This window comes from Columba livia, chromosome W, assembly GCF_036013475.1.
Source record: "Columba livia isolate bColLiv1 breed racing homer chromosome W, bColLiv1.pat.W.v2, whole genome shotgun sequence".
NCBI classification, from domain to species: domain Eukaryota; kingdom Metazoa; phylum Chordata; class Aves; order Columbiformes; family Columbidae; genus Columba; species Columba livia.
This window is the reverse complement of record NC_088641.1, coordinates 15,182,924-15,327,102: the sequence shown is the minus strand read 5'-3', so window position 1 is coordinate 15,327,102 and position 144,179 is coordinate 15,182,924. Positions and strand designations below refer to the sequence as shown.

Below are 144,179 nucleotides of genomic sequence, written 5' to 3'. Positions count from 1 at the left end.
CTTCTCCTAATGGCCCTGGCCAGGGTGCTCTTGGGCCAAACAAAAGAAGCTGTTAGCCTCAACTAGCAGAGAGAGAGGGAGATGTGCCTACTCCTTCCATACTGAAGGAGGGAGGGGGAGAGAGGGGGGATTGCATTCTGTCACATATGTACTGTAAAACTCGCAGATAACACGTTGATAGCAAACATTAGCATTCTCTACTGCTAATATCAACATTAGTGCATCCTTAGCTTCTAAGTTTTCAACCTGCTTATTGATGGCCTCTATTGATGGTCAATAAACTGCATGTAATTCTCATTGGGACTCTGATTAATAGTTTTAAATGATTTGGCTGCTTTGTTGGTTTCAGGCACCTCTATCACAGCTTGATATGCAAGCTCTGCTGACTGCCTCAGGATTTCAGAAACTTATCATGCCTGTAATTATGATGTGCCAATTAGTGTCTCTTCCAAGAGTTGGGGGATACCCGTCCCTTTCAACGAATCGCCATTGTTCCGTTCTAAATGATCTATAGCTGTTACATTTAATTTTGCTTGAGTCTTTCATGGTTTTTATCAGATCTCGGGGCAACACGTACACATACTCCTTTTTCTTTTAACTTTTCAAGCAAATGCTGCAGACCCTCATCCTCATCCAAGTCATCGGATAACACGGACTTGAACAGTGCTGGAGAATCATTAGTAACAGTTGTTAACAGTTCCGTTGTTTCTTTGGATCTTTCAGTAGTGCTTTGCCCCATAGTAACATAGTCCTTTGTAAAGTCAGTTCCAGAAGGCTAATACCCTGCTTCTTCAGAAGCAACTTCCATGTAGATAATATAACACCCTCTCTTTAGATAAGTTCCACCCCCCCGTTTTCGGTAGCTCGCCAACTCTTGGAGTGGTGTCTTTTCAAGAATCCGGATCTTCGGCAGCTCCCCCCTGCTGCTCTGTACCGGGCTCCATCTCCCCAGCTCGTCTTCAGCTGTCGCAGCCTCACCGCTGTCTCTTCTTCATGCGAGATCCTTCTTCATACAGGATCACGTCAGGGTCACCATATGTCATGGTTGAGACAGACAAACGACATGGACCAAGTTCTTCCAGGATGAAAGTAGTAGATGCCATTTATTGCCACAAGTGCATTTTTATACAGTTTTACCAATTAATGTGTCTCTTCACTTTTGGTTACAAGTTACAGCAATTAACATCTCATTGGCTAAATTTGCTATCATCAATGTTACTCTTCTACTCCCTTCTCTCTCATCCTTAACATCTTCAGATACTCCTTTACACACCATCTTTCTCAAGGGTAGGCCTTAATATCTTCAAGGCTAATTTCTGTTCTCATGCCCTCCGTCAGGGAATCCAAGGACCCACCGTAGTCCCACAGTGAACTTACTGTACCATATAACAGGCAAAGACTTATGAAACTGTAATATGTTTAAACAGATACCTATAAAGAAAACAGGTTAATAATGAAAAGAATCTTGCAGACTGTTTTGCAAGTTTTCTGTGATTTGTGTGTTTTCACCTAATTCTCTCTCAACATGTTGAAGTTCAAACCATTCTGCCTGTAAAACTGTCTGCAATTATTTAATGATCTCTTGCAGAGATTATTTTTGTCTTGCTCTTCTTGCTTTAGAAACGACATTAATTGCAACAAAGTATTATACGTCAAGGTTCTATTCTCCATCCACTTTTCCCAATCATCTAACTCACACAGCAGCCACCATTGATTACAATATTTCACAAGATCCTCCTTTCTCATATTTCCAAGTACTTTTCTATGTTTTAAAACACCTACCAATACTGATTTCTTAGAAACTTGACTGAAAACAAATATTCCTGACCCCATCTTGTAAGTAAAAACCACAAGAAGAGGGGGGAGGAGAGGGAAGCACAGAGTGGCTTGCAGCAAGACTGGGAGGAGGGAGAAGGTTTACAGTGCACTTACACAAAAAACTGTAACAACAACCAATAAAACAATTAACTCACATTCCTGACAAGCTGCTTGATTTTCAGAAAGGCAATACACAGAAGCACGTAATATGTGCTGTAAAACTCACAAATATAGCTTATGTACAGGGGAATCAGTTTGTTCCATTACCAATGCAATCCTGCAACTCACTCGTTCAATGAGGGCTGCTATCCCTGTTACACCCAGGGATTGTGTGACCACAAAAATTATACTCACCCATTGGATTACGTGGTCGTCACCATACACACTACTCAATGAGGAGCCTCACAGGGGTCAGACACTCACACGAAGGGCACCATTTGTGGCGATGAGAATGATTCATACAGATGCAGACAGAGACGCACAGACACAAAGTTCTTGTTAGCGGAGAGAGCAGAGCCAGGCAGAGCTGAACAGAGCTGAGCCAGGCTGAGCTGACTACAGATTTGGACCTGGACCAAGTTGTTAGACAGGAGGTTTTTTAAAAAATGTTATTCCAAACACACCACACTCATGTTGTGAATGTTTTCAGTCATGTTCCCATGCATATCTTGCGGGCGGCATTCTGACCCACTCATTCACACACCCAGGCCCAACATTCACACATCATACATATGGGGGCAGTTTTCTGGCTCAGGATATCATTCTCACTGGCCTGGGTTATCACTCCTTACACTCATAAAAAACATAATTCTGTATAACCTGTCCAAGGTCCTTTAGCTGGAACCACATGTCCTTCCATTCCCCCACGCCTCTCCGCATTGGCTCCTCCACCATCTGTGTCAAAAAGTTGTCACCTGTCATCTGTAGCAACCTCCTGTTTAGCTGTGTTGCCCACCTAGCAGATGTTAGGGTGATTGAAGTCTCCCATGAGAACCAGGGCGTGTGATTGTGAGGCTACTTCCAGCTGTCTGTAGAAAGCCTCATCAACTTCCTCCTCCTGATCAGGTGGCCTGTAGTAAACACCCACGACAGTGTCCTCCTTCTTATCTCGTCCCTTAATTTTTGTCTATAAGGATTCGACTTGCTCTGCCTCTAGGCAGAGTTCAAGACATTCCAGTTGCTCTCTCACATAAAGTGAATTTTAAGTCTAAGACACACAGAGGGTAAGGGAAAACAGGTAAGGGATTATATGTATTTATGGTCAAAGGGTTCTCAGCCATCAGAGTTTGTGGAAATAAATAATTTAATGGAATATAATTGCAGCAGGGTTGGCTCAAGCTGGGTATCTTCGCAGAGGTTCCAGCCAATCATAGAAATCCCTGTGTATTTATACCCCTACAGACTGTTTACCCGGCCCTCTCACCATGATTCAGTCCAACAGCAATATTTGAGTCTGGAATCTTCTTGCTTCTCATTGGATCTTTTTCACTGATCTCAGACAGCCCTGTGTTTTGTTTAACTGTATATATTGTTTATAGTTCATAACCTTGAAGGCGCTGTTTTGTCTGAATGAATCTTATTTCTTCTCAGCTAAGTGCAAAACAGGCCTTATCTTGCAGATGTCCGTAATGTCTTTGTGTTAGCCTTGAAGTCTGGCCTGGTTTTGTTTAAAACAAGACAAGTTTCTCTTTTAGTAAATTTTCCTTTCAGCTAAGTTGTTTTAAGTAACTACAATTTTCTGAAGTTAACTGCATGTTTTTCAGACACCATTCGCTCTAGTGGTGATAGCAGTAGCAATGGTATGCAGAAGAGGCCCAGGTTTAGACTTATCGCTACGGCAGTCAAGATTACTGATAAATTTTGCATGTCCCGTAAGTGAGAGGGGGTGTATTTGCAAGGAGGAGCAGACCGAACAGGTGACCAAAATTGACCAGTTAAGTAAGTATTCCATCCCATAGACATCATACACCCTATAAAAGTGGGAGATCACAAGGGTCTTGCTCTCTTTGATCATGGCCGTCATCTGAAGAGGACCCTGCCTGTTCTGACTGTGATCCTAGGCCTGGTTCCAGACCCTGCATCCCTGAATCCAGTTCCAGTTTACTGCAGAGTCCAGCCCAGGACTTCTGGGTGCCTGTCTTGCAGCCGCTGGACCAATGCAAGCCATGGGCCATTGCTGTACTGCACCAGGAAATTCAAGATTGGTTTTGTATATTTTGTATGGTTTGCTCTATTTATTACTAGCATTAGTAAAGCATTTTTAACTTTACAATTTTTAAGTCTCTCTCACTTTTCCTCCTATTACCTTTTCCTTAGTGGGGAGGGCGGGGGGGTAACAAAGAGCATCTGCCATGGTTTAGTGTTGCCCTGCAGTAAATGGTGACAAAGTAGTTTTCTCCCCAGTCAATTCTGTTCTTTCCAGCAAAGTGCAAAACAGATCTTATCTCGCAGATGTTCACTGTAGCCACTTTGATTACATGAAGTAGATGCAAGTTTGGTAAATATGAGCAGAACTTCACAGCACACAGCTTAAGATTTCAGCAAATTCAGCTTACTAAGTAACATGAAGCAGACAGTATATTAAAAATCACACAACCTTATAATTCTAAGTGATGAATTTATTTAGTATGCATTTATTTAAGCTAAATTGTAGTGGCAGGGCTCCTTCTGGGGGGATGGGGTTGTTGCCAGCCTGGCTAGGAGGTGAAGCCGGAGACAAAAGAGACAAAAGGAATCCTATAAGAAGGTACCAGCCAATGAGCAATCACCGACACGGGCGTGCAGAGCACGTGGACAGTACATGCAGCCAATCACGTTACTGTATAGTGCGTGCTGTAACCAATCATATTGTTGCAAGGCACATGGACAGGGAAGCTTTTGGTATAAAGGTAGCGCGGTCGGACAATAAAGTTGAACTCTGTGAACATCATATTGGTGTGTCAGGTTCTGTCTCTCGCATGGAAAGCAACATTTTGGTGACCCCGACGTGACACTTCGTATCGAAGACGATCGCCGGAAGTGAAGATGCGAGAGGGCCACCGGTGCTGGTGAAGGTAAGCCGGGCGCTCGAAGAAAAGCGGAAAGTAGGCCTACGGGGAATCAGGCAGCATGGGAAACGCGGCATCTGCGGAAGAAAAAGCAATAGTGAAAAATATTCTGCAGCTGGCTGCACGAACAGGAAGATACTTGGAGCGAGACGTGGTGGAGCGTCTCCTACGTTTTGCAAAACAGAAGGGGTGTGTTCGAGCTGCGGACGAGCTTTTTTCTCCCGATACATGGGAGGAGATAGGGACTGAACTATGGGAGGCTGTCACAAGGGGGAGCCGCGAGGCTTGTGATCTCGCCGGACCGTGGCGGAAGATCAGGTTGCTGATGGAGGAAGTCTCGGGAGAGCCGGAAGTGCGTGCTGTTCCCCAAGAGCCACCCGCCGCGAGCTGCCCCCCCTTTGAGAACTCTGAAAAACCAATGCTGCTGGTATGCCCCGTATCAGACTTGGAGTTTTGGGGAGGCGGCGAGTCTCTTATACCCCTTGCATCCTTTGAGCCATTACCTGCCTCTGACGATGAACGGCAGCAACCAGCAAGTTCCAACAACCCAGGACAAGTTATTCCAACTGATGTACCTTTACCAGAAGAGCCCATGGAGCACCACAACGGACAACAAAATCACCCTGACTTCCAGGATGAGGGACACTTGCAGAGCCTGAAGGACTTGTTGAGACAGCAGGAGACACAGATGCAAGAAGTGTTAAAAGCAATGAAGCAGCTAGATGGTGGTACAAGTAAAACTTTGCAGTTAATAGCATATAAAAAGGCGACAGATGCAATTAAGGATGGGTTGGAGGCAACTGGCAGGGAATGTGAGAAACGGGGAAAACAGGAACGGGAGGGGGCGGAATTGGACCTCACTCCTGAGGAGCTCCAAATAAAAAAGGAGCAAATACAAACATGGGCAAAGCAATGTGTAGAAGATGGGATGTGGTCGATAAGGGAAGCAGATGAATATTTGCGAGCGCGATATGGAAAAGGGCTAGAGACTGGGTCAGCAGATCAGTTCGCGGATATGCGTCTACTCACTGATCCACATTGAAACACAAGGGAATTGTATAGTAGTGACAGTAATGACAATTTGGGTGCTGCTCCTGTGCATCAGGGTAGAGATATTCCTCAAGATCATTCTTATAATGCAGGACAACGCTGGCAAGGGGTAATCAGGGATGCAACCATTGAAGGGATTATATTACCTGGCAGTATTAAAGCAATGCCAGTGCATGTAGATAATATAGGACAACAGCAGTGGTCTCCCTTTGACTGGAAAACAGTTAAGCAGCTGCAGAGTGCAGTAATGCAATATGGTATGGATAATAAGCACGTGATGCAGCTAATCAATTCATTTTTCAAGGGGCAAGTACTAACTCCGACAGATATTCGGGCATTAATGGAGTTATTACTTCCCCCAACAGGGTATCTGATGTTCTTGGACAAGTGGCAGGGGAAGGTGGAATTGGCAGTATTAGAAAATGTTCATTTACCAGCTGATGATCCATTATGATTAGCTAGCTTGGACCAATTACTGGGTCATGGACAATATGCGGATGGTGCCATTCGAGCAGCACTTCATCCAAGGATTTTGCAGCAAACACAAGGGCTTGCCCTGGCGGCAGTGAAAGAATTGCCAAATATAGGTACCCCTGTGCCACCCTATTCTGCAATAAAGCAGGATCCTGGGGAACCCTATATGAAGTTTGTGGACCATTTAAAAGAAGCTATAGATGCTTCTCCTAACCTGAATCCAGAGGCAAAAGCCACTGTGGGGAAAGATTTGGCCACGATGAATGCAAACACCTAATGCCAACAGATATTAGTCAGCTTAGGAAAAACTGCTTCTCTGGCAGAGATGGTGGAAGCTTGTACACAAGTACCGATTATGCAACAGGAGGCGGAGAAAGAAAAAATACATGCTCAAGCTCATGTTGTGGCCTTGGCTGCAGCACTTAAGCCTGCCATGAAAGGCCGAAGCCCTTCTTCTTGTCATCTGGTATAATACCAATAAGGAGGTGGCAGGACTTTTGGCCCAGTGGAGTACGGAAGAAAAGGATCCGTTGTTAGTATTAGAATGGATATTTCTAAACAATCAAAACCAAAAAAACTGTAATTCAGAGGTGGGAAGCCATTGCCCAAGTGGTAGTGAAAGGACTAAGCCAATATCTGACCTTGTCTGGGTTGTATGTTGCCAAAATTGTGATCCCCATTTCTCTCAATCTGTTTCAACAGATCCTTCTCAAACATGACGATCTTGCCTTAGCTCTTACCTGGATTCCGGTGCAGGTGGACAATCATTATCCACGGCATCCCATATTTAAAACCAACCTCCCCTTGGAGCCTATGTCAATTGTTAGTGAGCATCCATTAGATGCGATAACCATTTTCACAGATGCGAGTAGTCGCTCACACAAAGGAGGTTTTGTATGGTTTGAGAACGGTCAGTGGCATTCACAGATTGTTGTAGCTGAAGGATCAGTTCAAATTTTAGAGCTGCAAGCGGTGATAGTGGCATTACAAAAATGGCATAACTGCCCAATTAATCTGGTAGTAGATTCCCTTTATGTTGTGGGAGTTGTACGAAGAATACATAGAGTGCTTTTGCAGAGTGTTTCCAACCCCTTGTTGTTTGAGGCATTATTAGATTTGTGGAACATGTTAAATTATAGGACAGCGCCAGTATTTACAATGCATATAAAAAGCCATTCTAACCTAGCAGGTGGTCTAGTTGAGGGAAACAACATTATAAACAAACTCATGACAGTGACAGATGTATCTCCTTTTGAACAAGCCAGACAAGCTCAGGAGTTCTTCCATCAATCCTCAGCAGCGCTCCGAAAACAGTTTGCACTTACCAAAGAACAAGCTCGATCCATTATTGCAGCTTGTCCTGATTGTGCTTGCATAGTACTTCTGCAACAAAAGGGAGTGAATCCTTGGGGCTTGCAGCCAGGCCAATTATAGCAGACTGATATTACTGAATTTGCACCGTTTGGCCGACAAAAGTACATTCGTGTGTCTGTGGATACCTGTTCAGGGCTGTTGTGGGCTAAATCTTTGACCTCAGCAAATGCAAAAGCGGTAAAGCGTCATTTATTGCAAGCTTTTGCTGTCATGGGAGTTCCTACACAGATCAAAACAGATAATGGCCCCGCATACCGTTCTGACACACTTGCAACCTTCCTCGTCCAGTGGAAGGTACAACACCTGTTCGGAGTCCCTTATAATTCTACTGGCCAGGCAATTATTGAGCACGCACACCGCACCTTGAAAAATCTTTTGTCTGTTTTGAAAAAACAGGGGGGAATTGGTGTGGTTCCAGAAGAGGTTTTGATGAGGGCATTGTATGTGCTGAACTGGCTTAATCCTAAAAGTGAGACTGAAACGGAACCTGTTGTTATGCACCATATCAAAAATGTCAAAGATTTTTCTGAAAATGTACCTAAGGTTAGTGTGTTTGATCCGATAACACAACAATGGGAAGGTCCTATGTCATTAATAACCTGGGGAAGAGGATATGCTTGTGTTTCTACAGGTAACCATAAAAATTCGTGGATTCCCGCTAAGTGGGTGAGGCCTTGGCTAGCTAACAAAGAAGAGACCGATTGCAATGATGACAACCCTTAACCTCAGACGTGTTTTCGCTTTTAGCAACGGATGTGGCCAGTGTTGAGCATACCACTTTACAAAACAGAGCAGCGATTATTTTTTTGTTATTGACCCATGGCCACGGTTGTGAAGAGTTTGATTGTATGTGTTGTTTGAACTTAAAAGATAAAAAGATAAAAGGTTTGCAGAACATTAAAATAACAGAAGATGTTTGGTTTTTGGGGTTTGGATGCTTTGTTTGGTTAAAAGGAATATTGAAAACAGGTCCGTTCTTGTTAACTGTAATTGCATTGGCTTTAATGTTCTTACCCTGTATTTTGCACTGTCTTCAAAGCATGATGTGGCGTCTTGTTAACATTATATTAAATGAAAGAGGGGAAGATGTAGTGGCAGGGCTCCTTCTGGGGGGATGGGGTCCTCGCCAGCCCAGCTAGGAGGTGAAGCCGGAGACAAAAGAGACAAAAGGAATCCGATAAGAAGGTACCAGCCAATGAGCAATCGCCGACATGCACGTGCAGAGCATGTGGACAGTGCATGTAGCCAATCACGTTACTGTATAGCGCGTGCTGTAACCAATCATTGTTGCAAGGCGTGTGGACAGGGCGGCTTTTGGTATAAAGCTAGCGCAATCAGACAATAAAGTTGAACTCTGTGAACATCATATTGGTGTGTCAGGTTCCATCTCTCTCATGGAAAGCAACATTAAATTATTGATATGAAACTTAAATTAGATTCATCCAGTGATCTGCGAGTAGTAAAAAATCATTGTCATACAGTTCAGCAGAGGGAGCCCAAAGTAGACTCACTGTTCTGGTTTAACTGAAAATAGGTTAATTTTCTTCATGGAGTTAGAAAGCTTTATTTTTCATACCTAGCACAGTCATAATTTGGACTTAGTTTGAGAACAAGAGATAACACCCCAGCACAGAGCTAATGTTTTTAATTGCTCTGGTCTGAGAGCCAAGGACATTCTGAGCACTCTGCCCACAGGTGTGAGGCATCGAGGAAGGGGGGCATGGATGGGGCAGAGCTTGACTGACATCCAGACTGATCAATAAGAGTATTTCATACCAATTAGTGTTGTAGGAAACAATTATTTTGCAAATATAATAGGCCCAGGCAGGATCTCTCAGCAAAGCATATTTTAATAATGATTTTGCAAGACCGAGTGTTCTACCTAAAGGTAGGCACACCTAATAGGGCAAAAAGCCCCTGCTTATATCCCCTCAAAATCCCGGCCGCAATTTCTCTCCCCTGTTCCCCATTGGTTGGGTACTTCAGGGTTTACAGACTACCCCAACGCATAAAATACCCTTCCCTTTATCAATTTGTTTAAGATATGGATTCCTGGTACTTTGGCTATACTTCCCCTAAATTAACTTGTAAATACAGGTATCGGTATGTATACAGGTGTCAGTATATATTCTGGGAAGAGACTGTGTTTTACATTAAGGATTCATAGTCTGATGTCTCTTGGTCCTTCCCCCCTGCTGGGGTCAGGTGCCAGGTCCTCAGTTATGTAAAAACAACAGTTCTTCGTTAAATGTTCCTTACAGTGTCATGCTTCATATTTAAGCAGAGTGGGGATCTTGTGGTCTCTCTCTCAGGTGTTCTCACTCTTGCTCTTGGGCGTTTTTTCTCTCTTGTGCCTTTTTTTTCTTCGCTCTTTTTTTTGCCAGAACCGGGGGAGTTCGGTTCAGGACATTTAATTTGGCCTTTTGCCATTTTGCAGAGGTCTCTAAGCCTTTCTGCCTTTTTCCTTTTTATTTCTCTCTTTGGATTCGGCTGTTCGGGACCAGAGTACTGCTTCCTGAGACTGGCTGCTTAGTGTAGACGGAGTTTGTGAGGAATTCCCTTGAGTATCTTTTATTTCTATTTTATATATATATATATATATATATATATAATTACCAGTAGTGTATTAGTATTTTGTTATTTTATTAAACTGTGTTTATCTCAATCCAAGTTTCTCCCTTCCCTTTTGATTCTCTCCCCAATTGGGGGGGGGGAGGGAGGGGGTGAGTGAGCTGCTATCATGCTTGTATTGCTAGCTCCGGTTAAACCACAACAGCTCACTCAGGCTGTCATGTTTATGGAATAAAGTGGTTGGCTCATTGCCAAATTGCATACAGTGGGAAAAGTATGCAGGAGACTCCTTGCACCCACAACTTATCGGTGATCAGTGTTTTGTTAATGTCAGCGTCTATTAAAGCCTTGTTCTGGTTTTCAGCACTATATCTCACAAAAGTACTTCACATTTGTTCTGAGTACTAAAATAACACTTCACTTAGGTCTAAAGTTGAGTAAAAAATTAAAAGGGTCAGATGTTGTGGCAGTTGCACATTCCCCTGAGATCTGGAGCCTTCAATGGTGCAGTTGATGGCTCTTTTAGCACCTTTTCTGCTCCACTGTGCCTGTCCCCAGGTACACACCTAGGGTGGTACCAAGGTGCTGACAGTCACATCCTCCCCTAGGCCCGACGGCTCCCCCCGCCCGGGGAATCTGAGCCCTTCCGCGGCTGGTCAGACCAACGGTGCGGAGCGGGCAGGCTGTGGCGCCAGGCACTTGCCTTAGGGTGTCTCGAACGCTGCTGCACAAGCTTTCCACTGAGCATATACAGGAGCTGGTGGAATTGCTAGAGGGGAAAACTGAGAACACAAAGGGAGCACAGGCAACTGCCTCCCCCACTGAGGAGAGACAAAACCTTAACCCCTTCGTATCCTCACAAAGGGAGTCAAAGGAGTCAAAAAACTAGAAGCTGTGGATTGGGACCTGGACCGCCCAACCCGCTTAGTACTTTCCTGCCAATGGTCCGCTGGTAAGGACCATACATACACATCCCCATCGGTTCAAAGAGGATAAGTTTAACATTTCTAATTGACACAGGCACCCAAATCAGTGTTTTGAACAGGCAGCAAGCTGACAAACTTGGGATTAAACCATCGAGGAAGGCTATCAATATAGTAGGGGTAACGGGTATAGCAGAAAGGTGTCCTTTAGCTCGAACTCAATTTTGGCTGCCTGGGGAGAAGTGGATGATGGCTGTGGAAGCCCTTATAAGGGAAATATACTGGGATTTGACATTTCGGCAGGTAAATGGTGGTGCTTGCCTAATGGTGAGGTTTGGAGTTTCGGGAGCCACGGGGCAGAGGCAGCTCGCATTAGGATCTTGCAATTTACCTCTGCGCCACTCCAGCTTAAGGGAGCTGCTGACATTAGAATTTTGCAACATGCTCCTGCTTTGCCACTATCTAAAATAACCTACACTCCACAATACCCCCTGCCAAATGCATCAAAACAGGGCATTATGGAGGTCATTAATGATCTTGAAAAAAAGACAAATAATTAGCCACACCCATTCTCCCTATAATTCTCCAGTTTGGCCCGTTCGCAAGCCTGATGGGCAGTGGCACCTAACTATCGATAATCGAAAACTGAATAGCAACACCGCACCTCTAACAGCTGCCGTCCCAAATATATCCTCGGTGGTGACTGCAATACAAGCAGCAGCCCATCCATGGATGGCCGCCTTAGATGTCAAAGATATGTTTTTCATTATTCCCTTAAGGGAGGTAGAGAGACTGCATACGTCACAGGACATTATTGTGCAAGGCCCTTTTCCTCTGTTAAACTCAGTCCTCAGTGGGTCACCCCCCCCCCCCCGACGGGGCGGCACAGAAAGCAACAATACAGAAGTGGTATGCCTACTTGGAGGGAGTTAGTCAGTTGTTGCCATTAAAAGATGGGATGAGGGGACTGCTTCAAGGCTGTCACACCAGGCAAAACAGAGACTGAATATGTTTGGCGTGTTTCACTTACAGGGGGTGATCAGATATTATTGAATAATGAGGAAGCTGGGGGCTTTTGGGGACCTGGTATGTTTTTAAGTGATGGTCCGGATGGTGATCAGCCCATAACATCCTGTGCGGCTTACTGGGCTGGTGGTGTGGATTCCAAGGAAGATGGGGAGCCCATCACCATTAGGATAAGAGGCTTGTTGGAGCTGGCTGAGAGCATTCAAAATACTGCTTGTATATAGGCAATGCATGAAAAAGGGCAGCAGGGGATTCCCATGGCTGCACTGGTAAATCCCACCCACCTTCGACCATTTATCAGAGGGCTGCCAGATGCTTTAAAGATACATGTCCAGTCCCTCAGAGAGAGATCTCAGGAGGCTATAAACCATAACAAGCAAAACCCCCTGTCTTGGTTTTGTTAAAAACAAAACCAGTTTCTCTTTTAATGAATTCTCCTTTCAGCTAAGTTCTTCTAAGTAACTGCACTTTTCTGAATTTGGCTACATGTTTTTGCAGACAGGAGCTGATAACATAGCAATAGAATGCAAGGTTACTGATAAAAATGCACATCCTATTGATATACTGTATATTCAGCAAATTACTGCATAGCCAGCAATGTATTGTGTAGTGTAAGGATTTAACAACTTAACTAACCAAGATAAGGGCCCAGCTGCATCCTTGGTGGATGAGATAAAGGAAATCTTCAGCATGAAGGAGGAGGACAATCCAGTTATAACCAGCTCAGTAGTTTGGGCTTTGGCCAACTCAGCATACCAGACCAAAGGTGAAAAGTGCACCACAAAGAAGACTGCAAGCCTTTGTCCAAAAGACCCTGGCCCACAACCACCAGGTTGCAGCACGCATGCACCAAGAGGAGGAGCCCTATGATTATAATAGCCACTCCTATTCCTGGGACTAATTGTACTAATCCAACCTCTACTATGAATATGTATGATGTGTTAACATAAAAATGGTTACTCCTGAAACAAAGAAGTCATGCTTTGGAAAAGATTCCCATGCCTGCTGGCCCCAGAATAAACATACCTGCTTTATAACTCATCTCGAGTTGTAGAGTTTATTCTGCTCATCACATAAGTAGAGGGGCATATTTGCAAGGAGGGGCGAACAGAACAGGTGACTAAAATTGACCAACTAAGTATTCCATCACATCCACGTCATACACCCTATAAAAATGGGAGATCACAAGGGTCTCGCTCTCTTCGACTATGGCTGGCATCTGAAGAGGACCCTGCCTGTCATCCCTGTGATCCAAAGCCTGGTTCCTGACCCTGCATCTCTGAATCCAGTTCCGGTTTTCTGCAAAGTCCAGCCCAGGACATCCAGGTGCCCACCCTGCAGCCACTGGAGCAGTGCCAGCTCCCCCTGCTTAGCTGCGCCGGGAAATTCAAGATTGGTTTGGTATGTATTGTATTATTTTCTCTATTTTATTAGTAGCATTAGTAAAGCATTTTTAACTTTTTTCAACTTGCAAGTCTCTCTCTCTTTTCCTCCTATTGCCTTTCCTTTGGGCGGGGGGGGTAACAGAGAGCATCTGCCAGAGTTTATTGTTGCCCTGCAGTAAACAGCGATACCCCCAAAATCCACCCACACATGTATTAACCCGGGCCAAAATCCTGCACAATATCGTCACCTACGGAGCACGAAATAGGATGGGCGGACCTGGGCGGCAGCACAGACGGGAGCTGGAAGGTCCGGCAAATGAGCCGCAAGTCTCTCTCCAGATGCCCCCTCCACCCTGGGAACCCAAGCCCTTCCGTGACCAGTCAGACCAGACCGGTGGTGCAGAGCGGGGTGACCTGTAGCGCCAGGCACTAGCTTTCACAGTATCACAGTATATTTGGGATTGGAAGGGACCTCAAAAGATCATCTAGTCCAATCCCCCTGCTGGAGCCGGAACGCCTAGGTGAGGTCGCATAGGAACATGTCCAGGTGGGTTTTGAATGTCTCCAGAGAAGGAGACTCCACAACTTCCCAGGGCAGCCTGTTCCAGTGCTCTGTCACCCTCACTGAGAAGAAGTTTCTTCTCAAATTTAAGTGGAACCTCTTGTGTTCCAGCTTGATCCCATTACCCCTTGTCCTATCATTGTTTGCCACTGAGAAGAGCCTGGCTCCATCCTCATGGCACTCACCCTTTATATATTCATAAGCATTAATAAGGTCACCCCTCAGTCTCCTCTTCTCCAAAGTAAAGAGACCCAGCTCCCTCAGCCTTTCTTCATAAGGGAGGTGCTCCACTCCCTTAATCATCTTTGTGGCTCTGTGCTGGACTCTCTCCAGCAGTTCCCTGTCCTTCTTGAACTGAGGGGCCCAGAACTGGACACAATGTTCCAGATGGGGTATCACCAGGGCGGAGTAGAGGGGAAGGAGGACCTCTCTCGATCTACTAACCACCCCCCTTCTAATACACCCCAGGATGCCATTGGCCTTCCTGGCCACAAGGGCACAGTGCTGGCTCATGGTCATCGAATTGTCCACCAGGACCCCCAGGTCCCTTTCCCCTACACTGCTCTCTAATATGTAATTTCCCAACCTATACTGGAACCTGGGGTTGTTCCTGCCCAGACGCAGGACTCTACACTTTCCCTTGTTAAATTTCATCAGGTTATTCCCCACCCAACTCTCCAGCCTGTCCAGGTCCCGCTGGATGGCAGCACAGCCTTCTGGCGTGTCAGCCACTCCTCCCAGCTTAGTGTCATCAGCAAACTTGCTGATAGTACACTCAATTCCCTTGTCTAAATCATTAATGAATATATTGAATAATATTGGCCCCAGTACTGACCCCTGAGGCACTCCACTAGATACTGGCCTCCAACTAGACTCCGCACCATTGACTACCACTCTCAGGCTTCTCTCCTTAAGCCAGTTTGCAACCCACCCCACTACTCTGTTCTCTAGACCACGCCTCCTCAACTTAGCTGTGAGGATGCTGTGGGAGACTGTGTCAAAGGCTTTACTGACGTCAAGGTAGACCACATCCACCACTCTGCCATCATCCATCCACCTTGTTACATTCTCATAAAAGGCTATGAGGTTGGTCAAGCATGACTTACCCTTGGTAAAGCCATGCTGACTGCCCCTAATAACCCTCTTATCCTTGATATGCCTTGAGATGGCACCAAGGATAAGCTATTCCATTACTTTCCCAGGGACAGAGGTGAGGCTGACCGGTCTATAATTACCTGGGTCCTCCTTCTTGCCCTTTTTGAAGACTGGAGTGACATTTCCTTTCCTCCAGTCCTCAGGCACCTCTCCCATTTCCCAAGACTTGGGAAAGATGATGGAGAGCGGTCTAGCAATGACTTCAGCCAGCTCCCTCAGCACCCGCGGGTGCATCCCATCTGGACCCATGGATTTATGGATGTCCAGACTATTTAATTGCTCCCTAACCCAGTCCTCATCGACTAAAGCAAACTTCTCCATTGACCTGGCTTCCTCCGGTGTCTCAGGGGTACAGGGCTCCCCAGGACAGCTTCTATCAGAGTAGACAAAGAAGGCACTCAGTAATTCTGCCTTCTCTGTATCTTCTGCCACCAGGTCACCCACCCCATTCATCAGTGGGCCCACGTTGCCTCTGGTATTAGTTTTATCTGCTATGTATTTGAAAAAGTTCTTTTTGCTGTCCTTGACCCCTCTCGCCAGCTGTAATTCTAAGGAGGCCTTGGCTATCCTAGCTGCCTTCCTACATCCTCTAACAGCAGCCTTATATTCCTCCCAAGTGGCCAGCCCCTGCTTCCATGACCTGTAAACTCTCCTCTTCTGCTTGAGCATACCCAACAGATCCCTATTCAACCACGCAGGTGTCCTGGCTCCCTTCCTTGACTTCCTTCGTGTGGGGATGCTCTGATCCTGAGCGTGGAAGAAGCAATCTCTGACTGCAATCCAGCTATCTTGGGCCCCTTTTCCTTCAAGCAGTCTTGCCCATGGGTTTTCCCCCAGCAATTGCTTGAAAAGGCCAAAGTTAGCCCTGCTAAAGTGCAGGGTTGCAATTCTACTTGCTATTCTGTTCCTGCCACACAAGATGCTGAATTCCACCATCTCGTGGTCACTGCAACCCAGGCAGCCCTCAACCTTTGCTGCTTCAACCAGACCTTTGGAGGTGCCCCAAACTCTGCTGCACAAGCTTTCCACTGTACATATACAGGAGCTGGTGGAATTGTCAAAGGGAAAACTGAGAACACAAACGGAGCACCACCGGCAACCACCCCTCCCACTGAGGAGAAATGAAACCTTAACCCTTTTGTATCCTCATGAAGGGAGTCAAAGGAGAAGCTGTGGATTGGGACCGCCCAACCCGCTTAAAACTTTCCTGCCAATGTTCCGCCGATAAGGAACCATACATACGCATCCCCATCGGTTCAAAGCGAATAAGTTTAAAATTTCTAATTGACACAGGAGCCCAAATCAGTGTTTTGAACAAGCAGAAAGCTGACAAACTCGGGACTAAACAATGGAGGAAGGCCATAAATATAATAGGGGTAACAGGTGTAGCAGAAAGGTGTCCTTGAGCGCTAACTCAATTTTGGCTGCCTGGGGAGAAGCAGATGACAGCTTGTCGCGGGGGAATAATTTAGGGTTCTGCTTACTGCAGAACAATATTTAGATTTCTTAAAGAGAAGTGTGACTTAAAAGAGTTCGGTGGCAGGTTCACTCTCTTATTTACTGCATGAGGAAATATGCCAAGTCAAATGCTACTTACCTTCTCTCTAGGCACCTGTACCCGTTCACAAAACAAACTTTCAGGCGTCTTCACTCCCTGATAACTGTTCATTCCAAAGTCTCTGTCCTGGAGCTCCAGGGCCAAACTTTCAGGCAAGGCCTGTATCCGTCGCAGTGCAAACTTTCAGGATTCTTCTTTCCCTGACAACCGCTCGCTATGGAGTCTGTATTTTAAAGCTCCGAAGGCAAATATTCAGGGGAGACCTGTACCCATTCGCAAAAACAAACTTTCAGGCATTCCCTCCCTGATAGTCGTTTGCTCTGGAGTCTATGTTTAAAGCTCCAGAGGCAAACTTTCAGGTGAGGCCTGATAACTGTATGCAGAGCAGACTTTCAGGAGACAAAATTCTTAGGAAAAAAAAAAAATTATGTAGTATAATAGCGGGAGGACTGGCTCAAGCTGGGTACCTGCACAGAGATCCCACCCAAACATAGAAAACCATAGACCTTTATATCTTCACAAACCATTCATATAATGATTCAGTCCAATAGCAATGTTTTACTTGGGGTCTTCTTGCTTCTCATAGGATCTTCTTCTCTGATTCCACGTGGACCTTTGTTTTCTTCAGCTGTAGACACTTTATTATCCATAACCTTGCAGGCACTGGTTTGTCTGAATAAACCCTTTCTTCTCAGTGAAGTGCAAAATAGGCCTTATCTTGCAAGCGTTCAGTGTAGTTTGTAGCTGCTTTTGGTAAATATGAGCAGAACTTTACAGCTTAAATTTTTAGCAAATCCAGCTTACCAAGTAACATGAAACAAAGAGTATAGTAAAAATCATACAACTTTACGTCTCTAAATAATTCATTATATTTAGTGTGCATCTACTTAAGCTAAATGATTAATATTAAACTTAAATCGGGCTCATCCACTGACCTGTGAGTAGTAAAACCATTGCCATACAGCTCACTTACTTAGCAGGGAGAGCTCAAAGCGGGCTCGTCTAGGTTGTCATATTTATAGAATGAAGTGGTTGACTCATAGTCAAATTGCATACGGTAGGAAAAGTATGCATGAGACTCCCTGTGCCCACAGGTTACTGGTGTTCAGTGTGCCGTTCTGCTTCCTTGTGGGTCTCCTGGAATGAGTTCTTGGCCTGGCTGCAACTCAGGTCCTTTCCTCCTCTGGAGCCTGGACCAAACTATTGCTGGTTTGTCTTGGGGGGGGATGTCGAGCACATCTGCCACACAGCTCTGGAGGACACTGGCTGTCATGGTTTGCTTTCTTTGTGAGAGTAAGCAAAGGAGCTTCTGCTTCTTCTTCTTCAATAGCTTCAATATCCTGTTTAAACAACCTGTTGACAACCAATGGTAGGACAAGGGGTAATGGGTTCAAACTGGAACACAAGAGGTTCCACTTAAATTTGAGAAGAAACTTCTTCTCAGTAAGGGTAACAGGACACTGGAACAGGCTGCCCAGGGAGATTGTGGAGTCTTCTACTCTGGAGACATTCAAAACCCACCTGGACACATTCCTGTGTAGCCTCATCTAGGTGTTCCTGCTCCAGCAGGGGGATTGGACTAGATGATCTTTTGAGGCCCCTTCCAATCCCTAACACTCTGTGATTCTGTAAATTTTTCCGTCACGTGGCTGTGAGTGGCTCTGAGCCCTTATAAGGGAAATATATTGGGAGTTGATATTTTGGCAGGTAAACAGTGGTGCTTGCCTAATGGTGAAATTTGGAGTTTCAGGAGCCACAGGGTGGAGGCAGTTTGCATTAGGATCTTGCAAATTACCTTTGTGTCGCTGCATCTTAAAGGAGCTGCTGACATTAGGATTCTGCAACATGCTCCTGCTTTGCCACCGTCTAAACCTGCAGTCCACAATATCCCCTGTCAAATGCAGCAAAACAGGGCATTATGGAGGTCATTAATGATTTTGAAAAAAGACAGACAATCTGCCGCACCCATTCTCCCTATAATTCTCTGGTTTGGTCTGTTCGCAAGCCTGATGGGTCGTGGCGCTTAACTATTGATTATAAAAAGCTAAAGAGTAACACCACATCCCTAACAGCTGCCATCCCAAATATATCCTTGGTGGTGACTGCAATACAAGCAGCGGCTCATCCATGGTGGCTGCCTTAGATGTCAAAGATATGTTTTTCATTATTCCCTTAAGGGAGGAAGACAAACCACAACTCACTTTTACCTGGAAAGGGAAACAATACACCTTTAACCAGCTTCCTCAAGGACACAAGCACTCTCCTACCATTGCCCTCAATGCCCTTGCTGCACTCATTGACACTGTGGAAGTGCCCTTGGGTATTCATATATATCAATATATATATGACATCTTAGTGGGTGGAGACAATATGGAACAGGTTGGGCAAGTAACGGAGACTCTCTGGAACCTATTGACACAGAATGGATTGGATATTCCACCTTCCAAGTGCCAAGGTCCTGGGCAGGAAGTTAAATTCCTAGGAGCTTGGTGGACAGTGGGAGCCATAGCAGATGCCCTAGCTGCTATAGAAAAAGGGCAGACCCCAAATAGCAAAGCAGAATTTCAACACCTTTTGGACACATTACGGTACTGGAGAAAGCATATCCCAGGATTTTCAGTGACTGCCCGCCCTCTATATGACCTACTCTGAAAAAACAGGAGATGGGATTGGACCTTAGAGCATAAAGAGGCCCTTAATGTTCTAAAAGATAAAACCTACCAGAAATAGGACCCATTGAACCCACAAGACCCATTAAGGGTGGAATGGGGGTTTGAAGAACATGCTTCCTATTGCGGCATATTCCAAAGGGGGCCAAAAGGGCCAGCTAGACCCTTGTTGTTTTCTTCCACTGCATTCAAGGAAACTGAACAATGATATTCAGAATGGGAGAAAGGACTCCTCTCACTCACTCATGCAATTAAGCAGGTAGAGACACTGGATACATCACAGGACATTATTGTGCAAGACCCTTTTCCTCTGCTAAACTCAATCCTCAAAGGGTCACCCCCCTTCCACCTCCCGCCAAGGGGGTGGCACAGAAAGCAACAGTATGGAAGTGGTATGCCTACTTGGAGGGAGTTAGTCAGTTGTTGCCATTGAAAGAGGGTTCTGTCAAAGTTTCAAAACTCCAACAACCTGTTAACACTGATCCAGTCCTGCTGAGCCTGCCTTATAAGCCCTCCTCAATTAAAGAAGCACCCAAGTTAACCCAGGACTCAGACAAACAAGGGGTCTGGTTTACTGATGCATCAGCCCATCAGTTAGGGACAAAGTGACAGTATAAGGCAGTAGCACTGGAGATTGCCACTGCAAAAACAATAACAGAGGAAGGGGAAGGTAGTGCTCAATCAGGGGAGTTGCATGCTCTCTTATTAGCAGCAGAAGGAGGAGCCTCGACAATTTACACTGATTCCTATGCAACTTATAAGGGTGCAACTGAATGGATATGCCAATGGGAATCCAACTGGTAGGAAGTGGGTCGCACCAGAGTGTGGAGAGCTGAAGACTGGTAGAGACTACTGGATATGGGCAGGTTATGAACCTTGAGTGTGGGCTGGGTAAAAGGACATGCAAAAGATGGAACCCCAGCTGCAAATGGAACCAACAGGCTGACCATCTAACCCAAATTAAAGTGGCTAAAGGCATACCAGAGGAGTGGGCACATTTAGCTGAGTGGCTACACATTAAGCGAGGCCACTCTGGGAAAGCGGATCTGTATTATGAATGCCAGTCTCAGGGATGGCCAGTGTCCATGCTAACATGTAAAGCAGTCTTTACAGTCTGTCCACAGTGCCGGATAAGACTTAAAGCTGATCACCCAAATCAGGCCGCGGCCCAGCATATCAGACAGGGGAAGGCCCTCTGGAGTACCTGGCAAGTTGACTACGTCGGGCCATTAGAACCCTCTCATAGAAAGAAATACATCCTGATGGGAGTAGAGGTGGTATCGGGACTATCAGTGGCTACAGTTGTCAGCACTGCCACTGGAGACCAAACAGTGCGAGTACTGTGAGAGTGGTTTAGTGTTCTAACCACTCCTGAGAATATCCAAAGTGATAATGGCACACATTTTTCAGCTGCCATGGTTCAGGATTGGGCTAGGGGGGAAGGTATTAAGTGGGTGTTTCATACACCATATTACCCCCAAGCCAATGGGATTGTGGAACAGACCAATGGTCTGATTAAAAAGCATGCTGGCATCTCACAACCCAGCTGGGACACACAGTTGGCACAAGCTGTCCTCATTGTCAGTAACCACTGGGGGAGCTATGGAAGCCCCAAAATCAAGGCATTTTTCGCTGAGAGGCCACTAACAGACAGTAACTCTATAGCAAACAAAGGAAAGGACCAGCCCAAATAAAAACACAAGTGGGCCAGTCTGTCATGGTGCCCATGACTTTAGCAAAACCTATAGGCTTATATACTTAGAAGGCCCTTGATGAAAATGGGAGAACCCACCACATTAGTGCCCAGTGGATAGTCCCAGACTTCTAACTCCAAAAGCCCTGTGTCAAGGGACTGAGGCCTGTTTTTGTGTTCTCTTGCAGGACAAAAGGAAGATGGACAATCCTGCCGTTCCTACCAAGGGATGTATGGATGGGGTGGAAAAAAACCAAAAATTTCCAGTTGGGACTGGGTGGTGGTTAGAGTCAGTCTTCGGAATGAGGGTCACACCAGGGTGACACCAACAGGCCATTCAGGAGGTGAGCCTGCAACTGGAAACACTAATGAACTCTATGCATGACATCACATAGGCTCCCTAAATCATCAGCAACATGAAAACAGAAGGGCTGTCCAAAGACAAGCTGTATTGCACTTGATCCTATTGAAAGAAAAAGGCGTATGCAGGAAGCTGTGTCTACACCCCAAGCATCGGGGTGCTATTGTTAGCAATCAGGACACATAACCACGGGCGTAGTTATATGCAGTGCTTTATTTCAGCGCTGGGAAACCACGGGTTCGCACCCAAAGCTGGCTTCGACCACTGATTCAAACTCCACTACATTTATACATTTTGGTTACATACATATTCATTAGGGTTACAACGTATGTGTTGCATATTCATCAGATTACATTATTATTTCACAATATCAGTTGCAACCCCTTGGAACTACTCTAAGCATACGCAGTGTCCTCTGGTGGTCGTCCAGGGGGTCTTCAGGATGAAGTAAGGAGTCTTCTTCACTCGTGAACTTTTCACCTTTTGTCACTGCACATGCGCACTATTCCTATACTCATTATAAAATCATGTAAAATACTCAGGTTTCTTAGATGCCCATCCTCAGCACATTCTATCCGTTCAAGATAAGATAAGGACTTACTGAGAACTAACAGAACTAATTTTCAGTTCTCTACTCTCAAACTAAGAGATAAAAACGTGTATACCACCTGTGAAATTTCAAGATAAGGTGAGAATCTTGGATACAGTTTACAAAAGCAAAATACAGCCAACTATAACACTATTACAAGAACAGCTACAAGGACAAAAAACAGAGGACTCAGGGGCAGTTGTTGCTATACTGGGGACCAACTGGTGAAAAAACTTTCAATGCATTTGTTTTCCTTATCAGGATGGCTAAACAGCCTCCTCCAATATTTGATAACAACTGTAATTATTGTAATTTGCACTATTCTATTGTTTATTAGTAGGCTGATTTGTAATGATAATGTATAACAGGAAAATGACACATAAGGTATGATGATCCACAGTGGGCATTAAAACTCACCAACAGAGTGCCCCCTTTTGACTTTGGAGGCAAGAGGTGAGGCGTGGAAATGACTTTACAACCTGTGAGATTGTAAAGAAGGTATGTTTATTTACAGCGCTGGACACACGGGAAAATAACTCCACCTAACACACGTGCAAATTTCCAGTAGCTGTGAGCTTGGTTAAATGCTGTAAAGTGTTACATATTCATGAAAGTTTTAGGAATGCCTATACATATTCATAACCTGTCCCCGAGAAGATGGTTCTTATTACAATGAGTTCCGGGAAATCATTTCCATAGTCTCCACCTCCAGTCCCTCATGGATGCGCCTGCGCAGTGATCGTGAACCGGGGTCGTCTTCGCTGTACACTTTTACCTCTGGCCTGGTGTGCTGAGTTGGCTGGGACTCGAACTGATGAGTTGGTTAGAACTGGCGTATCTCCTGTCCTGTGCCCAAGTTTCTGTTATCTAGTTCACCCAAAGATGCATCTAGGGTTTTTTATCTTTGCAAGGCCTGTGAAGTCCTTAGCGAACTCCTGTTTCTCATACAATAAGTTACACAAAGCTAAAAATGGCTGGGCAATTGTGATGTGGGTTAAGGGTTAGCTCTCTAAGTGTTAGCTCCTTAGTTCTTTAAGTGTTAGTTCTTTAAGTGTTAGTTAGTTAATTCCCTGTATCAGAGGTGACTGCATCGCCACTCCAAAGTAGCCTGTCACATCATAACTGTGGTCACAGGATGGATTTAGTGGCAGTTGCACATCCCCCTGAGATCCAGAGCCTTCAGTAGGGTAGTTGATGGCTCCTTAGCATCTTTTGTGCCCCATTGTGCTTCTCCAAACATACATATATAGGGTGGCACCAAGATGCTGACAGTCACATCCTCCCCTACCCCCAGGCAGGATGACTTCATCTCCACTCAGCTTGGGGGGAGCAGGAGGGGTGGGATGCTCAGTCAGTGGACAGGATCCTTAACAAAGGAGGTGCCTAGAGAAGCTGAGAAACTTCTGGACTATGTTGTAATTCCCACAGCCAGATCTGACCAGGCTATAAAATAGGGTCCCGCCAAAATCCCCCTTCGAGTGGTCTTCTCAGAGCAGCGGGTCTGTGAACTGAAGACGTTGTCTAAGGAGACTTCCCAGGATTCACAGAATCACAACAACACAGAATGTTAGGGATTGGAAGGGACCTCAAAAGATAATCTAGTCCAATCCCCCCACTGGAGCAGGAACACCTAGATGAAGTTACACAGGAAGGCATCCAGGTGGGTTTTGAATGTCTACAGAAAAGGAAACTCCACAACCTCCCTGGTCAGCCTGTTCCAGTGTTCTGTCACTATCACTGAGAAGAAGTTTCTTATCATATTTAAGTGGAACCTCCTATGTTCCAGTTTCTACCCATTGCCCCTTGTCCTATCATTGGTTGTCACCGAGAAGAGCCTGGCTCCATCCTCGTGACACTCACCCTTTACATATTTATAAACATTAATGAGGTCACCCCTCAGTCTCCTCTTCTTCAAGCTAAAGAGACCTAAATCCCTCTGCCTTTCCTCATAAGGGAGATGCTCCACTCCCTTAATCATCTTTGTGGCTCTGCGCTGGACTCTCTCCAGCAGTTCCCTGTCCTTCTTGAACTGAGGAGCCCAGAACTGGACACAATATTCCAGGTGTGGTCTCACCAGGGCAAAGTAGAGGGGAAGGAGAACCTTTCTCGAATTACACCAACACCCTTCTAATACACCCTAGCATGCCATTGGCCTTCTTGGCTATAAGGGCACCGTGGTGGCTCATGGTCATCCTGCTGTCCACCAGGACCCCCAGGTCCCTTTCCCCTACACTGCTCTTTCATAGGTAACTCCCCAACTTATACTGGAACCTGGGGTTGTTCCGTTCCTACCCAGATGCAAGACTCTACACTTGCCCTTGTTATATTTCATTAAATTTTTCCCTGCCCAACTCTCCGGTCTGTCCAGGTCTTGCTGGATGGCAGCACAGCCTTCTGGCGTGTCAGCCACTCCTCCCAGCTTGGTGTCATCAGCAAACTTGCTGACAATACACTCTATTCCCTCATCCAAATAATTTATGAATATATTGAATAATACTGGCCCCAGTACTGACCCTTGAGGCACTCCGCTAGATACAGGCCTCCAACTAGACTCTGCCCCATTGACCACGACTCTCTGGCTCCTTTCCTTCAGCCAGTTCGCAGTCCGCCTCACTACTCGATCGTCCAGACCACACTCCCTCTGTTTAGCTGTAAGGATGCTGTGGGAGACTGTGTCAAATGCCTTACTGAAGTCAAGGTTGACCACATCCACCGCTCTGCCATCATCCATCCATCTTGTTATGTCCTCGTAAAAGGCAATGATGTTGGTCAAGCATGACTTCCCCTTGGTGAAGCCATGTTGACTGCCCCTAATGACCCTCTTATCCTTGATATGCCTTGAGATGGCACCAAGGATAAGTCATTCCATCACTTTCCCAGGGATGGAGGTGAGGCTGACCGGTCTATAGTTACCCGGGTCCTCCTTCTTGCCCTTTTTGAAGAATGGAGTAACATTTGCTTTCCTCCAGGCCTCAGGCACCTCTCCTTTTTCCCAAGACTTGGCAAAGATGATAGAGAGTGGTCCAGCAATGACCTCAGCCAGCTCCCTCAGCACCTGTGGGTGCATCCCATCCAGACCCATGGATTTATGGATGTCCAGATTGCCTAATTGCTCCCTCACCCAGTCCTCATCAACCAAGGCAAACTCCTCCATTGTCCTGCCTTCCTCTGGGGCCTCAGATGTACAGGGCTCCTCAGGACAGCCTCTGGCAGTGTAGACAGAGACAAAGAAGGCATTTGGTAACTCTGCCTTCTCTGTACCTTCTGACACCAGGGCACCCACCTCGTTCACCAGTGGGCCTACATTGCCTCCAGTGTTAGTTTTATCTGCCACGTATTTGAAAAAGCTCTTTCTTTTGTCCTTGACCCCTCTCGCCAGCTTTACTTCTAAGGAGGCCTTAGCTTTCCTAGTTGCCTCCCTACATCCCCTGACAACAGCCTTATATTCTCCCCAAGTGGCCAGCCTCTCCTTCCATGATCTATAAACTCTCCTCTTCCACTTGAGCTTACCCAGCAGTTCCCTGTTTAACCACGCAGGTCTCCTGGCTCCCTTCCTTGACTTCCTACGTGTCGGGATGCTGTGATCTTGTGCCTGGTAGAAGCAGTCCCTGGACACTAACCAACTATCTTGGGTCCCTTTACCTTCAAGCAGCCTTGCCCATGGGATTTCCCTTAGCAATTGCTTGAAAAGGCAAAAGCTTGCCCCACTGAAGTCCAGGGTTGCAATTCTGCTTGCTATCCTGTTCCTGCCACATGAGATCCTGAACTCCACCATTTCATGGTCGCTGCAACCATGCCAGCCCTCAGCCTTTACTGCTTCAACCAGACCCTCCTTGTTAGTGAGGATGAGGTCCAGCAGTTCACCTCTTCTAGTTGGCTCCTCCACCCTTTGCATCAGAAAGTTATTGTCAAGGCACTGGAGGAACCTCCTAGACTGTGCCTGGACAATACTCAGTACACTGTAGTTGCTCTCTCACGTAAAGAGTGACTCCACCACCACGCCTGGCTGGCCTTTCTTTCCTGAAAAGGACATAGCCATCCATGACCACATTCCAATCATGTCCAACCATGTCTCCATAATTGCCACCAGGTCATAATCTCCTGCCCGAACACAGGTTTCTAACTCCTCCTGCTTGTTCCCCATGCTGCGTGCATTGGTATACAGGCATTTCAGAGAGTGAGCTGAGCACACTGATTTCACCCTAGGGGTGTGGGAGGCCTCTCAGACTTCATCAACTCTGGAGTGCTGCCCCAGTGATGCAAGCCCAGCTACAACCCCATCCCCCTTTGAATCTAGTTTAAAGCTCTCCAAATGAGCCCTGCTAATTCCTGTCCCAGCATCCTTTTGCCCCTGCGAGATAAACCTTTCCCACGTATCACTGTTTGGACTGGTGTCTTGTAAAACCAGCTGTTTTCAAGGAACCCAAAGCCCTGCCTGTAGCACCAGTCCTGTAGCCAGTTGATTAGGGACTGAATTTTTCTATTCCCTCCCATATCATCACCCAAAACTGGAAGGAGGGAAGAGAAAATCACTTGAGCCCCAGACTCTTTTACCATCCATCCCAAGGTCTTGAAATCCTTTTTCATTCCCCTCAGACTGTGGGATGCAGCTTTCTCCCCACCTGTCTGGAAGATCAGCAGTGGGTAGCAGTCTGTTGGGTGCACCAGGTTGAGGAGTGTCCTGGCGATGTCCCTGATCCAAGCTCCAGGTAGCCTGCACACTTCCCTATTATGAGGGTCAGCTCTGCAGATTGGGTCCTCCGTCCCAGAAGGTAGTGGAGCACTGGATCAGGCTCCCCAGGGAGGTAGTCATGGCCCCAAGCCTGACAGTGTTCAAGAAGAAACTGGTCAATGCCCTCAGACACATGGTATGAACCCAAATCTCCTCTGACACATCTTCCTGCCATTCCCTTGGGTTCTGTCATCAGTTGCCAGAGAAAAGCCTTGTGAGGAAGCTATAGACCATGATGAGGTCTCCTCTTAGTCTCCTCCAGGCTGAACAAAACAAGTGACTTTAGCCACTCCACATATGGCTTCCTCTCCAAACCCTTCACCAACTTAGTAGCCCTCTTCTGGACACTCTCCAGTAGCTTAATATCTTTTTTATACTGTGGTGCCAAGAATTTCACACAGTACTCCAGGTGAGGCTGCACCAGTGCAGAGTAGAGCGGGACAATCACTTCCCTCAAGTGGCTGGCAATACTGTGCTTGATGCACCCCAGGACATGGTTGGCCTTCTTGGCTGTCAAGGCACACTGTTGGCTCATGTTCAACTTTCTGTCGATCAAAACCCCCAGTCCCTCTCTGCAGAGCTGCTTTCCAGCATCTCATCCCCCAGTCTGTATGTTCAGCCATAGTTTCCATGTCCCAGGTGCAAAATCCGGCACTTGCCCTTGTTGAACTTAATGCAGTTGGTGATTGCCCAGTTGTCCAATTTGTCCAGATCCCTCTGCAGGGCCTCTCTGCCCTTGAGAGTGTCAAAAGCACCTCCCAATTTTGTGTCATTGGCGAACTTACTTAGTATTTCCACAAGTCCTGAGTCTAAGTAATTTATGAAGACAATGAAGAGTACTGGCTGTAATATAGATCCCTGAAGAACCCTACTAGTGATTGGTCACCAACCCGACATAGCCTCATTTATTAGAACCATTTGAGCTTGGCCCATTAGCCAATTGCTCACCCACTGTTATTGTTAGTTTACCCAGCTGTATGCTGGACATTTGTCCAGGAGGATACTGTGAGAGACAGTATCAAAGGCTTTAGTGAAATCCAAAAAGATCACATTGACAGGCTTCCCTTTGTCAACTAGTTGGGTAACCTTGTCATAGAAATAAATTAAGTTTGTTAAGCAGGACTTTCTCCTCATGAACCCGTGCTAGCTGGGACCAATGACTGCATTGTCGTTCAGACGTTTTTCAATAACTCCCAAAAGAATCTTCTCCCTGATTTTGCCAGGAACAGAAGTGAGGCTGACAGGCCTGCAGTTGCCAGGGTCATCCCTGTTGCCCTTCTTGTAGGCTGGGACAATGTTTGCCAGCTTCCAGTCATCTGGGACCTCTCCAGATCCCCAAGAGCATTGAAAAATCACAGAGACAGGTCTTGCTATGATGTCAGCCAGCTCTTTAAGCACCCTTGGATGAATCCCATCAGGCCCCATTGACTTGTAAGGATCTAGATGGAGTAGCAGATCCCATACAAGTTCCAGATTCATTGGGAGTTTATTGTTCTTGCAGCCATGGTTTTCTAGCCCAGGGTTATTGGGGCCCCCAAGTCCATCTTAGGTGTTGAAGACTGAGGCGAAGAAAGCATTAAACATCTCAGCTTTGTCTATGTCCCTGTTAATAAGGTGACCATGCTCATCAAGTAATGGGTCAATGTTATTTCTCGTTTGCCTTTATCCATTAACATATTTTAAAAAGCCCTTTTTTATGTCCTTGACAGTACTGGCCAGCTTCAGTTCTAATTGAGCAGCATGAATTTCCTCCCTACACTGGCAAGCAGCATCTCTGTAGTCCTCCCATGTTGCCTGACCTTGCTTCCACTGACCATGTAATTCTTTATTTTTCTGTATTTCAAGAAGAAGATCCCTACTCAGCCAAGCAGGGATCCCTGGTTTTGTTAAAAACAAGACCAGTTCTCTTTTGGTGAATTTTCCTTTCATCTAAGTCCTTCTAGGTGGCTGCACTTTCCTGAAGTTAGCTGTTTGTTTTTTTTTTTCTCAGACACTGTACTTTGTGCTGATAAGAGGACCAACGGAATGCTGAAAAAGCTCATGTTTAGATTTATTGCTATGTCAGCCAAGAAGACTGATAAGATTTCCCACATTCTGTCATGAGAAGGGTGTGTTTGCCAGGAGGGGTGGATGGAACAGGTAACTAAAACTGACCAACTGAGTATTCCATCCCATAATCATCATACAAGGGTCTGCCATCTCTCCAATCATTGCCTTCATCTAAAGAGGACCCTCTCTGCGTGCCTGTGGTACTAGGCCCGAGGCCCTGCATCCCTGAAATCCAGTTTCTGGTTTGCTGTGAAGTCCCACCCATGACTTCCGGGTACCTGCCTTATAGCTGCTGGAGCCACGCCAGCTCTGCCCACCCAGCTCCGCTGCTGCTGGAGTGACACCAACTCCGTATTGAGCATTCAAGATTGGTTTTGTATATTTTATATATATTTTCTATTTATTAGTAGCATTAGTAAAACCCTTTTAAAACTTCCAACTTAAAATCTGTCTCCCTTCCTCCTTATCTTCCTTATCATCTTTCCGATCTAAAGGAGAGGATGGAGGGAGGGTAAAGGGGGTAACAGAGAGTGTCTGCCACAGTTTATTGTCGCCTTGCTTTAAACCTTGACAGATTTCATTGGTGGCCCGTATGGGGAAAACAAGACCGTATGGGGAGAGAGAATGTATGGAAAGAGAAGCCACATGGGGAAAGATAAGAGAAACCGTGACAGGTTTTATTGGTGCCGTTGATACAGGGAATTAACAATTAACTTATTAACACTTAAAGAACGAAGAAGCTAACACATAGAGAGCTAACCCTTAACCCACATCACTATTGCCTAGCCTTGCTTAGCTTCGTGCAACTTATTGTACAAGAAACAGGACTTCACTGACACCTTGCAAAGATAATAATCCTTGGGTGCATCCTTGGTGCATCCTTGGGTGAACTAGATTACAGAAACTTGGGCACAGGACAGGAGATACGCCAGTTTTAACCAACTCAGCAGTCCGAGACCTAACCCACTCATCACACTGGACCAAACGTGACTGTGTACAGAGGAGACCCGGGTTCATGATCACTGCGCAGCTGCAACCAGGAGGAGCCGGAGGTGGAGACTATGGAAATGGTCTCCTGGAACTCATTGTAATAAGAACCACCTTGTCGGGGACAGGTTATGAATATGTATAGGCGTTCCTAAAACTTTCATGAATATGTAACACTTGACTCCATTTAACCAAGCTCACAGCTACTGAAAATTTACACATATATTAGGTGGAAAAGATTCCCCGTGTGTCCAGCGCTGTAAATACATACCTTCTTTACAATCTCAAGGGTTATAAGGTCATTTCCATGCCTCACTATGGCAAGCCAGGCAGGAGGGCATTCTGCTTGGCTGCATGAACAGCTAGCTGAGAATGGACAGCTTTGGCGCGCCCTGAAGTTTTTTCAGAAGACCTCCGCTCCCAGCTGGTCATTTGCGGAAGCAGACAACAGACCTCCGTCACTAACAGCGGATAAGGTATGTTGTAATAAAATTGCATTTAATTGCATTTGGCAGGGAGCCAGTAAGACGTGGTGGGACGCCTCATGTGTGGCCAGGGTCTGTAGTGGTATTTGGTGTAAATGTACCTGGGAAGTGGGGGCTGCTGTCTGAGAGTCAGCCACTAGCAATCTTGGGAGTAGATCAAGCAACCCTGAGATTTCTGCATCTCAGTTTCAGGACCCATGATGGACCTTTGCTAATGATTTTAGTGAAGTGAAGGGTAAGCAGAAATCTCTCAAGTTATTTTTGCAGCTGCTGGAAAAGGTAATAGTCAGTTTGTAACTGTGTGCAATCTTTCGTAAGTGCCCAGGCATTCCATGCATTCCATTCTAGAAGTAAATCGTAAGTCATAAAACCAACCAGCTGTGTCTGTGTGAGCTGTGTGAGTGTGTGCTAGTTACAGAAATTACTGTTTAAATGTATGGTGGTATGCTTTAGCCTGTGATCTGTATAAAGCAGAAGATGAGCTTAAAACACCTTGATTTAAGTCACGTGGCATGAGTTAAATTACAGTGTGTGTCACATGGCATGAGTTAAATTACAGTGCGTGCTGTGTAAGAAAGGATATGCAGATGTGTTTTTCACCCTCTGAAATCAGGGACATCATAACAAAATGGGAACCGGTTCCGTTAAAATACTAAAATGCCACCTTGCTCTCCTTAGGATGCATCCTTACACATTAGAGTAACTTAGTGGGGAAACCTGATAAAATAAAGTTTGAAACAATATTGTATTCACTTGTGGTTTGAATGTGGGATTATAGCAATCAGTGGCAATTAAACGTTGTTCTGCAGAACTTGGGAAAAATAGGATGAAGTACAGTACTGTAAGTTAATTTGCTCTTATTGTTATCTAATAATTTTGAGACCAGGAAAGGATTTAAGTTGCTAAACTCTGATTTGTATTGAATTTATGTGCTAGTCGGAGATATGGAAAAAGAACAAACTAAATGTTATCATGGATGTGAGCTTGGGAGATTGTATTTAAAAGTGGTTTAAAAGTGGCTAGAATATGAACTGAATTGGATCTAGGAAAAGGGAAATAATGGACTTATGTTTAATATGCTGTTTTTCTGACATCTGCAAAAGGTAAAAGGGACTGAGGAATGTAACTATTGCTGAGCTAATTGGAATTGCATATAAAGTGTATTATGACTGGAATTAAATGGAAAACCAAAAAAAGCGAAATATCCCAGGCCTGTGCTGTAACATAAATTTCAGGTCTGTGCCAAGCTGCAAGATAAACTCAACCTCCCCTGTTTGCATGGCCTTGCCTGTGTCTAAACTGCAGCAAGGAAAGAAAGAAGAAAAAAAAAATAGAAAATCCGCTGCTAGAGGCGGCGAAGGGGGGGGACAAGCTGCATGCCTCTCAGGGTAGCCTGACAACCCAAAAGCTCCCCTAGAGAAGTTATAGAAACTGAGAGCAACAAAAAGTAGAAATTAGCAGAAAGTAGAAATTTGGAAATGTAGTTAGATGAAGCTTGGAGAGTATTTAGTAACAGAGAAGAGGAAGATTGTCGAAAGGATAAGAAAGTAGGAAAGAGGTTGGACGTCTTTGAAAGCCTTTAGAGAGAGATCAATGTATATTGGGAAAATGAATGTCGGGGAAGGTACAGAGGAAGTAGGCAGAGAGAGAAACAGACAGTACCAAGTTTTGAAAATGACTAATGGGAACCTGGAATGAACAGAAACAAGTAGAATTTTTGGTAGATTGCCAATAAGTAATGATTACATAGTAGGTAAAGGGAGTCACTGGCCAAAGTGAAAGGGTGTATTTTTGTGAACCTTTGAAATACAAATTGGGTAAACAAGTCGGCATTTATAAATATTTATGTATGCCCAATTACCTGAAACCTCTTTTGGGGAGAAATCTGTTGGAACAAATGGATGCAGTAATCAGATTCATAAAAGGAGAAATTACTCTGGAGGTAAATGATCAGCAATATATGCAAATAATGGGCTTGCTTTTAGCAACTGTTCCTACAGAAGGCAAGATTAATGAAGAAGTCGTGAACCAAGTGTATCCCAGGGTATGGGCTACTGATGTACTTTGAGGGGCCAAAATTGCCCCACCTGTCGAGATTTAAAAGATGCCTTTTTGCCTCCCTCTCCGTGAAGCCAGCCAGACAATATTTACGTAAAACCCAGCTCACATGGACAGTGTTGCCACAAGGACTTAAGAACAGCCTGACAATATTTGGAAATCAGCTCGCTAAAGATCTTGAATCTTGAGAAGCCCCATCTGATGAAGGACAGATGCTACAACATATGGATGACATTTTGATCACTACCAGAACAAAGGAGACGTGCATAACCTGAACTGTAAGTTTAGTGAACTTTTTGGGGCTCCAAGGATACCAGGTATCACAGAAAAAAGCCCAGATGATACAGCAACAAGTAACTTATTTGGGCTATGAAATTAGTGCAGGGCAGAGGACCCTGGGACAGGCTCAAAAGGAGGCTGTATGCCAAACTCCAAAGCTTCAAACTGTAAAAGAATTACGGACCCTTTTTGGGCATGACAGGGTGATGCCGGTTGTGGATTTATGATTACGGATTGTTTGTCAAGCCATTGTATGCACTAATGGCCACAGATCAGAAACACCTGTGATGGAATAAAGGAGCTACATGAGCCTTTGAAGAACTTGGTAAGGCTTTGATGACTGTGCCTGCTTTAGGACTCCCAGATGTGAGTAAACCATTTTTTCTATTCTCTCACGAGAAGCAGGGAATAGCCTTGGGTATACTGGCACAGGATCTTGGCCCATACTGATGAGCAGTGGCCTATTTCTCCAAACAATTAGATGCAACTGCAAAAGGGTGGCCTGGATGCCTACAGGCAGTCACAGCAGTAGTACTGAACATACAGGAGGCCCAGAAATTTACCATGGGTCAGAAAATGACTGTGCTAGTATCCCACACGGTGTCTACAGTTCTAGCTCAAATACCAGGCTAAATCATCGTCACTAACATTGTCAGTCCAGCTTCTTTCCTCAGTGGTAACGTTGGAGAATTAGTTCATCATCAAAGCAACATACTCCAGCCAACCAGATCTAAAGTACAGTCCTATGGAAAATGCTGAAAACTGGTTTACAGACGAAAGCAGCAATTTCCTGAACAGTGAAAGGCATGCTGGTTATGCTATAGCCATGAAGTGCTAGAATCTGGACCTCCACCTAGAAGTACTTCCGCACAAAAGGCAGAAATAATCGCCCTTACTTGTGCTCCGGAACTAGCTCAAGGTAAAACTGTGAATTTTTATACGGACTCTAAGTATGCTTTCGGGGTCATGCATGCACACGGAGCAATTTGGAAAGAAAGAGGACTCTTGAACTCTCAAGACAAACATATCAATCATGCAGAAGAAAGACTGGCAGCTCAACTTCCTAGAAGGCGGCAATCATGCATATCGAGGCACACCAGAAAGTGAACTCGGAACTGGAAAAAGGAAATCAGCTGGTGGACAGAGAGGCAAAACTGGCGGCTAAGCAAAAGGTAAAAGTAGAAAGTGCCTTAGTCCCCGATGGGCAGGTTACTTTAGAAGGCAAGCCAGAATATACTAAGGAAGACGGGAAAATTATTATAGATCTAGAGGGATCATGTAATTAGGAAGGGTGGGCTCACACCCCACAGGGAAAACCTATTGTTACCTCTTGTTTAGTTTGGCCTTTAGTAAGGGTAGAGCACAGAAAGAGACATTGAGGAGCAGAAGCATTGCCTACCACAACAGCAAAAGCTCGGGAGGTCACTAGAACATTAGTACAAGAAATAATACCAAGGTTTGGAGTTCTGGCTGTTATATCCTCTGATAGAGGGCCACATTTTATTTCAAAAGTTGTACAGCAAATCAGTCAGCACTTGGGAATAGACTGGCAACTACATACCCCTTATCGTCCTCAATCCAGTGGCCAGGTAGAAAAGAAAAATGAATCATCTAATTAAACAACAAATTGTAAAACTGGGGCAGGAGGCGAATTTGGCTTGGTCTCAATCTTTACCTTTGGCCCTCTTGCATATGAACAAGGCCAAGGGCAAAGGAAGGGCTAAATCCTTTTGAAATCCTGTATGGGAGACCCTATAGTGTACAGAAGAGGATGTCTGCACAAGAAGGGGATTAAATTATGACTTGTTATATGGTAGTATTGGGTAAACAACTTAACAAAATTGGGAAACGTGCTTGAAACTTGGAGTACGGGTTTGGATGGGCCAGTACATAACATCCAACTGGGAGATTATGTGTATGTGAAGTCTCTTGCAGAAAAGGACTTTGGAACCACAATAGGAAGGTCCATTTCAAGTCCTCTTGACATCCTTCACTGCTATCAAGATTAAAGAATGGAACACCCGGATCCATCATTCTAGAGTGAAGAAAGCCTGCAAAGCACCATGAAGGGTGACCCAGGTGCAACCTGGAAAATTGTGTTTCTTACAGTCATAACCTTAGCACATGGGTGGGACGAAAACTGGCATGAGCAAGATCTGAATAAAACCATGGGGGGACACTTTAAATTGGTGCTTTGGAATCAAAACAATCAAAGTATATATATTACATTGCCCACTTCTGCAGGAGAGAGCTTTAAATTTGTAGTAATTAACCAAAACCTTTCTGAAATTCTATCAAAGAAATTAGGTTATGCCCACCTTGACATGTTTTGGTCCTTCTGGACCTTCTGGGTGACCTTTTGGTCCCTTTGGTCCTTTTAGTCCTTCTGGGTGACCGACCCAGGCGGCACTTACTACCTCAGCAAGAAGAAACCCAAAAGAGAAGACAAATGCTACAACTGCAGTGAGCGGGGTCACCATGCCAAAGAATGCAAGCTCCCGTCGCAGCCCAGAAGATGCCATTTCTGCCGGAGCACCAGCCATATGGTTGTCAGCTGCCCCAAAAGAGCTCAGCAGGAGCCTGACTTTTGCATAAATACCAGGAGCTTGACTTTTGCATAAACATTAAAAATCTGTTTAAGGATAGACATGGGTTTTCTCGGGTTAGAAGTAGCCTTCTTACCTGCGGCCAGATAAAACATAGATAAAGAATCATCACATTAGTAAAATAATTTACTAATCTTTTAGAAAAGGGGGGAATGATACAGGGAATTGACAATTAACTAATTAACACTTAAAAACTAACACTTGACACTTAAAGAACTAAGCCTACCCCACATCACTAAAGACACTTAGAGAGCTAACCTTTTAACCCACATCATTATTGCCTAGCCTTGCTTAGCTCTGTGTAACTTATTGTACAAAAAACAGGACTTCACTGACACCTTGCAAGGATAATAATCCTTGGGTGCATCCTTGGTGCATCCTTGGGTAAACTAGATTACAGAAACTTGGGCACAGGACAGGAGATACGCCAGTTTTAACCAACTCAGCAGTCTGAGACCTAACCCACTCATCACACTGGACCAAAGGTGACTGTGTACAGAGGAGACCCGGGTTCATGATCACTGCGCAGCTGCAACCAGGAAGAGCCGGAGGTGGAGACTATGGAAATGGTCTCCTGGAACTCATTGTAATAAGAACCACCTTGTCGGGGACAGGTTATGAATATGTATAGGCGTTCCTAAAACTTTCATGAATATGTAACACTTGACTCCATTTAACCAAGCTCACAGGTACTGTAATTTTCACACTTATTAGGTGAAATGATTCCCCGTGTGTCCGGCGTCGTAAATAAATGCATACCTTCCTTATAACTTCAAGGGTTGTAAGGTCATTCCCGCCTCAAAGGGACCTGCACAGGAGATCCAGTTTTTACAATTAAGATGGCAAGATGGGCATTGTCATATTCCATTGGATGTGGTCAACAAAATAGCAGCTATGTCTCCATCAACTAATATAAAGGAAACACAAACTTTCTTGGGTGTTGTGGGTTTTTGGACAATGCACATCCCAAGCTACAGTCAGAGGGCGAGTTCTCTCTGTCGAGTGATGTGGAAGAAGAATGATTTTGAATAGGACCCTGAGCAACAGCAAGCCTTTGAACAAATTAAGTGGGAGATAGTCCATGCCGTTGCTCTTGGGCCAGTCTGAGCAGGAAAAGTTGTGAAAAATGTGCTCTACACTGTAGCTGGAGAGAATGGCCCTACCTGGAGCCTTTGGCAGAAAGCACCAGGGGAGGCTCGAGGTCAGCCCCTGGGGTTTTGGAGTTGAGGATACAGAGGATCTGAGGCCTGCTACATTCCAAGTGAAAAGAAGATATTGGCAGCATATGAAGTGGTTTAAGCTGCTTCAGAAGTGGTTGGTACTGAAACACAGCTCCTCCTGGCACCTTGACTGCCAGTGCTGGGCTATATGTTCAAGGGGAAGGTCTCCTCTACTCATCATGCAACTGATGCCATGTGAGTGAGTGGGTCTCACTGATCATGCAAAGGACTCAAATGGACAACCTTGATCACCCAGGGATCTTAGAAGTGATCACAGACTGGCCAGAGGGTAAGGATTTCGGAGTAGTGCCAGAAAGGGAGGTGACACATGCTGAAGAGGCCGCACCATATAAATTTCATGAGAACGAGAAGCAGTATGCCCTGTTCGATGATGGGTCCTGTCGTATTGTGGGGAAGCATTGGAGGTGGAAAGCCACTGTGTGGAGTCCCACATGATGAGTCACAGAAGCTGCTGAAGGACAAGGTGGATCGAGTCAGTTTTCAGGGGTGAAAGCCATCCAAATGGCTTTAGACATTGCTGAACGAGAAAAATGGCCAGTGCTTTATCTCATGGATGGTGGCAAATGCTCTGTGGGGGTGGTTACAACAATGGAAGAGAAGCAACTGGCAGCACAGAGGTAAGCCCCTTTGGGCTGCCACACTGTGGCAAGACATTGCTGCCCAGTTAGAGAGCCTGCTTGTAAAAGTACGTCATGTAGATGCTCATGTGCCTAAAAGTTGAGCTGCTGAAGATCATCAAAACAACCAGCAAGCAGATCATGCTGTTAAGATTAAAGTAGCTGAAGTGGACTTGGACTGGCAACATAAAGGTGAACTTTTCCTAGCTCGGTGGGCCCATGATGCTTCAGGGCATCAATGAAGAGATGCAACATACAAATGGGCTTGTGATCGAAGCGTGGACTTAACCATGGACACTACTGCACAGGTACTGCATGACTGTGAAACATGCGCTACAATCAAGCAAGCCAAGCGGTTAAAGCCTGTGTGGTGTGAGGAGCGATGGCTGAAGTATAAATATGGGGAGGCCTGGAAAATTGTCTATATTACACTCCCACAAACCTGACATGGCAAGCACTATGTGCTTGCCATGGTGGAAGCAACCACCGGATGGCTGGAAACATATGCCATGCCCCATGTCACTGCCCAGAACACTTTCCTGGGCCTTGTAAAGCAAGTCCTATGGCAATATGGTACCCCAGAGAGAATTGAGTCAGACAACAGGACTCATTTCTGAAACAACCTCATAGACACTAGTGCCAAAGAGTGGGTATATCACATCCCCTATAATGAATCAGCCTCCGGAAAAATCGAATGGTACACTGGACTGTTAAAGACTACACTAAGAGCAATGGGTGGTGGAACTTTTAGAAACTGGGATTCAAATTTAGCAAAGGCCACCTGGTTAGTCAACACTAGGGGATCTATCAATCGAGCTGGCCCTACCTAATCAAAACTTCCACGTACTGTGGAAGGGGATAAAGTCCCTGTGATGTACATGAGGAATATGTTGGGGAAAACAGTCTGGGTTACTCCTGCCTCGAGCAAAAGCAAATCCATCCGTGGGATTGCTTTTGCTCAGGGACCTGAGTGCACTTGGTGGGTAATGCTGAAGGATGGAGGAGTCTGATGTGTACTTCAGGGGGATTTGATTCTGGGTGAGAGCACGCCCTTGATGTGAACTGTATAATGGTAATTGCTGCATAATACTGTGGACCATTCTAACAGTATTCAGTAAGTACCTTTCAGGTTAATGAAGAATGAACTTCAATGAAACTGAACAAAGTACAGCAAAGATGGAACCAGAGCTGACTCCAACAACTGACATCCAGCTACCCACTCAAGTTCAACGCCTTTGACCATGAGCAAACTGTGAGCACAAACTACATATTCCAAATGCAGCATGCAGCAACACAACACTCCAACATGACACTCCATCTTTCCTGCCTGTCCTGATTAGATAGAGTCCAAAATCATGGACTCAATTAACATTTCAAAGGAATGAGACTATGGCATGAACTAAGGGAGAAAATATCTGTGTGTATATGTGTATATATATATATATATATATGCATTTAAGGTGGTAGTTGAAGCATGTTGGTAAATGTAAGACCTGAGCATGACATAAATGGTGTAGAATAAGGAGTGGAATGTGCTGGGTCGGTTGAGATGGGGTTAATTTCTACACTGCCAGGAGATCCGGGTATTCAATACCATAGAAGGTCATGCTCAGTTATAAAGGCGAGGAGACAGAAGAGCGATTGCTCCATTGATGGCGTGGCCAGGAGCTGGGTGCTCCAGGTCGATTCCCCTCTTGACCACGCAGTCTGGTGCTTTTGTATTTCGCACACCAGTCGTGGCTTGGAGCTGGAGGGGGTGGTTTCAGCACAAACTGTGGCTGGGGAGATGGGAGACTTTCAGCACGAGATGTGGTCAGGATCCCACTTGTCCCTTCGTGGGGGGGGCGGAGGCTGCTACGTAGTGGGACTGCTGCATGGATTCAATTGTGCTGCGTGCCTATCACTTTTCTAGGTTCTTTCATTGTTGTTGTTACTGCTTTTTTGGTTTTTTTGTTGTTTTTTGTTGTTGTTGTTGTTTTGTTTTTTTTGTTGTGTTTTTTTTTGTTGTTGTTGTTTTGTTTTGTTTGGTTTTTTTTTTTTGTTTGGTTTTGTTTTGTTTGCTTTTTCTTCGCTGTTCTATTAAACTATTCTTATCCCAACCCACAAGTTTTGCCTTTGTTTTCTGCTTCTCCTCCCCATCCCATCAGGGGCAGGGGAGGGGTGAGCGAGCAGTAAGTGGTTTTAGCCGCTGGCCTGGGGAGGAGGGGGGGGATGGGACTGGGGCTAAACTATGACACAAACATAGAGAGAGGTATTTTCCTCTCTCAAAAAAGCTTCAAATGGTCTTGATTTCATCCCACTGTAGAAAAATAATTTGTTGAAATATTTAAAAATAAGAGTTGTAGGACAGAAAAACAGTTTCCTGCTACGCTTGAATTTCAAATCCATCCAGTCAAATCATTCTGACCTTATTGTTTAAATTTTGGTTTTCCTTGGCCAGCCTCTGGGCTTTTGGACCGGAATTACTTACCCTTTGCAAGCAACACTTTGCAAAGCCTCCCTCTGGAATTGGCAAAGGCAGTATTGCATCCGGAACCTGACTTTGAACTAGGTCAGCTCTCAGTGTTGGCGGGAAGTTTGTGTGTGCATACAAGAGGTTTTTCAAAAATGATCTTTTCTCACAGTCTAGACACATGATGAATGCTGTTGTCTCCTCTCTAGGCTCTGTAGTTACCCTGCTGGAGCTTATTTCACATGGCTTTTTTTGCAGTTCTTTCATATGCAAGGGAAATTCTTAAAGAAATGTAATTATTGCCTTGAAAATCACAAATCTTGTGCTGGGAATACATGCATCATTTCAGTATTTCAGCTGGATAATGGTTTTCACTGTGCTTTTGTGATAATAAAGTAACTTTTATTACAGAATGGAAATTGCCTTATGGCAAAGTAAACCAAGTTATACTTGCATTATGTAAAGTGTTTTGTGATGTGACAAAATATATATACACTTTTTTTAAAAGGAGAAGAAAAAACTCCTTTAGTTCATGGTTGGAAGTTTGGATTAAGTGCCAAGCTTTGACAGAAGGGAGAGCTTAATTTGAACATCTGAACCAACAACAGATATTTCAAAATCCATCCATACCTGTTGCATTGATTTTATTTTAAAGTTCCAAAAATAATGGTGGTAAGAATTTCAGTAGCATGTTAAATCTTCAGCCAGTCTTTCCACTCAATATATTTGTTAAAATAATGTGCTGAAGTAGTAGGAATTTATTATTGGGCTTTTTCACACAAGACACATCTTGAATTTTTCCATTCTAAATCTTTTAACAGATGCATAAAGTGGTAAAGTGCTTCATAAAAAAGCTTCATAGATGATGTGAGTTCAAAGAGCAGCATAATGAAGATATGAAATATCCACTATTGAACTATATTTTAATTAGATTCAGATTTTCAGTCTAACATTTTTAGGTGTTTTTGACATCAACAATCCTTTAAAATAAAACCTGCAATAGACATTAGACTATGGAGAAAAGTCAGTTATCATTAGTATATATTTGGAGTGAGCTTCTGATTTGAATTTAAAAAAATAGCTGGTTTAAGTATCACTTTTACAAATTCAAAACGCTGGTTGTGAGAATATAACAGAAGATTGGCAAGGAGGATAATTGTAAATACACTCAAGGGACTTCAGCTGGGGTGTAGAAAAACATATAGATCACACTAACTGTTGTTCAGCCTTGTGTGCTTGACAAGTAGAACCTCTATGTTTAGATAACATAGGCCTGTGTAAGACTTAGAGGCACGTTAATGAACAACACAGTTTGCCATTTAATTTAACTCGCTATTTGGAAACAATTGTTAGAAATCAAGAACAAAGCCTGTACGTAAACAAGATTTACCCTGATGATTTTTGTGTTTTAACCTGTGTTTTTTAAGCAATTAAAGTTTTGAGGACTCCCAGCTCCAGGAGCTGTTTAGAAAATGACTCCTGAAGTATTTTGTAACAAGAATAATTGATCAGTGAGCTCAGCATTTGTGAAGAAAACAAAATTGTTGCTGCATTATTGCTGTTAAAAATCCTTAAGATGTATAACTTGTGGAAAGTTTCATCTATCACATTAATTTCAGTAATCATTTGAAATAGAAGATCTGTCACAAATTTGATAGCACTGAGAGAGCAGATTAAGCTTTTATAGGCTATGCAGTGAAGAACTGGACTCCCGTCAAGCACAGGAAGAAAGGATATTCTAGAATATAGAATGCAGGTATATCCAAGATGATTGGAAACATGAAAATTTGGTAAATGTTTGATTTGGTTTAGCATCTTAGAAAACCAATGGAAGCATAAAGGCAAGAGATCTTTGCTGAATCATTAGATAATACTGGAGGAGAAAATTTGTGGCAGGGAAATGGTATACTGAAAAAAATTGTATAGTGAATAGATATTTGTATAGATTTCAGATACTGAAACTGCATGAATGAAAAATAGTGCTTTTTATTGCATTTAGATTTAAATATCAATATGCTTCACCTGTGAGGGAGAAGTAGGTCTGCAAATTTGTTTTGCTCTCATTAAAATGTGTACACTGTCTGCCCCAAAGCATGGCAGATAGGTTGCAATTCCAATAGTCTGCAAAGAATGTGACAACTGAGAACAACAAACACTGAACAAAGGACCAGGATATCTAGAAGAGCAAAAAGCTACTTGATTAAACAATTTAGGCAGATTAAATGACTAAAATATGAGTATTTTCAGGCAGAGCAAATACAGTCAGAGAGGTTGATTTTTATAGCCAGTTTGTGCTAATGCCTGTCACAGATCAGCTTTTAGCCACTATACAAGACTACTTGCTTGGGAATCGGTTATGGCTGCATTTATATTCTGCCCAGTGAACTGCTTCCTCTTTCTCAGAATCTACACAAATTTGGTCTTTTCTTAAAATTGTTCCCGAGTAAGCTAGAAGGTCACATCTTAGTTTCAAAAACCATGACTTGCTACTTAGGAATGTAAATCACTTTGCATCATCATCTTTGAGAAGCATAGGTCAGCCCAAGGAGTGTGAGAATGATACTCATTGTTCTGCACCACCCAGAGGGCCAGGGGGTAAGTGACCTCCACTTCTACAAGGAGAAAGCACCCAGCCAAAGGGGCGGGGTAGAAATGAGCACAGGTCATTTTCAATTGAATGTATTTCATTTACACGTATCACAGGCATGCCCTCCACCAGACTGCTGGGAGATCTGGATGCCAAGACTACTGATAGAGCATTCCAGTGCCTTTCAAAAGAGAGCATTTAAGGGCTCTCTTAAAGGCTTTTATTGCTCCTTTATTTCATACACATAGGCACCATACATGCTTGCTGGACACTCCTGAGGGAGGCAGCAACATTGCACACAAAAAAAGTAGAGCCTCTCCTGAAATGGTTTTATTAAAGGTTCTAACTCACTGATGCAAACAGATTATTACAGCACTAATACAATTATTAATACTTCTCTACAGCTGAACTGTTTCTAAATCATTTTTCTGGTGTAGATTTATCTAAGAACATGCAAGAAATACCATATCACGGGAGTAGGATAAATTATGGTAGCTAGCAGTCTGATACCAATCAGGAAAGGATGGTGTCACTCTGAATCCACAGCAATACATATCAGCCCCTATGGATATATCTCAAACCAATTATTATGCAAGTGCTCCCCTGGGCGGGCTCAGGGAAATCAGGTATATTCTCATCACCTTGCAAGCAATGTTAGGGAAGATCCCACAGAGATTTGGTTCCCAAAGACAGACATTAGAAATGTGAAGATGAATAAGGAGCACTTCCTGGCAAAGCTATTCACAAACACTTGGCTGCCTACTTTTCTCCCTACCACAAACTTTCCTTTTCTTCTGTAGACAGAAACCTCCAATACCCTTCACTTCTGGCCTGCTTTTTTGCATACAGACACAAAGTCTTTGTTGGGAGGTCAGCAGGGGGCAGATATATAGGCAAATCAGGCAGTATATCTTAAGCTTCTCACACAGGCACAGACTTGTCCCATATTACTGTGAGCTCTTTAAAGTAAAATCTATACTGGGACAGTATATCTAGGGGCAAGAGAATATTTCACAGAGTTTTAGAATTTCATAACTAGTAAAAATTATATTAAACTAAATAAATGTCACTGGACTAGTTGAAGGAAAACATATGCAAACAATGGAGTTTCCAATAGTTACTCTAAAATGAAATTCACATTCACATTTAGCTCTTTGGGAATTGCCAAATTACTTATTTACTTTTACTAGACAGCACTTACTGATTCTAAAAAAGCCAGTAAAACATGAACTGAGTTATGCAACTGAACAAAGGGAAACAATGAGTTGAAAAATATGTGATTATGTACAACTGTACTATTCATATTTTGGCAACGAGTACCAGTCAGCAACATCAAAGTGTCTTCAACAATGACAGTAAATAGCAGTCGGTTGCTTAGAGCCCACAATTTTGAATCAGGTATTTATGAATCAACTGAAGTAGACTAATCATAAAGTCAACTATCATTGCTACTAACATGCTTAACTCCAGAAGTAAATGTGATTATGAAATTTTCCCAAAGGGATACATGGTATTTCAAGTAAAATTCAATTCCATTACAGCAAACTAAGATGTGACTTCAGATCTCTTAGACTAAAGAAAACACTCAAATGCATAATTAGATATGATGGCAATTGCTTAAACTCTCAACATTAAACAACTAAGATGACTTTTTAGCGCTCCTTCAAGGAAATCGTGTTCTAGGGCTAACACTAGGATTAAAAAGATAATGTCATATAACAATTACTGCTCAAGGCTATGGAGTATTCCTATTTACTAGTGTAGCTGAACATTTTTGCATTATAAAAGTTGGATTAAAATAGCTCCATCCAAAGAGATTACAGAAGCATTAAAAAATGAGACAGAGATAGTGTTGCTCACACTGGATTTGCTGCACACAGAAATTTGGGTTTTTTTTACAAAGTTTAGAATTTTAATTTTTTCAGCATTTTGAAAAACTTATTTTTTCCCATCAAGAGTATATATGTATTTCTCTTGAAACTCAGGGGATTCCTCATGGAATCTGAAGGAACAAGTATTGAATTCTCTTATTTCTCTGGCACTGAGCCATCCACACACCAACTCTCAGAGTGGTCTATGGGGGGGCTGGTCAGAAAAATAGAGAAGCTCTTGGAGAAGGAGAGGTTCCTGGTCATTCTGATTTTCAGAAAAGCTGATTCTTTCCCAGAATTATTTAAAAGACTCTTTGGAAAAACACAATCTTTAGCTGGGGAGTTCATTCCCTGCTCCACAGGTTGCCTGAGAAGAAACTTGGGTTTTCATTTTAGTCCTCATCTCAGTTTGCAGTCTTTTTCAAGGTTAGAAGTTCATGAGTTCACCACTACTGCTACAAAAACTCATCTCATTTTTCCTCAATATTAAAAATATGCCAGAAGAAAAGAAAAACAAAACTAAATCTAGCACTAAACCATGTCCCTGAGAACCTCATCTATATGCCTTTTAAACACCTCCAGGGATGGTGACTCCACCACTTCCCTGGGCAGCCTGTTCCAATGCCTGACAACCCTTTCCATGAATAATTTTTTCCTAATATCTAATCTAAACCTCCCCTGGTGCAACTTGAGGCCACTTCCTCTTGTCCTATCACTTGCTACTTGGGAGAAGAAACCAACACCTTCCATGCTACAACCTCCTTTCAGGTAGTTGTAGACAGCAATAAGGTCTCCCCCCAGCCTCCTTTTCTCCAGACTAAACAGACCCAGTTCCCTCAGCCGTTCCTGATAAGACTTGTGCTCCAGGCCCCTCATCAGCTTCGTCGCCCTCCTCTGCACTCCCTCTAGTACCTCAATGTGCTTCTTAAGATGAGGGGCCCAAAACTGAACACAGTATTCAAGGTGGGGTCTCACCAAAAGCACTGTCCTTGTCCACATGTCATGTATAGAGATCAGGGTCAACCTCTCTCAATAAGCTCATTCACTGTCCTTCTGGGGCAGCCATTATTGGAGGGCTCTCTCCCTTCTAACCTCTGTCCTAATCTACACAAGGACCAGTAATATTACAGAGGGAGACTAACTGACCCCAAGGCACCTCATTAACTTTCTTCTCTTCCTCATGGACTTTGCTTCTCTTATCACACTGGCAAATCAAAGACCAAGGTCTGGTTATGCAGAAAAAATATTTCCAGTCCATTTTTCTCTATGCACCAGGGAGAGGTGGGGATCAGCATTGGGCATGCAGTTTATTTGCTGCATATTGTGATGTCCCCTCCACTTAGTGTGGAGTATTTTCTATGTGAAGGAGGAAAGCATCATTTCTGTTTACTTGTGAAGCCAGCATCTTCCAGCAAGCAGCAGATACTCTCAGTACATGTCCTTTGGGGTTCTGAGGCAATGATTTACACCATTTTCACGCTTCTGTCTTTCTTTTTAGTAATTTCATTATGTATCGGTATTGCATATTCTTGGTGACCATTATCTTGCAAGCACAGTGGGATGAGAGCAAGACCATGTGATGCCATGGCAGGTGCAGAGGGGAAGGAAGGAGCAGGAACTGTATCATTACACTCTTATACTTTTTATATATCCACAATACCCAAACCACATAATCTTTTAAAAAAGGATGACTTTTGAGGGGGAAGCTAATTTACTTCACAAATATTTTCAAGCCTTGAAAGAAGACTGTCATAGAATCCTACAGCCTTTGGGCAGATGTCTGACTACTGCAAACCAGCAAAACAGCTGAAATGCATTTCACAGAAAGTAAACAAACACACAAATCTAAGAATTTTAAATAAATTTTGAGAGCATAAAATAAACCTTTGTCAACAATCTGATGCCTATTTTGATGACAGTCTTGGGCTGCTCTTATTTTAAAGAGAAAGTTTTCACAATATACAATGATTATCCAAACACTGCAATAAGCTCTGCTTTAATTAGGAACTCTGAGCTTCTCCATCCCAAAGTGGAAAAAAAAAGGTCACATTATGCTTGAACAGGGGAGAGAAGCAGAGGAGGAGTTCCTGGTCCAGAGAATTTGCTCTTTTTTAGCATGAGATGTGCAGACTGTAGGGATAACCCTCTTTTTCTTCTGAAATACCTCAGTGACTTGAATGGAAATGCCCTTCTTTCCTCCAGGGACAATCCTGATACCTTATGCATGATCTTTGATGTTTCTGTGTGATTCCTAGAAATCTCCCAGTTGCCTGCAGCATGCTTCTCCTCCAGTAGATACCTCCAGGAGCAACATATCTGCCTGAACCATGCAGCTCAAAAACATTTAAGCCTGTTCCTGCATTCATGCTGCCTTTCCCTATTTTCCTCCTCTTGCAGCCCCAGGCACTGTGCAACATGTCTGGAGCTGCATTGATGTTCCCCAATAAACTGACCCTGTGCAGATGGCATGAAAGAGCTCCATGGTGAAAACAGGGAACAACTTTAATTCTCTTACAGTGAGAAATGTGAAATCCACTGTGACTCATACTGCTTTTTTGGCATCAAATCCAGCTGTTACAAACTGCTCTGGAGCAAATGACCAAAGCACTGGTAAGAGCAGTCTCTGCACCCAGTGGACAACTACCCATGGAACTATAGCCGATATCCCTTCATATTCCCATTCCTTTCCCAACCTGTTCAGCCCTAGCATCAGGCAGAGAAACATGTTTACCTATTCCTCTTCACTCCCAAGGAAATCAAGGGCAGCTGTGATTACCTCCACACAAACCTTTCAGGTTCAAAATGTGGAAAGGTACACAGCAAAGCACATCCCACCATACATTCCTGTTGGAGCTTAAAGCAGTAGCTTAGAAATTTTACTAAATGCTGTTATTCAAACTGCATTTATAGTAGAAATACACAAAAAAGCAATGAACACTTCACTTTTCACTTTGCCTCTCAACAGGTCCATATCCACTACTATCAGATAAGGCCAACATCTCTTCAGTAGGCTCATATAATTCCCTTCTGTCTGTTTTCTCAGAGTTCGGCACAGTTTATCCACTCACTTTCCTCCATTAGCCCACAGCAAGGTTTTCTCAGCTATTGTACAAAAAACTGTGAAATATACATCGTTTGCACACAATATATGCGGCAAAGAAATGCTTCACTGCAAGGTTTCACTGATAACTTTTTGTTACCATTTAACCCTGGGCTGGCAGCTAAACAGTAGACAGCCACTCTCTCTCGCCTTTCCTACCCTGAGGGAAGGAAGGGAAAAGGATGAAAGACTCATGGGTTGAAACAGAAACAGATTTAATAAAACAACAATAACATAAGTGTGAACCACAGAATCACAGAATCACAGTGTTAGGTATTGGAAGGGACCTCAAAAGATCATCTAGTCCAATCCCCCTGCCAGAGCAAGAACACCTAGATGAGGCTACACAGGAATGTGTCCAGGCGGGTTTTGAATGTCTCCAGAGTAGGAGACTCCACAACCCCCCTGGGCAGCCTGTTCCAGTGTTCTGTTACCCTCACTGAGAAGAAGTTTATTCTCAAATTTAAGTGGAACCTCCTGTGTTCCAGTTTGTATCCATTGCCCCTTGTCCTATTATTGGTCATCACCGAGAAGACGTGACACTCACCCTTTACATATTTATAAACATTAATGAGGTCACCCCTCAGTCTCCTCCAAGCTAAAGAGACCCAGCTCCCTCTGCCTTTCCTCATAAGGGAGATGTTCCACTCCCTTAATCATCTTCGTGGCTCTGCGCTGGACTCTCTCCAGCAGTTCCCTGTCCTTCTTGAACTGAGAGACCCAGAACTGGACACAATATTCCAGATGTGGAATAATAATGTGAATATAATATTGTCATGTTTTTGTTAAAAACAAGACCAGTTTCTCTTTTAGTGGATTCTCCTTTCAGTTAAGTTATTCTAAGTAACTGCACTTTTCTGAATTTGGCTGCATGTTTTTGCAGACAGGAACTGATAAACGGAGGCAATGGTATGCTAGGTCGCTGGTAAAAACACACGTCCCATAAGTGAGAGGGGCATATTTGCAAGGAGGGGCGAACAGAACAGGTGACTAAAATTGACCAACTAAGTATTCCATCCCATCCATGTCATACACACTATAAAAGTGGAAGATCGCGAGGGTCTTGCTCTCTTCAACTATAGCCGGCATCTGAAGAGGACCCTGACTGTCATCCTTGCGATCCGAGGCCTGGTTCCAGACCCTGCATCCCTGAATCCAGTTCCGGTTTGCTGCAGAGTCCAGCCCAGGACTTCCGGGTGCCTACCCTGCAGCTGCCAGAGCCAGCTCTGCCGCTGAGCTGCACCAGGAAATTCAAGATTGGTTTTGTATATTTTGTATTGTTTTCTCTATTTTATTAGTAGCATTAGTAAAGCATGTTTAACTTTTTCCAACTTGTGTCTGTCTCTCTTTTCCTCCTATTGTCTTTCCTTGGTGGGGGCTGGGGGGGGAGTGGGTTAACAGAGAGCATCTGTCACGGTTTATTGTTGCCCTGCAGTAAACATTGACAAATATACAAAGCTATACAAATATACAGAGCAACACCTAGCTGCTGGAACACATGTTCCCAGCAATGAATGCTAGAGGGTGGACAGTGTGAGCACAGAGAACCCACTAAAACACAGATCCCAGTGGGTGTAGGGAAGTCATGGGAATCAGACAATGGGAGCAAGAGCAGGACCCCTCATGCATGGCAGCCATCAAGGAAAAAGAGAGAAGCAACTTCCCGCTTATATATGGAATGTGATGTTCATGGTATGGAATACTTCTGTGGGCCAGCTTGAGTCAGCTGTCCTGGATCCGCTCCTCCCCATATTATACACTTGCTTACTTACAAAATGTGGGAAATTGAGGAATGTCCTTGGTTTCCTTAGCAATAAGTATAAACATCAGTTTTCCCAGAAAAAGCAGTTGCAGAGAAGAGAATCAACTCTATCCCAGCTAAGCATAAACATTACTGTCCTGGTTTTGTTAAAAACAAGTTTCTCTTTCAGTGAATTTTGCCTGTCAGCTAAAGCCTTCAAATTAACTGCATTTTCCTGGAGAACCAGACACATGTTTTGGTAAACCTAGTTAATTTTTCCAACTCTCTTCTCTCTGTCCTTCTTTCCCTCCTGATCACCTGTGGGAAGGGGGGAGAGGGAGGGGCAAAAAGGGGGAAATGGGGGGGGGGGGAGGGGAAAGGGGGTTAACAATACATCTGCCAGGGTTTTATTGTCACCCCGCAATCTAAACCCTCGACAGATAATTGGCGCCCAACGTGGGGCAAAGAGAAGGGGGTAAATTTGAAAATTTTTGGCTTTTCTACTGCTCTAACGTACCTTACAGTTTTCTTGGCATGGTGCCAACTCATAGAGTTGTGATATTCACGCGTCTGTTTGCTTTGGATATTATTTAATTGTATTAAGGCAAAGTGAATTACACTGATTTAAAGATGTTATGGCATAAGTTGTATCAGTTATTTTTACATTGTGCTCACTGATTCCATATCTGTGTTGGGCATTCTTTTTAAATCGAAGTATTCATTATACAACAACAAGGAACTGGACAATGGTCATGAAGATATTGTGTGGTCTGTCACTGGTTTATTTCATTATACTGCAGCCACTAATGAATTTCTACTCGCTTCTGCTTTACCATGAAAAGCCTCCAGGAGAGATTAAAGAGCAGTACGGCTCTGTGTTTGCTAATTGGTCGAGGAATCTTTCGAAAGGCTGACTAACAATACTTTCGTTTTTTCGCTAGGACAGATCGCAAATGTTTTAGGGAGCTCTGAATATCCTTGGAGTTTTGATAGAACTGTGATGGTGTTATCTGGTTTGCTGAATGTCTGTCAGTTTCTGTTACTGTTAAGAGAAATGGCGTTCAACAGGAGGTTTGCGTCTCTTTGTTGTCCTGAGATTTGCGGTGCGTCTTCAGAAGCTTTAGCAAAAAGCACTCCTAGCAGCTCGAGAAAGAGCAAAACAGCAAAAGCTGCCGCTGCAGCCACTGCCACCCCAACCGCGGCTTTGCAGGCTGAAGCTACAGCTCCTCTGCAGAGTTCCTCTGCCAAGGTCGCTGCAGATAACATTACTTCTCCAGCCTCAAAGGCTAACAAGGCAGTCCCCCCTTCTTCACACACTGGGCACTGTTGCTGCTGTAACCACAGTAATCACTGTGACAGTCATTCCGACTCTGGAAATGAATCAAATGACGGTGGACCCATATCAGCATCAGTTGCTGGTTGTAAGAAAGTCACTAGAAAGACTACTCATGCAGCAGATGATGGCAAAAGGCCAACATCAACCCAAGGTGCATCATCAGGACAGGGAGGAGATGAAGTGACCACCACTCGGTCCTTTTCTCCAGGTGAGCTGAGAGATCTGCGAAAAGACTTTAGTCGTCGTGAAGGCGAGAATATTTTAACCTGGCTGCTCTGATGCTGGGACAATGGGGCAGAAACAACTGAATTGGAAGGTGGTGAAGCCAGACAGCTGGGATCTCTGTCAAGAGATTCCACCATTGACAGGGCAATTTCAAGAAACCCTAACACCACTACCCTCTGGACCCGACTCCTGGCAGCTATGAAAGTAAGATTTCCCTACAAGGAAGATTGTATATCCAAGTTAGGGAAATGGAATACTATGGAGAGAGGTATTCAGTTCCTGAGAGAATTAGCTGTGGGAGAGATCATGTATTTTAGACCAGACAACCAAGAGGGGACAGACCCAGATAGAATCAATTGTACACGACCTCTGTGGTGCAGATTTGTACAAAGTGCACCCCCTGCATATGCTAAGTCATTGGCAGGAGTGGTCTGGTCAGCTAGAGGTGTACAAGATATTACTGAAGTGATTGAGCAGCTCCGGAACTTTGAGGACAGCCTTGCTGGTTCTCTACGGGCTTGTGTCTCTGCTGTAGAGAAACTGTGTGAAAAATCTGATGACCGGTTTGAAAAGCTGTTGCAAGAAATCAAAGAACTCAGAGAAGACACATACCATTCACGACCTGCACAAACCTATGTTTCAGCTATTAGGAAAAGGCGTTTCCAATCTCGAGAGAGAGGACAGAGGCAGCCCACAAAAAGAGGTTCACTGTGGTTCTTCCTACATGAGCAGGGAGAAAACATGAATAAGTGGCATGGAAGACCTACCTCAGAACTTCAAGAACGAGTATGTGAGATAAAAGGAAAAACTCCTAGGAAGGTGGCTGCTCCAGTTTACAAAAGGAGCAGAAGACATTCTGATACTCTTGAAGGAACCTCTAATTCACACCCAGAGACTGTGCAAAACAGAAATTAGAGGTGCCCTGCCTCCAACCAGGTGGAGGAAAGGGATAACAGAGTTTATTGGACTGTACAAATACAATGGCCTGGTACAACACACCCCCAGGAGTACAAAGCTTTAGTGGACACTGGTGCTCAGTGCACAATAATTCCTTCTAATTATAAAGGAACGCAATCCATCAATATTGTTGGAGTGACTGGGGGATCCCAGGAACTGACTGTTGCAGAAGCTGAAATGAGCCTAACTGGAAAAAACTGGCAAAAGCATCCCATTGTGACTGGTCCAGATGCTCCATGCATCCTTGGCATAGACTACCTCAGGAGAGGGTATTTTAAGAACCCAAAAGGGTATAGGTGGGCATTTGGTATAGCAGCTGTGGACACTGAGAAAATTGAACAGCTGTCTGATTTGCCTGGTCTTTCAGATGATCCTTCTGTTGTAGGACTGCTGATGGTTGACGATCAGCAGGTGCCAATTGCTACCACAACAGTGCATCGCCGGCAATATCGCACCAACCGAGACTCTTTGATTCCTATCCAGAAGTTGATCCGTCAATTGGAAAGCCAGGGTGTGATCAGTAAGACTCGCTCACCTTTGAACAGCCCAATTTGGCCAGTGCGTAAGTCTAGTGATGAGTGGAGACTAACTGTAGACTATCGTGGCCTGAATGAAGTTACACCACCAGTGAGTGCTGCTGTGCCTGACATGCTAGAACTGCAATTTGAACCGGAGTCAAAGGCAGCTAAGTGGTATGCTACAATGCATTGCTAATGCATTTTTCTCTATTCCTGTAGCAGCAGATTGCAGGCTGTAGTTTGCTTTCACCTGGAGAGGCATCCAGTACACGTGGAATTGCTTGCCCCAGGGGTGGAAACACAGTCCTACCATCTGCCATGGACTGATCCAGACCACGCTGGAACAAGGTAAAGCTCCAGAACACTTGCAATATATTGATGACATCATCGTATGGGGCGACTCAGCGAAAGAAGTCTTCAGGAAAGGTGAGAGAATAATTCAGATTCTTTTGGATGCTGGTTTTGCCGTAAAACGAAGCATGGTCAAGGGACCTGCACGGGAGATCCAGTTTTTAGGAATAAAATGGCAAGATGGCTGTCGTCAGATCCCAATGGATGTGATCAACAAAATTGCAGCAATGTCTCCACCTACTAATAAAAAGGAGACACAGACTTTCTTGGGCGTTGTAGGTTTTTGGAGAATGCATATTCCTGACTACAGCCAGATTGTGACCCCTCTCTATCGAGTGACTCGTAAAAAGAACCAGTTTGAGTGGGGCCCTGAACAACGACAAGCCTTTGAACAAATTAAGCGTGAGATAACTCATGCGGTGGCCCTTGGACCAATTCGGACTGGACTAGATTTTGAAAATGTGCTCTACACCGCAGCCGGAGATAATGGACTTACCTGGAGCCTCTGGCAGAAAGCACCAGGAGAAACCCGAGGTCGACCCTTAGGTTTTTGGAGTCGAGGATACAAAGGATCTGAGGCCAACTATACTCCAACTGAAAAAGAGATACTAGCAGCATACGAAGGAGTTCGAGCTGCTTCAGAAGTGATCGGTACTGAAGCACAGCTCCTCCTGGCACCTCGACTGCCGGTGCTGAGCTGGATGTTCAAAGGGACGGTTCCCTCTCCACATCATGCAACCGATGTTACGTGGAGTAAATGGATTGCATTGATCACGCAACGAGCTCGAATTGGAAATCCCAGTCGCCCAGGGATCTTAGAAGTGATTACAGACTGGCCAGAAAGCAAAGACTTTGGGATGTCTCCAGATGAGGAGGAAGTAAAACGTGCTGGAGAAGCACCACCATATAATACACTTTCAGAGACTGATAAGCAGTATGCACTGTTCACAGATGGATATTGTCGTCTTGTAGGAAAACAACGAAGGTGGAAAGCTGCTGTGTGGAGTCCCACACGACAAGTTACAGAAGCCACTGAAGGACAAGGTGAATCTAGTCAATTTGCAGAAGTGAAAGCCATCCAGCTGGCTTTGGACATTGCTGAACGAGAGAAGTGGCCAATACTTTATCTCTATACTGTCTCATGGATGGTAGCAAATGCCTCGTGGGGGTGGCTACAGCAATGGTAGAAAAGCAACTGGCAGTGCAGAGGTAAACCCATTTGGGCTGCCACACTGTGGCAAGACATACCTGCTCGGCTAGAGAGCCTGCCTGTGAAAGTTCATCATGTAGATGCTCATGTGCCTAAAAGTCGAGCCACCGAGGAACGTCTAAACAACCAACAAGCAGATCAAGCTGCTAAGATTAAAGTAGCTGAAGTGGACTTGGACTGGCAACATAAAGGTGAACTTCTCCTAGCTCGGTGGGCCCATGATGTTTCAGGGCATCAAGGTAGAGATGCAACATATAAATGGGCTCGCGATCGAGGGGTGGATTTAACTATGGACACTATTTCACAGGTTATTCATGAATGTGAAACTTGCGCCAAAATCAAACAAGCGAAACGGTTAAAGCCTGTATGGTATGGGGGGCGATGGTTAAAGTCTAAGTATGGAGAAGCTTGGCAGATTGATTATATTACACTTCCACAAACACGTCAAGGAAAGTGTTATGTACTTACAATGGTGGAAGCAACCACCGGATGGTTGGAAACATATGCCGTACCTCATGCTACAGCCCGAAATACTATCTTGGGCCTTGAAAAGCAAGTCCTTTGGCGACATGGTACGCCAGAAAGAATTGAATCAGACAATGGTACTCATTTCAAAAACAGTCTTATAGACAATTGGGCCAAAGAACATGGTATTGAGTGGGTATATCATATTCCATATCATGCACCAGCCTCTGGGAAAATTGAAAGGTACAATGGTTTGCTAAAAACTACACTAAAGGCACTTGGTGGTGGAACCTTTAAAAACTGGGATTCACATTTAGCAAAAGCCACTTGGTTGGTCAACACCAGGGGATCAACCAATCGAGCCAGGCCTGCCCAATCAGAAATTCTACGGACTGTAGAAGGAGATAAAGTCCCTGTAGTACACATGAAAAACATGTTAGGAAAGGCAGTCTGGGTTACTCCTGCCTCAGGCAAAGGCAAGCCCATTCGTGGGATTGTTTTTGCCCAGGGACCTGGCAGCACCTGGAGGGTGATGCTTAAGGATGGAGAAGTTCGGTGTGTACCTCAAGGGGATTTGAGTTTAGGTGAAAATATGCAATATTGAACTGCATGATGTGAATTGCTGCACTAACAGTGTTTAATAAGTGTCTTTCAGATCAAGACAGTGATGATGAAACCAGAGCTAGCTTCTTCGAGTGGAGCCTGACAACTTCTTCGAAGTTGATGTCTTTAACCCACAAACAGTGGTCATGAGATGCACTTGTACCATTTTTCCTGCCCTGGGAGACTGTTGTGACAAAATGAACTTAATGAACCTTTTAAAGGATGGTCCACTGATTAAGATTAATTATTCCTGTGTATATATGTACATATGTATATATATATATATAGTAGTAGTGATTAATTAGATTGTATTAATAGATTGCATTGATAAGGTTTAAGTATTCAGTGAATGGCATATTATAAGGGGTGGAATGTCCTGGTTTTGTTAAAAACAAGTTTCTCTTTCAGTGAATTTGCCTGTCAGCTAAAGCCTTCATATTAACTGCGTTTTCCTGGAGAACCAGACACATGTTTTGGTAAACCTAGCAATGGAACGCAAACTTATTGATAAGCACGGATGGACATCTCGCGAGAGGGGCAACGAGAAACAAGTGACCAAGAAACTGACCAACTGTGTATAACATTCCATTCACGTGAATACTTCATCTAAAAGTGGGAGATCACGAGGATCTCTTCCCTTTTCCCTTTTCCCTTCTGCTTATGGCCGACATTAGAAGAGGACCTTGCTAGTGAGAGACTGAATCCAGCTCCTGTTGGCTGCAGAGTCTAATCCAGGACTTTGGTTGCCGGCTCTGCAGTTGCTGAGACTTTCAAGATTGGTTTTGTATATTTTGTATTATTTTCTCTATTTTTATTAGTAGCATTAGTAAAACATCTTTAATTTTTTCCAACTCTCTTCACTCTGTCCTTCTTTTCCTCCCAATCGCCTCTCCTTAGTGGAAAGGGGGGAGAGGGAGGGGGAAGTGGGGGTGGGGAGAGGGGGTTAACAATACATCTGCCAGGGTTTTATTGTCACCCCGCAATCTTAACCTTCGACGTACTCAGAAATAGATGTAATAATAGTGGGCGATAGCTAAATACTTGTGTTCAGTTGTAAAACTTAGATATGCTCCCAGCCTGCAAACAGACTGTTATTATTAATTTGTGTTAGTGTCTGCCACGTGCCAGGCATTTTATAGACAAACAAGAAATGATAAATTTTTTGCATGGTTAGACAGAGAAACAGGCAGCAAGGGTGGGGGAATAACAACAGATTATTTCAGTGTAAAGTTAACACAAGCACAAGCCTTTTAAAACAGAAAGACTGGAGTGAATTTTCTAAAACTACATGGAAAAAGGTGCAGTGGCTGAAGACAGACAAAGGAACCTGGAAAGATGGGGAGGCTTACAGATTACAGAGAGTTAGGGATGGCTTCAAGTGTGGTGTTTGTAAGAAGGATGTGATGAGTAATATAAATAGGATCAGAAAGGAGATGGGAAGCTTTTTTGTGTTTGGTTCTGAAAAGCTGGGAGGTAACCACATTTTCTAAATGTGAACAGATTTTGGTGTTGCCAGCTATACTAATAGGATATACCATTCAGGCTTTTATACTCCTCTGCAGTCAGCCATTTGGGATCACATCTCATGGGACATTTTATCAGATCTGAACCTAGCCTAAGTTAAATATTGATTAGAATTGTAAATACAGATAAATATCCACAGCCCTTCTCTAATGGAAACAGTATGTCTTGCATGAAACAGTGGTCTTACATGATTCACTTACTTATCCCCACTCTTAGAAAAAATATATTTTGGATGCCTCTCTTTTAACCTGACTTTAATTTTCATGAAAAATATGTCTGATAGCTTTGGAGACAATATTTGTATGTTCTTGTGCTGGTTTGACTGAAAATGAGTTAATTTTCTTCGTGCAGTTAGAAACCTTTCTTTTTCATAGCTAGCACAGTCATTATTTGGACATAGTTTGAGAACAAGAGATATCACCCTGCACAGATGTTGAGGGTTAAGATTGCAGGGGGACAATAAAACCCTGGCAGATGTATTGTTAACCTCCTCTCCCCCCCCCACTTCCCCCTTTTTGCCCCTCCGTATCCACCCTTCCCACTAAGGACAGGCGATCGGGAGGGAAAGAAGGACAGAGAGAAGAGAGTTGGACAAATTAACAATGTTTTACTAATGCTACTAATAAGAATAGAGAAAATAATATAAAATATACAAAACCAATCTTGAAAGTCTCAGCAACTGCAGAGATGGCACCCAAAGTCCTGGATTGGACTCTGCAGCCAACTGGAGCTGGATCCAGCCTCTCACTAGGCCTCAGCTCGCAGGGACGACTAGCAAGGTCCTCTCCTAATGTCAGCCATAAGCAGAAGGGAAAAGGGATGAAATCCTCCTGATCTCCCACTTTGATATGAAGTATTCACGTGAATGGAATGTTATACACAGTTGGTCAGTTTCTTGGTCACCGGATTCTCGTTGCCCCTCTCACGAGATGTCCATCCATGCTTATCAATAAGTTTTTCTTTTCCTAATAGCTGAAACATAGGTTTGTGCAGGTCGTGAATGTTATGTGTCTTCTCTGAGTTCTTTGATTTCTTGCAACAGCTTTTCAAACCGGTCATCAGATTTTTCACACAGTTTCTCTACAGCAGAGACACAAGCCTGTAGAGAACCAGCAAGGCTGTCCTCAAAGTTCCGGAGCTGCTCAATCACTTCAGTAATATCTTGTACACCTCCAGCTGACCAGACCATTCCTGCCAATGACTTAGCATATGCAGGGGGTGCACTTTGTACAAATCTGCGCCACAGAGGTCGTGTACAATTGATTCTATCTGGGTCTGTCCCCTCTTGGTTGTCTGGTCCAAAATAGATGATCTCTCGCACAGCTAATTCTCTCAGGAACTGAATACCTCTCTCCATAGTATTCCATTTCCCTAACTTGGATATACAATCTTCCTTGTAGGGAAATCTTACTTTCATAGCTGCCAGGAGTCGGGTCCAGAGAGTAGTGGCATTAGACTCTCTTGAAATTGCCCTGTCAATGGTGGAATCTCTTGACAGAGATCCCAGCTGTCTGGCTTCACCACCTTCCAATTCAGTTGTTTCTGCCCCATTGTCCCAGCATCAGAGCAGCCAGGTTAAAATATTCTCGCCTTCACGACGACTAAAGTCTTTTCGCAGATCTCTCAGCTCACCTGGAGAAAAGGACCGAGTGGTGGTCACTTCATCTCCTCCCTGTCCTGATGATGCCCCTTGGGTTGATGTTGGCCCTGTGCCATCATCTGCTGCACGGGCAGTCTTTCTAGTGACTTTCTTACAACCAGCATGATGCTGATATGGGTTCACCATAATTTGATTTATTTCCAGAGTCGGAATGACTGTCACAGTGGTTACAGCAGCAACAGTGCCCAGTGTGTGAAGAAGGGGGGGCTGCCTTGTTAGCCTTTGAGGCTGGAGCAGTAATGTTATCTGCAGCGACCTTGGCAGAGGAACTCTGCGGAGGAGCTGTAGCTTCAGCCTGCGAAGCCTCAATTGGGGGGGCAGTGGCTGCAGCGGCAGCTTTTGCTGTTTTGCTCTTTCTCGACCGGCTAGGAGAGCTTTTTGCTAAAGCTTCCGAAGATGCACCGCAAATCTCAGGACAACAAAGAGACGTAAACCTCCTGTTGAACGCCATTTCTCTTAACAGTAACAGAAACTGACACACATTCAGCAAAAGAGATAACACCATCACAGTTCTATCAAAACTCCAAGGATATTCAAAGCTCTCTAAAACATTTGCGAACTGTCCTAGCGAAAAAACGAAAGTATTGTTAGTCAGCCTTTCGAAAGATTCGCTCGACCAATTAGCAAACACAGAGCCGTACTGCTTTTTAATCTCTCCTGGAGGCTTTTCAAGGTAAAGCAGAAGCAAGTAGAAATTCATTAGCAGTTGCAGTATAATGAAATAAACCAGTGACAAACCACACAGTATCATCATGACCATTGTCCAGTTTCTTGTTGTTATATACTGAATACTTCGATTTAAAAAGAAGGCCCAACACAGATATGGAATCAGTGAGCACAATGTAGAAAATAACTGATACAACTTATGCCATAACATCTTTAAATCAGTGTAATTCACTTTGCCTTAATACAACTAAATAATATCCAAAGCAAACAGACGTGCAAGTATCACAACTCTATGAGTTGGCACCGTGCCAAGAAAACTGAAAGGTACGTCAGAGCAGTAGAAAAGCCAAAAATCTTCAAATTTACCCCTTTCTCTTGCCCCACGTTGGGCGCCAATTATCTGTCGAAGGTTAAGATTGCGGGGTGACAATAAAACACTGGCAGATGTATTGTTAACCCCCTCTCCCCCCCACACACACACTTCCCCCTCCCTCTCCCCCCTTTCCACTAAGGAGAGGCGATTGGGAGGAAAAGAAGGACAGAGTGAAGAGAGTTGGAAAAAATTAAAGATGTTTTACTAATGCTGCTAATAAGAATAGAGAAAATAATACAAATTATACAAACCCAATCTTGAAAGTCTCAGCAACTGCAGAGCCGGCAAACAAAGTCCTGGATTAGACTCTGCAGCCAATCGGAGCTGGATTCAGTCTCTCACTAGGCCTCAGTTCGCAGGGACGACTAGCAATGTCCTCTTCTAATGTCGGCCATAAGCAGAAGGGAAAAGGGAAAAGGGACGAGATCCTCGTGATCTCACACTTTTGTATGAAGTATTCACGTGAATGGAATGTTATACACAGTTGGTCAGTTTCTTGATCACTTGTTTCTCGTTGCCCCTCTCGCGAGATGTCCATCCTTGCTTATCAATAAGTTTGCATTCCATTGCTAGGTTTACCAAAACATGTGTCTGGTTCTCCAGGAAAATGCAGTTAATATGAAGGCTTTAGCTGACAGGCAAATTCACTAAAAGAGAAACTTGTTTTTAACAAAACCAGGACAGAGTAGCAGCAGTGATTTCAGATGGCACCTTGGCAATATTTCAAATGACTGGACCAGAAACCTTCAAAACATGGGCATGCAATTGAGAAAGTGGTAAATGCAGGTAAGGCACAATTGAGCAGCAGTCAGCAGCCAAGAGAAAAAGAGACCATCTAACAAACCAGCTGCCTTGAATATACATACAACTATGCAAACCTAGGTAGTGATGTGCAACCCCATCCCCTGGGCAGGTCTTGTGAAGCTGGAGACTGCAGGGCTTGCTGCAGATTTAACCCTTACATTCGTGTATCCAAAGTGTTCACAGGTTCTTTGTTCTGCTCACTGTTTTGGTTTTTTTTTAGACTTCTACTTGAGGCTGGTAATGTTTTTGTTTATTTCAGTAGTTGTTTTCCTCCCTCGACTGTTATATTACTGTGTATTTTTCCAAAGATTCTTTCCTTTTCTTTTCTGTCTTTTAAACTTACATAGTCTTTATTTACTCTGTCTTCCCATCATTTGGGATATCAATTGTGGTTCCTACCTACTGATTGTGGCAGTTATAGGGTGCTTGCCTATGCTTCCAAGTGAACACAAGTAAGTGATGTGGAATTAAACCATCTTCGCTCCATCCACTGGCCTTTTCTGTGTGGAAGATATGAACTCTGAAATGGCTGAAGTTTCAATTGCTTTGTCCTACATTTCTTCCCTTGAGGGAACACCTTTCATGGGTAGCAGCAATTTTACAGCTTGACATGGAGGTCAGGTGTAAGTGATCTGGACAGACATAAGTGACACGTCTGTTTCTGCCACATAAAAGTGAATACTAAGCTATTAGCATGTGTGGTACACAGAGCCTCATATGATACCTCAAACCCTAACTAGGAGCAATTAGTGGGTTAGTATGTTTCTGAGGTCAATAATTAGAAGAAGACATTGCCCATGATACTAAATCATGGTAAAAGAGCATTATCTTATGCTATAAACAGCTGGCCCAGACAACCCACCAGATTGGGCCTTTCTATCCTTGTTAGTGCAATTCTCAGTGTGGCTAATGACATGCTGAAAATGGAGGAGGAATAAAGTGTCTATAATTTTCCTTCAGCTTTTCTCACTGTAAAAACACCACATAGCATTTCTGCGGTTTTCTGTTGCTGAGATGACTCATTATACCCTAAATTGCCACGTAAGTAACTGTGAAATGTTGACCCACTCTGGTTTTACTGCATATCATCCAGTCATGTTACCTACAAAGGGTTATAACCATAACATCTCCCTGACCTACACTGTTCATTAAGGCAAATCATTTGTGCTGCTGCAGTTCATCCCTAATTGCTCACAGAAAGAGCAGCAAAATGTATAGAATCAAATAGTAATTGACAGTCTCTGCTGAAAACCAGATCACTACTTCATCATTAGAAGGTTCAGAGTTAATTTTACAAAAGGCATGCAAAAAAGGTGGTAAAGCAGAAACATTCTATAATAGTAAAGGTTGCCAAGTGGTAAGAAGAAAAATAATTGGAAATAATAGTTAAACTCACTTAATTTTAAATCACTTTGATTATAACCTATGCCAGAAAGGTGTTATAAAAGAAAATGTTTCCCCATTGCCATCCAGCTAAGGTGTGCAAAGCCAGTGCAGACTTAAGTTTAGTCTCTGAAGCTCTGTTCCCAAATACAGCCACATAGATCACAATTAATATAAGGACTTGTGATTGTTTATTAGTTATGGTGTGCATTCATAGATTCATACATGTGCCTTTGATCTTGAAAATGCGTTTATGGCAGGGATGGGTAAATTAGTAGTCAGGTTCTCCTCCTCAAGGTGTTATAGTTGTAACTAAGTTTTGTAAACTATATCCAAGATTCTTACCTTATCTTGAGGCTTTGCAGGTTGTATACAAAAAGAGAACTGAAAGTTAGTCCTCAGTTAGTCCTTATCTTATCTTGAAAGGATAGGATGTGCTGAGAATGCACATCTAAGAAATCCAAGAATTTTACATGATTTCACAATGAACATAGGAATAGCGCGCATGCGTGGTGACAAAAGGTGAAAAGTACACGGGCGAAGACTTCTTACTTCATCCTGAAGACCCCCTGAACGACCACCAGAGGACACTGCGCATGCTTTGAGTAGTTCCAAGGTGTTGCAACTGATAGTGTGAAATAGTTGTGTAATCTGATGAATATGCAATACATACGTTGTAACCCTAATGAATATGTATGTAACCAAATTGTATAAATGTAGTGGAGTTCGAATCAGTGGTCGAAGCCAGCTTTGGGTGCGAACCCCTGGTTTCCCAGCACTGAAATAAAAGCACCGCATATAATAACTACATCCATGGTTATGTGTCTCATTCGCTAACATTTTGGCAACCCAGATGGGACCTCATGAGCACTGCTGAGGCGGATCGCGTCTTGATCCTGCTCCGGCTAGCACCGAGGTATTCTTGGGGAGCGCATCGGACGCGACCGACCCTCCACTGCTCTCAACGGACCTCTGATTGGTAAGAAGGTGCTTTTATTATTATTTGGGTACCCAACATCTGGTTCCTGAATCCTGGTAGCCTGCCGGTCAGATGCGGCGAAAGCCACGCTCGGTTGGGCAGGGAGCTCCCGATCGGTAAAGCCTATAGGCGCCGTCCATCAGACAGAGGGAAACCTCTGCAGGTTCGGCATTTGGTCTGGTTCCTGAACCCTGGTTCCTGAATCTTGGTTTCTGAATTTATTCCAGTCTGGTTCCTGAATCCTGGTTTCTGACATTATTCCAGTCTGGTTCCTGTATTTGTTCCTGTATTGGTTCCTGTATTTGTTCCTGTATTTGGTCTGGTTCGGTTCCTGTATTTGTGTCTGTTTGTTGATATGTCCGATTCAAACGTATCGCCATTAAATTGCTTACTGAAACATTAGAAGGAGGCTGGGTTTGGACAGTTTATGCATAAAAAGAAGTGTAATTGTGATCTGTTTGCATATTTGAACTCGGTATTCGGTTTGCGTGTCTGAGCTCAGTATTTTAGTTTGTATGTTTATATTTGGTACCAAAATAATTTGCTTGGGGAAATAATTACAAAATAAGAACCGGTTCCGTTACTAAAGTACCACCTTGCTCCCCCTTCAGATGCATATGTACACATGAAAGTAAATTGAGTTAGCTGTATTGCAGTTAGTGTTGTTCTGTGGATAAACTGATTTGGATCTAAAATTAATGTCAGGGATTGATGCTTAATATGCTGTTTATTGACATCTGTAAGAAGTTACAAAAGGTAGGAGCTGAGGGATGTAACTATTGTTCAGCTAATTGGAATTGCATATAAAGTTTGTAGTCGCAGGAATTAAATGAAGAGAGAAAAAGGGCAAAAGGAGCCCAAACCTATGCCCGGCAGCTTCTCCTTGATAAGCTGTGGAGAAAAAAAAAAAAAAAGTGAAAAGCTGACTGTCTGCTAAAGCGCTGGAAAAGGTGGGGGGAGCGGTGGCTGCTAGAGCTGGAATTGCAGCTCCTCTCCTCTCGCTTGCCGCCTGCGGGGGATGAAGCAGGGGGGGGATCATCAAACGTAATAGCATCCCTGCGGCAGGCAGTAGGTGTGGGGGGAACCAGTCTATGTAAAAGTTCGGTTTTCGCCAGGGGATTTAGTAATCTGGAAGCAATCGACTGGTCCTTATCGGAAAAATTCAGATAAGGTTGCAATAATTAAGATGATAATTAAGACGCAGAATCCTGATTGGGATGATTTACAAGTTATTTTGGATACATTAATGGATTCTGCAGAAAAGGAAATGGTTATATGGGTTGCAAGGGATAAAGTGAGAGAAGATATTCGGAATGGGAAAGTAGAGCGCAATGTTGATGAGAACTTTCCAAAAGAAGATCCCCATGGAATTATAATACAGGAGGCGGGTTATGCCGTCTCCGGAGATATCAGGATTGGTTATTGATTGGTGTTCAAACTGCTATGCCAAAGCAAATGAATTGGTCAAAATTGTATAACGTAAGGCAGGAAAAGAATGAGTCTCCCTCGGTCTTTTAGAAAGATTAAAAGAGGCTGCCAAAAGATATACGGATTTAGATATAGAAATGGAACAAGCGAAAACTCAGTTGGCTTTAATTTTCTTGGGACGGTCTCAAGATGACATTCGGAAGAAATTGCAGAAATTAGAAGGTGCACAATTAAGGGATTTGGGCGTAATGTTAGAAACAGCTTGGAAAGTTTATAATAATAGAGAAAAAGAGCAGTCGAGACGTCACCAGCAAAATTTGTTAGCTTTGATCCAGGGACAAGGCAGGGGAGTAGGGGTCCGTGGTAGGGGAGCTGGAAATAGTCGAGGAGGAGGTCGGGGAAGTGGTTCGTGGAATACCCAAGGACATCCCCTGAGACCCCTTGTGAGGCTTGGCATCAATCAATGTGCTTATTGTAAGCAGGAAGGACACTGGAAGAATGAATGCCCTGCTAAGAACCCCGCGGGTCAGGTGTCCAATGTGGTGGGAAATGCGATACAAACTATGGTGTTGGGGGAATACAGTAATGACAGCTGACTATATGAAGGCACGAAAGTGAAAACTCAGAATAATGAGCCCTTAGTGACAACACAAGCGGGAGACCGGGGCCTAAGATTTTTAGTAGACACAGGGGCTACTTGCTCTGTATTCAATTCCTTACAGGGGGCGGTAGGTCACAGAGCTACAACAATTGTTGGTGCTACAGGGAAGGAGGAAGTACAGCCATTCCTGCAACCCTTGGATTTGTGTTTTGGAGAAAAGGAACTAACCCACGAGTTCTTATATGTTCCAGATTGTCCAGTTTCTCTTTTAGGACAAGATTTGCTGACTAAATTAGATGCCATAATAACATCTGAGGATGGAGATTTGGTAATGAAAGTTCCGGAGTCAAAGGTAGGACAAATTTTACTATTAAAGGAAAATCCAATTGTAAAGATACCACAGGCAGTAGAAGACGCAGTGATTCCCACAATATGGGAAACTGACATACCCGGGAGGTCAAAAGCAGCTAAACCTGTGAAAGTGGAGCTGAAGGAAGGTGCTAAACCAGTACTATTGAGGCAGTACCCATTGAAATTAGAAGCTAGATTAGGAGTAGTATCTTTGATTGAGAAATTCGTGAAATATGGAGTTCTAGAAGAATGTGAATCAGAATATAATACTCCAATCTTTCCGGTAAAGAAACCTGATGGTAGTTATCGACTAGTCCAGGACTCACAGGCAATAAACCAGATCATTAAGGATATACATCCAGTAGTTGCAAATCCATATACCTTGTTAACATCTGTGAAAGAGGAATATAAATGGTTTACAGTACTTGATTTAAAAGATGCCTTCTTCTGCATACCCCTTGACCAGGAAAGTAAAAAGTTATTTGCTTTCAAGTGGGAAAATCCACACAACGGAAGAAAGACCCAGTTAACCTGGACACGCCTTCCACAAGGATTTAAGAATAGTCCGACTATCTTTGGGAATCAACTAGCCAAAGAGCTCGAGGAGTAGACTACAAGAGGCCATATCGGCATATCGGAATTCCCCGACAATGGTATTTGTTGCTGCAATATGTGGATGATATTCTGATTGCTGCTGAGACCCAAGAACTCTGCATCCAGGTAACAATCAAAATATTGAATCAATTAGGAATGAATGGATATAAAGTGTCGAAAAATAAAGCTCAGATTGCATCCACGACTGTGATCTATCTAGGATGCGAGCTTTCTCAAGGGCAGTGAAGACTAGGTATAAACTGTGTGCATGCTATCTGTGCTATCTCAGAACCGTGTAACTTACATGAATTAAGATCTTTTCTAGGAATGACAGGATGGTGCAGGCTCTGGATCATGGACTATGGGCTTATTGCCAAACCTTTATGAGGCACAGAAGAATAAGATCTTAGAGTGGGGAAAGCCGCAACAAGAAGCTTTCCAAAAATTGAAACAAGCTTTAATAAAAGCACCTGCTTTGAGCCTACCTGACTTAAGCAAAGACTTTCAGTTATTCGAACATGAACGACAGAGACTTGCCCTAGGAGTATTAACCCAACGGCTGGGATCCTGGAAAAGGCCTGTAGGTTATTTCTCTAAAAAACTTGATCCGGTAAGTGCTGGATGGCCGGCGTGCTTGCGGGCGGTGGCTGTTACTGTGATATTAATCCAGGAAGTTCAGAAACTGACCATGGGGAAAAAGATTGAAGTATTTGTATCCCACATGGTGACTACTGTATTGGAAAAAAAGGGGGGTCATTGGCTTTCCCCAAGTAGAATGATGAAATATCAAGCGATTTTGACAGAACAAGATGATGTTATCCTAAAAACAACTAACCTAATGAATCCAGCTGTGTTTTTAAGCGCAGAGACTGAAGAAGAAGATCTGGAACATGATTGTGTGGAGGTCATCGAATACACCCACGCAAGTCATCCCGATCTGAAGGATACCCCATTGGAGGAGACGGATTGGGAACTTTTTACTGATGGCAGTAGTTTTGTGGAAAGCAGAGTGAGGTATGCAGGATATGCGATTACTACTGCCAAAACAGTAATTGAAGCCAAATCCCTACCACCAAACACATCAGCACAGAAAGCTGAGTTGATTGCCCTAACTAGGGCATTGGAGCTCAGTGAGGACAAAAGGGTCAATATTTGGACTGATTCAAAATATGTGTTCGATGTTGTTCATGTGCATGGAGCCCTCTGGAAAGAGCGTGAACTACTTTCCTCTCAGGGAACAAAAATCAAATACCAGAAAAAAATATTGAAATTGATTAATGCCGTTCAAAAGCCATCACTAGTTGCCATTATGCACTGTAAAGCTCATCAGAGTGGAACATCGAAAATTATTGAAGGAAATTGACTTGCCGATCAGACAGCTCAATCAGTGGCACAACAAGTTTGGACAATGGTGGGTCTTGTCTCCCAGAAGGTAAGAGCAATTGATTTATTACCTTCAGAGGCACCTAAATATTCTACAGAAGACGAGAGATTGGCAAATTTAGTAAAAGCCAGCAAGGATAATTCTGGGTGATATGTAACCGTCCAATGAACAAGTTGTGGTGCCAATTACGACTATGAGAGGAATACTTCAGGCAGAACACCAGAAGTGTCACTGGGGTGCAGAAGCATTGGTAACATATCTGAGAAAATGGATTATCTCAGTCCAGAGAGTCTATCACGGCTATGTGTGAAATTTGCTTGAAAAACAATCCTTTAGTAAAAAGAAAGATAGATATGGGGAAAATTAAGACAGGAGTACAACCATGTCCTGGTTTTGTTAAAAACAAGTTTCTCTTTCAGTGAATTTTGCCTGTCAGCTAAAGCCTTCATATTAACTGCATTTTCCTGGAGAACCAGATACATGTTTTGGTAAACATAGCAATGGAATGCAAACTTATTGATAAGCATGGATGGACATCTCGTGAGAGGGGCAACGAGAAACCGGTGACCAAGAAACTGACCAACTGTGTATAATATCCCATTCACGTGAATACTTCATATAAAAGTGGGAGATCACGAGGATCTCGTCCCTTTTCCCTTTTGCCTTTGCTTTTTCCCTTCTGCTTATGGCCGACATTAGGAGAGGACCTTGCTAGTCGTCCCTGCGAACTGAGGCCTAGTGAGAGACTAAATCCAGCTCCGGTGTGCTGCAGAGTCTAATCCAGGACTTTGGTTGCTGGCTCTGCAGTTGCTGAGACTTTCAAGATTGGTTTTGTATATTTTGTATTATTTTCTCTGTTCTTATTAGTGGCATTAGTAAAACATTGTTAATTTTTTCAATTCTCTTCTCTCTGTCCTTCTTTCCCTCCCGATCATCTGTCCTGAGTGGGAAGGGGGGAGAGGGAGGGGCAAAAGGGGGAAGTGGGGGGGAGAGGGTGTTAACAATACATCTTCCAGGGTTTTATTGTCACCCCACAATCTTAACCCTCGACAAACCAGGAGATTATTGGCAAATAGATTAGGTGGAACTCCCCAGAACTCGAGGATTCAGATATCTATTAGTTGGGGTAGATACCTTTTCAGGATGGCCGGAAGCTTTCCCTGTCGCACCAACCAGGCACAAGTAACTGTAAAATGGTTACTAAGGGAAATGATCTGATAGGGGACCACACTTTGTTGCTCAAGTGGTAACACAGTTTGGCAATTAAATGGGAATTACATACCCCATGCATGGAGACCCCAGTCTAGTGGACAGGTGAAGAGAAAGGAAGAAAGAAAAAAAAAAATAAAATCAAACCTAAAAAGGCAACTTAGCAAGATTTGTCAGGAACCAAAAATTCAATAACGCTGAAGCCATTGCGTATTAGGATTAAACCTAGGAGCGGAATGTTAGTAAGCCCATATGAAATTTTGTATGGCAAACCATATGAAGCACCTGATCCAAATCCAAGTGTGTTTGTAAAGGGTAATCAGAATTTATACAATTACATGTTTCATTTGCTAACAGCGGGACAGCAGCGGGTGAACCCCAGCCTGGCCCACTCCGCCGCCAGAGGGAACAGTGCAGCGCTGCGTGGGGACCAGCCCTGCCCGGCCATGATGCTGCCCGCGGCCGGTCCCAGCCCTGGGCAGACCTGCGGGGCCATGCTGGTCGCCACCGTGTTCCTGCAGTCTGTCTGCGTGGCCGTCACCTTCCTCTACCTCACCAACGAGCTCAAACAGCTCCGGGACACATACTCCAAGAGCAGCATCGCTTGTCTCACTAGGGAGGAAATGGGAAATTTCATCCAAAATTTGGATCTAATTGAAAGTCAAGACAGAGCGACTGACCCCTGCTGGCAAGTAAAGTGGCACCTGGGAAAGGTAATTTAAAGGATGTCGAAAAGCTACGAGGAAAACATATCTGCAGTCAACACTGACAGAGTGCTGACGCTGTCACAGACCGATGGGCAGCAGCCGTATGGTCCCATCAACAGGATTGTGGCACATCTGATGGGTAACAGCAACAGGAAGAATTCCCTGTCCCCATGTATAGATTCCTCACCCAAGAGAGGGAATGAAGAAAGAAAAAAAAAACAAAAACAAACAAAACAAGCAAACAAAAACAAAAAACCCAAACAAAAACAAAAAACCAAAAAAAAAAAAACAAAAAAAAAAACAAACAAAAAAACAAACAAAAAAACAAACAAACAAAAACAACAAAAAAACCCAAAACAAAACAAAACAAAAAAAACACACAAAAAAAACTGGGAATCATCAAGAAAAGGCCACTCTTTCCTTTACAATGTGGAACAGAGAAATGGTGAATTAGTGATACCCCAGACAGGCTTTTATTACATCTACTCACAAATTTATTTTCGTTTCTGTGAAAACGAGAACGAGGATTCAGATTTGTTAGCACAAGTCAGGAACCCCAAACAGCTCGTCCAATATGTTTACAAACTGACTAATTACCCAGAGCCCATTTTGCTCATGAAAAGTGCAAGAACAAGCTGCTGGTCTAAAAAGGCAGAATATGGACTTTACTCCATCTACCAAGGTGGTGTGTTTCAGCTGAAAAGAGAGGACATTTTCGTCTCCATCAGTAGTGGTGACATAGTTGACATGGACAAAGAAGCAAGGTTTTTTTGGAGCCTTTATGATTGCTTAAAAGATTAAAACTGTGCTCCAAAGAAGCCATGATGAGGGTCAGTTGTTGAAAGAGCTGATTAAAATGGAGTGAAAATGCATTGTCTAGGAATAGAAAAGCATTTTCAAAGGGGGGAAATGTTACAGTTGTAACTAAGTTTTGTAAACTATATCCAAGATTCTTACCTTATCTTGAGGCTTTGCAGGTTGTATACAAAAAGAGAACTGAGAGTTAGTCCTCAGTTAGTCCTTATCTTATCTTGAAAGGATAGGATGTGCTGAGACTGCACATCTAAGAAATCCAAGAATTTTACATGATTTCACAATGAACATAGGAATAGCGCGCATGCGTGGTGACAAAAGGTGAAAAGTACACGAGTGAAGAAGACTTCTTACTTCATCCTGAAGACCCCCTGAACGACCACCAGAGGACACTGCGCATGCTTAGAGTAGTTCCAAGGTGTTGCAACTGATAGTGTGAAATAGTTGTGTAATCTGATGAATATGCAATACATATGTTGTAACCCTAATGAATATGTATGTAACCAAATTGTATAAATGTAGTGGAGTTCGAATCAGTGGTCGAAGCCAGCTTTGGGTGCGAACCCCTGGTTTCCCAGCGCTGAAATAAAAGCACCACATATAACTACGTCCGTGGTTATGTGTCTCGTTTGCTAACAAAGGAACTGCCTGTTTGTGAAGCAAACTAGAGAAATAAAAAAAAAAAAACATACCAAAAAAGAGGGCTATAACAGTTCATTTAACACCCACAGATCCTCTTCACATCCTTTCTGGTTCACATTGATGTCCTTCAGCTATGTTGGCCAAGAGAGTGTGTGCAGGGTGGCCAGGGTCCCCCATCCCTCTGCATGCAAGCATTTGATTCCATCCTCCCTGACAGAGATTTGTCTGGGACAAGGGGCAAAGGGAGAGAAACTCTCCTTGCTGAATCTGTGGTCAGTATCAAAGGACACTTCCAGGTCACATATGGCAGTGCCTGATAATTTTAGGCACTTGCAGAGTCAAGCAACTACTAAAAAGGCTTTTGGGAATCTGGTCTTTTCTCTTAGGCACCTATGGTCTACCTGTTTCAGAACTCTGTGTCTTTTTCTGGATCCTTAACTCTTTTTTCCTGCATGTTTTCTCCTTTACTCAGCCCAACTCAGGAACTATCTTTTATTTCATGTAAGGTATGTGGCTACTGTGCCCTCAGCCCACCATCTAGCTTGAGGCCTATAGACATAAAGAAATAAAACTATTATTACTTAGAATAATAGAACAACAGAATAATAGAATAATGAGTTATCCTTAGAAATCTCATTAATGCCAAATGAACCACTATGTGTCCTGCTTTTGTCCCCTCCTTTTGACCAGTGACTGACTGTGACAGTTGCACATCCCCCTCCCCCCCCTTTTCCTTCGATGTGGAATGTGCATGCACATCCCCCTCTCCCCCAACACATCCCCCACCTCTTCAGTGGGGCAGTTAATAGTTCCTTTTGTTTGCCGTTAGCCAGGAGAGGGGAGAGGCGCCAAGAAGTTTCTGGGCGCCCATAGCCAGAGCGGGGAGTGCAGAGAAGCCAAGAAGTTTCGGGGTGCTCATAGCCAGAGTGGGGGTTGCAGAGAAGCCGAGAAGCTTCTGGAATGTCCACAGCCAGATCTGACAAGACTATAAAAACGGGGTTCCTGCTGAGGATCCCTTTTGTGTGGTCCTCTCAGAGCTGCGGGTCTGCTGCAGCTGATGAGCCCTCCCCATAGACTGGGACGCCATCTAAGGTAACCTCCCAGGACTGGGACTGCCTCACCTCCGCGTGTGGGTGAGTGGTAACTTATTAGATATACACTTGAATAATTCCTCGCTGCATAAGCGAGTGTAGGTCCTTGACGGAGGCAGGCAAGTGTATTTCCTCACCAGATAAGCAAGTGTATTAAATAATTCCTTGCTAGATAAGCAAGTGATTTCCTTGCCAGATAAGCGAGTGTATTTTCCTGGAGTCAGGGACGGCTCTGGTGTTGTTTTTTTGTGAGTGTGGCTATGCACGCTGTGGATCTCCATTATTCTTATTTGCTGTACCCCAATAATTTCTTCAACTGATATCCGAACCTGTATTTTATATTACCAGAGTGCTAACTAATTGTATAAACCCCATTTCTTATTGGTTGTTTTCCCAGACTTTCCTGGACAGAATAAAAGTCTGTTTTGGACATCGTTGTCCGCCTAAAACTAATTTCTGGGTCCCTCCGTGACACTGGGCATATGAAATAAGATGCTTGATTCAGGGTTACCTTGCAGAGACTGGTTTGTTATTCTAACCAAGTTCTGGGAATAACAGTAAATTTTTCATCTTGGAGAAATGAGACAAAGCCTTGGAGGGAAGAGGGGCCCAAGAAAGCTGGTTAATATTCAAGGATCACCTCCTCCAAACTCAGGAGCGATGCATCCCAACAAAGAGAAAGTCAAGCAAAAATGCCAGGAGGCCTGCATGGATGAACAAGGAGCTCCTGGGCAAACTCAAACACAAAACGGAACCCTACAAAGAGTAGAAGCAAGGACAGGTAGCCTGGGAAGAATACAGAGAAGTTGTCCAGGCAGCCAGGGATCAGGTCAGGAAAGCTAAAGCCCAAATTGAATTAAATCTGACCAAGGACATCAAGGGCAACAGGAAAAGCTTCTATAGGTACATCAGTGATAAAAGGAAGACTAGGGAAAATGTGGGCCCTCTCCAGAAGGAAACAGGACACCTGGTTACCCAGGATATGGAGAAGGTTGAGGTACAAAATTGTTGGAACGATAAAGGACTCAGCACTCCGATTCAGTGTGAATCACACAAAGCCATTTATTACAGAAACAAGCCTCCTTATATATGCAACTATTCTCTGATCACGTGTCCACGCTCCAAGCATGCATTCACTAATTGGATATCATCTATGTTCACAAGCTGTCCATGCGCTGGAGTCCCACTGCTAATAGGTGCGTTGATTTACACCACATTGGGGCCTTGTTATTTCGGAGTTGCTTCTCTCCCACAGCAGGTCCTGTTCCCAGCCTTGAAATTCCTAGCTGGTTCAGTAACAAATCTCCATCTAACAGCAACCCCTCCACACAAAATGACTTTTTTTGCCTCAGTCTTCACCGGCAAGTGCTCTAGCCACACCACCCATGTCGCAGAAGGCAAAGGCAGGGACTGGGAGAATGAAGAACTGCCCACTGTAGGAGAAGATCAAGTTCAAGACCATCTAAGGAACCTGAAGGTGCACAAGTCCATGCATGGGACACGATGAGATGCATCCATGGGTCCTGAGGGAACTGGTGGATGAAGTTGTTAAGCCACTATCCATCATATCTGAGAAGTCATGGCAGTCTGGTGAAGTTTCCAGACTGGAAAGGGGGAAACATAACCCTCATTTTTTAAAAGGGAAAAAAGGAAGACCCGAGGAACTACAGGCCACTCAGTCCCACCTTTGTGCCTGGCAAGATCATAAAGCAGATCCTCTTGGAAACTACACTAAGGCACATGGAAAATAAGGTGATTGGTGACAGCCAACATGGCTTCACTAAGGGAAAATCATGCTTGACAAATTTGGTGGCCTTCTATGACAGGGTTACAGTGTTGGTGGATAAGGGAAGAGTAACTGACATCATCTATCTGGACTTGTACGAAGCATTTGACACTGTCCTGCACAACATCTTTGTCTCTAAATTGGAGAGACATGGATTCAACAGATGGACCACTTGGTGAATAAGGAATTGGCTGGATGGTCAACGGCTTGATGTCCAAGTGGAGACCAGTGACAAGTGCCATTTCTCAGGGGTTGGTATTGGGACCAGTATTATTTAACATTTTTGTCGGGGATATGGACAGTGGGATTGAGTGCACCCTCAGCAAGTTTGTCAATGACACCAAGCTGTGTGGTGTGGTTGACATGCTGGAGGGAAGGAATGCCATCCAGAGAGACCTTGACAGGCTTGAAAGGTGGGCCCATGAGAACCTCATGAGGTTCAACAAGTCCAAGTGTAAAGTCCTGCACCTGGGTCAGAGCAATCTGTCATGGTCCATTCAGTGATGGACTCATGATGGTTCGTTTACCTTGATCTCAAAGTGCAAAATTAAGGCAACCAAAATGCCAAGGGGTTATAATTCAATCAAACAGTGTTACTTTATTATTTTGCCCGTAAAGTGGCACGCGATAGAGAAAGTGGAGAAAAAAGAAAGAAAAAGAAAAGGGGGAAAAAGGATTGGCTACCACCAACGAGTTCCAAAGGTGTCCCTATGGTCTCAGGTCCCGTACAGCATCCTGCCGGGTCTCCATTGTGATCTGTGATCCTTTGGTGGGGAGATCTCAGCGATGTCCAGTCGGGAATCGTCTTTTATGCTTCTTCACCCTGCCTCGCTCCCATGGATTGAGGCCAATCTCTGCCTTTGTTTCGCAATCCAGGCTTAACTGTGCAGGCCTAAAGAGTCCCCGCTTTGCTTGCCAGAACCCGTCTGCACTTGCGTCACCTTGCATTCAGGGGTCTCTTACTGGTCCATTGGGTGACCTCAAGACCCTTGGCGAGCCTCTGAGCATGTTCTTCTTTGTTGGCCTTAGTAACAGGGAGGAGAGGTGGGGCTGGGGTTTGGCTGAGGCAGCAGGTGAAAATCCATCTTCTGGAGAGCAGCTACTGTCCCCAGGTCAGAGAGACCTGTATAACACAATTTTAGGAGGTGGGGGCAAGTTTGGCTGAGGCAGCAGGTGAAATCCATCTTCAGCTATTGTTACCTGTAGCCCCCAGGTCGGAAAGACCTGTACAACACAATTCCCTCAGGCCTCTCTCCAAGTCCTTGTACAATTCTTTCTATCAGGCCATCTGTTCTCCAAGTCCCTGATGGCAATGTTCAAGCAAATACTGTTCTTCGGACTGACTCTTACACAATCCCAAGCACAAATACAGACTGGGCAGAGAACGGATTAAGAGCAGTCCTGAGTAGAAGGATGGTTGATGACAAGCTCAACATGACCTGGCAATGCATGTGTATAGCCCAGAAAGCCAACTGTATCCTGGGCTGCATCAAAAGAAGTGTGACCAGCAGGTCAAGGGAGGTGATTCTCATCCTCCACTCTCATGAGACCCCACCTGGAGTACTGCATCCATCTCTGGGGCCCCCAACATATGAAAGACACAGACCCATTGGAGCAAGTCCACAGGAGGACCACAAAGATGATTGGAGGGCTGGAGTATCTCTCCTATGAAGACAGGCTGAGAGGGATTGTTCAGCCTGGAGAAAAGAAGGCTCTGGGGAGACCTTATAGTAACCTTCCAGTACCTAAAGGAACTTGTTACAAGGACATGTAGTGATAGAACAAGGGGTAATGACTTTAAACACAAAGAAGGTAGATTTAGATTAGATATAAGGAAAAAATTATTCACCATGAGAGTGGTGAACCACTGGAACAGGTTGCCCAGAGAAGTTGTGGATGCCACATCCCTGGAAAGCCAGGTTGGATGGGGTTTTGAGCAACATGGCAGGAGGAGTTGGAACTAGATGATCTTCAAGGTCCCTTCCAACCCCAAACCATTCTATGATTCTATGAGATATAATAATAAAGATTATTAATCAAATATTGTATTATGTTCTCATCTTTGGTGAGCCTGAAACCATTTTCCACACTAAAAGAAAATAATTAATAAAGCTTTTTTTTGTAAAGGAACACAAGCTGAAAAACTTCCTATAAAGTTACAAAGTAAAATGAAGTATGTTTTTATAATGACCCATTAAAAGTTTATAAATGTTGGTTATTTTCAGTACCATGGACCACTGAACATGCAATAGATGGCAAGGCAGTATCCGATTCATTTTTATAGATATTTTTCTCGCAAAACTTGATTGCATATTCATCCAAGCACACCACATGCCAATTCTTCTGTTTGTCATAGTAACTACAGCTGAATGCCATCTCAGCTGAAGTGAAGTGTTCTACAAAGTCTGGAATGTATAATTAAATGAAACAAACCAAGGGCTTGTAGTATCAGTGGGTCCACTGTTTTTGAAAGGAAAAGCATGTTTTAAAGCATTCAATACATGCAGGAAAAAATATTTCAGGATGCCTCTCCTGGTGCTTTTTGTTTCCCTTATTGCACTGCAGACAGCCCTATGTTGTTATTTCCCCTTTTTTTTTTCATATCCTAAGTGTAGTTTCCCTACTCTAGATACATTCCAGCACAATGGAAAAAATATTTTGTCCTATGCTACATGTAGTAATTTCCTCTGAAATGCCCTCCCTTGATGGAGAAAAAGGAAAGAAAGCAGCCTTTTTGCTCGTGACTGCCTGCCAGCATGAAGACCCATTTTTCAAGCAGTCAGCTGTGACAGAGTGCTGCTTGGTTTAGAGACTGTTCATCCAGGAGGAAAACTGGTGTTATCAGTGGGAACATTGCCTTTGGAATGTCACCAGTGAGCAGAGGAGCCATTGTCCCCCATCCCAGACAGAGAGAAATCAGCAGGTTATAATGTTATAATGTCCTGGTTATACAGCTCAGTCTTGTCTCCTCTGCCAGGCCTGGTTTAAGTACGTCTCTAAGTGTGAAAGTATATAAATAGACACATAAATTAGAAATTCTTGCTAGTATGACTTCCAGAGAGGCTGAGCCCTAACACTACCCAAATAATCAGGCACTTTGGTTCTTATTTTTTAAGGACATTTAAAAGCCTAACTCTATCTCTAATGTGCTTCATCCTTTGACAAACTAAGCACCTTCTGCAGGTTATTGAGCAACCTTAGATGAATCCAGTCAGGTTAGTTTATTTACTATTTGGTTTCCCAAACAACAAGAACAGAACGATTCTCCAGGGTTTTACAGTGCACTATAATGAACATTTAAATCTAAGTTAAGATTTTAACTGTTACACAAAATTCAAAGCAATGGATTATTACCTCCTAAATCTCAGATTTGCCTTCTTGTATTTATGTACTAGCCCTTCAGCGCAGGCTGTATGGGTGTTCTGCTTTCCACAATGCATTTCTATCATATTTTGTTAATAGGGTCTCAACAATTCATTTAATTCTGTGGAGTTCCCAAGTTCTCTCATTTTATTTGTTCTTTGCTGCATGACAGAGGTACACATAGTGAAGGGGTTCAGTAGCACGTTCAACTTCAGCCTGCTCTGCAGGAGTGCCAGGGTTCAGCCTTGGCTAAACCCTTACTCAGATGGTGGGAGTGATCATTAAAGTGGCAAACAAATTCAAGCAGAAATAGTATTATAAAGTAAAAGGCAATTATAAGCATAGATGGACTGTGTAGAGGGTGGCAGATTTATCAGAAATATCTAAGGAGCTGTAGACCTTTCATTAACCACAAAAATGAGTAGCAAATGCTCTGCCATGGGATTGCTACCAAATTGTCATTCAGGGTACACAATGGCTTTCTCTGGGTGTATGCTCAAAGCTGACCGGAGTTAAAAGGCGTTTAGACTCTGGCTCTGACCTCCCTCACACAAGTTCAAATTGGCCATGAAGCTGTGTGAGCTCTGCTGGCAACCCTCCAGTGCCAATGAGCACAGGACAGAGTTCTGGGGTTTGACAAACTAATGAAGCGTAAAGGCGCCTTGCTCAGGTGATGATTAGTCATATCAGCGCAAAAGGTTACACTGCAGCAGAACTGGGTAAAGGGTTCACCAGAGGTTGGTTTTCACTGCAAATTTAACTGCTTTAGCTGGTAAGTTATAGGACAGTGATATAACCTTCACAGAGTGGTGAGAACTGCATTAACCCAAAATTGCAGGCAGTTGTAATTACATCCAGATACATGAGAGTTGTGCTGGTGCAACACTCTGGTTTCAGTAAAATTCATACTCTCTAACTGATTTTGGACCAAGGGAGATGCCAAGACAAGGGAACCATCTGTAAAGCTACAATTGAAGGTGGGAGCCAAGAAACAACTTCCCCCTTCACAACCTCTGCAGTAGCCAGAATTCGTGACTCAGATCTCCATCTGTTTGGCCCACTTCATGTCAGTAATAAACACGTTACATATGCCGTCTACCACTATCTAGCTATTTGGCAGAACCTCTTGAAAAAAACTAGAACATAAACAATCCAACAATACAGAATAATATACTTTTTGGCGGGTCTTTCTTAATCAAATATCTAGGTCTGCAGGCAGAGGGCCCTCTGTGGCCAGTGGGCATCTCGTAGAGCTGGAGCACACACCTGAAGGAGCCCTAGCCTGTACACTGCATTAAGAGAGAGATTAAGGCAGTCATCACTTGGAAATAACAATAGAGTGGTAGCTGAAGACACAAGTGCAGAGCGAGGGATGACAGGAGCTTCTGCTGCAACCATAAATCTGGGGTAGAAGCAAATGCCTCCCCCACCCCTAAAACTGACTTTCCCTAATATGACTCAAGCCAAACTCCTCTTTCAAGTGTCAGAAAACTCTTCAGCTGCCTACAGACAAGGTACATGGTGGGAACCACCTGGCACACTGAAAGGGCAGGGGGAAGATTTATGAAACCACAGATTTTCAGGGAAGCTTGTGCTTCTAAATTTTAATCCCAAATCCCATTCCTTCTTCTGCACTCCCTCCTTCCTGCTGGTGGAAGGCACTGAAGGGGGAACAGCAGGAGAGCTGTTGAACTGTTCAAACTTTTGTGACAACCTTAAAAGCAGTCCACCCATCCCAATTAAGGCAAAGAATGATGTTATGCCTTAAACATCTAGTTTTTAATACTTTGGGCAGAAAAGACAGATGGCTGTGGAGGCAGACAACTTGTCTTTTATTTCCCAAGGTTTTGAGAAACGAAACATACATTTTTAAGATAGAGGCAATTAACAGTGTTGCTGTGAAGGCCTCATGGCCTAATTGGGATGATAGAGATGAACCACCTGTCGGACAACCTATTACCAGAAGAAACCACAAAGCAACAGCTACCCTTGACAGGCAAAACAACTCACTTCTGGTCAGTACTGTGAACTTTCCCCTAGTTTGAAGACCCCAGACCCATTTCCAGAAGAGTCTTCCTAATTAGCATGAAGAGCAAACAGAGGGAGGAGACAAACCATCCTCTCCTATCTCGCATGAACTGGGTTATAAAACGACCTCATGTGTGACATGAGGTGGTAGCCTGTGTACTGAAATCTTCAATGCGTCCACCCATCTCCAGAGGATGTCACAGGCCCAATCGACCTGTAGAACTGTGATATCTTTTTCTCTCTCTCTCTCTCTGATATCTTAGTTGTCCTTTTCTCTCTCTCTTTTCCTTCTTCTTGAACATATAAGGGCAATATCATTGTAAATTCTGCTGGTAAAGTCTTGTTAAGTTTTGTGCTGTGTTAATATACTTTTGCCAAGTCACTAATTGCTGTAATTTATATTTCACCAAGTGCTTTTAGTAAATTCATAATTGAATTGGACCTCTCGAGTGATTGTCTGTCATTCACTTTGCATTACTGCACAGAAATACCCAGAGTTAACTCACACTTGATCTTACCCGGTGAGACAGGGCGTGTGTTGTGTTCAGAGTTAACACATCCATAATCCCACCTGGTGGGACGGGACAACTTTCCTACACAAAAGTGTCCCACCAAAAAGGTGTATCATCAGCTGCTCTAGCTTCTTCTTTTGCTGAATTTGAAAAGATGAAGGAGGACTCTTCTCCTCTCACCATCATTCAGCAGGGAAGGGAAAGAAAAACAATCTGAACACAGTGCATATACAATCTCAACTATGAAATTTATTTGCATGGTTTAGGGGTGTTGGCGGACTTCAAGGCCACCAGCCTCAGTGCATCTCTGCATGCTCTGGGATCACAGCTGCTACCACAAGGCAGCCCTCCCTGTTTAGGGCATTATGTCACTGCTGTTTCAAGTACATCTGGAGCTCAGCCCCGCTATTCCCTCTCTTACACTCACCTATGCATTGGTACAGGTTGTGTTCCTGCTGAATTTCAAGCATAGACGTGCCCAAGTTGGCACGAATGGATCCCCACTTTCATCACAAACTGCTTCACAGGATACTGTTTGGCATGGCTTGCACACCGCTTCCACCACAGAAACAGCTATGGTGGAACAGATATATGATAGACACAAAAACTTAAGGAATTTAAAAGTTACTGAGGGTACCATAAAAGTATAATAAAAATCTCTGCATTTCATCAGTACACCTGCAAGGGTGTCTGCAAACTTACAGTGGGAAGGACTTTGCTCCCCCAGTCTCTGTCTTGCAGTTCACTCACTTGAGGAGTGCAGGAAGAGAGCTTGCCCATGAAGACTGAGGCAAAAAAGTTGTTGAGTACCACAGCCACCTTCTCTGTTGTTACCAGTTTGCCAGTAGTATTCATGGGGGGGGCACACTTTGACCTTCTTTTTGTGGCTAGCATACCTGTATAGAAGACCTTCTTGTTCTTTTCATCCCTTGCCAAGTTCAGCTCCAGCTGCACCTTGGTCTTCCTGACCCCATCCCTACACAACCAGGCAACATCCCTATCCTCTTCCCAGGATACCTGTCCCTGCTTCCACTGCCTGTACATTTCTTTCTTGCCATTTAGTTTGACCAGCAGGTCTTGACTCAGGTATGCCAGCCTCTTGCTTTCCTTACCTGATTTTTTACATCTGGGGATTGAGAGCTCTTGTGCTCTATAGAGAGCATCCTTAAAGATCTGCCAGCTCTGTTGTGCTCCCTTGTCCCTGAGGGCTTTTTCCCAGGGGGTCCCATTGACTAACTCCTTGAACAACTCAAAGTTGGCTTTCCTAAAATTCAGGGTCCTGACTTGACTCTTTGCCTGTCCCACATCCCTCAAAACTGCAAACTCCACCAGCACATGATCACTGCAGCCCAGGCTGCCTCCAATCTTGATGTCCCTGATTAGCTCACTTGCACCGGTGACCATCAGCTCCAATATTGCATCCCCCATGGTATGGTTATTACCTGGCTTAGGAAGTTATCCTCAATGCGGTCCAGGAGTCTCCTAGATTGCCTACAGGTCGCTGTGCTAGTTTTCCAGCAGATGTCGGGGTGGTTTGTCACGGAGGCACCCCGAGGTTAGTTTAAGGGACAAGAGGGTCCAAAACAACTTTTATTAAACCGGTGAGAAACAGGGTTTTAGCACTCCAAAAGTGACTTGAATACAGGTTCAGATATCAGTTGAGGAAAATTATTAAGGGGCAGCAACTAATGCAACAGGAGGTCCACAGTGTCCATACACATGGCTTCACCACAAACAATGCCGGAGCCACCCCTGAGTCCAGGAAGAGTACGCACTTGCCTGAACACGGCGTGGAATTATTTTAAAGAGATACACGTACTCGTATTGAGTACGGAAAGTGTACACTCGCAATTCTGTGAGGAAATAATTTATAATACACTCGCAATCCTGTGAGGAGAAATACATGTGCAAATATGCATGGAAAATTACACATGCTTATGTGGAAGCACGGGAGGAAAATACACTCGTGATTCTGCGAGGGTTAATCTATACACATGCTCGTATTGTGCACGGAAAGTATAAATACATGTGCAAATGTGCACGGAAAGTAGATACACTTGCAAACCTGCGAGGGTTGATTTTACTCACACACGTGGCGGCAAGGCAAGCGGAGTCTCCGTCCCGGGGGAGGGGGGCCGTGGCTCCTGGCGGCAGTGGCTCAGCTCATAACTCCAAGAGATTGTGTGCAAGGCCGCACATCTCGACGAGAATCCCGTTTTTTATAGCCTGATCAGATCTGACTGTAGGCATTCCAGAAGCTTCTCTGAACCCCCACACTGGCTGTGGGGTGCCCCTGAAGCCTCCAAACATCCCACACACTGGCCGTGGGCGCCCAGCGGCTCACTGGCGCCTTGACACTACCTTCTCCTAACAGCCCTGGCCAGGGTGCTCTGGGGCCAAACAAAAGAAGCTGTTAGCCTCAAACAGCAGAGAGAGAGGAAGATGTGTCTACTCCTTCCATATTGAAGAAGGGAGGGGGAGAGAGGGGGGTTTGCATTCTGCCACATGGTTGAAGTCCCCCAGCAGGACAAGAGCCTGCAACAAGCATGATATCTCCTGTAGCTGGAGTAAGAAGGCTTCGTCAATAGTCTCCCCTTGATCAGGAAGCCTGTAGTAAACACCAACCACAAAGTTTCCTTTGTTGCCTTGGTTTCTAATTCTTACCCATAAGCTTTCAACCTGCTCATGGTTATTCTTCAGAGCCAGTTCTTCACACTCTACCCATCTCTTGATGTAGAGGACAACCCCTCCACCCTTCCTTCCTTGCCTGTACCTTCTGAACAGCCTGTAGCCATTGACCACCACACTCCAGTCATGGGATCCATCCCACCAAGTATCAGTAATGGTTACTAGGTTGTAGTTTTCCAGCAGCACAGTGGCTTCCAACTCCTCTGTTTCTTGCCCATGCTGCATGCATTGGCGTAGAGGCACTTCAGCTGGGCTGCTGGCTGCGCCACCTTCTTAGAGGAACACTCCTAATTCCTTTGAGGTATTTCTCTGCTTTTCCCCTGTTGGGTTCTACTAACTCAAGAGGCCCTTGACTTATCTCCATAAGACTTTAAACGTGTTGCATTGTGGCCAACACACCTCAGGGCCACTGGGTGAGAGTCCTTGCTAGCATCCCACCCCTCTCACCTTGGCATGTTGTCTCACAGCTTATCACAGGCAAACTTGATATCATCCCCTCCCCCATCATGTCTACTTTAAAGTTATCCCCATGGCTAATGGCATGTCCCTCTGCTGACAAGACAGCACAATTTAAGCTTCACTGATAAACCATCACTGAGCCAAGGAACATTTATTTCAGTTTTTCACAGAATCACAGAATGTTAGGGATTGGAAGGGACCTCAAAAGATCATCTAGTCCAATCCCCCCGCCGGAGCAGGAACACCTAGATGAGGCTACACAGGAAGACGTCCAGGCAGGTTTTAAATGTCTCCAGAGTAGGAGACTCCACAACCTCCCTGGGCAGCCTGTTCCAGTGCTCTGATACCCTCACTGAGAAGAAGTTTCTTCTCAAATTTAAGTGGAACCTCTTGTGTTCCAGTTTGAACCCATTGCCCCTTGTCCTATCATTGGTTGTCAGCAAGAAGAGCTGGGCTCCATCCTCGTGACACTCAACCTTTACATATTTATAGACATTAATGAGGTCACCCCTCAGTCTCCTCCAAAATAAAGAGACCCAGATCCCTCAGCCTTTCCTCATAAGGGAGATGCTCCACTCCCTTAATCATCTTCGTGGCTCTGTGCTGGACTCTCTCCAGCAGTTCCTTGTCCTTCTTGAACTGAGGGGCCCAGAACTGGACACAATATTCCAGATGTGGTCTCACCAGGGCAGAGTAGAGGGGAAGGAGAACCTCTCTGGACCTACTAACCACCCCCCTTCTAATACACCCCAGGATGCCACTGGCCTTCTTGGCCATAAGGGCACAGTGCTGGCTCATGGTCATCCTGCTGTCCACCAGGACACCCAGGTCCCTTTCCCCTACACTGCTCTCTAACAGGTCATTCCCCAACTTATACTGGAACCTGGGGTTGTTCCTACCCAGATGCAAGACTCTACACTTGCCCTTGTTATATTTCATTAAATTTTTCCCTGCCCAACTCTCCAGCCTGTCCAGGTCTCGCTGGATGGCAGCACAGCCTTCTGGCATGTCAGCCACTCCTCCCAGCTTGGTGTCATCAGCAAACTTGCTGACAGTGCACTCTATTCCCTCATCCAAATAATTTATGAATATATTGAATAATACCGGCCCCAGTACTGACCCTTGAGGCACTCCACTAGATACAGGCCTCCAACTAGACTCTGCCCCATTGACCATGACTCTCTGGCTTCTTTCCTTCAGCCAGTTTGCAGTCCACCTCACTACCCAGTTGTCCAGACCACACTCCCTCAGTTTAGCTGTGAGGATGCTGTGGGAGACTGTGTTAAATGCTTTACTGAAGTCAAGGTAGACCACATTCACTGCTTTGCCATCATCTATCCACCTCGTTATGTCCTCATAAAAGGCGATGAGGTTGGTGAAGCCATGTTGACTGCCCCTAATGACCCTCTTATCCTTGATATGCTTTGAGATGGCACCAAGAATAAGTTGTTCCATCACTTTCACAGGGATGGAGGTGAGGCTGACTGGTCTGTAGTTACCTGGGTCCTCCTTCTTAACAGGAAAAACATTGTCTATCCAATTGCTCTTCCATATGTAACCACCAGAGCTACAAAGATGAATCCTACCAATAAGTGGATAGCAGTAAATTGGAAATAGATAGGACACAGTGACCCTCCATCAACCCCAAACCGTATTTCTTCCCTTTGAGCCAAGGTCATTTCTGATTCTGTGGCTATAAATTGCTAAACTAAATAAAATTACTTGAAGAAAAATCTGTTTGGTTCAAGGCTACAATCAGTTAATCCACTCCCTACAGATCAGTCACAGCAAGCATTCAAAAACCAAATATCCTTCCTAAAGACGCCTACATTAATTTAACTGTAACTCATGGTCAATAAATGGGTGAGAATCTTTTTTTCTATCTATGATTACATTTATTGTCAGATCTAAAAGAAACTCCCCTCAAAATATAATCAGCCATTTTCTTAACAGTAGCAACATATCAGGTTCTTTTCTGGTTGGTATTTGAAAGTGTGTTTAGATCTTCTGCTTCCATATTCGCATGACACTTGTTATTCTATCATAACAAAAAACTTCTATCCCTCTGGGTTAACAGAAGCAACCATCCACCCATAAACATGGACCAAGTATAAGATGATTAAGTTTTCAAATTTCCAAATTACAACAGTTGCAAGAAACAAGTTGTTATGAAAATGGCTATTTAAGAAAAAATAAGTTTTAGTGCAGCTAAATTTCTATTAAAAATAACACTATGTCAACAGAAGTCTTCATTTATTTCCAGGTGTTCAATTTGTTATTACACATATGCCATTTAACTACTTTTTATTTGAACATTAGGATAATCACAGTTGGAGAACACAGATTTCCAGTGGCCTCTCTGCAGCAGATACCACCATAACAAAACATGAAACATTCCACGTAGTTAACAATATGACATTTGAGTTACCAGAATTACAATGACAATTTTTTTTTTGCTAACAGATCGCAGAAAAAGTATGTAACTGGGACATTTCCTTTAACAGAAATATCAAACTTAGTACTGCTTTTTTTTAACTTCAACATGAACATATCTACATAAGAGCAACATTGTACATGACAATTTGATTTGGCACACATATGGTACTTTGGCAGCTCTAACTGATGTATTTTTCCTCCTTAGCTCCATAGTAGATTTAATTTATAAAACATATTGCTAATATGCCCGGCATAAAAATCAAGAATCAAATGCATTTCTTTTGCCACTTCAGTGAGAGAGGGAAGAGTGGTTTTCACTCATATTATACAGCCTTTTCATACATTCAGTTTTCTTCCATGGACACTTCTACATGTACCCTAACTACCATTTTGTCTGCAAGAAAATAATCTTTATTCAAGAAATATCTGAATTTTCTTCTCAAATTAGAAAGACCACACCCATAGACAATTACATGACAAATCACTACCAACTATTTCTTTCAATATAACATTGAATGTATCAAATTTTTTATCAAGTAACCAGCAGAGTCATCTGAGATGCAATTAATTCCCTCACAATTAAACATGTCCCATTTTGCGTTCATTTGTGAAACTACTTTACTAGTCTGTAGGACAGTCATGTAAACATTAAGACTGGCTCAGGTAAAATATATATTTTATCATTATTACAGGCAGTAATATAACTGGCAGATGGAAAACTATTTTTAAACACAAGTAAAATCAAACTGCCCCAAGTTTTCTCAAGCAAAATGGGATAAACAGTTCCAATAATTATCACCACAAATTCAGCAAGGGTGTTATCTATCTATAAGAGGAACTAATAGTTCTTGATTAACAAATACTAATTTCTTTAAACATCTCTACCACCTGTTTCCACAAGAGAACTAATCACTATATTAAAACTTTTTCACTTACTCCCCCAAAATGAATGAATTTGATTTTCCACTTTCCTGAACACAATTATATTGTACACAACTGCCATCCAATGACCTACTATCACAGTGGTCTAAGTGAGAACAATGTTCCTTCTATTATGATGACTTTAAAGTAGCCACATGAAAGTTTTGAGGTCAAGTGGGTAAAATCTGGTTGCAAAATTTCAGATTTAAAGAAAAAAAATCATATATACATACTGAGAAAAAAAAAAACAAAATCACACAATGAAAAACAAACACACATAACACATCTGAAAGCTGTTGACACTGATCGGAAGCAATTTATTTCATTCGTTCAAATATCCCTACATGCTATTAAGAGTCACTCAAAAAAGAATGTTGTACCCCAAAATGAAGCTGCTACCACAAAACATCTTCACCTTTTTATCACCTTAAACAGTTCTTAAAAACTCAGATTTCCTGAGCTATACAAAACCAGATCTTTATTTGTAATATCAACAATGAATAAGTTAAAAAGCAGGTGGAGGTATCTGACATAATACCTAAATTAAATAATATATATTTAATTTGATGAAGTCACCCTTCCTCATCCTTCAACATCCATTTGTATTCAATTATAAACTCTGCAGCACAGGAACAGCCTGTGTATGGCAGGACTTCAATGCATGTCTGTGATAAAAAGAATTCTATTAAGATTCTATTATTCTATTAAGATATTCCAAAATTAAACAAATAGTAAATCGTGTTTATGTATACAAAATTTAAAAAATATATGAAATTTAACATCAAAGGGGAAAATTACAGCCAAACCAATAAGTTGTACATTCACTACATAGTTTTGAAATGTCAATTTTCATGAAGTTAATTCAGTTAATCAAAGGAAGAAGATGAAACAAGTCAGAAAAATACTCAGTTTTCCAATTCCACAAACATACATTTCTTCGCTGTAGTTATTATGTGTCAGCTAACTTTCTGCACTGGTGTGCCCCTTATCTCTCCAAGTTCTACTCAAACATATTCTCCCTTCTTCATTCCATAGTTTGTGACACCTACCAAGAAGCCCTTCAACTAGGGCACATCTAAAATAGCTTCCACTGGACAGAAGCTTCTCTTATCAGAATAGTACACTGGTAGACAAGTGAAGTGCCCTAGAGTCATGATCCAATATGTACCAGTGCTCCATTGTAAGCACTAAATATCTTCTGTACAAAAGATGGAACAGTTGTGTGCATGTAAGCCACATAAGGCAAGCCAAGCTAAATGGTTTGGGGCAGGCAATGTGGATAGGGCAGAAGCATGATAGCCAGATGTTTTGGCTGAAACAATTTTAACCCTGTTTGACTGTTTAACCTGTGTTACAGCCTAGTTTAAGAATCACTCTTTACACAATACTCTCAAACGAACAAAAGCCCTACAAAAACAGGTTGCCTGTTCTTTTATGTAGACTAACTAGTCAGTATGTGTTCTAGAACAAATTTAATGCAAAGCTTGAAAAGGGTACCTAACCAATAACCACATTTGGAACTTTTAAATACTATCTTACCCTGAGGTATGTCTATTACTGTAGAAGTTTATGCATCACATTCTAGAGTCCAAGAATAAAGGCTACTTGTATTTTCTAAGTCAAGCAAGCTATAGAAAAACATGAAAAAAATAGTCCAGCTTGTGTTCAAGTGTTATTGTTTAGCATAACACTTCATGCAAGTAATGCAAAAAAAATTCTGTATACTCAGGACTGTTTACATCTGAATAAATATGGTAAATTAGCAAATACAGTATTTAAAATTATCTACAAAAATGTGTTTTACCAGGTATTCACTGTTTGTATCAAGTCTTAAAAGCAGAAAGCTGTCAGAGCAATACCAAAGAGTATGATATAAAAGAAAAAAAAAGAGACACATTTTAAGAAATCTCCTCAGAAAACAAATTCATATTAATGGTTAACTAAACTGAAACTAAAACAAAGACTAAAGTTATTAGGCAGCCTTATCAGTAAACACCTTCAATCAAAAGACCATAAACACCTACGCTTTACATATTATTTATTTTATACCATGAGGTGAAAGCAGCACATTTCCTTTTAGCAAAGTATAAACAAATAGCCTCAACTCAGAATACACTTTTAATGCACATTAAAAAAAAAAACTATTAATATTACAAATAGTTTTGCAACCCAAATACATAATAGCTTGGAAAACAATATTTTAGAAAACAAAAGCCAATGTAAAAAGACCACTTAAAACAACTAAAATGATAAAAGTTTCTGTGTGGCTGTGTATTTACAGTTTTCTTACTGCATCATCAATATCAGAAATCTGTTCCTTCAGATGGTTCCACTGTTCTGGATTTAAAGAAATACCTGAAACACATTGAAAATAAACACTTAGGACAATAAGAAAATTGCTGTGCAGGATCTTGCATAATTACTGTCAAGGCTGGTTTCATATACAAAGTCTACGTCACAACTATTAATGCTTAGTCTACCTCAAGTGCAACAACCATCTCTGTTACAAAGTTCAACTACTCATTTGGAACACTTCAGTTTAACTTTAGACCTTAGCTTATATCTGGACAAGTTAAATTTACAAAGAAAACAAGTGCAGTATAAAAAAATACATTCACGAGTGTTAAGCTAAACACAGGAAGTGAAATATAACTCTGGTCTTGATAGAAGGCATCACAAAAGAAATGTAGGAAATCAGTCACATTCCTGTTGGCTCCTAAAAGCCATACCTCTGTGGACTGAACTTCTATGCACTTTTAAAGTACAATAGTTCTGGGTTTTTTTTTTTCCTCTTCTTTAATAAAGCACTGTGAATAATATATACCATAAATAACATTCTAAAGAAACTCTATTCCACTCTCTAGCACTCACAAAACCAACATGGAAGTTCTTTCTTCACGTCAAGTTCACTATAGCTTCTAGTGACATTCAATCAATAATTATTCAGTGCCTCACAACCCATCTCCTCAGTTCTAAATTTGTACTTCCTCAAGTTCAAGTCCAGGCACATGTTTCCTTTGTGCTTTAGTCTCCTTATTCTTCCCCTAAAATCTCTATGCCAACTCTATGCAAGTACAGACTCACAGGCCTACCTCTCATACTCTCTCCAGCAAGGCTCTTCTACTATTTACCCCCACTCTCCCCCCTCAGTGATCAGGCTTCCTTCATTGCTTTCTCCCTGTAGGTAGAGCAGGACCTGAAAACAGGTGAAATTTTCAGTTCTGTTTTTGGGGCTCATCACTTTTTTTCCTTCTACCATTACTGTCCTATCAGAGCACCACTTATCAGAGCAGTGAGCAGTCTGCACAGAGCTATTCTAAGCAGTTTTCCACCAGTCTTTATAGGGCAGGTTTCTTTTGAAAAGAGACCAGGTGTTATAACCACTATTAGGGGACTCAATATCAAGATACCCCTGAACAATATATCAGATAAACTGCATGCAGTTCAGACCTGCTGTTGGAAACAATCTGACACAACAATTCTAAATGGTTGAATTTTTTTCATTTTTATTTTCTTACACAATTTCAACAGTTCATACTGGTTTTAGGATAGCTACATAATGGGTTCATAAGTGCATCAATGGAACATTAGACTCACATGCTCACTCAGATTATTATTAATTTTATCCTGATAAAATTCAGATCCCTTTTGCCACATTGATAAACATTTCTATCTACATCATGTAATTTTTGTCACTTAGCATACCCATCAAGTTTCATTGTAGTTTACCATTTAAACTGCATATACTTTTGATTTCCACCTCAAAACACAGCAGTTTAAAAGTCCTCAGAAGTTGGAACAATCTTTTTTGTTAAGTAGCAGCAACACATCCAAACCAAGAAATCTTCCTGTACAGTACCAGTACACCTGTTCTTACAAACCTATTCTCAATGGTTATTTAAGAGTTTTTGAAAACATTTCTCAAGCTTTCCAAACATCTATTTGCTCCTGGACACACTAGGACAACATAACAAACCTTATGCTGATCCTACATTAAATGTCTTAAATCTCCAGGACAGGATATTTCATACTTAACTTTTTCCTTGGCACAATATAAATGAAAAAATGATAAGCTAGCTTTTCTAACAGAAGCAACATGAAATTAAAGAAAGTACTATTACTGCAACTATCCTTACATCCTCATCTTGCAGATGGCAAAGTTCTGAAAATGGTTCAGTGAAGGCATGTCATAAAAAGTAGGCATGGGAGTAGCAATTAAAGATACAATGGCTTATGCTGTGTTGCAATTAGAAGCACAGTACCAAAACCTGAGGTATTTTCACCTGAACTAAAGTCTTGAAATATTGTTTACAAAAGTAGTCACATTAAATATTTTAATTATTTAATCTAAAAATTGTCAGAAATTGATCATTGTTTTAAAGAAATTAACATCTTATTACAAATGAATAACAAATCTTTTCAGTGACTTTTGAAATAAAAAATCCAGTTTTAATAAAAGCAAAAAAATTGAGTTAAGTTAATCAATGCATGGTTATGTATATAACTCTCATACCAAATTTGCTTGTATTTGATGCCTTGTTTTCCATAAATCATGGGGGAGCTATTTAGGAAAACAGACTTGACCAACGAAATCACTTTGCTTTTGTTTATAATCCACAGATAAAACTAAACATTTGTTAAAATATAAATTATTAAAAAAGGTAAAAATATTACTCAAAATATCATGTAGTAACAATGTATAAAAATCTAATACACAAAGTTCTCCAGCAAACTGCAGACAATGTTTTAATGCAAAATAACATGAAGCAGAACAATACCTTTTCTGCCAGGCTTCATTTCACCTTCTTGATCCATCCAATATTCTCGAATATCAATTAAGACTTTCCCTTTAAAGTCACGAACACTTACATACCTCATTTTGCCAATCTGTCAAAACACATAAGGATATCTTTTAGTATTTTACATATTACTGCATTCACTTTTCCCAGCAGTATGAGACTTGGACATGTGACACTGCACACTCCAGCTTATTTTAGACACCAGAGAAACAACTAGATCAAGACCTTAATCCAGAGTAGTCAGTAGGCAAATAAGTAATGACAATATAAACAGATGAACTTAAAAACCAGTTGAGCATTCAATGCTCAATGCAAAAGTGGCTCTCCTAGAATAAAAATACCTATATTCTTAATAAGCTTATCTCTTACAAAACCCACTAATTTACTGTATTCTGAAATTAAATTTTGCCTTTATTATAACCATCTTTGTTAGTAGCAGTTGTAAACAGGGAAGGGGGAGCTCTACTCCCAAATCTTAGTCCATTCCATATGTACAGATATCAAATTACATATTCACATGAGATAAGCACAATTTCAAGAGGTGGTTGTTTTTCGCTCCCCCCTCTTTTTCTTTTTTTAAACACAGATGGAAATGAAAGTAAGCTACCAACTGTCCCATGCCTGCTCCCAAATTCTCATGGCACTTCATTGGAACTGTGGTTAAAAGACTATCACACTGTACCAGATGTTCCAAAAAAAACACATCCAAATCCCTTAAGTTTACCAGCATGTAGAACAGTATGAAATGACTTTAGAATTTCATAATTTCACACCACAGTGGCTTAACTTTGTTCTTAGGACAAGAAAAAAAAAAAGGGGGATGGGAGGAAGGGAAGAGAGACAACAGGCACACTGACAATTACACATTGCACTACATATTTAGGCTTTATCATTTTTTTCCAAATTTGATAAACTATTCATTCACATAAATTCAAAGTCTAATGTGATTTTGAGAATCAGAAAATAGATAACAAAACCACAATCAAATACAATTAATGTAAGAAATTATTAATATTCTATATGCACCTTCTGGATACACTTTATGAAGAAAGAACACATTATAAAGTAAACAATTTTAAAAACAGAGTATTCCTTCCTGAGAAAACATTAGTTTTAGTTTTCAACTTGCATAATTTATGCATCTTGCACATAATTTAACAGAGGGCCAAACACATCTTACCAGCATTAAGTATGAACAGAAAGCATGAACAACTCTCCAATCAACTAAAATCATACACATAAGTTTAAGTTATAAAAGTTATTTCACAAAATATATATAAACAAGTATGCTTTATGTTTGCTTAAAGTAATTTTTCTTCTTATGCAGATCATGCTAAATTAACTCTAAAATTTATTTTAAAACAATTGGAACATCTTTAGATACCATAAGCCTGAAGCAGCTGTTTTTCTACTTCAAAGCATCCTTTAAAATGAACAAGTTTATAAGATCGATTTGTGATGGATTTACTAAATAGTTTTACAGCACTACAAATTTAACATTCAAAAATAAGGTAGCTGAGTTCTTTCAGACTGAACTTGGTACCACACCCAAGTTCATCAGCACTGCTGGCAAAGGATACCATAAAGACTATACGAACATTTATTGGTATTACCCTGTAACACTTCAGTGACTTTTAAGATCACCTCTAAAGCCAGATCCAAATAGTAGTACTCCATAATATTTTTTTCAATGTCTATCAAAGAATATTAGCACATTGCCAAGTAATTCCAGATTTTCTCTAAGAAATAAAATCTGATACAATTATAACAGATAATAGCTGCAAATGCAGTAAAAGGGTTTAGGATTTCACTATTAAAGACTACTGTCCTGGTTTTATTAAAAACAAGACCAGTTTCTCTTTTAGTGAATTTTCCTTTCAGCTAAGTTCTTAGTAACTGCACTTTTCTGAATTTGGCTACATGTTTTGGTAGACATAGCAATGGAATGCAAGGTCGCTCATAAGAATGCACATCCCATATTTGCAAGGAGGGGTGAACAGAACAGGTGACCAAAACTGACCAACTAAGTATTCTATCCCATCCACATCATACATCATATAAAGGTGGGAGATCACGAGGGTCTCGCTCTCTTCGACTATGGCCAGCATCTGGGGAGGACCCTGCCTGCCGTCCCTGCAATCTGAGGCCTAGTGACAGACCCTGCATCCCTGAATCCAGTTCCGGTTTGCTGCAGAGTCCAACTCAGGACTTCTGGGTGCCTGCCCTTCAGCTGCTGGAGCAGTGCTGAGCTGTGCCAGGAAATTGAAGATTTGTTTTGTATATTTTGTATTATTTTCTCTATTTTATTAGTAGCATTAGTAAAACATTTTAACTTTTCCCTACTTGCTAGTCCTCTCTCTCTTTGCCCTCCTTTTGCCTTTCCTTAGTGTGGAGGGGGGAGATGGGGGGGTTGGAAGGGGAGGGGGTTAACAAAGCATCTGCCACAGTTTATTGTAGCCCTGCATTAAATGGTGACAACTACATGTCCTATAAGGTTGGTGCAAAAGTAACTGCAGTTTTGGACCATGAATTTGAAATCATTATATCTAGGCTCAAACACATCTTTATTAATCAAAATCGGGACCATTACAGTCAACACAGTTTTGCCAATGAGAAAAAAGTTTGTTTATTCCTGTACCACAAAAATCTGTGCTTTGGGATTCAATGAACTCTTAGAAAGCATTTTCTGCATCCTGCTGTTTGTGGAAGTATTTTCCCTGCAAGAAGTTGTCGAAATGCTTGAAGAAGTAGTAGTCGGTTGGCAAGAGGGTCAGGTGAATATGGCAGATGAGGCAAAACTTTATAGTCCAATTCATTCAACTTTTGAAGCATTAGTTGTGTGACGTGCAGTTGGGCATTGTCACGGAGAAGAACCGGGCCCTTTCTGTTGACTGATGCATTGCAGTTTTCAGTGCATCTCATTGATTTGCTGAGCATAATTCTCAGATGGTTTCGCCTGGATTCAGAAAGCTGGAGTGCAGGGGTGTCAAACTCATTTTCACCGAGCGCCACATCAGCCTCGTGGTTGAGTTCAAAGGGTCGAATGTAATTTTAGGACTGTATAAATGTAGGAGCAGTTACATTTATACAGTCCTAAAATTCCATTCGGCCCTTTGAAGGCAACCATGAGGCTGATGTGGTCCCCGATAAAAATGAGTTTGACATCCCTGCTGTAGTGGATCAGAGTGGCAGCAGACCACCAAACAGTAACTGTGACCTTTTGTTGGTGCAAGTTTGGCTTTGGGAAGTGCTTTGGAGGTTTTTCTTGGTCCAACCACTGAGCTGTTCATCATCGGTTGTCATATAAAACCCACTTCTCATCACACGTCACAATCCGATTGAGAAATGGTTCATTGTTGTTGTGTAGAATAAGAGAAGACGACACTTCAAAACAAAGAATTTTTTTTAAATTTTCGGTCAGCTCCTGAGGCACCCACTTATCGAACTTTTTCACCTTTCCAATTTGCTTCAAACGCCAGACAACCCTTCTTTGGCAACTTCTTGTAGTTATAAGAGGATCAGCTTCAACAATGATTGCTCTCAATTGGTCGTTGTCAAATCCAATGACTGGCCACTACGCTCCTCTCATCTTCAAGGCTCTTGTCTCCTTTGCAAAACTTCTTAAACCACCACTGCACTGTATGTTTGTTAGCAGTTCCTGGGCCAAATGCATTGTTGATATTGCACATTGTCTCCACTGCTTTACGACCTATTTTGAACTCAAATAAGAAAAATCGCTCAAATTTGCTTTTTGTCTAACATAATTTCCATAGTCTTAAGTAAATATAAACAGCAAGTAATAAGTCAGTAGCAAAACAAAAAACAAAAAACCAAAACACACACACACACACACAAAAGCGAGAAAAGCACATTAAAATGATGTATAACATAACCACATTTCTTTAAGAATATATTCCAGTAAATGGCAAATTTCAACAATGCAAAAACTGCAATTCCTTTTGCACCAACCTAATAGTTTAACTACAGTAAGGCAAGAGGCAATAATACAAAGTACACATAATTTACTCAGTAAGTCTACCTTAAATGTAAACAGTTCCATATGAAAATACTGAAATTAAGTTACACCACTGTCTAGATTTCAGCTGAATGCTCACATTAAATTTCAAATGTTTAGTTGAACTCTGTGCAGCAAAACAGTTGCCACTGCTAAAAGTCTTAAATAGGCTTCTAAAGTACAGTTTAAAATCCTCAAGAAAAAAACAGATTTATTTAAGTAAATTGATGTTTCTTGAGGTTCAGTTACCTGCAATTCTGGCATTGAGTAATTTCTGAGCAATTCTTTGTTCAGGCAGCAGCTGATAGTCCTAGGACAATTTCACTGATCTAAGACACCTTTGTATCTCTGTAACCACATTAGTGTTCCAAGGGCTGTATTGATTTATAGCAGGATAGTTACTGCAGTTCAAGCTTCAAAGACAAGTTCATATGCTTTTTATTAAATGTCAAAGCTCCTAAGATATACTATTCTATTGAATTAAATAAATCAGAAAACATTAAAAACATTATTTCCAGAGTTCCATTTTTTAGAATAAAATGCACTGAACTGTGTCTAGGTTTCTTTCACAGCTATGCAAATGACTTCCTGTAAGAGTTTCAGCAACCAACTTCTTCACCATTTTCCCTCTTATTTCCAGTTTGCCTTGATTAAACTGTACACATGCTGTGGAAGTAGAAATAGAAAAAGAGAGGAAAAAAAAAAGCATCCTTCTTCCTTAGCTGGTAACTATATGCTATATGTACAGCATTAGAAAAAGCACAATAAGCTAATATAAACTCCTAGAATAGAGAGTCTTGCAAACAGCTGAGATATGCAACACAGCGAATTGGTTTAGCATATTAATTCTGAAACTCAGATGGTCACCGATGCATTTTACAATTAATCACCTTCCAGAACATCACAAACTTAAATATTTATCTACTTTCAGGAGCCTATGATAGGTAAAGATGTTACACTGGGAAACTGAAGAACTTATTTCTCACAAGTCAAAAAACATTTGATGGTGAAACAGGAAAGGGAAAATCGGGAAAGGGGAGGTACAACAGGCAAACTACTTTTGAAGTAACAATTTCTGTGAAATGCCCGATTACAACATGTAGTTGCTCTTTGGACAGTCATTAATACTGTATCCTGACAGCATTAACAAACCTTACCCAAATCAGGCATACATAGATGACAGGATTAGTCAAACCTACCAAAGCACATGATGCAGAACTCACGTTGGCTGGAAGTGACAGAAATCAAATCTGTCAATATTAAACCCTTCCACATTAACATGAATAATGCTTGTCCTTAGGGCCTTTAGTAATACATGACAAATGGAAGCAAGATAAATTTCTGCACCTCAACTGCACCCAAATCCTTTAACAAATTCCAAAGTATACTAGGCTACCTATAAAACCTAAAAAGACCAAGACATGTAAATAAATAAAATACACTTTGTCTCTTATACTGAATTAATTTCCTTCTATTTATAAGTATCCTGTTCTTCATAATTAGTTTTTAAAAAAAATAATAAAAATAAGACAGCAGTCACAATGAGCTCAATATTAAGGGAAGCTGTATACTTCAAGAACACAGCCAGAAGGTGTAGAACAGCAAACCACCAAGTTTCACATCATTTGCTGCCACTCCCACACACAATATGGATGTCACAGGACTTCTAACTATCCTATGAATGCTTTACAGCCTGATTTCCATCAATTGAAACCACACTTGTAAGTTAAACTGTAAAGTCACTTGCACAGAGATCATTTTACTCCCACGGGGAAGCAGAAAGTAGTTTCCAGAATTACTAATAGTTCTAGAACAAACAAAACCATACATAAAAAATTAACACACAACTAGATCTTCCAGCATGCTCTCCTAGGTAGGGGGTAGAGAGGGGAAGTATCCTCAGACCTACAGTGCTATTTCTACACTGAAACAGCTGCATCTTAGTTAACATACATAAGCCGATGTAGCATGAAAAAAAAGCTTTCCATAACACAATAAGCAATCTAAAAAAAACTTTTGTTGTCAAGTAAATAAAAGGCAGGCAGAGACTGAAGAACACTGATAGTTTAGGTCAAGGTGATATCAGAATATTTTTTCTCTATTATAATCAACACTGGAAGAATCCTGCTCTTATCAAACACAGTCAACACTCTCAAGGGCAGAGACCCTGCAGAGGGATCTGGACAAATTGAAGAACTGGGCAACCACCAACTGTATGAAGTTCAACAAGGGCAAGTGCCAGATTTCGCACCTGGGACATGGCAACCCCAGCTGTACAGACAGACTGGGGGACGAGATGCTGGAAAGCAGCTCTGCAGAGAGGGACCTGGGGGTTCTGGTCAATGTCAAGTTGAGCACGAGCCAACAGTGTGCCTTGACAGCCAAGAGGGCCAACCTTGTCCTGGGGTGCAGCAAGTACAGTATTGCCAGCCACTTGAAGGAGATGATTGTCCCACTCTACTCTGCACTGGTGCAGCCTCACCTGGAGCACTGTTTGCAGTTCTGGGTGCCACAGTATAAAAAAGATATTAAGCTACTGGAGAGTGTCCAGAAGAGGGCTATGAAATTGGTGAAGGGTTTGGAGAAGAAGCCACATGAGGAGCAGCTTAAATCACTTGGTTTGTTCAGCCTGGAGCAGACTAAGAGGAGACCTCATCACGGTTACAGCTTCCTCACAAGGGGAGGAGTAAGGGTAAGCACCAAATTCTTCTTTTTAGTGACCAATGACAGAACCTGAGGGAATAGCAGGAAGATATGCCAGGGGAGGGTCAGGTTGGACATTAGGAAAAGGTTCTTCACCCAGAGGGTGCTGGAGCACTAGAACAGGCTCCCCAGGGAGGTGTCACAGCCCCAAGCCTGACAGTGTTCAAGAAGAGACTGAACAACACCCTCAGACACATGGTGTGAACTGTGAGAGTTGTCATATGCAGGGACAGGAGTTGGACTATATGATCCTTATGGGTCCCTTCCAACTCAGGACATTCTATGATTCTATGAACTAGTATGAGCCCTCTCCTTTTCGTTCTTCGTAACTTTTTATTATCTTAGGTCAAAAAGGTTGAAAGAAAACAGAGCATACAAATAAGACTTTTGCTTTTATTCAAAAGGTGTTTTTTGGGGGATTTTTTGGGTGTGTTTTTGCTTTGTTGGGGGGGGGGGGGGGCAGGGGGGGTTGGTTTTCAGGTGGCTTTTTCTTTTTTTTTTTTTTTTTTTGTTTCAGGAAAGCATTAAAAATTTTAACCATTTTCCCCAAGGCTGGAATTTCTGAACCTATTACAAACACAGCATAAAGCCTACATGCAAGTTTTTTTAGTTCTAACTGCAGTTCACTTCATTAGGCGTAGAAGATACTATCTCATTTTTCCTACATGGATCAAAGCATGCCTCAACAAAACTAAAAGTATTCTTCCTTCAATTGGGAAGTCCAGGCATTGATGGCCAGCATCTTAAATTGAAGCTCTCCCTCCAACTACACACAAGAGAAAGTTGCACGAGGGCATGCACACACACCCCATTCCACGAAGTCTGGAGCTTTCAATAGGGCAGTTGATGGCTCTTCAGTACCTTTTGTGCTCTATCTGCACCTTGGTCCTAGTGCAAGACAGTCACAACCCACCAGGCAAAGTGATTCCTCACATTCATCTCCCCCTGGCTAAGGGAGCAGGAGGGCAGACCCTCAGTCAATAGACAGGGTCATCAGCTAAGGAGGTGCTCAGGTCCAGAGAAGCTGAGAAGCTTCTGGACCATGCTCATAATGACCACAGCTCAGATTCATTCCATATATTTTCACAGAATCACAGAATGGTTGGGGTTGGAAGGGACTTATGGAGATCATCTAGACCAACCCACCTGCCAAAGCAGGTTCACCTAGAGCAGATCACACAGGAGTTTGTCCAGGTGAGTTCTGAATGTCTCCAGAGAAGGAGACTCCACAACCTCTCTGGGCAGCCTGCTCCAGTGCTTTGTCACCCTCAAAGTAAAGAAGTTTCTCCTCATATTCAGATGGAACCTCCTATACTTCTGTCTGTGCCCGTTGCCCTTCATCCTATCATTGGACACCACTGAAAAGAGTCTGGTCCCGTCCTCTTGACACCCACCCTTGAGATATTTATAAGCATTGATAAGATCCCCTCTTAGCCTACTCTTCTCCAGGCTGAACAGACCCAGCTCTCTCAGTCTTTCCTCATAAGATGCTCCAGACCCCTCATCATCTTCACAGCCCTCTGCTGGACTCTCTCCAGTAATTCCTTGTCTTCTTTAAACTGGGGAGCCCAGAACTGGATGCAGTACTCCAGACGTGGCCTCAACAGGGCAGAGTAGAGGGGAAAGATAACCTCCCTTGACCTGCTGGCAACACTTTTCCTAATGCACCACAGGATTCCATTTGCCTTCTTGGCCACAAGGGCACATTGCTGGCTCATGATCAACCTGTTGTCCACCAGAAATTCCAGGTACTTCTCTGCAGTGCTGCTTTTCAGCAGGTCCACCCCTAACCTGTACTGGTGCCTGGGGTTATTCCTACCCAGAGGCAGGACCCTACACTTGCCCTTATTGAATTCCATCAGGTTCTTCTCTGCCCAGTCCTCCAGCCTGTCCAGGTCTCGCTGAATGGCAGCACAGCCTTCTGGTGTGTCAACCCTTGCTCCCTGTTTTGCATCATCAGCAAACTTGCTGAGGGTGCACTCAGTCTCTTCATCCAGGTCGTTGATGATCAGGGTGAACATGACTTGACCTAGTACTGACCCTTGAGGAACCCCACTAACTACAGGCCTCCAACCAGACTCTGCACCATTGATCCCAACCCTCTGAGCTCTGCCATCCAGCCAGTTCTCAATGCCTCTCACTGTGCATTCATCCAGCTCACACTTCTTGAGCTTATCTATGAGGATGTTATGAGAGACAGTGTCAAAAGCCTTGCTGAAGTCAAGGTAGACAACGTCCACCGCTCTCCCCTTGCCTACCCATCTAGTCATACCATCTTAGAAGGCTATCAGGTTGGTCAAACATGATTTCCCTTTGGTGAACCCATGCTGACTACTCCTGATAACCTTCTTTTACTCCACATGCTTGGAGATGCCATCCAGAACGAGCTGTTGCATCATCTTTCCAGGGATGGAGGTGAGGCTGACTGGCCTGTAGTTTCCTGAGTCATCCCTTTTGAAGACTGGAGTGATGTTTGCTTTCCTCCAGTTCTCAGGCACCTCTCCTGTTCTCCAAGACCTTTCAAAGATGGAGAGTGGCTTTGCAATAACATCTGCCAATTCTCTCGGCACTCATGGGTGCATCCCATCGTGGCCCATGGATTTGTAGATGTCCAGTTTGTGCAGACAATCTCTAACCTGATCCTCCTCAACCAAGGGAAAGTCTTCCTTTCTCCAGAATTTCTCTTCTGTCTCTAGGGTCTGGGATTCCTGAAGGCCAGTCTTAGCAGCAAAGACAGAAGTAAAGGTGGCATTCAGTAACTCTGCCTTGTCTGTATCCTCTGTCACCAGGGCACCCTCCTCATTCGGCTGCAGACCTACATTTTCTCTAACCTTCCTTTTGCTGCTGATATACTTGAAGAAGCCTTTCTTGTTGCCTTTGACATCCCTGGCCAGATTTGCTTTAACAAAGTTAAGAATAAAAATCTCTAAGAATTTAAGTTCCTTTCCTATCCCCTGCCCCTTTCAAGCCAGCTAGTCACAGATATAAGTCTTGATCCATGCTTCTAAAATAGGTAATTCCGAGCTATATATGGTCTTGTACAGCTTTTAGCACACATTGCTACTGCCTCTGCTAACCCCAGGAACTGCAGTACCCTGAACTCATTAATGCTTCTTGCTACTGAAAAAATGTAAATCCATCCCATCTTAAAAATAAGGACAATATCAAAAACTGCACTTTCTTGGATGTTCCCCAAGAAAAACCTGCATCATAAAGGAACAAACAAAATTTATTCCAAGACACTGTCTCATAAGACAGAAGCCAAGATGCCCTTGACCTAGTTAAATAGGAACAAAGAGACCATAATTTGGTTTCCAAGAACCTTTATTTCAAGAGCCCTGTTTAAAAAAGACATTTCCATGTAGAGACTGTCCTGATCTAACATTTATAGTATACTCATGGCAAGTGCTGTATTTATAAACAAAATGACTACTCAGAGAATTACCATGTGCAAAGACACAAGGGTTAGAATCAATTGCTACAACTCAGATTCTTTTACTCTACTGAAATTTGAAAACACATTTTCTGAACAACTCATCTGCATATTAGCATCATAATCCCCTTTGGCCAAGGCCTTCAGGAGACCAAGCACAATGCTATCAAGATATTCAGATCGCCTCATAAAATTTATACTGAATATGATGTAAATGGTTACCCTAACCAGACTATAATAACATTATCAATTTTACCTGAAACATATTCTCATCTCTGTTACCGCTTTGCTTAGATGAAGCTGCACCTTTTGAACTTTCACCAGTCTTTTGTTTCTTTACAGGCTTTTCTGGAGCTGCTTGCTTTTTCCGCTTTGCCTTAGAGCAAGAATAAAAAAAGAAATGCATGAATTACAAGTTACAAAACGTTTACGTTAGAGGTCACAAACTACTACTATGCGATACACATTATCACCTTCCTTCTGTAAAGGCAGGAATCCAATACCGTACATTTAGACTGGAATTAAAAATATATATATATATATATATATCTTCAAATAAGCTTATTTCTGTTCCTAGCAAAGTTTACCATAATACATTGTCTTTAAAAATAACCTAATTAGATCAAAATACATTTCAAAAAGACTACTCTTTTTGCACAGTAATATTGTCGGTTCAGTAGTTTTAATTAAAATTTTAAGTCTGATGGAAGTTTCACCTTCCTTTCCACTGAGTGCAATGAAAAATGCAGGACAGCTAACAACTCTTCTAAAAAAGAAAAAAAATTAGATGAGAGAATGAAGGATCTGGAAATCAAATCCAACAGAGGAGGTTTTTGGGGTTTTTTGTTTGTTTTGGTGTTTAGTCTCACCCATTAGAACCATATTGTAGATAACCTCTTTTTTTAAATATAAACAATTCCAACAAATAAGGGAGGCTGCCATGGGGAGGGGGGGAGGAAGAGGGTGTCTTTTCAGGAATACATTTCCCTAATAACAAGATTAAATAAATTAAAATTAAAAAAAAAAAAAAATCAACTGACTATTTTCTCTTATATAAAGATTTGACAAAAACACCTAATTTGTTAAGTGAAACCAAGTCACATTTGAACCAATTCAGTAAAGTAAATCAAGTCTCTTCACATACTGCACTCAGAAACCTGTTATCTACATTACCACCTACCATTTCTTAAAAAAATAAATTCACTACTGTTTTCAGTTTGTTCATAATGAATAGTACATTTATACAAAATTATAAATTAAATAAATATTAAAAATTAGAACACTAGTTTTACACATTTAACACAGTTAACATTAAAATTATAAATTCAAAGACATTCAGGTTGGTTCAGCTTTTAAGTGAGAAACTAGCAGATGGTATTACAGTAAATATAAGTATCTGAAACAGAGAAAAAGAACAGGTGAACAATATAAGCAAGAGGCACATGGATGACAGGGCAATAGGAGGTTTTTGTTTTGGACTTGCAAGTAATCCAGATACCAAAATGAAGGGGGGCTGGGGGGAGAGTCCTTAAAATTAGTCCAAATTCCTGCCAGCATGGGCAGCTTATAAAGAAGCCTTCTATCACTTGCCACAAAGAAGCAAAGAATTCCAGGAAGCTCGTGGCTAGATATATCATACAGAAAATCCTGAAGAAAGCAAAATGCAACTTAAGAAAAAGGTTTACTGCAAAGCAAAAAGCATCCACCCAAATCCTAATCTTGGGTTGTTTTGTTGCTTCGGGGTGGGGTGGGGGGGGAAATGTCTGATAAATCATATGAAATGAAAATGTTCACCTCATTCCTTAACCCCAGCGTGAAATATAAGAGTTAATAGAGTAGTTATAAACTGCATATAATGTTCACCTTTTTGTCAACTTCACTATCTGAATCACTGGCAGATGAGCTTGAAGACACAAGTTCCTTTGATTTAGGCATTCTAGGAAGAGAAATATAACATAAGAACACTACACAATGGATATGTCCCATTATGGCTAGAAATACATCTTCAAACCTGTTTGTAAAGTCTTATTCAAAATGCTGCCTTTCCATATAAGCTTTATTTCATGTTGTAGATGTGATCTCAAACACCCTTCCCTCTTATATCCCTTCCCCTTTTTGTTGGAACTGCCTTAAATGTGTTTTAGATTCTGAACTGTTTACAAAGGGACAATTTTTCACCAGTTTCACGTACCCCTGGGTATGGCAGAAACCATAATGTAAAAAATACAGTACAATACTGTCCTCCAGTTGAATTCTCAATATTATATTAGTAAATATAAAAGATTAAGGCTCCAGCATTATCTATATTCATACATAGGCATTTCACCTAGTTGAATTTGCAAGCAACAGCTGCATAATTGTCATATATGTAGCTAAAGTTCCCATCAATAATACAGAAGTCTGAAAAAGCATCTCACAGTGAACTATAGTATTGCAATTAATATTTCCACCACAGCTTTACCACATCAGTCACTAGTCTATTTATTTACCATGCAAGTAGATATTCAACTTTCCTTGAATGCATGCTGCCAGGTGTGCTTCCACATCTTTAGTATGCAAACATGTGGTTAGATATAGCAACTGTACATCTTGCCTGCTACTAGAAACTCTTTGTAAGAAATAAATAGCTTATTTCTGCTTTCAGAATAAAAATAAGCACCACAGGGAGAAAGTATAAAATAAACTACAGCTAGTAAAGGCTAATAAAAGATTAAAGAAGCATACTGCAGGAAAGAAAAAATAATTTTTAAAATTGCAAAGGAAAAAACGGAGTCTGAATAATGCTAATGGATCAATGTGGTTCTAAAGCAGGGCAAATTCTGTCGTAATTGTTTGGAGCACAAAGACAGAAGCTGTAGTACTGAAAATGAAACAGGGTCTGGAAAGCACACAAGCCACACTGCAAGATGGAGGCAGAGGAGAGCTGGAACAGGCCAATGCAAAAATAAACACAGCAATGACATGAAATCGGGAAGCCAAACAGGAAAAGTCTGATATACGGGCACGTAGGCACCAGCAGAGAATAACCCCAGAGCCCGCATCAGAATGAGGGAATAACAATATGGAGGAAGGTGGGGACGGACACCAGGAAAAAAAAAAAAATAGGGGGTGGTGGGTGCTCCTCAGGAGAAGATGGCAAGCAAAGTATAAGGAGATACTGAAACATCGGGGAGAGCGAGGGCGGAACGAGACTGGCCAAGCGAGGACAAGGGAAAGGAAAATGAGAAAGACAAGCGAGTACGAGCTAGAAACGCCAGGTAGGCGGATCCCAGCCGCCATTTTCTTCCCCTCTTCCTCTTTTCTACGGCTCGTGTTGCCCCCCCAGGGAAAGTAACAAGAACCCGATAGGGGGATGCGGGCAAGGACGCCCAGGTTCTCCTGAAGCAGAACAGCAACAAGAAGGGTGCAGGTCACTAACGACGAAGAGAAAAGGCAACACACACACAAAAGGTTGGGGGTCGTCAGCGAGCAGGGTTAGATCCCGGCGTGCAGAGAACAGAGCTTGGCGGTTCCATTTTCTCCCTCGCTCAAATCCTTTCCCCCCCCCGTGGCAGTGGCTCTTCCTCCCACTCCAGGCCCCTTTCACAGCGGAGCGTTCCTCCCGCAGGGCACAGCGGGCACTCGAGGAAAAGGGAAAGCCTCAACACACGGTTAGCCAGCGCGCCTCTCCTGCTCCAGGCTGGGAGGTGCCGAGCCCTAGAGAACTAGGAAGTGAATGGAGACGATGAGGAAAATTACAGCGACCCCCACAGGACACAAGGGGAAACCCGAATACTCACATCCTCCCCTGCACGCGGCTCCTTTACACTACGAGAGGAAACAGAAGTGACGCATCGCAGAATCCGCGCCCTTGCCCGGCAACACGTGGGAGGGGGCGGGGGAGATGTTTAAAGAGGACGCGTCCTTTTTTTACTCATTCCTACCTCCTCAGTCCTGGCTGGGGTGCCAGAAAAAAAAAAAAAAAAAAGGGGGGGGGGCTAGTCTCCACATCACGCCAATCGAGGCAATCGAGGAAAGGTTGTCAGCAACACCTGGAACGGTCCATTCCACTTTTCTTCCAGGAGTTGACCTGAAAAAGCTTTAACATAAACCCAATGTCCTGTCTTAAAAGAGTGAATTGGTTGGTGTAACCCTCTGGCTCTAGTTTCAAGCACTTGCTTGGCTATTTTATTTAACTGTCTACTTAAAGCTATCATGTACTGACATAAATATGTTTCTCCTAGTTGATTTAAATCTTCTCCCTGGTATTTAGCATAATAGGGCCTACCATAAAGAATTTCAAAAGAACTTAAATTTTCCTTGGCCCAAGGTTTGACTCTAATTCTGAGTAATGCTAAACGTAATGCCTGATTCCACTTCAAATTTGTTTCTTGACAGATTTTACTTAATTGCTGTTTAATCATATGATTCATTTTCTCTACCTGCCCACTTGCTTGAGGCCAGTAGGGAATATGCAATTGACGATCAATCCCTAATGCTTTACTGACTTGCTGCACTACTTGTGCAACAAAATGTGGCCCTCTATCCGAGGACATCACAGCAGGCACCCCGAATGGATGGATGATGGCAGAGCGGTGGATGTGGTCTACCTTGACTTCAGTAAAGCCTTTGACACAGTCTCCCACAGCATCCTCACAGCTAAGTTGAGGAGGTGTGGTCTAGACAATAGACTAGTGAGGTGGGTTGCAAACTGGCTTAAGGAGAGAAGCCAGAGAGTGGTAGTCAATGGTGCGGAGTCTAGTTGGAGGCCAGTATCTAGTGGAGTGCCTCAGGGGTCAGTGCTGGGGCCAATATTATTCAATATATTCATTAACGATTTAGACGAGGGAATTGAGTGTACTATCAGCAAGTTTGCTGATGACACTAAGCTGGGAGGAGTGGCTGACACACCAGAAGGCTGTGCTGCCATCCAGCGGGACCTGGACAGGCTGGAGAGTTGGGCGGGGAATAACCTGATGAAATTTAACAAGGGCAAGTGTAGAGTCCTGCATCTGGGCAGGAACAACCCCAGGTTCCAGTATAGGTTGGGAAATTACATATTAGAGAGCAGTGTAGGGGAAAGGGACCTGGGGGTCCTGGTGGACAACAGGATGACCATGAGCCAGCACTGTGCCCTTGTGGCCAGGAAGGCCAATGGCATCCTGGGGTGTATTAGAAGGGGGGTGGCTAGTAGATCGAGAGAGGTCCTCCTTCCCCTCTACTCCGCCCTGGTGAGACCACATCTGGAATATTGTGTCCAGTTCTGGGCCCCTCAGTTCAAGAAGGACAGGGAACTGCTGGAGAGGGTCCAGCGTAGGGCAACCAAGATGATTAAGGGAGTGGAGCACCTCCCTTATGAAGAAAGGCTGAGGGAGCTGGGGCTCTTTAGTTTGGAGAAGAGGAGACTAAGGGGGGACCTCATTAATGTTTATAAATATACAAAGGGTGAGTGCCATGAGGATGGAGCCAGGCTCTTCTCGGTGGCCAACAATGATAGGACAAGGGGTAATGGGATCAAGCTGGAACACAAGAGGTTCCGCTTAAATTTGAGAAAAAACTTCTTCTCAGTGAGGGTGACAGAGCACTGGAACAGGCTGCCCAGGGAGGTTGTGGAGTCTCCTTCTCTGGAGACATTCAAAACCCGCCTGGACATGTTCCTGTGCGACCTCACCTAGGCGTTCCTGCTCCAGCAGGGGGATTGGACTAGATGATCTTTTGAGGTCCCTTCCAATCCCAAACATACTGTGATACTGTGATACTGTGAATCAGGGTATGATTTTGTTACAGTTGAATTGAATTTTGTGGGCTGTGTTTTGATTCTGTAGACCGTATCCAAGATTCTTAGCTTTGATACTGTATCCAGGTTCAGAATGTGCATTCAAGCATGATTTTATATAACCATACCCTATTCCTGAAATTGACATAGATTTATGACATATTCTTTAGAACAGGTAACTTAAAACATACCCTATTCTTAAGATTGATATAGATTTATGATATATTCTTTAAAACAGGTAACTTAGAAATAACTGATAAACATGCGAATGTTACTTAGCATTGCTTAGATAGATAATTTGTGTTAGAATAGGTGTGGAATATGCTAATGGTTGTCAAGAATTGTAATGCATATGTATGTGATCAAATTGTATAAATATGGTGTAGACTGAATCAGTGGCTGAAGCCAGCTTTGGGTGCGAACCCCTGGTTTCCCAGCGCTGAAATAAAGCACCGCATATAACTGCACCTGTGGTTATGTGTCTTGAATGCTAACATTTTTGGCGACCCAGATGGGACTTCGCGAGCATTGCTGAGGCGGATCGCGTCTTGATCCTGCTCCAGCTAGCACCGAGGTATTCTTGGGGAGCGCATCGGACGCGACCGACCCTCTGCTGCTCACGACGGACCTCTGACTGGTAAGAAGGTGCTTTATCTGGATTGTTGGGTACCCACTTGGTCTGGTTCTGGTCTGGTAGCCTGCTGGTCAGGCATCTGGTAGCCTGCCGGTCAGACGCGGCGAAAGCCACGCTCGGTTGGGCAGGGAGCTCCCGTGGTATTGCCTAGGCAGCCGTCCGTCAGACAGAGGGAAACCTCTGCAGGCTCGGCACCTGGTCTGGTTATTTGTGCCGCAGGCTCGGCACCTGGTCTGGTTATTTGTGCGCACCTGGTCTGGTTATTTGTGCTTCTCAGCACCTGGTCTGTAGTTCTGGTGATTTAATCTGTATTTACTGTTGAAACCGGTGATTTGATCCTGTTTACTGTTGTTCTAGTAAAGTTAATGTGTTATCTTTCTGTGTTAGTTATCTGTATCCTTCTCTGTTGATATGTCCAATTGTCCAATTCAAACGTATCGCCGTCAAATTGCTTTCTGAAACATTAGAAGAAGGCTAGGTTTGGACAGTTTATGCATAAAAGAAGTGTGATTGTGATCTGTTTGCATATTTGAACTCGGTATTCGGTTTGCATGTCTGAGCTCAGTATTTTAGTTTGTATGTTTGTATTTGGTACCAAAAGGATTTGTTTGGGGAAATAATTACAAAATAAGAACCGTTTCCGTTACTAAAGTGCCACCTTGCTCCCCCTTCAGATGCATCTGTACACATGAAAGTAAATTGAGTTAGCTGATTGCAGTTAGTGTTGTTTTGTGGATAGACTGATTTGGATTTGGATCTAAAATTAATGTCAGGGATTGATGTTTAGTATGCTGTTTATTGACATCTGTAAGAAGTTACAAAAGGGTAGGAGCTGAGGGATATAACTATTGTTCAGCTAATTGGAATTACATATAAAGTTTATAATCACAGGAATTAAATGAAGAGAGAAAAAGGGCAAAAGGAGCCCAAACCTGTGCCCGGCAGCTTCTCCTTGATAAGCTGCAGAGAGAAGGAAAAAAAAAAAAAAAAAAAGGGTGAAAAGCTGACTGTCTGCTAAAGCGGTGGGAAAGGGGGGGGGGGGGGAGCAGCGGCTGCTAAGGATTGAAGCTGCAGCTCCTCTCCTCCAAGCTCGCCGCCCGCGGGGGATCATCAAACGTAATAGCACCCCTGCGGTAGGCAGTAGGTGTTGGGGGGGGGAACCAGTCTATGTAAAAGTCCCGTTTTCGCCGGGGGATTTAGTGATCTGGAAGCAGTCGGCTGGTCCTTATCGGGAAAACCCAGATAAGGTTGCAAAAGTGATTAAGATGATAATTAAGACGCAGAATCCTGATTGGGATGATTTACAAGTCATTTTAGATACATTAATGGACTCTACAGAAAAATATGTGGTTATACAGGTTGCGAGGGATAAGGTGAGAGAAGATATTCGGAATGGGAAAGTAGAGGCTAACGTTGACAAGAACTTTCCAAAAGAAGATCCCCGATAATACCGGAGATACAGACAATACAGGAGGCGGGTTAAGCCGTCTCCGGAGGTATCAGGATTGGTTATTGATTAGCGTTTAAACTGCTATGCCGAAGCAAATGAATTGGTCAAAATTGTATGATGTGATGCAGGAAAACAATGAGTCTCCCTCGGCCTTTTTAGAAAAATTAAAAGAAGCTGCCAAAACCGGGATGTAAAATTTTTAGTAGACACAGGGGCTATTTATAGTCTCTACTGAATTCCTTACAGGGGGCGGTAGGTCACCGAGCTACAACAATTGTTGGTGCCACGGGGAAGGAGGAAGTACGGCCATTCCTGCAACCTTTGGATTTGTGTTTTGGAGAAAAGGAGCTAACCCACGAGTTCTTATATGTTCCAGATTGTCCAGTTTCTCTTTTAGGACGAGATTTGCTGACCAAATTAGATGCCACAATGACATTTGAGGATGGAAATTTGGTAATGAAAGTTCCGGAGTCAAAGGTAGGACAAATTTTACTATTAAAGGAAAATCCAATTGTGAAAATACCACAGGCAATAGAAGATGCAGTGATTCCCACGGTATGGGAAACTGACATACCTGGGAAGTCAAAGGCAGCTAAACCTGTGAAAGTAGCGCTGAAGGAAGGTGCTGAACCAGTACGATTAAGACACTACCCATTGAAATTGGAAGCCAGATTAGGAATAGTATCTTTAATTGAGAAATTTTTGAAATATGGAATTCTAGAAGAATGTGAATCAGAATACAATACTCCAATTTTTCCAGTAAAGAAACCTGATGGTAGCTATCGACTAGTCCAAGACTTATGAGCAATAAACCAGATCACTAAGGACATACATCCAGTAGTTGCAAATCCGTATACCTTGTTAACATCTGTGAAAGAGAAATATAAATGGTTTACAGTACTTGATTTAAAAGATGCCTTCTTCTGCATACCCCTTGACCAGGAAAGCAAAAGCTATTCGCTTTCGAATGGGAGAATCCACACAACAGGAGAAAGGCCCAATTAACCTGGACACGCCTTCCACAAAGATTTAAGAATAGTCCAACTATCTTCGGAAATCAACTAGCCAAAGAGCTTGAGGAATGGACTACAAGAGGCTATATCGGAATTCCTCGACAATGGTATTTGTTGCTGCAATATGTGGATGATATTCTGATTGCTGCTGAGACCCAAGAACTTTGCATTCAGGTAACAATTGAAATATTGAATCAATTAGGAATGAATGGATATAAAGTGTCAAAAATAAAGCTCAGATTGTATCCACAACTGTGATCTATCTAGGATGCGAGCTTTCTCAAGGACAGCGAAGACTGGGTATAAACCATGTACATGCTATCTGTGCGATCTCAGAACCGTGTAACTTACATGAATTAAGATCTTTTCTAGGAATGGCAGGATGGTGCAGGCTCTGGATCATGGACTATGGACTTATTGCCAAACCTTTATACGAGGCACAGAAGAATAAGACCTTGGTGTGGGAAAGACCACAACAAGAAGCTTTTCAAAAATTGAAACAGGCCTTAATGCAAGCGCCTGCTTTGGGCCTACCTGATCTGAGTAAAGACTTTCAGTTGTTTGTACATGAATGACAGAGACTTGCTCTAGGGGTATTAACCCAACGGCTGGGATCTTGGAAAAGGCCCGTCAGTTATTTCTCTAAACAACTTGACCCGGTAAGTGCTGGATGGCCGGCGTGCTTGCGGGCGGTGGCTGCTACCGTGACATTAATTCAGGAAGTCCGGAAACTGACTATGGGGAAAAGGATCGAAGTGTTTGTATCCCATATGGTGACTACTGTATTGGAACAAAAGGGGGGCCATTGGCTTTCCCCAAGTAGGATGATGAAATATCAGGCAATTTTAACAGAGCAGGATGATGTTATCCTAAAAACAACTAACCTAATGAATCCAGCTGTGTTTTTAAGCGCAGAGACTGAAGAAGAAAATCTGGAACATGATTGTGTGGAGGTCATTGAATATACCCACACAAGTCGACCTGACCTGAAAGATACCCCATTGGAGAAGACGGATTGGGAGCTTTTTACTGACGGCAGTAGTTTTGTGGAAAGCGGAGTGCGGTATGCAGGATACGCGATTACTACTGCCAAAACAGTAATTGAAGCTAAATCCCTACCACCAAACACATCAGCACAGAAAGCTGAGTTGATAGCCCTAACTAGGGCATTAGAGCTCAGTGAGGACAAAAGGGTCAATATTTGGACTGACTCAAAATATGCATTCGGGGTTGTTCATGTACATGGAGCTCTTTGGAAAGAGCGTGGACTACTCTCCTCCCAAGGAACAAACATCAAGTACCAAAAAGAAATATTGAACTTGATTAATGCCATTCAAAAGCCATCACTGGTTGCCATCATGCACTGTAAAGCTCATCAGAGTGGGACATCAACAATTATTGAAGGAAACCGACTTGCTGATCAAACAGCCCGATCAGTGGCACGACGAGTCTGGATGATGGTGGGTCTTGTCTCCCAAAAGGTAAGAGCAATTGATTTATTACCTACACCTTCAGAAGCACCTGAATATTCTACAGAAGATGAGAAATTGGCAAGACTAGTAAAAGCCGTCAAGGATAATTCTGGATGGTATGTAACCACCAACGGACAAATTGTGGTCCCGATCACAATTATGAGAGGGATACTTCAGGCGGAGCACCGGAAGTGTCATTGGGGTGCAGAAGCATTGGTAACTTATCTAAGAAAACAAATTATCTCGGTCCAGATGTTAACAATGGCAAAATCTATCACAGCTAAGTGTGAAATTTGCTTGAGAAATAATCCTTTAGTTAAAAGAAAAGTAGATATGAATAATTAGGACAGGTGTACAACCAGGGGATTGTTGGCAAATAGATTATGTGGAACTCCCCAAAACTCGAGGATTTAGATATCTGCTAGTTGGGGTATGCACCTTTTCAGGATGGCCAGAAGCCTTCCCTTGTCGCACCAACCAGGCACAAGAAACTGTAAAATAGTTACTGAAGGAAATAATTCCTAGATTTGGAGTACCATTGGGAATATCATCTGATAGGGGACCGCATTTTGTTGCTCAAGTGGTAAAGGAAGTCAGTAGATGTTTGGGAATTAAATGGGAATTACATACCCCATGGAGACCCCAGTCTAGTGGCCAGGTGGAGAAAATGAATCAGACGTTAAAACGACAACTTAGCAAAATTTGCCAGGAAGCAAAAATTCAGTGGCCCCAGGCCTTACCAATAGCGTTATTGCGAATTAGGATTAAACCTAGGAGTGGAATGTCCGTAAGCCCATACGAAATTCTGTATGGCAAACCATACGAAGCACCTGATCCGAATCCAAGTGTACATGTAAAAGGTAATCAGGATGTGTACAATTATGTATTGTCTCTCGGCAGGACATTGAATCGACTCAGATCCGTATTAGTGTGGAATCGCCCGCTAGCACTTGAGAATCCGGTACATGATATAGAACCTGGAGACACGGTGTATATAAAGACTTGGAGAGAAGATCCTTTAAAAGAACATTGGGACGGACCTTATCAAGTACTTTTAACTAACATTGGGACGGACCTTATCAAGTACTTTTAACTACATTTACCGCAATCAAGGTTGCTGAAATAGACTCCTGGATACATTACACCCAAGTGAAGAAAGTCCCAAAACTGTGGCAATCACGATTAGTGGGTCCAACCACACTTAAAATCACAACGCAGGATGTCTAACTTTTGTTACCGTTTTGTTTTTGTAGTAGTTTATGTACCCAGACTGTATGCCACACTGATTTGCAAAGTCACTGGAGAACAATTATGTAAAACACGAAGGGTTATAGGAGATAGTGACGATACTCAAATGCCACAAGTAGTACAGAGTGTACAGAATCAGGCAGAGAATCTGATGATAGGACTAATTCGAGATTTTGCACAAACCCAAAATGTCAGTAGCATCACTGCTTGTCTTCCCATCCCGAAATCAGCCGAAGACCCAGTACAGTGGGGAATAATATCTACGACCTTACCAGAAGTAAATAAGACTGGTAAGATAGTGTGTGAGTCCCATACTAAAATAGAGCAAGTACCAATTGAACAACGGACAAAAGAGCTTGTTAAGAATGCCATGATAAAAAGAGGTGACTGCTTAAAGTTGCCAGGAGCAGAATTTGTAAAGATATGACGATTTCATAATATTGGGTATTGCACGTATGAAAAGTGGACCACCAAAACAGTATATGAAAAGGTTGAGCGAGCCTATTGGGAATGTAAAGATCAGGATAATCAGAACATAATTGAATCATGGGATAACATGTGGACGTTGAGTATAGTACAGCAATATCAATATAGCGAAGCATTTTATGGTGTATATGATGGACCAATGTAACAAGAGGAGTAACAGTACCGTGGTGGAATTGCTCTCAAGTAATGACCTGCCAGACAGATGTGAAAGAAATACCTCTGTCCATCATTAAAGTTGCAGTAATCGCAGGTTGCATTTGTCAGAAACAATTGGATCCAAAGGAAGCAATCAAAATAGGCATTGATGGAGATAAGATAGATTGTAGAGGAACTATAGGTAGTGTGGGACATTTGGTTTAGGCCTTAAGTGATGGAACCTGGACAACACATTTACCGATAGCAGGACCAGTAAGGGAGGTTACTTTGGGGTTACCAACCCTATGTCCCATTTGGAAAAGGTCACCCTTGAAGAATAGGCAAGAACTCCTACAAGTTAGGCACAAGCGAGAGATAGATGAAGATGATGTGTGGCACGAGCCATCGGGTAGTGTTAAATTCGGCTGGGCATTAGAATCTTTCTTTGCACCAATCGCAGCCTATAGAAACAGAGAAATGATTGACAGATTAATTGGACAGATGGATCGATTGGCAAGGGTAACCAAAAAGGGTTTTCGAGAATTCAATATACAATTGCAAGCTACGACCAAAATGACTTTGCAGAACAGAATGGCACTTGACATAATGTTGCTAAAAGAAAATGGGGTTTATGGATATTTAAAAGATAGGGTTGATCATTGCTGCATTCATATCCCAAACGTAACCTCTGAAGTGGAAAAAGATATTTCCCAATTAACCCAAACAGAAAAAGAACTGCAAGCGGAAAAACAAGATGTAGAGCAGAGCTGGGTTGGGGCCTTGCTAGGCAAATTGAACCTGAACCTGGGAGGATGGGTACATTAGTTATTGGAGAGTTTATTTTTGCTTGCCATTATAGTTGCTCTTTTCTTTTTGCTTTATGCTTGTATTAAGCATCAAATAAGTCAATCAAAGGCAAAGAATGACCGCATCTTTACTGTCCTTAGCAGATCCACTTTTGACAACCCTCCAGCTTATAAGGAAAATATAATGTAGTGAAAATGCATTGTCTAGGAATAGAAAAGCATTTTCAAAGGGGGGAAATGTTACAGTTGAATTGAATTTTGTGGGCTGTGTTTTGATTCTGTAGACCGTATCCAAGATTCTTAGCTTTGATACTGTATCCAGGTTCAGAATGTGCATTCAAGCATGATTTTATATAACCATACCCTATTCCTGAAATTGACATAGATTTATGACATATTCTTTAGAACAGGTAACTTAAAACATACCCTATTCTTAAGATTGATATAGATTTATGATATATTCTTTAAAACAGGTAACTTAGAAATAACTGATAAACATGCGAATGTTACTTAGCATTGCTTAGATAGATAATTTGTGTTAGAATAGGTGTGGAATATGCTAATGGTTGTCAAGAATTGTAATGCATATGTATGTGATCAAATTGTATAAATATGGTGTAGACTGAATCAGTGGCTGAAGCCAGCTTTGGGTGCGAACCCCTGGTTTCCCAGCGCTGAAATAAAGCACCGCATATAACTGCACCTGTGGTTATGTGTCTTGAATGCTAACAATTTCATTTAACAAGGCTTTAGTTACCGCTTTATTAGTTCAGCAGGGGAATGCTTCTGGCCAACCTGAGAAGGGATCTGTTAATAACAGCAAATACCAATACCCCACCTTTCTAGGGAGTTCAGAAAAATCTATTTGCCAGTGTTGTCCTGGCACATTTCCCTTCCCAATTGTTCCTATCTGTACCCTATTCACAGTATTTGGATTGTTTTTCAGACATATCTGACATTGCTGGGTCACCTGTTTCACAGTAGTATACAAATTTATTCCCAAAATTCTTTTAATCAAATTTTGGTAAAGAGCATCACCTCCCCAATGAGTTTTGTTGTGTTCTCCTAACACATTGCGAGGTACCACTATTCTCCCATCAGCAGTGACAGCCTGTTTGGACCCTGGTTCTAATTTGGCTTGTAAATCTTCTATTAATTTCTTATCCTCTTTGTTATAGTTTACTGATGTTGGTTCAAGGAGACAGCCATCTGGGGTCAGAGACATCACTTTTGTATCTGTCTCTGTCCTTTCGGCTGCTTGTTTTGCAGTAGCAGGAAAACACGAAGTTAATACCAGAAATTAAAAGTTCACTCTTTTAATTAGTTCTTGGAAATAGCCTGTTTCATGTTATTATCTTGCTAAACAAAAAGAAAAATAGAAAAATATGCAATTCTGGCTACATGCCTGGCCTTTGAAAAATAAAACTATGGTTGTTTACACTGAATCAAAGCCCGGTAAATCACATGTATGTAAATATAGTAATCACCAGCACTGTGCAAATTATCAAGCTTGTCAAGCCACATAATTGTGGAAGATGAACAGATGATCTTTTAATACTTAATGCTTAACTAAAAAACAAAACAAAACACCACTATTCCACACTATATAGCCACCACATATGGAATATTAATTTGTGAAAACATAGCTATTTTCTTCAAGACTTGTACTAACTTTTCATATTAAAATAGTAACAGCAGTTCAGGTCTTTGTAATCCCTATCCGCTTTGCTTTTTTATAGGTACACAAAGAATGCTAATATTTTAGGAGCATCACATTCAAATCAACAATTTTTAATGCATTTTTAATCAAGTCCTTCAGCCTTGAAAAAAAATCAAAATAATTAAAAGAGAATTTTCTGATAGATCTTAATGAGTTAATCTCTCCCACTGGCAGTGTTTCCTCCAAAGTAAGCACCAAGTTTATTTTTACAGCTGAATTATCAAATAACAGGTTAGTGGGGGAAGGGTTTGTTTACTAGGAGTGAGGATGTCATGTTATGTTTTTCTGTAATGATGAGTTTCTTTTAAGAATTATTCTCGTAGTTGAGTTTGAAAAGAAGAAAGAAGATACTAAGAAAAGATGTTGGCTTCAGAAACGTGGGGAAGAAGCCTTAATTTTCCAAGGCAAATTTCTTATGTTACCTTCTGAGTGAGTCATCTATCCACCCAAAGGTTATAGTTAACTTTCTGAGCTCTTAAATAGATTTTTGTAATGGGTTTGTTCCCTCATCAGACACTTTCCTTCTGTATCTGCCTTCTAGTTACATTAGTGTAGTGGCAGAGCCCCCCCCCGCCCCAGGGGGATGGGGTTGTCGCCAGCCTGGCTGAGAGGTGAAGCCAGAGACAAAAGAAACTAAAGGAGCACCATTAGAAGGTAACAATGAGTGAGCAATCGCCAGACACATGCGTGCAGAGCGCGTGGACAGTACATGCAGCCTATCACGTTATTGTATAGCATGAGTTACAACCAATCACATTGTTGTAAGGCGCGTGGACAGGGCAGCTTTGCTATAAAGCTAGCCCGGTCACATTGGTGTGTCAGGTTCCGTGTCTCGCATGGAAAAAGCAACATTTTGGTGACCCCGACGTGACGTGAAGACAAGAGGAAGAATGCCACCTGGTGGGCGACGCCAGCCCAGCGCTCAAAGAATAGCGGAAAGTAGGCCTACGGGGAAGCAGGTGGCATGGGAAACACGGCATCCGTGGAAGAAAAAATAATAATGAAAAGTATTCTGCAGCTGGCTGCACGAACAGGAAGGTATTTTGAAAAAGACGTGTTAAAGCGTCTGCTCCCTTTCGCCCAGCGGAAGGGGTGTGTCCATTCGACGGACAAATTTTTTTCTCCCAGTACATGGGAGGACATAGGGACCGAACTATGGGAAGCAGTCACAAGGGTGAGCCGCGAGGCTTGCGACCTCGCCGGACCCTGGCGGGAGGTCAGGCAGCTGATGCAGGAAGTCTCAGAGGAGCCGAAGTTGTGTGCCGTCCCCCCGGAGCCACCTGCCGCGAGCTGCCCCCCCTCTGAGAACTCTGAAAAATCAATACCGCTGGTATGTCCCGTATCAGATCTGGAGTTCTGGGGCAGAGAGCAAATTATACCCTCTGCACCCTTTGAGCTATCGCCTGCCTCCGACGACGAACAGCAGCAACCAGCAAGTTTCAACAAGCCAGGACAAGTTAATCCAGCTGATGTGCCGTTGCCAGAAGACCCGATGGAGCACCAGGATGGAGCACCGCAGAATTGCCCTGACTTCCAGGAGGAGAGCCACGTGCAGAGCCTGAAGGACTTACTGAGACGGCAGGAGAGCCAGATGCAAGAAGTTCTAAAAGCTATGAAATGACTAGATGGTGGTAACAGTAAAACCTCGCGGTTAATAGCATATAAAAAGGCATCAGATGCAATTAAGGACGGGCTGGAGGCAATTGGCAGGGAATGTGAGAAACGGGGAAAACAGGAAAGGGAGGGGGTGGAATTAGACCTCACACCTGAGGAGCTCCATATTAAAAGGGAGTGAATACAAAAATGGGCTAGACAATGTGTTGAAGATGGGATGTGGTCTGTAAGAGAAGCAGATTAATATTTGCAAGCGCGATATGGAAAAGGGCTGGAGACTGGGTTAGCAGATCGGTTTGCAAATATGTGTCGACTTACTGATCCACAGGGAAACACAAGGGAACTGTATAGCAGTGACAGTAATGATAATTTGGGTGCTGCCCCTGTGCATCAGGGTAGAGATATTCCTCGAGATCATTCTTATAATGCAGGGCAACGTTGGCAAGGGGTAATCAGAGATGCAACCATTGAAGGGAACATGTTACCTGGTAGTATTACAGCAATGCCAGTGCACATAGATAATAGAGGACAAAGGCAGTGGTCGCCCTTTGATTGGAAAACGGTTAAGCAATTGCAAAGTGCAGTTATGCAATATGGTATGGATAATAAGCACGTGATGCAGCTAATCAATTCATTTTTCAAGTGAGTACTAACTCCAACAGATATTAAGGCATTGATGGAGTTATTGCTTCCTCCAATAGGATATTTGCTGTTCTTGGACAAGTGGCAGGGGAAGGTGGAATTGGCAGTATTAGAAAATGTTCATTTACCAGCTGATGATCCATTGCGATTAGCCAGCATGTACCAATTACTGGGTCGTGGGCAATATGCGGATGGTGCCACTCAGGCAGCGCTTCATCCAAGGATTTTGCAGCAAACGCAAGGGCTTGCTCTGTCAGCAGTGAAAGAATTACCCAATATAGGTAACCCTGTGCCACCCTATTCTACAATAAAGCAGGATCCTGGGGAACCATATATGAAGTTTGTGGACCGTTTAAAAGAAGTTATAGACGCCTCTTCTAACCTGACTCCAGAGGCAAAAGCTGCTGTGGGGAAAGATTTAGCCATGATGAATGCAAACACCCAATGCCAACAGATATTAGCCGGTTTGGGAAAAACTGCTTCTCTGGCAGAGATGGTGGAAGCTTGTACACGGGTACCGATTATGCAACAGGCCGTAGAAAAGGCAAAAATACATGCTCAAGCCCACGCTGCGGCCTTGGCTGCAGCACTTAAGCCTGCAATGAAAGGCCGAAGCCCTTCTTCTTGTGGCCTAGCATGTTTTACTTGTGGACAGACAGGACATATTAAAAGAAACTGCCCTCAATATGCTTAGCAGCATTACAAAAATGGCATAACTGCCCAGTTAATCTGGTAGCAGATTCTCTTTATGTTGTGAGAGTTTTACGGAGAATACAGAGAGCTCTTTTGCAGTGCGTTTCCGATTCCTTGTTGTTTGAAGCATTGTTAGATCTGTGGAACGTGTTAGATTATAGGACAGCACCAATATTTATAATGCATGTAAAAAGCCATACCAACATACCAGGTAGTCTAGTTGAGGGAAACAGCATTATAGACAAACTTGTGGCAGTAACAGATATATCTCCTTTTGAACAAGCCAGACAAGCTCACGAATTCTTTCATCAATCCTCAGCATCACTCCAAAAACAGTTTGCACTTACCAAGGAACAAGCTTGAGCCATTATTGCAGCTTGTCCTGATTGTGCCCGCATAGTGCCTCTGCAACAAAAGGGAGTAAATCCTCGGGGCTTGCAGCCAGGTCAGTTATGGCAAACTGATATTACTGAATTTGCTCTGTTTGGCTGACAAAAGTACATTCATGTGTCCATAGATACCTGTTCAGGACTGCTGTGGGCTACAGCTTTGACCTCAGCAAATGCAAAAGCTGTAAAGCGTCATTTATTACAAGCTTTTGCTGTCATGGGTGTCCCTACACAAATCAAAACAGATAATGGTCCTGCATACCACTCTGACACACTTGCAACCTTCCTCATCCAGTGGAAGGTACAACACCTGTTCGGAGTCTCTTATAATTCTACTGGCCAAGCAATTACTGAGCGTGCACACCGCACATTGAAAAATCTTTTGTCTGTTTTGAAAAAACAAGGGTGTGAGTCCAGAAGAGGTATTGATGAAGGCATTGTATGTGCTGAACTGGCTTAATCCTAAAAGTGAGACTGAAACGGAACCTGTTGTTATGCACCATATCAAAAATGTCAAAGATTTTTCCGAAAATGTGCCTAAGGTTAGTGTGTTTAATCCGACAACACAACAATGGGAAGGTCCTATGTCACTAATAACCTGGGGAAGGGGATATGCTTGTGTTTCTACAGGTAACCACAAAAATTCGTGGATCCCAGCAAAGTGGGTGAGACCTTGGCTAGCTAACAAAGAAGAAACCGATTGCAATGATGACAATCCTTAACCTCAGAGGTGTTATCGCTTTTAGCAACCGATGTAGCCAATGTTGAGAATACCAGTTTGTAAAACAGAGCAGCAATTTTTCATTATTGGCCATGGTCACAGTTATGAAGAGTTTGATTGTATGTGTTGTTTGAACTTAAAAGATAAAAAGATAAAAGATTTGCAGAACAAGAAAATAACAGAAGATGTTGGGTTTTTTGGGTTGGATGCCTTGTTTGGTTAAAAGGAATATTGAAAACAGGTCTGTTCTTGTTAATTGTAATTGTATTAGCCTTAATGTTCTTACCCTGTATTTTGCACTGCCTTTAAAGCATGATACGGCGTATTGTTAATTTTATATTAAATAAAAGAGGGGGAGATATAGTGGCAAAGCCCCCCCCCCGGTGGGATGGGTGTGTCGCCAGCCTGGCTGAGAGGTGCAGCCAGAGACAAAAAAAACTAAAGGAGCACCATTAGAAGGTAACAATGAGTGAGCAATCGCCAGACACATGCGTGTGGGAAACTGCAGCGGGTCTGTGGAATCCTTGACAGAAAATATGAGAGTAGAGATCAGCCTTGAGATATTAAGATTTACCCTTGAGAAGGATGGGAGTAAAGGAGTATCCGGAGAGAGGAGAGATATACCCGTGAGAGAGAAGGGGATAGAAGAATAACATGGATGATAGGAAAATTAACCAATGAGATGTTAGTGCTGTAACTTGTAACCAATAGTGAAAAGACACATGAACTGGTAGAATTGTATAAAAATGCACTTGTAGCAATAAATGGCATCCATTACTTTCATCTTGAAAGAACTTGGTCCATGTCGTTTGTCCGTCTCAACCGCGACATATGGTGACCCCAACGTGATCCTGCCTGAAGAGGATCTCGCATGACAAGGTGACAGCGTGAAGCTGTGAACAGCCGAAGAAGAGCTATGGAGACGGAGCCCGGTACAGCTGAAAAGAGCAGCCGAGGAGAGCTGCCGAAGATCCGGATCGATTGAAAAGACACCTCGCTAAGGAGGAGGTGAGCTACCGGGAACAGGGGGGGTGAAACTTATCTAAAGAAGAGGGTACTATATTATCTACATGGAAGCTGCTTCTGAAGAAGCGGGGTGTTAGCCTTCCGGAACTGACTTTTAAGAAAAATGTTACTATGGGGCAAAGCACAAGGTTTAGAGGTTAATCCTGTGGCAGCATTTAGTGTGTCACAATGGATGGACTTGGGGGATAAACTGTTTGACAGTGCTACCCAAGGGTCCAAGGAAGCAACCAAACTGTTAACGACATGGCGCTTGTTATTAGATACTCTGAAAGAGTTAAACCAGCAACAGGCAGAGGCGGCGGAGGGGGATGGTCTTCCTGGCTCTCCTGGGCCAGATTCGGAGGAAAAGGCAAGATTAAGTACTACTCCGACCTCCCCTGTTACTAAGGATCCGTCAAAACCGCCCAAGTCCATATTATCTGACACGGATAAGGATCCGCGGCACTTTCTTGGAAAGTTAAAAGGAATAAAGGAGGAGCGTACGTATGTGTGGCCCTGAGATCAGAAAAAAATTATGAAAGAGTCGTATACATATGTGTGGCCCCGAGATCAGTTAAAAGCTATGAAAGACTCACATGAAAAAACAGCGTTATGGTCTCGGGAGGGGCCCTCAGAGCACCAGTCGGAGCAGTGCGTTCGGCCGATCGCTCCGCTGTCATCAATCACGGCTCAAACCTCTCTTCTATCATCAGCAACCGCGGTTCCGCCATCTGCGTCACCGCCATTAATCACAGTTCAACCCTCTGCCCCACCGCTATCAGTCGCGGAAGAAAAAAATGGACGTTTTTTTTCCTATCCCCCCTTGCCTGGAGATTTAGGTGGGGAGGACCCCCCCGTGGTGAGCCAGACCGAGCCAAATAACGTAATTCCTATGGATATGAGCCCCCCCAGCCTGCCCCTGCCCCCCTCCCGCACTGCTGCAGAGCAAATTCCTGAGGGTGGGGGTGGAGTTTCAGAGCGTAAACTGAACTTACCAAAAAGCTGGGATTTACCCCCAGTTTCGATTACAGTTAAACCACGGGACCGTGTGCGTTTCTGGGAGACACACTAATTGACACACCACAACTACAGGCACGATAACTTTCTGAAATCCTGAGGCAGTCAACAGACCTCGCATATCAAGCTATGAGAGAGGTGCCTGAAACCAACAAAGCAGCCAAATCATTTAAAACTATTAATCAGGGTCCCAATGAGAATTACATGCAATTTATTTACCGTCTTCAAGAGGCCATCAGTAAGCAGGTTGAAAACTTAGAAGCTAAGGAAGCACTAGTGTTGAGATTAGCAGTAGAGAATGCTAATGTTAGCATTCAAGACACATAACCACAGGTGCAGTTATATGCGGTGCTTTATTTCAGCGCTGGGAAACCAGGGGTTCGCACCCAAAGCTGGCTTCAGCCACTGATTCAGTCTACACCATATTTATACAATTTGATCACATACATATGCATTACAATTCTTGACAACCATTAGCATATTCCACACCTATTCTAACACAAATTATCTATCTAAGCAATGCTAAGTAACATTCGCATGTTTATCAGTTATTTCTAAGTTACCTGTTTTAAAGAATATATCATAAATCTATATCAATCTTAAGAATAGGGTATGTTTTAAGTTACCTGTTCTAAAGAATATGTCATAAATCTATGTCAGTTTCAGGAATAGGGTATGGTTATATAAAATCATGCTTGAATGCACATTCTGAACCTGGATACAGTATCAAAGCTAAGAATCTTGGATACGGTCTACAGAATCAAAACACAGCCCACAAAATTCAATTCAACTGTAACATTTCCCCCCTTTGAAAATGCTTTTCTATTCCTAGACAATGCATTTTCACTACATTATATTTTCCTTATAAGCTGGAGGGTTGTCAAAAGTGGATCTGCTAAGGACAGTAAAGATGCATTCGTTCCTTGCCTTTGATTGACTTATTTGATGCTTAATATAAGCATAAAGCAAAAAGAAAAGAGCAACTATGATGGCAAGCAAAAATAAACTCTCCAATAACGAATGTACCCATCCTCCCAGGTTCAGGTTCAATTTGCCTAGCAAGGCCCCAACCCAGCTCTGCTCTACATCTTGTTTTTCCGCTTGCAGTTCTTTTTCTGTTTGGGTTAATTGGGAAATATCTTTTTCCACTTCAGAGGTTACGTTTGGGATATGAATGCAGCAATGGTCAACCCTATCTTTTAAATATCCACAAACCCCATTTTCTTTTAGCAACATTATGTCAAGTGCCATTCTGTTCTGCAAAGTCATTTTGGTTGTAGCTTGTAATTGTATATTGAATTCTCGAAAACCCTTTTTGGTTACCCTTGCCAATCGATCCATTTGTCCAATTAATCTGTCAATCATTTCTCTGTTTCTATAGGCTGTGATTGGTGCAAAGAAAGATTCTAATGCCCAGCCGAATTTAACACTACCCGATGGTTCATGCCACACATCATCTTCATCTATCTCTCGTTTGTACCTAACTTGTAGGAGTTCTTGCCTATTCTTCAAGGGTGACCTTTTCCAAATGGGACATAGGGTTGGTAACCCCAAAGTAACCTCCTTTACAGGTCCTGCTATTGGTAAATGTATTGTCCAAGTTCCATCACTTAAGGCCCAAACCAAATGTCCCACACTACCTATAGTTCCTCTACAATCTATCTTATCTCCATCAATGCCTATTTTGATTGCTTCCTTTGGATCCAATTGTTTCTGACAAATGCAACCTGCTATGCGATTACTGCAACTTTAATGATGGACAGAGGTATTTCTTTCACATCTGTCTGGCAGGTCATTACTCGAGAGCAATTCCACCACGGTACTGTTACTCCTCTTGTTACATTGGTCCATCGTATACACCATGGAAATGCTTCACTATGTTGATATTGCTGTACTATACTCAACGTCCACATGTTATTCCATGATTCAGTTATGTTCTGATTATCCTGATCTTTACATTCCTAATAGGCTCGCTCAACCTTTTCATATACTGTTTTGGTAGTCCACTTTTCATATGTGCAATACCCAATATTATGAAATCGTCCTATCTTTACAAATTTTACTCCTGGCAACTTTAAGCAGTCACCTCTTTTTATCATGGCGTTCTTAATGAGCTCTTTTGTCCGTTGTTCGATTGGTACTTGCTCTATTTTAGTATGGGACTCACACACTATCTTACCAGTCTTATTTACTTCTGGTAAGGTCGTAGATATTATTCCCCACTGTACTGGGTCTTCGGCTGATTTCGGGATGGGAAGACAAGCAGTGATGCTACTGACATTTTGGGTTTGTGCAAAATCTCGAATTAGTCCTATCATCAGATTCTCTGCCTGATTCTGTACACTCTGTACTACTTGTGGCATTTGAGTATTGTCACTATCTCCTATAGCCCTTCGTGTTTTACATAATTGTTCTCCATTGACTTTGCAAATCAGTGTGGCATACAGTCTGGGTACATAAAGTACTATAAAAACAAAACGGTAACAAAAGTTAGACATCCTGCGTTGTGATTTTAAGTGTGGTTGGACCCACTAATCGTGATTGCCACAGTTTTGGGACTTTCTTCACTCGGGTGTAATGTATCCAGGAGTCTATTTCAGCAACTTTAATTGCGGTAAATGTAGTTAAAAGTACTTGATAAGGTCCGTCCCAACGTTCTTTTAAAGGATCTTCTCTCCAAGTCTTTATATACACCATGTCTCCAGGTTCTATATCATGTACCGGATTCTCAAGTGCTAGTGGGCGATTCCACACTAATACGGATCTGAGTCGATTCAATGTCCTGCCGAGAGACAACACATAATTGTACACATCCTGATTACCTTTTACATGTACACTTGGATTCGGATCAGGTGCTTCATATGGTTTGCCATACAGAATTTCGTATGGGCTTACCGACATTCCACTCCTAGGTTTAATCCTAATTCGCAATAACGCTATTGGTAAGGCCTGGGGCCATTAAATTTTGCTTCTTGGCAAATTTTGCTAAGTTGTCGTTTTAACGTCTGATTCATTTTCTCCGCCTGGCCACTAGACTGGGGTCTCCACGGGGTGTGTAATTCCCATTTAATTCCCAAACATCTACTGACTTCCTTTACCACTTGAGCAACAAAATGCGGTCCCCTATCAGATGATATTCCCAATGGTACTCCAAATCTAGGAATTATTTCCTTCAGTAACCATTTTACAGTTTCTTGTGCCTGGTTGGTGCGACAAGGGAAGGCTTCTGGCCATCCTGAAAAGGTGCATACCCCAACTAGCAGATATCTGAATCCTCGAGTTTTGGGGAGTTCCACATAATCTATTTGCCAACAATCCCCTGGTTGTACACCTGTCCTAATTTTTCCCATATCTACTTTTCTTTTAACTAAAGGATTATTTCTCAAGCAAATTTCACACTTAGCTGTGATAGATTTTGCCATTGTTAACATCTGGACCGAGATAATTTGTTTTCTTAGATAAGTTACCAATGCTTCTGCACCCCAGTGACACTTCTGGTGCTCCGCTTGAAGTATCCCTCTCATAATTGTGATTGGGACCACAATTTGTCCGTTGGTGGTTACATACCATCCAGAATTACCCTTGACGGCTTTTACTAGTCTTGCCAATTTCTCATCTTCTGTAGAATATTCAGGTGCCTCTGAAGGTGTAGGTAATAAATCAATTGCTCTTACCTTTTGGGAGACAAGACCCACCATCATCCAGACTCGTCGTGCCACTGATCGGGCTGTTTGATCAGCAAGTTGGTTTCCTTCAATAATTGTCGATGTCCCACTCTGATGAGCTTTACAGTGCATGATGGCAACTAGTGATGGCTTTTGAACGGCATTAATCAAGTTCAATATTTCTTTTTGGTACTTGATGTTTGTTCCTTGGGAGGAGAGTAGTCCACGCTCTTTCCAAAGAGCTCCATGTACATGAACAACCCCGAATGCATATTTTGAGTCGGTCCAAATATTGACCCTTTTGTCCTCACTGAGCTCTAATGCCCTAGTTAGGGCTATCAACTCAGCTTTCTGTGCTGATGTGTTTGGTGGTAGGGATTTAGCTTCAATTACTGTTTTGGCAGTAGTAATCGCGTATCCTGCATACCGCACTCCTCTTTCCACAAAACTACTGCCGTCAGTAAAAAGCTCCCAATCCGTCTTCTCCAATGGGGTATCTTTCAGGTCAGGTCGACTTGCGTGGGTATATTCAATGACCTCCACACAATCATGTTCCAGATTTTCTTCTTCAGTCTCTGCGCTTAAAAACACAGCTGGATTCATTAGGTTAGTTGTTTTTAGGATAACATCATCCTGCTCTGTTAAAATTGCCTGATATTTCATCATCCTACTTGGGGAAAGCCAATGGCCCCCCCTTTTGTTCCAATACAGTAGTCACCATATGGGATACAAACACTTCGATCCTTTTCCCCATAGTCAGTTTCCGGGCTTCCTGAATTAATATCACGGTAGCAGCCACCACCCGCAAACACGCCGGCCATCCAGCACTTACCGGGTCAAGTTGTTTAGAGAAATAACCTACGGGCCTTTTCCAAGATCCCAGCCGTTGGGTTAATACCCCTAGAGCAAGTCTCTGTCGTTCATGTACAAATAACTGAAAGTCTTTACTCAGGTCAGGTAGGCCCAAAGCAGGCGCTTGCATTAAGGCCTGTTTCAATTTTTGAAAAGCTTCTTGTTGTGGTCTTTCCCACACCAAGGTCTTATTCTTCTGTGCCTCGTATAAAGGTTTGGCAATAAGTCCATAGTCCATGATCCAGAGCCTGCACCATCCTGCCATTCCTAGAAAAGATCTTAATTCATGTAAGTTACGCAGTTCTGAGATCGCACAGATAGCATGTACATGGTTTATACATAGTCTTCGCTGTCCTTGAGAAAGCTCGCATCCTAGATAGGTCACAGTTGTGGATGCAATCTGAGCTTTATTTTTTGACACTTTATATCCATTCATTCCTAATTGATTCAATATTTCAACTGTTACCTGAATGCAAAGTTCTTAGGTCTCAGCAGCAATCAGAATATCATCCACATATTGCAGCAACAAATACCATTGTCGAGGAATTCCGATATGGCCTCTTGTAGTCCATTCCTCAAGCTCTTTGGCTAGTTGATTTCCGAAGATAGTTGGACTATTCTTAAATCCTTGTGGAAGGTGTGTCCAGGTTAATTGGGCCTTTCTCCCGTTGTGTGGATTCTCCCATTCGAAAGCGAATAGCTTTTGCTTTCCTGGTCAAGGGGTATGCAGAAGAAGGCATCTTTTAAATCAAGTACTGTAAACCATTTATATTTCTCTTTCACAGATGTTAACAAGGTATACGGATTTGCAACTACTGGATGTATGTCCTTAGTGATCTGGTTTATTGCTCATAAGTCTTGGACTAGTCGATAGCTACCATCAGGTTTCTTTACTGGAAAAATTGGAGTATTGTATTCTGATTCACATTCTTCTAGAATTCCATATTTCAAAAATTTCTCAATTAAAGATACTATTCCTAATCTGGCTTCCAATTTCAATGGGTACTGTCTTAATCGTACCGGTTCAGCACCTTCCTTCAGCTCTACTTTCACAGGTTTAGCTGCCTTTGACTTCCCAGGTATGTCAGTTTCCCATACCGTGGGAATCACTGCATCTTCTATTGCCTGTGGTATTTTCACAATTGGATTTTCCTTTAATAGTAAAATTTGTCCTACCTTTGACTCCGGAACTTTCATTACCAAATTTCCATCCTCAAATGTTATTGTGGCATCTAATTTGGTCAGCAAATCTCATCCTAAAAGAGAAACTGGACAATCTGGAACATATAAGAACTCGTGGGTTAGCTCCTTTTCTCCAAAACACAAATCCAAAGGTTGCAGGAGTGGCCGTACTTCCTCCTTCCCTGTGGCACCAACAATTGTTGTAGCTCTGTGACCTACCGCCCCCTGTAAGGAATTCAGTACAGACTAAATAGCCCCTGTGTCTACTAAAAATTTTACATCCCGGTTTTGGCAGCTTCTTTTAATCTTTCTAAAAGGCCGAGGGAGACTCATTGTTTTCCTGCATCACATCATACAATTTTGACCAATTCATTTGCTTCGGCATAGCAGTTTGAACGCCAATCAATAACCAATCCTGATACTTCCGGAGACGGCTTAACCCGCCTCCTGTATTGTCTGTATCTCCTGTATTATCGGGGATCTTCTTTTGGAAAGTTCTCATCAACGTTAGCCTCTACTTTCCCATTCCAAATATCTTCTCTCACCTTATCCCTCGCAACCTGTATAACCACATATTTTCTGTAGAGTCCGTTAATGTATCTAAAATGACTTGTAAATCATCCCAATCAGGATTCTGCGTCTTAATTATCATCTTAATCACTTTTGCAACCTTATCTGGGTTTTCCCGATAAGGACCAGCCGACTGCTTCCAGATCACTAAATCCCCCGGCGAAAACGGGACTTTTACATAGACTGGTTCCCCCCCCAACACCTACTGCCTGCCGCAGGGGTGCTATTACGTTTGATGATCCCCCGCGGGCGGCGAGCTTGGAGGAGAGGAGCTGCAGCTTCAGCCTTAGCAGCCGCCGTTCCCCCCCCCTTTCCCACCGCTTTAGCAGACAGTCAGCTTTTCACCTTTTTTTTTTTTTTTCTCTCTGCAGCTTATCAAGGAGAAGCTGCCGGGCACAGGTTTGGGCTCCTTTTGCCCTTTTTCTCTCTTCATTTAATTCCTGTGATTATAAACTTTATATGTAATTCCAATTAGCTGAACAATAGTTACATCCCTCAGCTCCTACCCTTTTGTAACTTCTTACAGATGTCAATAAACAGCATACTAAACATCAATCCCTGACATTAATTTTAGATCCAAATCCAAATCAGTCTATCCACAAAACAACACTATCTGCAATACAGCTAACTCAATTTACTTTCATGTGTACAGATGCATCTGAAGGGGGAGCAAGGTGGCACTTTAGTAACGGAAACGGTTCTTATTTTGTAATTATTTCCCCAAACAAATTCTTTTGGTACCAAATATAAACATACAAACTAAAATACTGAGTTCAGACATGCAAACCGAATACCGAGTTCAAATATGCAAACAGATCACAATCACACTTCTTTTATGCATAAACTGTCCAAACCCAGCCTTCTTCTAATGTTTCAGAAAGCAATTTGACGGCGATACGTTTGAATTGGACATATCAACAGAGAAGGATACAGATAACTAACACAGAAAGATGACACAGGTAACTTTACCAGAACAACAGTAAACAGGATCAAATCACCGGTTTCAACAGTAAATACAGATTAAATCACCAGAACTACAGACCAGGTGCTGAGTAGCACAAATAACCAGACCAGGTGCCGAGCCTGCGGCACAAATAACCAGACCAGATGCCGAACCTGCAGAGGTTTCCCTCTGTCTGACGGATGGCTGCCTAGGCAATACCACGGGAGCTCCCTGCCCAACCGAGCGTGGCTTTTGCCGCGTCTGACCGGCAGGCTACCAGATGCCTGGCCAGCAGGCTACCAGACCAGAACCAGACCAAGTGGGTACCCAACAATCCAGATAAAGCACCTTCTTACCAGTCAGAGGTCCGTCGTGAGCAGCAGAGGGTCGGTTGCGTCCGATGCGCTCCCCAAGAATACCTCGGTGCTAGCTGGAGCAGGATCAAGACGCGATCCGCCTCAGCAATGCTCGCGAGGTCCCATCTGGGTCGCCAAAAATGTTAGCATTCAAGACACATAACCACAGGTGCAGTTATATGCGGTGCTTTATTTCAGCGCTGGGAAACCAGGGGTTCGCACCCAAAGCTGGCTTCAGCCACTGATTCAGTCTACACCATATTTATACAATTTGATCACATACATATGCATTACAATTCTTGACAACCATTAGCATATTCCACACCTATTCTAACACAAAATATCTATCTAAGCAATGCTAAGTAACATTCGCATGTTTATCAGTTATTTCTAAGTTACCTGTTTTAAAGAATATATCATAAATCTATATCAATCTTAAGAATAGGGTATGGTTTAAGTTACCTGTTCTAAAGAATATGTCATAAATCTATGTCAGTTTCAGGAATAGGGTATGGTTATATAAAATCATGCTTGAATGCACATTCTGAACCTGGATACAGTATCAAAGCTAAGAATCTTGGATACGGTCTACAGAATCAAAACACAGCCCACAAAATTCAATTCAACTATAACACTAATGTTTGCTATCAACATGTTATTTGCGAGTTTTACAGTACATATTATGTGCTCCTGTGTATTGCATCTCTGAAAATCAAGCAGTTTGTCAGGAATGTGAGCTAATTGTTTTACTAGTTGTTTTTAAGTGGGCCGTAAAACCTTCTCCTCGATTTTCCCATTCACGCTGCAAGCAGCCCTGTGCCTTCTTCCCCTCCTCCCCCTCCCCCCCTCCTTCCCTCTTCTCAAGGTTTTTACTTGCAAGATGGGGTCAGGAATGATTGTTTTCAGTTGTGTTCCTAAAAAATCAGTATTGGGAGGTGTTTTAAAACTTAGCAAAGCACTCGGAATTATAAGCAAGGAAGATCTTGTTAAATATTGAAATCAGTGTTGGCTGCTGTATAAGTTAAATGATTTGGAAAAGTGTCCGGAGAATAGAATCTTGTTGTGATTAATGTTGTTTTTGAGGCCAGAAGAGCAGGACAAAATAAATCTCTACAAGAAATCATTAAATCATTTCAGACAGTTTTACAGGTGGGGCAATTTGAACTTCAACAAGCTGAGAGAGTTAACTGATAACACACAGGTCAGAAAACTTGTTAAAGTCTGCAAGATGCTTTCCTTATTAACCTGTTTTCTTTGTGGGTATCTGTTTAAGCATGTTGCGATTTTGGTAGGTCTGTGCTATATGGTATGATAAGTTCACAGTCTGTTAAATCATGAGAATCCGTTGACTCAAAATGTGCATTTTGTGATAATACAGAAGATCATGAGCAATTCAGTTCTTTACTGCGTGAATGTGATGGTGAAATTTTGCGTGTACTAGCTGTTATTTTTCTCTCCAGCATGCTACCTTTATTCCAGCATTCAGACTTGCGCAACTCTGTGACAGGCTGTGTCTCATCTTGGTGTGGTGGATTTGGCTTTTCCAGATGCACACCATGTAAAGAATCCTGGTTTTGGAATAACAGCTGTAGCGCACCAGATGAGACACTAAAAAAAAACAAAACAGAGCAAAACAAAACAAAACAAAACAAAACAGAAAAAAAAGGCCTTTCCCAGTCCAGCTCGCTGCGGCGGCGGGGGTGGGTGGCCGATGGGGCTCCAGCGCACACTGACCTATTTTGTCAGGGAGGCCCAGAGGTACCTCCACCTGGTTGAGCAGTAAGCGGCCCAAAGGTGCAGTGCAAAAATTGAGATATTGTCTTAAATTAGTGTGACTGTGATCCATCTGCATATTTGAACTGGGTATTTGGTTTTCACATCTGAGCTCAGTATTTTAGTTTGCATATTCATAATTGGTACCAAAAGAATCTTGTTTGGGGAGATAATTACAAAATGGGAACCGGTTCTGTTACAGTTGAATTGAATTTTGTGGACTGGGCTGTGTTTCTGATTCTGTAGACCATATCCAGGATTCCTACCTTATCGTAAAAGCTATGCAAGTTGTATACGAGCTCATATTTTAGAGAACTGAAAATTAGTTCTGTTAGTTCTCAGTAAGCTCTTATCTTATCTTGAAAGTGCTGAGAAGGTACATTTGCTATCATCCAAGAATTTGTATAATTTTATACGAAGTGCGCATGTGCAGTGACAAAAGGTGAAAAGTACACTAGTGATGAAGACTACTTACTTCATCCTGAAGACCCCCTGAACGACCACCAGAGGACACTGCGCATGCTTAGAGTAGTTCCAAGGTGTTGCAACTGATATTGTGAAATAATTGTGTAACCTAATGAATATGCAATATACACGTTGTAACTTTAATGAATATGTATGTAACCAAATTGTATAAAATGGTGAAGTTTGAATCAGTGGTCGGAGCCAGCTTTGGGTGCGAGCCCCTGGTTTCCCCAGCACTGAAATAAAGCACCACATATAACTACGCCCGTGGTTATGTGTCCTGATTGCTAACAGTTCCACTGCTAAAATTCCACCTTGCCCCCCCTTAGGATGCATCCTTACACATTAGAGTAATTGCTTATATTGTTAGAAAAGCATTTAAATTGTTAAAATGCTATGATAGATGTGAATTTGGAAGAGGTTGTATTTAAAAGTTGCTAGAATAGTAACTGATTTGGATCTAGGAAAATAGAATAATGGATTTATGTTTATTATACTGGTTTATACTGTTTTTTGACATCTCGAAATTGTAAAAGGTAAATGGAGCTAAGGAATGTAACTATTTCTGAGCTACTTGAAATTGCATATAAAGTGTAGTTGGAATGAAATGGGAAAACAAAAGAGCAAAATATCCCAGGCCTGTGTGCAGCTCATTGTAACTGAGGAGTTTGCCAGAGCCTCCCACTTCGTACCAGTGATTATGCATGGCCTTGGTTATATGTAAAACTGCAGCAGAAAGAGAAAGAAAAAACAACTGGAAAAACCTGGCTGCCCGCTTTTAAAGCAGAGTAAGGGGGGCTTTACTCCCCCCGCTCTGTCCTTTTTTTTTTCTTTTTTCTTTCCCTGAAGTTATGTCATCCATTTTTGTTGTGGCACTGTGTTGTTTTTCGGCTTTGAATCAGGGGTTGTTGGTGTTGTTTATTTTTGCTTCTGTCTTGTTTCCTAGATTTTGGCACATCTGGGGAAAAGAGCTCATAATTTTACCTCCTTGCTGAAGATAGTCTTTTCACACTGGTCAGCTTTGGGGGGTCACAGTGTTCAGTGCTTCTCTGGGTCAGACTGGTACTGATTTGAGTGTGGAGTGGAGCCAGATTGGTTTGATGTGGAGTTCAAACTGATGTGTTTTCATGCTGGGCTGTACGTCTTGCCATCTCAGATGGGGGCGAGAGGGAAGTTTTATTCCCCCCCGCGCCCCTCCCCCAAGCAATATTACTGCTAGAGAGCTGTAATGCTGCATGAAGGACTCTGAGGGTGAAATTTAAAGGCATCACCAGTGGATCCATAGTTCTAATGAAACTGGAAAATTAAACCAAAAATTTGTTAATAGACTTATTCTGTGGTAATTAGTTGTAAGTGACTTCTTAGTAAATTCACCGTGCTAGTTTTTGAGGTCGTGGGAGAGAATGAAAGAAAGGCCATTGTTTGAGACCAATGGAATGCCCAATTTGGAACAAAGTTTTAATACATGAATTCTTATAGTTGTTAGAAACTCCTATACCTCTCCTAGGTTAAGATTTGTTAAGTAAATTGTAAGCTCAAATAACATTTTCTGAGAATTCTGTTTAGTTGCATAGCCGACAAGAAGCTGCTTGGATGGTGTAGATCTGCTTGCTGCAAGTGAGAAATCTCCAAGGAAATTTCAAATGCTGTATTTCCACTAGTATTAACAGCCAATGTTTCGATAAAGCAAATACTACACTGATTGATCTGAAACAGGACTTTGATCCGGTAAGGGAAAACAATATCCAATAAATATGACAGCCAAAATGGAGTTGGAAACTTTGAGGAATGAATTTCTGACAACTTTGCAGGCTGACTGCATTCGATTGAACTTGCAGATTTGTCTATTTACAGCTACAACATAAAAACAACCTGTGGCTATCGTGGAACAGTATGATGAGATTGCTATCAGACTGATATACTGCTTGTTACTCTGATCAAGAAAAGCAGGGAATGAATTTAAGTTTCAATAGGCCATGATCCTTTTGTCATATATGTACCATTTGTGAAATTTAATTCTGATTTTTTTATTTTAGTTGTAATCTATGTCTTTGTAAATTGCACTAGCTGGTTTTCTTAACAGCACAGCTTTTGGCATGCATAAATGTAAAATGTAAATTGCTGCAGAACCTGCAAGTCTTTAACATCAGGTTATAGGCCATGCTTGTATTTGGTCTGATCCTACATACTTGCACAGTTTTTGTCGATGGTTCTGGGAAGTCTCATAAAGCTGTAGTGGTTTGGTGTGAAGATAGGGATTAGCATCATTCTGTGAAAATTATTGAAAGTTCAACCCAATTAGCAGAACTTGGCACAGCTTTAAATTACTTAGAGCTTTTTAAGGAGGAACCTCTAAATTTGATTTGTGATTTTGAGTACGTAGTCAAGATCCAACGCAAGTATCTGGTTCTGAACTTTGTTTGTTTGTTTGTTTGTTTCACAAAAAAACAAAAAGGGGGGAGAAGTAGGGAAAACATCAGAAAACCAATTGTCTAAAGACTGTATGTGATGAATCACTTATATCTATGTAGTGCAGCCCAAATTTGCCCTGTGATGAAACACTTTGCAAGTGTGACCCAAAACCATGCTAAATCAGAAAGAACCTACATTAGTTATGGCCAAATCACTAGTTAATGGTCAATGGAAAAGGCCACATCAATTGATAACCTGGGGGAGAGGCTATGCTTGTGTCTTTACAGATCAAGGACCACAATGGTTGCTGGCACGAAACGTGAAACCTGTGTTATCTTCCTGACAATGATTGTTGCAGCTGCTGTGTTTTGGATGCCTGCACAAAGACTAACAGGTGGAGTACTTTAGCCAACATGACTGACCAGGACTCCATATGCCTAGCTATGGCATCTCCCGAAAACCCGTTCCACACATGCTTGGTTGGCATCCCCCTTGACTACAGCAGCATCACACAACTGTTTCAAAATAGTGGTCGGTGCAAAGGCATTGCATCAAACTGTAATAATACTAACATGGCACTTTGGATTAATTGCCTCCTGGAAAAAGACATTGAACCACAGGAAATGGAATTGCTGGGATCTGTGCCCATGGATGCTTGTATCCAGCCGGTTTGTGAAAAGTGTCAGAACAGTATACAAGAACATGAATGGATAAAAACTGCAAAATGTTAATGCTACCCTTGGTGACTATAGAAATGAAACTCGTTGGTGCAATGCCTTGCAGAAGAATCCAAGGAGTGTTGTTAACAATGTGGGACAGCGACCCCAAAAACTCCTGTATGGTGTATTCTTGATCTGTGGAGATAGAGCCTGACCAGGAATTCCTTCTAATGCTGTTGGAGGACTGTGTATTTTGGGACTATTAACTCTCTTAATGCCCAATGTATCTATGATAATAGATCACAGAAGAGCAAGACGAGAAAAACACTTTTTGCGTGTATATGAGTCAAAATGTGATGATAATGTAGATTTTTGGGGATCAAGGTTAAGGGTTTTAGGATCTCTTGTATCTGGTGTTGGCACAGCTAAAAGCTTTAAATATTTTAGAAAATTAGGATGCTGGCTAGTTGAGCAAACTAACAGAACTTAAAAGGCTTTAAGTGGACTTTTGCTAGATGTAGATTCTGTAAGACATGCTACATTGCAGAATAGAGCTGCAATAGATTTTTTGTTATTAGCTCAAGGGCACAGGTGTGAAGATTTTGATGGTATGTGCTGTATGAACTTGTCAGATAATTCTGAGTCAATTCATAAAAGCATACAATTGTTGAAAGAAGGAGTTCAAAGGTTACAAGTTGATGATGGATGGGATTGGTTAAATAAATCGTTTAGTAGCTGGGGGCTTTCAGGATGGTTGTTATCACTAGTGAAAACAGGACTGATCATTTTGATGATTGTTCTGGTTGTGTTACTAATGTTGCCATGCATGATTTCTCTGCTGCAAAGGGCCCTGCAGTGGACAATGAGGGCAGCATTTTTAGCACAAATACAAAAAGGGGGAATTGTGGGAAACTGCAGCGGGTCTGTGGAATCCTTGACAGAAAATATGGGAGTAGAGATCAGCCTTGAGATATTAAGATTTACCCTTGAGAAGGATGGGAGTAAAGGAGTATCTGGAGAGAGGAGAGATATACCCGTGAGAGAGAAGGGGATAGAAGAATAACATGGATGATAGAAAAATTAACCAATGAGATGTTAGTGCTGTAACTTGTAACCAATAGTGAAAAGACACATGAACTGGTAGAATTGTATAAAAATGCACTTGTAGCAATAAATGGCGTCTACTACTTTCATCTTGAAAGAACTTGGTCCATGTCGTTTGTCCGTCTCAACCGCGACACATGCGTGCAGAGCGCAGCCTATCACGTTATTGTATAGCACGAGTTATAACCAATCACATTGTTGTAAGGCGCGTGGACAGGGCAGCTTTGCTATAAAGCTAGCCCGGTAAGACAATAAAGTGAGCTCTGTGAACATCACATTGGTGTGTCAGGTTCCGTGTCTCGCATGGAAAAAGCAACACATTAGTAACAGTTTGCATTAACACTTGCATAATTTTACATTATGCTTGAGTGTTGGGGCATTGGATTTTGTTATTTCATGGTTTGTTTGTTTTGGGGGGGGTTTATTGTGGTGTTTTTTTTTTTCCTGCTGCAATTTGGTATTATAAACACTGATAACTTCTATATATGATTAAATAAATTATTTTATTAACACTTCTGTTGATATGGTCACTGCTCACTCTAAACTCTGTCGTTAAAAGGTAACACTTTTTTGCTTTAATCACTCAAAACCTTTGTGAAAACATCTGGTCTTTTTATTCACTGCTTAAAAATGTAATTTCACTTTAAAATAAGAAGGTTATAAGTGAATGGATGTCTTGTCTCTGTGTAGCTATGTGAAATAATATCCAGGTGAGAAGACAGCATCAGATTTCTTATACTGATTTTTAAAAACTCTTCCTATCTAGGGCTTTTACAAAGAGAGCATTAAGTATTAAACTACCATTTCAGGAAACAAAAGTGCAGCTTTTGTTAAGGTGTTCTGTACTTACTGTGTAGGAAATCGTTAATTCTCTGGTGCTCACACAAAGGCCAACTGAGAGTCAGGTTTTTAAATAAACTGGAAGGTTGCCTCTAAGAAATCTTGTCTACAGCTACAAGCTATGTTTGCTCAGTTTTAGTGACTGATAGAGAAGGTACAAAAGATTTAGAGTTTTCCTCGTGTTTTCAACTACAGTCCTGCAGTCCTGTAGTAGCAGCTGAGATGTGCATCTTGGACATAAAAGTAAACTAGTAGGATTGATGACACTACATCTTCTTTGGTGCTTTCCTCTTCTCACCATATTTTGGAGATCTCAGTTCATACTGATGAAATGAAGGTCAAGGATCTGTTTCTGTGAATGCTAGCTTGCCATTTTTTTCTGTGATAATTTAATGAACATTTCTCTAAAGCTTTTCTGCCTTTTCTCTCTGCCACATGATTTGCACTTCATCACTCCATATATTTTCACAGAATCACAGAATGGTTGGGGTTGGAAGGGACTTATGGAGATCATCTAGACCAACCCACCTGCCAAAGCAGGTTCACCTAGAGCAGATCACACAGGAGTTTGTCCAGGTGAGTTCTGAATATCTCCAGAGAAGGAGACTCCACAACCTCTCTGGGTAGCCTGCTCCAGTGCTTTGTCACCCTCAAAGAAGTTTCTCCTCATATTCAGATGGAATCTCCTGTGCTTCTGTCTGTGCCCGTTGCCCTTCATCCTATCATTGGGCACCACTGAAAAGAGTCTGGTCCCATCCTCTTGACACCCACCCTTGAGATATTTATAAGCATTGATAAGATCCCCTCTTAGCCTACTCTTCTCCAGGCTGAACAGACCCAGCTCTCTCAGTCTTTCCTCATAAGATGCTCCAGACCCCTCATCATCTTCACAGCGCTCTGCTGGATTCTCTCCAGTAATTCCATGTCTTCTTTAAACTGGGGAGCCCAGAACTAGATGCAGTACTCCAGACGTGGCCTCAACAGGGCAGAGTAGAGGGGAAAGATAACCTCCCTTGACCTGCTGGCCACACTTTTCCTAATGCACCACAGGATTCCATTTGCCTTCTTGGCCACAAGGGCACATTGCTGGCTCATGATCAACCTGTTGTCCACCAGAAATTCCAGGTACTTCTCTGCAGTGCTGCTTTTCAGCAGGTCCACCCCTAACCTGTACTGGTGCCTGGGGTTATTCCTACCCAGAGGCAGGACCCTACACTTGCCCTTATTGAATTCCATCAGGTTCTTCTCTGCCCAGTCCTCCAGCCTGTCCAGGTCTCGCTGAATGGCAGCACAGCCTTCTGGTGTGTCAACCCTTGCTCCCTGTTTTGCATCATCAGCAAACTTGCTGAGGGTGCACTCAGTCTCTTCATCCAGGTCGTTGATGATCAGGGTGAACATGACTTGACCTAGTACTGACCCTTGAGGAACCCCACTAACTACAGGCCTCCAACCAGACTCTGCACCATTGATCCCAACCCTCTGAGCTCTGCCATCCAGCCAGTTCTCAATGCCTCTCACTGTGCATTCATCCAGCTCACACTTCTTGAGCTTATCTATGAGGATGTTATGAGAGACAGTGTCAAAAGCCTTGCTGAAGTCAAGGTAGACAACGTCCACCGCTCTCCCCTTGCCTACCCATCTAGTCATACCATCTTAGAAGGCTATCAGGTTGGTCAAACATGATTTCCCTTTGGTGAACCCATGCTGACTACTCCTGATAACCTTCTTTTACTCCACATGCTTGGAGATGCCATCCAGAACGAGCTGTTGCATCATCTTTCCAGGGATGGAGGTGAGGCTGACTGGCCTGTAGTTTTCTGAGTCTGTTTTCTGAGACTGTTAAATAATGAGAATCCATGGACTCAAAATGTCCATTTTGTGATAATACAGAAGACCATGAGTAATTTAGTGCTTTCCTGCGTGAATGGGATGGTAAGATTTTGTGTGTAGTAGCTGTTATTTTTCTTTCTAGCATGCTAGCTTTATTCCGGCATTCAGACTCATGCAACTCTGTGATAGGCTGTGTCTCATCTCGGTGTACTAAATTTGGCTCTTTTCTATGCACACCATGTAAAGAATCCTTGTTTTGGGATAACAGATGTAGCACACCAGATGAGACACTAATAAAAGCCTTGCCTAGTCCAGTTTGCTGCGGCGGCGGGGGGGCAGGTGCCTGTTGGAGCGATAAAGGACTCCGCAAACATTCCGATTCAATGTGAATCACGCCAAAGCCATTTATTACAGAAACAAGCCTCCTTAGATATGCAACTATATTCTAATCACGCGTCCACACTCCAAGCATGGATTTGCTAAATGAGTATCATGGGCTATCCACGTGCTGGAGTCTCACTGATGATACGTCAGATGATTCACGTCACGCCAGGACCCCGCTGATTGAGGAACGCCCCTCTTTCTCACAGCAGATTCTGTTCTCAGCTTCTCAAAGAGGCCTTGAGATTCCTTTGAGCCTGACTAATTCAGCAACAAATCTTTATCTATCAAAACCCCTCCACACTTCCCCCTTTCTGTTCTTGAATTAGTCAGGCCCCTTTAACCGCACGGTGCATTATTTTTGAAATATACTGCAACACAGAACACATGATTAACAACATAATTCCAATTATATATAATGCAGTTAAACCTTACTTAATAAGATCAAACAACTACCTGCCTATTTTTAAAACCTTAATTCTACTATGACAACCTTATTAACACACTATTTTAATAGATTCAAAATAACCAGACAAGTTAATACAATATTTTCTCTTAAATTCCTAAAAGATCTATAACTGTGCAGTTTATAGGGTAACATACTTAATACCGTCAGTATATACTAATAATTGAATTAATATCTTGAAAGTTATCTTAACCTATTTAAAATATCAATAGCTTAACCTTAATATCCCTTCTAAAACTTTATCAGTTTTTACACTTAGATTACTATGGTAGAGATATCACATAATTTTACCTTATCTATGCATTGACTATCTAATCGTAATATCACCCTTTTGGATCTCCTGCTGATTGTTCAAATTGCCATTCTCCACAGAAGGTACACCACCTGCTTGCTAATAGGCTTCTAGACCACCAGGTCTGTGAGCGTCTATAACACTGAATTAGGATCCATGGTTTACATCTGAAACAGTCCTCACAACTTATCTCCCTCCTGTCCTTCTGCATCCGTTGAATCTTTGTTGAATCCACTTCAATCCTCGGCCTGTAATGACACAAACATAACCTTTTCCCCAGGTTATCAATTGACGTGGCCTTTTTAATTGACTAGTGATTTGACCATAACTAATGTAGGTTCTTTCTGATTTAGCATGGTTTTGGGTCATACTTGCAAAGTATTTCATCACATACAATGCTTTTGACAATTGGTTTTGCGGTGTTTCCCCTACTTCCCCCCCTTTTTATAAAAAACAAACAAACAAACAAACAAAGTTCAGAACCAGATACATGCATTGGATCTTGACTACGTACTCAAAATCACAAATCAAATTTAGAGGTTCCTCCTTAAAAAGCTTTAAGGAATTTAAAGCTGTGCCAAGTTCTGCTAATTGGGTTGAACCTTCAATAATTTTTACAGAATGATGCCAATTGTTATCTTCATGCCAGACCACTACAGCTTTATGAGACTTCCCAGAACCATCAACAAAAACTGTGCAAGCATGTAGGATCAGACCAAATACAAGCATGGCCTATGACCTGATGTTAAAGACTTGCAGGTTCTGCAGCAATTTACATTTATGCATGCCAAAAGCTGTGCTGTTAAGAAAAGCAGATAGTGCAATTTATAAAGACATAGATTACAAATAAAAAAAATTCAGAATTAAATTTCACAAATGCTACATATATGACAAAAGGATCATGGCCTATTAAGACTTAAATTAATTCCCTGCATTTTCTTGATCAGAGTGACAATTGGTACATAACAGCCAGTATATCGGTTTGCTAGCAATCTCATCATACTGTCCCACAATAGCCACAGGTTGTTTCATAGACAAATCTGCAAGTCCAATCGAATGCAGTCAGCCTGTAAGGTTGTCATAAATCTATTCCTCAAAGTTTCCAACTCCATTTTGGCTGTCATATTTATTGGATATTGTTTTCCCTTACCGGATCAAAGTCCTGTTTCAGATCAATCAGTGTAGTATTTGCTTTATCGAAACATTGGCTGTTAATACTAGTGGAAATACAGCATTTGAAATTTCCTTGGAGATTTCTCACTTGCAGCAAGCAGATCTACACCATCCAAGCAGCTTCTTGTCGGCTATGCAACTAAACAGAATTCTCAGAAAATGTTATTTGAGCTTACAATTTACTTAACAAATCTTAACCTAGGAGAGGTATAGGAGTTTCTAACAACTATAAGAATTCATGTATTAAAACTTTGTTCCAAATTGGGCATTCCATTGGTCTCAAACAATGGCCTTTCTTTCATTCTCTCCCACGACCTCAAAAACTAGCACGGTGAATTTACTAAGAAGTCACTTACAACTAATTACCACAGAATAAGTCTATTAACAAATTTTTGGTTTAATTTTCCAGTTTCATTAGAACTATGGATCCACTGGTGATGCCTTTAAATTTCACCCTCAGAGTCCTTCATGCAGCATTACAGCTCTCTAGCAGTAATATTGCTTGGGGGAGGGGCGCGGGGGGGAATAAAACTTCCCTCTCGCCCCCATCTGAGATGGCAAGACGTACAGCCCAGCATGAAAACACATCAGTTTGAACTCCACATCAAACCAATCTGGCTCCACTCCACACTCAAATCAGTACCAGTCTGACCCAGAGAAGCACTGAACACTGTGACCCCCCAAAGCTGACCAGTGTGAAAAGACTATCTTCAGCAAGGAGGTAAAATTATGAGCTCTTTTCCCCAGATGTGCCAAAATCTAGGAAACAAGACAGAAGCAAAAATAAACAACACCAACAACCCCTGATTCAAAGCCGAAAAACAACACAGTGCCACAACAAAAATGGATGACATAACTTCAGGGAAAGAAAAAAGAAAAAAAAAAGGACAGAGCGGGGGGAGTAAAGCCCCCCTTACTCTGCTTTAAAAGCGGGCAGCCAGGTTTTTCCAGTTGTTTTTTCTTTCTCTTTCTGCTGCAGTTTTACATATAACCAAGGCCATGCATAATCACTGGTACGAAGTGGGAGGCTCTGGCAAACTCCTCAGTTACAATGAGCTGCACACAGGCCTGGGATATTTTGCTCTTTTGTTTTCCCATTTCATTCCAACTACACTTTATATGCAATTTCAAGTAGCTCAGAAATAGTTACATTCCTTAGCTCCATTTACCTTTTACAATTTCGAGATGTCAAAAAACAGTATAAACCAGTATAATAAACATAAATCCATTATTCTATTTTCCTAGATCCAAATCAGTTACTATTCTAGCAACTTTTAAATACAACCTCTTCCAAATTCACATCTATCATAGCATTTTAACAATTTAAATGCTTTTCTAACAATATAAGCAATTACTCTAATGTGTAAGGATGCATCCTAAGGGGGGGCAAGGTGGAATTTTAGCAGTGGAACTGTTAGCAATCAGGACACATAACCACGGGCGTAGTTATATGTGGTGCTTTATTTCAGTGCTGGGGAAACCAGGGGCTCGCACCCAAAGCTGGCTCCGACCACTGATTCAAACTTCACCATTTTATACAATTTGGTTACATACATATTCATTAAAGTTACAACGTGTATATTGCATATTCATTAGGTTACACAATTATTTCACAATATCAGTTGCAACACCTTGGAACTACTCTAAGCATGCGCAGTGTCCTCTGGTGGTCGTTCAGGGGGTCTTCAGGATGAAGTAAGTAGTCTTCATCACTAGTGTACTTTTCACCTTTTGTCACTGCACATGCGCACTTCGTATAAAATTATACAAATTCTTGGATGATAGCAAATGTACCTTCTCAGCACTTTCAAGATAAGATAAGAGCTTACTGAGAACTAACAGAACTAATTTTCAGTTCTCTAAAATATGAGCTCGTATACAACTTGCATAGCTTTTACGATAAGGTAGGAATCCTGGATATGGTCTACAGAATCAGAAACACAGCCCAGTCCACAAAATTCAATTCAACTGTAACAGAACCGGTTCCCATTTTGTAATTATCTCCCCAAACAAGATTCTTTTGGTACCAATTATGAATATGCAAACTAAAATACTGAGCTCAGATGTGAAAACCAAATACCCAGTTCAAATATGCAGATGGATCACAGTCACACTAATTTAAGACAATATCTCAATTTTTGCACTGCACCTTTGGGCCGCTTACTGCTCAACCAGGTGGAGGTACCTCTGGGCCTCCCTGACAAAATAGGTCAGTGTGCGCTGGAGCCCCATCGGCCACCCACCCCCGCCGCCGCAGCGAGCTGGACTGGGAAAGGCCTTTTTTTTCTGTTTTGTTTTGTTTTGTTTTGTTTTGCTCTGTTTTGTTTTTTTTTAGTGTCTCATCTGGTGCGCTACAGCTGTTATTCCAAAACCAGGATTCTTTACATGGTGTGCATCTGGAAAAGCCAAATCCACCACACCAAGATGAGACACAGCCTGTCACAGAGTTGCGCAAGTCTGAATGCTGGAATAAAGGTAGCATGCTGGAGAGAAAAATAACAGCTAGTACACGCAAAATTTCACCATCACATTCACGCAGTAAAGAACTGAATTGCTCATGATCTTCTGTATTATCACAAAATGCACATTTTGAGTCAACGGATTCTCATGATTTAACAGACTGTGAACTTATCATACCATATAGCACAGACCTACCAAAATCGCAACATGCTTAAACAGATACCCACAAAGAAAACAGGTTAATAAGGAAAGCATCTTGCAGACTTTAACAAGTTTTCTGACCTGTGTGTTATCAGTTAACTCTCTCAGCTTGTTGAAGTTCAAATTGCCCCACCTGTAAAACTGTCTGAAATGATTTAATGATTTCTTGTAGAGATTTATTTTGTCCTGCTCTTCTGGCCTCAAAAACAACATTAATCACAACAAGATTCTATTCTCCGGACACTTTTCCAAATCATTTAACTTATACAGCAGCCAACACTGATTTCAATATTTAACAAGATCTTCCTTGCTTATAATTCCGAGTGCTTTGCTAAGTTTTAAAACACCTCCCAATACTGATTTTTTAGGAACACAACTGAAAACAATCATTCCTGACCCCATCTTGCAAGTAAAAACCTTGAGAAGAGGGAAGGAGGGGGGGAGGGGGAGGAGGGGAAGAAGGCACAGGGCTGCTTGCAGCGTGAATGGGAAAATCGAGGAGAAGGTTTTACGGCCCACTTAAAAACAACTAGTAAAACAATTAGCTCACATTCCTGACAAACTGCTTGATTTTCAGAGATGCAATACACAGGAGCACATAATATGTACTGTAAAACTCGCAAATAACATGTTGATAGCAAACATTAGTGTTATAGTTGAATTGAATTTTGTGGGCTGTGTTTTGATTCTGTAGACCGTATCCAAGATTCTTAGCTTTGATACTGTATCCAGGTTCAGAATGTGCATTCAAGCATGATTTTATATAACCATACCCTATTCCTGAAACTGACATAGATTTATGACATATTCTTTAGAACAGGTAACTTAAACCATACCCTATTCTTAAGATTGATATAGATTTATGATATATTCTTTAAAACAGGTAACTTAGAAATAACTGATAAACATGCGAATGTTACTTAGCATTGCTTAGATAGATATTTTGTGTTAGAATAGGTGTGGAATATGCTAATGGTTGTCAAGAATTGTAATGCATATGTATGTGATCAAATTGTATAAATATGGTGTAGACTGAATCAGTGGCTGAAGCCAGCTTTGGGTGCGAACCCCTGGTTTCCCAGCGCTGAAATAAAGCACCGCATATAACTGCACCTGTGGTTATGTGTCTTGAATGCTAACATTTTTGGCGACCCAGATGGGACCTCGCGAGCATTGCTGAGGCGGATCGCGTCTTGATCCTGCTCCAGCTAGCACCGAGGTATTCTTGGGGAGCGCATCGGACGCAACCGACCCTCTGCTGCTCACGACGGACCTCTGACTGGTAAGAAGGTGCTTTATCTGGATTGTTGGGTACCCACTTGGTCTGGTTCTGGTCTGGTAGCCTGCTGGCCAGGCATCTGGTAGCCTGCCGGTCAGACGCGGCAAAAGCCACGCTCGGTTGGGCAGGGAGCTCCCGTGGTATTGCCTAGGCAGCCATCCGTCAGACAGAGGGAAACCTCTGCAGGTTCGGCATCTGGTCTGGTTATTTGTGCCGCAGGCTCGGCACCTGGTCTGGTTATTTGTGCTACTCAGCACCTGGTCTGTAGTTCTGGTGATTTAATCTGTATTTACTGTTGAAACCGGTGATTTGATCCTGTTTACTGTTGTTCTGGTAAAGTTACCTGTGTCATCTTTCTGTGTTAGTTATCTGTATCCTTCTCTGTTGATATGTCCAATT

General features: G+C 42.6%; 3 protein-coding genes and 2 long non-coding RNA genes across 11 annotated transcripts; 3 read left to right on the top strand and 2 right to left on the bottom strand.

Moving 5' to 3' along the window:
* The first annotated feature begins 13,186 nt into the window (after positions 1–13,186).
* LOC135577006 (uncharacterized) lies at positions 13,187–23,226 on the top strand. Its single transcript, XR_010468612.1, has 2 exons — positions 13,187–13,684; positions 21,494–23,226. It is a non-coding gene; the product is annotated as an uncharacterized LOC135577006 (long non-coding RNA).
* Positions 23,227–67,516: 44,290 nt separating this feature from the next.
* On the top strand, positions 67,517–69,181 carry LOC135577005 (tumor necrosis factor ligand superfamily member 10-like). Its single transcript, XM_065044446.1, is given in 2 exon segments — positions 67,517–69,150; positions 69,152–69,181. Coding segments are annotated over 2 exon segments (1,263 nt in total). The 5' UTR covers positions 67,517–67,917.
* Positions 69,182–85,421: 16,240 nt separating this feature from the next.
* LOC135577141 (activated RNA polymerase II transcriptional coactivator p15-like) lies at positions 85,422–120,802 on the bottom strand. 7 transcript variants are annotated; one of them, XM_065044913.1, is made up of 6 exons: positions 103,519–103,763; positions 102,567–102,623; positions 101,941–102,013; positions 100,334–100,453; positions 89,906–90,014; positions 85,422–87,482 (listed from the first exon to the last, which is right to left on the bottom strand). In XM_065044913.1, exons 3-6 carry the CDS (start codon positions 102,010–102,012, stop codon positions 87,403–87,405), a joined length of 381 nt encoding a protein of 126 aa, XP_064900985.1. In that variant the 5' UTR covers position 102,013; positions 102,567–102,623; positions 103,519–103,763; the 3' UTR covers positions 85,422–87,402. The 7 variants fall into 7 exon arrangements, with proteins under 7 accessions (XP_064900985.1, XP_064900986.1, XP_064900983.1 ...); XM_065044914.1 differs by lacking the exons at positions 102,567–102,623; positions 103,519–103,763 and adding an exon at positions 120,457–120,802; XM_065044911.1 differs by lacking the exons at positions 102,567–102,623; positions 103,519–103,763 and adding an exon at positions 103,857–103,959.
* LOC135577142 (uncharacterized) lies at positions 119,723–134,955 on the top strand. Its single transcript, XR_010468723.1, has 2 exons — positions 119,723–119,863; positions 133,383–134,955. It is a non-coding gene; the product is annotated as an uncharacterized LOC135577142 (long non-coding RNA).
* LOC135577139 (uncharacterized) lies at positions 123,604–126,723 on the bottom strand. Its single transcript, XM_065044910.1, is given in 3 exon segments — positions 123,604–125,235; positions 125,237–126,111; positions 126,114–126,723. Coding segments are annotated over 3 exon segments (2,775 nt in total). The 5' UTR covers positions 126,592–126,723; the 3' UTR covers positions 123,604–123,813.
* Positions 134,956–144,179: the final 9,224 nt, after the last annotated feature.

Excerpts from the sequence above, each read along its gene's own strand:
- LOC135577141 (XM_065044914.1), bottom strand. The coding sequence starts at position 102,012 with ATGCCTAAATCAAAGGAACTTGTGTCTTCAAGCTCATCTGCCAGTGAT. Across the intron at positions 100,454-101,940 it reads ATAGTGAAGTTGACAAAAAG|GCAAAGCGGAAAAAGCAAGC; the intron begins GTGAACATTATA and ends TCTTGCTCTAAG. Across the intron at positions 87,483-89,905 it reads AATGAAGCCTGGCAGAAAAG|GTATTTCTTTAAATCCAGAA; the intron begins GTATTGTTCTGC and ends AATGTGTTTCAG.